General features: G+C 38.0%; 3 protein-coding genes and 3 long non-coding RNA genes across 13 annotated transcripts in view; 2 read left to right on the top strand and 4 right to left on the bottom strand.

Annotated features, from left to right (window-relative positions):
- Nucleotides 1-4,547: 4,547 nt before the first annotated feature.
- Nucleotides 4,548-79,273, bottom strand: WWTR1 (WW domain containing transcription regulator 1). The gene is made up of 6 exons (XM_062582442.1): nt 78,750-79,273; nt 34,983-35,119; nt 19,707-19,918; nt 8,736-8,869; nt 8,149-8,261; nt 4,548-7,119 (listed from the first exon to the last, which is right to left on the bottom strand). Exons 1-6 carry the CDS (start codon nt 79,145-79,147, stop codon nt 6,935-6,937), a joined length of 1,179 nt encoding a protein of 392 aa, XP_062438426.1. The 5' UTR covers nt 79,148-79,273; the 3' UTR covers nt 4,548-6,934.
- On the top strand, nt 78,911-83,303 carry LOC134143950 (uncharacterized). 3 transcript variants are annotated; one of them, XR_009959247.1, is made up of 4 exons: nt 78,911-79,087; nt 80,436-80,598; nt 81,113-81,190; nt 82,771-83,303. It is a non-coding gene; the product is annotated as an uncharacterized LOC134143950 (long non-coding RNA). The 3 variants fall into 3 exon arrangements; XR_009959248.1 differs by lacking the exon at nt 78,911-79,087 and adding an exon at nt 81,890-82,046 and having other exon boundaries at nt 80,206-80,598; XR_009959246.1 differs by lacking the exon at nt 78,911-79,087 and having other exon boundaries at nt 80,206-80,598.
- Nucleotides 82,433-85,827, bottom strand: LOC134143951 (uncharacterized). Its single transcript, XR_009959249.1, has 3 exons — nt 85,391-85,827; nt 84,138-84,179; nt 82,433-83,054 (listed from the first exon to the last, which is right to left on the bottom strand). It is a non-coding gene; the product is annotated as an uncharacterized LOC134143951 (long non-coding RNA).
- Nucleotides 85,828-90,378: 4,551 nt separating this feature from the next.
- COMMD2 (COMM domain containing 2) lies at nt 90,379-96,244 on the bottom strand. 2 transcript variants are annotated; one of them, XM_062582534.1, is made up of 5 exons: nt 96,135-96,244; nt 95,870-95,947; nt 95,206-95,288; nt 93,712-93,885; nt 90,379-93,194 (listed from the first exon to the last, which is right to left on the bottom strand). In XM_062582534.1, exons 1-5 carry the CDS (start codon nt 96,199-96,201, stop codon nt 92,997-92,999), a joined length of 600 nt encoding a protein of 199 aa, XP_062438518.1. In that variant the 5' UTR covers nt 96,202-96,244; the 3' UTR covers nt 90,379-92,996. The 2 variants fall into 2 exon arrangements, with proteins under 2 accessions (XP_062438518.1, XP_062438519.1); XM_062582535.1 differs by lacking the exon at nt 95,870-95,947 and having other exon boundaries at nt 96,135-96,242.
- A 1,870-nt stretch (nt 96,245-98,114) lies between these two features.
- On the bottom strand, nt 98,115-108,923 carry LOC134144195 (uncharacterized). Its single transcript, XR_009959311.1, has 4 exons — nt 108,786-108,923; nt 108,073-108,227; nt 103,384-103,546; nt 98,115-98,885 (listed from the first exon to the last, which is right to left on the bottom strand). It is a non-coding gene; the product is annotated as an uncharacterized LOC134144195 (long non-coding RNA).
- Nucleotides 108,924-109,289: 366 nt separating this feature from the next.
- Nucleotides 109,290-144,179, top strand: part of RNF13 (ring finger protein 13) — a 40,432-nt gene continuing 5,542 nt past the window's right edge. Inside the window, exons 1-11 of one of the 5 annotated variants that reach the window (XM_062582382.1) lie at nt 109,419-109,428; nt 109,772-109,842; nt 113,476-113,562; nt 113,996-114,092; nt 117,092-117,214; nt 120,001-120,081; nt 122,726-122,851; nt 129,078-129,165; nt 131,223-131,313; nt 135,050-135,155; nt 138,272-138,365. In XM_062582382.1, the coding sequence (XP_062438366.1) occupies nt 117,101-117,214; nt 120,001-120,081; nt 122,726-122,851; nt 129,078-129,165; nt 131,223-131,313; nt 135,050-135,155; nt 138,272-138,365 (700 nt within the window). In that variant the 5' untranslated portion in view covers nt 109,419-109,428; nt 109,772-109,842; nt 113,476-113,562; nt 113,996-114,092; nt 117,092-117,100. Of the gene's footprint in view, nt 109,429-109,771; nt 109,843-113,475; nt 113,563-113,995; nt 114,093-117,091; nt 117,215-120,000; nt 120,082-122,725; nt 122,852-129,077; nt 129,166-131,222; nt 131,314-135,049; nt 135,156-138,271; nt 138,366-144,179 lie in introns of those variants that run through there. The other 4 variants (XM_062582384.1, XM_062582381.1, XM_062582383.1 and 1 more) reach the window with 4 other exon arrangements.

The following is a 144,179-nucleotide window of genomic DNA, read 5'->3' on the forward strand; positions in this document are numbered from 1 at the left end:
TATTTTACCAGAAAACTAAAAAAAAAAAAAAACTAAAAAAAAAAAAACAAAAAACCCACACTTTCATGAGGTTTTATCTGGAATATTCTAATCACCACATTTTAAAGAATTAGAAACTAGCTGGTGGGGGTATTGGATTGCGATGATGAGAAAATGTGAGTTGTGGGGACCAGGCAGAAAAAAACATAAATATTTTAACTGAAATATGGCACAAAGAATAACATTGTCAAAATATCCTTCTGAAAGAACTCTAGGGAAAATAGTATTATAGGTAAGATTCCAAGGAGCAATGTGCATACTGTTCATCCAGAAGAAAATACTGGTAGTAGAGTCTTTTGCAGATGTACAGTTGGTGGTGCAGCCTAAATTGGCTATCTGAACACATGAAAAACAGTGAAGACAAAAGGCTGATCAATGGGATTGTAACATTAAATTGGTGTCGAAGGAGGCCATAATATTGATACTTTTCAGATTATGTGGGTTTTCAGTAGATCAAAATCTCAGGAAATTCCTCCCTGATAAACAGTTTTATTACAGGTCTTAAATGAGAGGACACATTAGCGGTAGTCTGCACAGAGAACTGCTGATAAAATTGGAAGTAAAGCAGAAATACTTTGCAAAATGTGAGTTGGCACCATTAAGAATTAACTTAATGACCTTTATAAACAAACACACACTTAGTGCTTCTGCTGAAGAAACTTGAATAATATTCTTGAATAAATACAGTGTGAATTAACAAACACATTTCTCAGAGCAGGGTCAGAAGTTAATATGCTGTTACTGCCCAGGGACAGGGAATACATGCATACCTGTCACACACATGTGATCTGTAAAATTATCCACACAGACTTTAGTTCTGTTCTTGATTATCTGACTAAAACTCCTCTTAAAGTGCTATTGATCTTCAGCAGCAGATCAGAAGATACATCTAAATCCTCTGTAGATTTACATAAGCTGCTTATTTCTGCTTTGTTGGGAAAAGATGACTCTCAGCTGCAGTATGTGCTGTAATTGACTAATAAGGAAAAATGCAGAAAGAGAGCAAAAATGGAGTCTAATGTTAGATAGATATTAAAAACTTATTTTCAGTACAGAGATCAGATTCACATACTGTTGCTTACACAAAGGCCAAATAGCTCAAAGGAGGCTGATACAAATACATGTATTTATACATCTACCAGATGCAGGAGACCCTTAGCCTGCATCTAATCTCGGCTTGGCTTCTCTAATCTGGTTTATTTTACACACTACTTCTGAGAGCACTGATGCATATACATAACACACCAGCTTGCATGGTCTGTCTTGGGAGTGTGCTTTCTCACCACTGACTAATACAATTGCAAAACAACAACAGTGAAGTAGGTGTAGAAATAAAGTATTTTACCTGTGGAAAGACTCATTCAGTAGGGTGGTGTGAAATGCTGACGGTTGCAGAGTGAATTTGTGGCAAAAGGGATAGAACAGTTCACTTTCCATGACCCTTGCTCTTTGCCCTAGCCTATGGCACATTCCACAATCTTGTGTACATACTGCAACAACTTCTACCACAGAAGTGTCTATTTGCCTGTTTTCCCACTCTGACCCTCATGACCTTCCCATCTTTACTGTTACTTAAAAAGAACAAACACAAAGTAAGTTCAGTGTGGCACAGAACCAATACAAAGAAAAATACTTTGTCAAAATAGAACTGCCTGTAAATATTGTGTGTACTGTTTACAGTGGAGAACACAAACCACAAAGCTACAAGAGGCTGCCTTTTAATTTGGTTGCACCTATGTTTTTAAACTGTTAAGCTTTCACCTTGCATTTCTGTTTAATGATGAGTTCAGAGCTTTTTCTGTTAATCTTTTTAAAGATTCACTTAAAAAAAATGCTCCTGATCCAGGCTGAAGTACGAAGGTATTTGCATGCAAGGAGTTCTACAGTCTTATTACATGTTGTGTGAGAAGTATATCCTTCTGTTTATTTGAAATGTATTGCAAAATTGGGTGATCTCAGTTCTGCTGTTTAATTAGTACCATAGCACTCATGATGTTAAGGACCTCCTTAGTATCCAACATGAAAGCTGTGTCATATCTTTGATCAGACACTGGGGCCTTATCTGTAAGATTTCTTCTTCTCTTCCTATAATGTTCTTGTGCTGGAGAATGCAGAACTGCAAGGACTATTTAAGACAGTTTATGGGTTTATACAGGGACATAAATGTATTTGCCTTTTTTTTTTTTTTTTTTTTACATAATAGTTTATATAACTCTTATTACCTTTTCTTTGTTGTTTTTAATTCTTCTGATTACAAAACTAATCTCTCACTCCCAGATTTCTTTCCTCAACAACAACAGACACTTCAGGGGACAGCATTATGCATGCCTTGTCAGGGTTAGTTTTTCCCATAACCATTACTGCAAACTCGCTGATAAAACCATAGATGAAATACTCTATAATTTATTGTATGGAATTCTTCCAGAAGCCTTTGCAATAAGATTTAGCCTTGATTATACTGAATAATTTTGTATCATCTGCAAATTTGTCAACTTACTCTTCACTCTTTTTTTCAGATCATTGAAGAACCTGATATTGCCTCTCCTTTTTATGAAAGCTATCCTTTTATTCTCGTGGCTTATATTCTTTCAGATCACTCATCAGTTTACAGGTGAATCTTTCCACTTAGCCTCAGAGTTGTTTCTGTAACAACCTTTGAAAACATAACTGAAAATTCAAGTACACTTGATTCATTGGATCATCCTTTACCATGTTTCAACTCCCTTGAAAGGACCGTGAGCATGGTGAGTGCAAGAACACTGGATACCACAGGTACAAGTTTAGGACACCCTCAGAGTTAGTTCTAACGGACCATGACAGTAAAGAATAGATACTCAAATACAGGCCCAGGATACTTAAGTTTAATGGCTTACACCTAGGAAAGAAGACAGTATTTTCTCAATGGAGAATCTGAGACAAGCTTCTTTCTTTTACAAGGGATCAGACTGAGAGCAATGCATTATATAAGTCCCCAAAACAGAAAGTAAATGGCAAATAGACCAAATAGACTTTGTGCTAAATCTTCTGTGTGGAGATAATGGTATTGGATTGTAACAAAACAGTTGTGTTAGTGAATTACAACCTAATGCTGGAAGATGTAAGTAATGGTATCCCTGACGAGTACTTGGAAGTGTTATGAGTAAAACTTTAATAATCACTAATGTCACTGGCAGCTGCTAATAAACTGAAATATAACTGTAAAATAAAGCATTGTTTTTGCTATGTGCCAGTCATTTAAAACGCCTTTTCTACAGAAAAGTATGTCCTTACCTTTATTCCAAGCACTATTACACAATTCACAGAAAAGCCTCCACAGAGAAAACAGAAATAATGTAATAAACCAATGTGCATCCAGTAGTTTTAAATGCATTTATATTTATTTTTCACGTACAAGATCAAAGAAATAAAAAACAGAATCAAACCTGGATACAACAGTTTGATTGCTTTTGATGCATACAATCTGTATGCAAAATATTCTAAATTAAAAACCAATGCTCACACGTCATATAACAAAATGAAAAAAGTAAATAAAAAAGTTAAAGTACTAGCACATACCTGGATGTAGTATATTAGGAAAAAAGTTTTTCTGAACACCTGTATTTTCTTGTATTTAAAATAGTCATTTTAATTCTCCCCTTCCCCCAAATAGCATTTGTTCTCATGAAGTCAAACCCAGTCCTTACCTAAGTTACATTCTAATAGTGTTACCAGAATACAAGTTGTAATTAACAACATCCCATTACTTTTGTATCACCAGCATTTATGTAAGCCATCCTCAGTGATAGTCAATAGTACAAATGTCCAGCTGGCATATTTATTGTATTATTCATCAAGTATACAGTGTAAATTTAGTAAAATAAATGTAATTTCACAGCCTAAAATAATACAGTGAATTATTGTCAGCAATAAATTTAGTTTCAAAAGAATTATGTTTTGAGTACTTGGAAGTCCTGCCATAAGCCTGTTTAAAATCAGATTTATAAAAAAAAAAAAATCTTACAAAATAGATTTTGTTGTTGCTTCTCTTCATCTGATCTATGCTCTCCATTCCAAAATGAAAAGCTTATAAATAAAGATTCTTTATGCATAAAGAATCACTTTTAACTTAACCATGATTTGGTTCAGGATTGAATAAAGGTCTAACCAGAGATTTTGGTAGTTGCTTTACACTGGAAGTAGTGTTTCATATAGCACATTCCTGTTCAATTCTGCTGCTGTTTCATTATCAAAGTAATATGAAAACAGTTTTAAATTTACCTCTCTATGGTCTTTGAACCTAGACACCTAACCTCCTGAAACACCAATGAAAGGAGAATCAGACCTCTAGCTTCATAATAATTCTCATAAACTTCTTTTCCTGTGTGGTTTTATTAGAAAACTGCATCAGTTTTCATTTTAAGTGCTAAAAACATGTAATCTGGCCTTCAGTTGATGAAAATCGGTGTAGCCAAACAGAAGTCAATAGATGTTACTGTTATTCACACCAGCTGAGAGCCTAATCTGCTTGGAATATGTTTTATTATGACAACTTAAATTTACAAAAGTACTGATTTATTAGCAAATGCATAAACTGTATTTTCTAAACTTCATCTAATGATATGCAATATCAAGTGAACATACTAGGGCTCAGATCTGTAGCTGCTGTAAATCTCTAGCACCAATAGCTTTAACTTTGCTAGCCCAATAACGCAGTGCTGAAGAGCTGGCCTTACAGGTTTTAGCATCACGATCAGATGCCCCAGATCTCCAGTTCTTTAACTCAAACAAAGTGTAACTAAAGAACAAAGCCTTAGGACCATCTGTTCTTCATTTAAGATGACAATCTGAAGCAATATTTAAAAGAGATTAATCATAATTACAGTAATATTGGTCAGGCCTTTTTTTTTTTTTAATAGAATGTTCCGCTATCGCCATGGTTAGCTCTAGCAAAAATAAAGTAATAAAAATACCCACCCACCCAAAAAAGGAATAAAAGAAAAACAATGCCCATTGAGTAATTAAATTCCGTGCAGACACAACTCTGCTGTTACTTCCTACTTCATATTAAAAAAAAAGAAATACAAAAGAGCTACTCTTCTCTGCCTAATACATCATCATTGTTCTAGGTCTTTGCCTTCTGTCTCTTTAAGTGTTTAGTGTGTATATTTTAACTTTCATTCTCTGGTGGACCCAACAGTTCATCTTTTACAAGGTAGTTTTTTTGTATTAAGTTCTATCTTATTTTTTACTGATCACTGGTGATTCATTTTCTGTGTATATCCGCAGCCACCCTTCCCACTAAGGATCTACAGTTGTAACATAATCATTCATCTTCCAAATCTATTCCATATTCCCATCACTTCATCTCTGACCTTTTCACCTACCTTCCTCCAACTAGATGGAAAAAAATATTTATTGATTAATATTCTGGTGCACTGGTTAGATTTCATTACTTTTATTAGACCTGACAAACATACATTTATACTGAGTGCTACATCTCTTGCTCTCTCCATATAGCCTGGATCAAGCTCAGAGAAGTTTTTTAATGCCTTTCATAAAAAGGCACATTTTTCAATATAAAAAGCTTAAATTCATAGATTATAAATAATATAAGTTCAAAATATTTAAGAATTTCAGGACTTCATTTGCATTTCAGGGGAACTGCATGTGTAATGTCCTTGATGCCTTCTCAGTCCCAAACATCTGACAAAGAATCCTTTATAGGATATACAATAGGTAGGAATACAAGGAACATGCCTTGTGTCCTGTACACCAATTGTAGTAAGCAAGAGTTAAGAACTAAGCAACTTTACCAGACAAGTAACAATACTGCTTAGCATTGCTCTGATAAAGTGACCACCTTTTTTCTTGTATACAATAACATGTACAGTTTAACATTGTCAGTTAAAAACATCACTGCTGAAAACATTGAGCAACATTTTTTCTCACTACATATGATATTACCAACTTGTGCTACATTTTTCTGTCCTGATTTTAAAAGCATATTTTTGCACTTAAGATACTTGCCACAGATTTGTATAAAAATTATTTGTTCATATGTTAAATTACAAAAATGCAGTGTTTAATATAATAAACATCAAAATCTAAGATCCATTTTTAAAATTCCTTGTTCTAATCACTTTTTAAGGCAGTAGTTAGTACCAATCTGCTTTATTTTACAGCAATATAGTAGTGTAAAACTGTTACTAAACAACTCTGCTACTTTCAAATTGGAAGTATTTATTATCTGAAAACTATACAGTAATATACTGAAAAAGAAATTGCAATAGTACTGCTTGTGCCTTTACAAATGTATGTATAATGAGAATTATAGCTGATACAGATCAGATTTAATCTACATTCCATACAGCACAGCTTCACTAATAATGAAAAAAAAAAAGCTTAAGGAAATCGATACAAAAACTTTTGTATAATTGTCATAAACACAATAAAACTGCTCTCATGGTTTAATGCTGTGCAGGATTTCGAAGATTTTGAACCAAGTGACATAGCAGTTACCTTTTGTGATTCACTAAGAACAGATACAGAGATGCACACACAATCCACTTTCTGTCCTGAAAGTGAAACATTTCTGCCTGATCTGTAAAGGCCAAAAAAAAAAAAAAAAAAAAAAGAAAGAAAAGAAAGAAAAAAGGAAAAAAGATCTATGAATGTATAAAATAGAGGTTTGGGTTTTTTTAAGTGAGAAAAAGCTACTTATAAATGTTTTATATTTAAGTTACTGTCAGTCAAATCCAGGCAGAGATTAAATTGACCACAAAGATGGTCAATAACAAAAGTCATTAAGGCAGCAAGTTGTATCTCTGAGGATTTTCAGATGCTCTACCTCTATTTCAAGAGGAAAAGGAAATGTTGAATTGCATTATGGGCTGAATCAACATTAAATAATGGATGATTACAGCCAAGTAAGGAAGGGTTCGTTTTTGTTGAGTACTGACTCCACATCATTGAGGATAGGGATCAAGTCTTCTGACTCTAAAGTCCCAAGATCAACATTTGTTCCTGGAAGACAGTCGAGGAAATCAGGGAAACGTGACTGTTGTGGATTTATGTTCATTGTTGTCTGTGCCACAGTTTCTCCTAGAAAAAATTAAGAAGAATATTTGAAATACTGATCCCTTCTCATGGATAATTTAAAACAATTAAAAAAAACTAGATTCCCCCTTTCCCATAAGCACTTGTAAGCTTTATTTTCTCTACAAATGTTACTTCAGAACCATATTTACTTGCAGAAAGCATATTCTTTTAAGAGTTAATTATATACCCTTGCTTTGCTCTCAAAAGCATAAAAGACCGTTTCCAGCAGTATTCAATGTAATCAGCCTCTGACCTTCCACTTAGTGTGACTGTTCGAAGTTCACTGCTCTGCAGAGGGAGCAATGCAACTGAGTCTCGTATAAACCCTCTGTCCTGCTCTCTGCACAAGGGCACGAAATTGAGAAAATAATTTTACAGCAACTTAGCTCTAAAATACAATGGGGGGTATTGCTAAACTAATAATAATAATGGGCAGGAAAGCCTTTTAAGAGCTGAAAGTCTCGCTCTTTGTACCATCCAGAACTGATGACTTCAAAAGGAAGTTTAGGTGAGAAAGTGCTGAGAATTTTACTCCTCGAGAAAAAAGCAGTTGATTTCCTAGACATTTATTGCAATATTTTAAACACAGTGAGGATACTGATATAAAAATAAATACATACCAAAACCTAAATAATTGAACACAGTCTGTCTGAAGGCAAATCCAACTTTGCCAGTTCATAAGACTTACTCATAAGACTTCCCCAGAGTTAGAAAACTCAGTGATTTGTACTGAGAATTTAAGCCAGGACTAGATTTTTCTTGTTCTACCCTGGTCTGTAATATTAAAATATGAATTAAGGCTCAGACTTTCCAACATTTATGCATTTGCTTTAATATTGTAGTCTAAGGTAAGAGGGTAGAATCTGGTACCTTCCAGGCACTAAGAATCTTTGAGGCCTTTTCCTCCACAGTTGCAGTCTGTTTTCTTGCATCAGAAACCGAGAGCTTATTGTTCAGTTACACATTTATAAAACAGTATTGGTTAAAACAAGAAATTGTTCAAGCTTCAGTACTTCAAGCTACATCTTATACCTGTGTCCATCTCATCTACATTGCTGAGGAAATCTTCAGGTGTTGTTGGTATACTGTAGCATCCCAGTCCTAAGCCACTGTCTGTACTCTGCTCCCTGGAATGGTATGGGCCACTATAAATTGAAACATGAAAAAACCTCAGTAAATATGTTCTGTTAGACATAGTCCTTGATCATGGTGTTTGAAAAGACAGAGTAATAGGTTAGATATTAAAGTTAAATACTGACTCATAAAGCTTCTTTCTCAATTGTTGGACACTAATGTGGTGCAATATACACGTATATATAAGTCTCTAGACAAAAACTGTTTTGACAGCCTAAAAATAATTGAGTTTACTTATACCAAGACAATGGACCCAGAATCCTCTGCATACAGGTACAGTACACTTAAAAACATCTGTTAACCAGTTGATTGATTTTTCCGAGATTCTTTTTTGAAGTATAAACTGAAAAGTTTCAAGTCAGTCGCTAGGCTGTATCCCCCGTTCACAGTTAACTGCAACACAAGAATCTTCTTAGGAGAGACAGCTTCAGAAATACAGATAAGCCAACAGAACCAAGTGTCTACTGAGGAGGACGTGAACTTGCCTGTTCAGGAAAGGATCTGATCCATTATTTGTAATAGGCCTCATGTCTTGCGTCATTGCAGGTGTGTTCACAGCAGTCTGAACTGGGGCCATGTTTTCTGAGTCCATGGGAAGTTGTCTGCATAGCGCAGCTTCCTAAAAAGTGAGTAGGTAATAAGGGAGAGGTTATTCCAACCGTTCAGAAATACTTCAGCCTTATAAAAAGTTAACATACACAATATGTGCATCTTTCTTAAGAAAGTAATTCTAAACCATGTAGCTGATGGCTTTTTGTGTAGAGTGATGTGAAGAAAACCATAATGTAGATGGATGTCTTCTTTCATACTCCCTTGTGCCAGCTTAAAACACTGTGACATTTACCTTCTGGTTACTACTGCTGCTGGAAGTCACTGGCGCAGTTCAGCCATTAGAGACACGTTTGAGGGCTGTCTGACCAGCTTCATGCAGAATCTGAAAGCCTGCTTGCCCGTTTAAGCTGCACTTACTGGGTTTGTATGATGCAGATCATGAAATGCTCGCAGAAATGGCTCTCCCAGCAAAGCTGTCAGACTGACAACCCCAGGTGACAGGTGGTGGCATACAGCCAGGGCAGAGTCACATCTTGAACAAGCACATCTGCCTGCAGATCTGCAAATCTATAGCTTTGCTGGCCATGGAGATACTCCCTACAAAAATCAAACTACCTACATTATAAATTACGACAACTTGTATGTTGCCCCATCACAGAACACTGATAGGCCTGCACATGCAAACTTGATTACTGACGGTCTGTCCACATTTCATGGGCCAGCTCAGTCCAGTTGAAGGTTTTCCCATGTGTTAGAGCTGTGTAAGATTCAAATTACAATTTCAGTTTACTATTCAGTGAGCCCAGGTCCTCAGAGACCTGGTTTGGAGTAGCAATAATAAAATACTTTAAAACCTAAAGATTTAATTTCTCATACATTGGTTTCTAACAGCTTTCCTTAAGTGAAACTGTCCTCAGTTTAAACAGTGTGAATTCAGGCATTGAAACTATGCAAGTTGCTACTAGATCAAGTAATTTACTAGATACTAAAGCAAAAAAATCTATCTGGCAACAATAAAGTACGTAACACGTTAGAAGAAAACCACTGGAACCAAGAATTTGGTCCAGTAATCTTTAGAATTAACCTCATGTCTCATGATATGCATCTGCCTGAAGACTCATCTTGTGTGTACTGTCTGGAAGATGACAAATGAGCAATTAGGGCCAAAGCAAACTTGTTCCTGAACTACTCCTAAAAGCTAAATCCCTATAGCTGTATCTCTGTGAAACAACCGTGACATCTAGCGGTACAAAGCTCTAATACAAATGTTTGGATCCATGAGGATGTTCCAAATATCCAAAGACCTTAGAATCATTAAAGCTGTATTTTTTTTTTTACCTACTTTACCTTGCCCACTTACTATTATTTATTTTTATGAAATGAGTAAAGGAAACATTCTATTTAAATCCTTGCAGAAAATCTTTCTCTACTAAATCAGTCCTCAATACAGAAAAGATAAACATGTCCTTGAGGCTACAATTTCATGTTTTACTGTTTGCAATTTACTTTTTCACTGAAGATGGCTGGTCTGGTCTCTTCATAAAAAAGGTAACAATTACTCAGTGGTACTTAACATATCTTGTTGTGCATTAATGCAATGGTTTATTTATAATCAAGTTATCAATGTAATATATTAATTGATAAACAATAATTTACATTAAATGATATTTTTGATAAAAATAGACTGAAGGATTTTAACTGATAGCTTATGTATGTCATTACACTTGTCAAATGACAATTCTAATCATTTTGTTTCTGTTAAAATGAAATCATCTGCAATCTGTGAAAATCTACAAATCTTAGAAAATGAGCAGATCTTTTTGACTGTCCACATATTAAAAAAAGAAAAAAAAGAAAAACCTCCAGCAACTTCATAAGAAGTAGATAGAAACAGCAACAACTCAAGAGTAATACTAGAAAAAGAGAAAGAGAGAAAGACAGACACAGGAAGACAGAATAAAAGGAATACAGACAAAACAAGGCAGGATATACTTTTTTCTTTTTTTTTTTTTTTTTTTTTTTTTTTTTGGTTAGAGTTCAGTTCAGCAATTAAGTTGATGTTTTTGATATTCTGGCACTGCATTTTCAACTCTCACTGGAGAATGTCCCACAATAATAAAGATAAGATTGGGGCAGAAAAAAAAAATCTTTTTTTCTCGTTTGCTAATATATAAAATGTATGCTGCAGGTGACCCTGCTGAGCAGGGAGGTTGGACTAGATAATCTCCAGAGGTCCCTTCCAACCTCACTGATTCTAAAATTTAATGAAAATACATGAAATTGAAATAACTATTTTGAAATAACTGAGAACATCCTGGTCAAGATTCAAGTATTTGTCTCTTTCAGAATATTGCAACTAACTCCTAATTTGCTGCAGATAATCTGCCTTTACTGGCTTGGACTTTTGTTAGTGCACTGAAACTGCGGCTTCAATCCCCTTCCATTTGCTGGGCAGGTGACTGGACACTGGCACAAGTTGCTTCCAGAGAGGCTCTGGAGTCTCCATCCTTGGAGATATTCCCAGTCTGCCTGGAGTAGCCCTGAGCAACCTGCTCTAGGTGACCTGCTGGAGCAGGGGCTGGACTAGATAAGCTCTGGGGGTGCCTTCCAACCCTGACCATGCTGTGAATAGAACAATGACCGTGTGCACTCGCACATCTTTCTTTACAAGATTTTACTTCTTTGTTTGGGTCATTCTTATTAGTCTCTTCTTGCCAGCTCTCATCCCATTCTTCTAATTAGCAGATTCAAATTCAATTGTATTTTCAATACAATTGCACTGTATTGAATATAAGCATGAATAATCTTGCCTGTAGGAAGCTGACTGAAAAATCCTTCTGTAACCAGCAACTTCAAATGAATCTCATCGTACAAATCAGCGTCTCAACCTGTTGGGAACTACCTATGTGTGTGTTGGAGGGGGTCTTGCATAGGTCCTTGCTAATGAAAGAGACAAAATGGAACTAAAAATAGACTGTGCAGAAAAATATTATTTACTGAAAAACAGCTAATAGCAATTAACCAGAGATGACATTAATTATTGTATCAGAGAGCAGCACGAAAGAAGATCCACACACCCGTAGAGAAGAAAGAGCATTATTTGAGTTTTTATTGACAATTAGGATGTGAATTCACAGCAGGAGAGTTTTGAAACCTTTTTGATTAAAAATACCAGATGCCTAGCAGGGATGATATTCTAGCGCTTGTGTTTCCACAACAGGTAAAGGCAGCCTAAAGCTCTATCCAAGTAATTAATTTTACTTGATTGTTCTCACTGAACTGCCAAAGACGTAGAAGATTTCTGACACTAGTAAATTCCCTTACTTTGAAAGGCATGTCTTCATTCCACTGCTTCCCACAGGCATTGCAGAAGTACTATGTTAGGACAAAATATGCATAGGAAGAAAGTGAAGAAAGGTGTTCAGATAACACTTAAAAATCTGTATGTGGAATAGTTTTTAAACAGAGAGCAAAATCTCTTCTTTATGGAGCACATTTAATAAAATGATCACGGGAAACATGAGACTTTTCTCACTCATCATATCATGCCTTCTTCCTTCAAACCCATTACAGAAACAGCTCCTCCCCTTGTCTCAAGGGCAGCTCTTCTCCCTTAAGCCTCTGATTCCGCCAGTAACTTTCCAAAGCTGCAGGCTCTGAGGTTATGTATAGTAAACATACATGAGATCAACTGAAAGCAAATCAGAGAGGAAAAACAACCAAGCCTGCCAGACAACAAACACAGAGCCCTAGTGCAGATTTCTGAAGCTTCAGCAACGTACAAAATGTAGTTGGCACATATAATCCAAGTAAATTGTGTAGCAGATGAGATGTCGTGCTGTTCACGAAGGGAGTTTCACATCTCTATCTCTTCATGAAAGAAATACTCTTCCCCTCACACTGAACTGCACAGAAATGGGCAAGACCTTTCTCAAACCTTTTAATTCTTCTTACAAAGTGACTCAAAAATGCCCGGTCAACTAAACAGTGCTGAAAATAGCAGAGTATTTCTTACATCTGCTGCTGCTGACTTGTCTTTTCTGGCAAAAACAACACACCAAAACTGCACCTGCATCATTTAAAGTTTAGGTTAACAGACAGAAATGCAGCGTATTAAAGACGCTCTTCCCAGAGCAGTGAAGTGAGAAGAGGCACACTGCCAAGGCGGGCATGTGCTTCGGCACGGCACCTCCGCACCGCCTGCACGGCCCAGCCAACCTGAGTGCCTCCGGGTGCTTCACGTAACACTAACAGGAGGAGCCCAGCAGCCCCAGTTTTGCCATGGGGCAGATGCCTGTGTGTGCGCGACGGGCAAGCCTGCGTAGCCCAAGTGGAAACCTGTGCCACTTTAAGGTCACTCGTCCTGGCCATCTCCCCGGCTGCTTGCAGCTCAGGCCAGCCAACCTGTGCTGCGATCGCGCCCTCGGATTTCAGGGTAGACATGGACGCTCCTGGCCTCCTGAAAGACACACAGGTCTTTCTATATTGTTTTGTAAGGGCGAAGGAGAATCTAAAACAGCAGCAACTTCTGTAACTTGCTCCCTGTTTCTATGGTAATTTCTAAAGGTAGCTCAGAATAGACTACTAACGAAATAGTTTTGAGAGCTCAAAGACAAGATCACCCCTATGCATCAGGCTATTCATCTTGTGGTCAGTAGGGTGAACAGCCAGCCATCTGAGAAGCTTTTCCATTGAACTGCCTTCCCACAAATAGGAAAGCACTGACAAAATCACCATTCCTTACAGCGTACTGGACTTACTGCTCCCACACAGAGAGCTGTGTATTTCACATATACCTGGGGACCTTAACACTGGCTGGCTGTTCTTCATCCTGCAGCCGACTTGATACAATCAGGAAATTCTGATATTGATCTTTTTGGAAAACATGGTGCCATTTACTGATTGGTTCAACATGGAGAGATTCACACCCCCATTTATTACTCACATACCCAGTCACAGCATTTGGCCTCCTGGCTGTCAACAGCGGCAGGGCCAGCAGCACACTCCCGGAATTTCTGATCTACTCCAGGATTTAGGCCTTGCAAAGCAAGACAATTTGTGAGCTAAAAAGCCTCCAGCATCCTAAATAAAGAGTTCCACTGGTATTACAAAACCTAAGTCCTGTCTCTTTGTTGCAAGAAACAATACATTTATTATAAAGTCATTTGATGTAGGCACCAGTACAAGCTGGGCACTGGCCTTCTGGAGAGCAGCTCTGTAGAGAAGGACCTGGGAGTGCTGGTGGACGACAAGTTGACCATGAGCCAGCAATGTGCCCTTGTGGCCAGGAAGGCCAATGCTATGCTGGGCTGCATTAGGAAGACTGTTGCCAGCAGATCGAGGGAGATGATCCTGCCCCTCTACTCAGCCCTGGGGAGGCCTCGTCTCGAGTACTGTGTCCAGTTCTGGGCTCCCCAGGACAAGAGAGATATTGGAGCTATTGGGGAGAGTCCAGCATAGGGCTACAAAGATGATCAGAGGGCTGGAGCACCTGCCCTATGAGGAATGACTGCGAGAGCTGGGCCTGTTTAGCCTGGGGAAGAGCAGACTGAGGGGGGATCTGATCAGTGTGTACAAGTACCTGAAGGGAGGGTGTCAAGGGGACGGGGACAAACTCTTTTCAGTTGTCCCGTGTGACAGGACAAGAGGCAGTGGGCAGAAATTGAAGCACAGGAAGCTCTGCCTGACCGTGAGGGGGAACTTCTTCCCTGTGAGAGTGATGGAGCACTGGTACAGGTTGCCCAGGGAGACTGTGGAGTCTCCTTCTCTGGAGATCTTCAAGCCTGTCTAACACGCTCTAGGTGACCCTGCTGAGCAGGGAGGTTGGACTAGATGATCTCCAGAGGTCCCTTCCGACCTTACTGATTCTATGATTCTATGATCTCTCCTCAGTCGGGAAATGGCACGGCACTGTGTGTGTCTTTATTTCAATGTAGTGCACATTGACTTGTAACATTAACTCAGTGTGCACTTTATACGTTCGAGCAACAGAATCCTGCAGACTGGTGTCAAGAGTTAGGCTAAGGAAGCAAAGGGAGCATTGGCTACATCACACGTCCAAGTGTGCTAATCCCCTGTTGCTGGCTGATGTATGCGATGTGGTGGGAAGTCACAATTTTAGCTTTGCTACAAATGTTAAGACATTTTTGCTTCTTCAATATTATTACAGCAACGGTCAACAGTACTGGATCAAGCACACAGTCACAAAGCTGTGTGATAGCTTGTGGTGTCCTCCTCTCCCTTTTAAACATAACTACATGGCTAATAAATATCCTGATCGTTATGAATGGTCTCTCTAGCAAAAAATACCAGAAATCTCTTGCAGCATTGTGGATGACAACACTGTAGTCACAAGCTACAGCAGCTTTCTTAGCTCTCAAAAGCAGGAGTACCACCTGTTGGCTAACAGAGATAGTCCTCGGCATTTACCTCAAATAATATAAAATGACCATAATAATCCACTTGGCAGTATAGCACATGCTGTTAAAAACCTAGAGGGGATTTTCAAAATAAGTAAGAAATCAAAATTAAAAAAAAAATCAGCATTCTAACATTACAAAGGCATGTCAAAAAGCTTCATTAATGATTATTTGCCAAAGCTGCCAAAATCTTTAAAGCTTCAAAGCACTGGAGTATGTTGAACTCTTTGGTGCCTCTGAATACAGCTCTGATGTAACCCATTTGCTGGGTGCCAGACAAGTCCGGAAATTCACGGCCTCATTTCCTGGAACCTCCTTGGCAGAACCAAGCTGAGCTCGGCGCTCAGTTCTCAAACTGTCATTTCAGTCTGCAAGAAAACATTTTTATAGGGAGTTTACATTGCTAGTCACTACAATTCATCTTCTGCCAGTCCTCAGACGTAGGGCAGAAGTTAAACATCTAGATACTGCGTTGTGCCAGCCCATGCAGTGAAGGAGCCCAGAAAGGGATTTTTCTGTTCAGACTGTAGCAAGCCAGTGAGCTCCTGCTCTGCAAGGAGAAACCACACATGAATCCTCCTCTGGATCCTCACATACAATTCCTTCTACAGCCTCTTTTGAGCCCCTTATCTTTCCATTCATGAAAATATATTTACTGAACAGAGCTAGGGAAGTAGAAAGCAACCTCTGAAAAGCACTCCCTTTTTGTGCCCTTTCACGCATGGTGAAAGATGGCTCCTGTGCGCACATGGGAGGTGCTGGGACATCTTCTCTCTATGACCCCTTTTGAAGCTTTCCCACTGGCATTGCCTCTTACTGCTCCTACTTCCATGGGGCTCTTGAGCAGCAGGTCTCTCTTTTCCTTTGGAAAGCTGAAAAGAACAAATCCATAAAAAAATAAATTTCACCCTTTCCAGAATGACAAAACAGCCCGTTCTGCACATGCACAGCTTTCTGTTCTACAGATTTTAGGAGCTAAATGGGGAGGATGACAAAGAAAGAAATGAGTGCCCCAGGGAGTGAGCACGCATGCAGCATCCTGCTCCGAGGGCCTGCCACTCCGGCCAGCAGCTGCAGCCAGGAGCGGCGGCAGGGAACTGGCAGCTGCCACTGGGCTGGCAGCAGCTTTGTGAGTGGCCTGAGGAATTTGTGAGCGGCCCCCTCCTTTGGGCGCCAGGCAGCCGCTGCACATGCTCTGCGGCTTCCCCTTAGACAGGCTGCACTAGAAAAGTAATAGCAGCAGTGAAGAGTTAGAGCAGGAGGAACAGCATTTACCAGTGTGGACCCCAAGGGATCAGCTCCTGAGCTGCCGGGGCTCACTACTGCTCTGGCTGCTGGCAGGAGGTTCACAGAATCCTCTTACAAAGTACGGAGTTTACAGATTCTTCTCCTCTCCTTGGGTGGCAAATATGTTGTTCCCTAAAAGCTAAACTAGCACTGAGAACTGTATTAATGCAGAATGATACCATCCTGCTGTACATAGTGCAGGTGCTAGGTGGCACAGAGCGTAAGCTGGGAACCCAATTAAGCACAGCACAGCTGCAGGGCGTTGGGTGCGTTTTTGTTTCAAAGTGAAATGTGGCTGGCAGGGCAGCGAAACCAGACCTTGTGTTAATGGTACAACTGTTTTGAAGCCAAATTTGTTCTTGTCCTGAAGCAAGAACAGGGCCAAAGGGAGTTAAAATAACTAAACGCACTGCTAGCATGCTCATAGTTATGACTAAGCCCATACCAGATAGCCCACTTGCTTCCCACACCCTCCTTCGTTATGCTCTGAGCTCCTGATGAAGAAGGTATGTGAAAGATGTGAGATTACTGCTCAGGGCAGGGAATGCTGTCCTGAGCTTAGTGGCTCTGGCATATGCAGGTCACATAGGACAACACAAACTCCCATAAATTCAGGGTAATGGAAACTGAATATGGCACAAGAAGTTTACATCTGTGCAGTTTTCAGACTCAGGTCTGAACCACAGAAGTCAAATGCGGCCATGACATGAGCAGGTAAAAACTTTCAGACACTGTAGTGGAATCATCTCTGTCTTTCACCCCTGTTCAGCACTGACACATGCTCACCATGGAGCATGGATGGATATTCACTGGAGGCAATGGGAATAATAACATGCATAAAGATAGGTAAGTGTTTTTGCAAGAGCTGTAAATGAATGGAATTTTAATGGTTGCTTCAAACGCAGCTAGATGGTGCTGTACAGCTTCAAAATGTTTTTATGAACTTTTGTTAATTAATTTTGCTAATTAATCTTCTTTAAAGTTTTTATATATTTAGTGGGAAGAGGTTAAAGAGCAAAAAAATAAAATAAAGCAAATTGTTACTGGAAACCATGTTGTTAGAAATACTCTCATGTAACATTTTTTTGCAACTCTACTCTTTTCAGGCATCCAGTTTCATTTTCTTATCAAATCTCTCTTTTACTAAACCCCACTATATGATAGCATCTATATTCATCTTGAATTTGGTCTTTCTGCTAGAACAAGACTGACTTACTAAGGTGCTACTGGTGTAACTGGAGAGCTATTCAACTTGCATCTTGTTTATATATGGGCAGAAAAGTCCAATTATGTTCTTGTTAAAATATTAGCCTACAGTCTATATTAGCCAATAGTCTATATTAGGCCTACACCAAACTGCATTTTCAATAACCTAATAATGTTTAATAACCTTTTCCTAATAACCTTTAATTTGGCAGCAATTATAATAATATATCTATTAGTACTGTTTTGAAAATTGCTGTTTTTGTAAAATGTAACTAAAAATGTTCTAAAATAAAAACATGGAAGAAGAGGACCTCAAATTCTCAGTCATTACAAACATTAAACACCTTTTATTCCATTAATTTCACTAAGATAGTATGTTTAAATTTAAAAAATCCTAAATAACAGCATATTTAGTAAAACCAATATAGAAAAGCTGCAGAGGAAAAAAAAAAAAAAAAAAACAAAAAGCCTGCCATTAATGTGAGGCTTTCAAGGCTGCTTATAAAAGAAGTTAAGTCCTTTGTGAGCACATCCCCCTTTGAGAAATCTGCTCTGATCCTCTAGAGTCTACATTTCCGACCTAAAGGCTTTAAAGGTGTAGTGAGTCTCTCTTACTTCGCCACCTACAACATCTTCTCCGTGTTCCCATCTGCCTTCCACACTAGCTATTTCCTCTCACTCATTTGCCTCCAGACTTGGAGGAAACAGAGAGCATTACTCTGCACTTTCTTGCATCTAGCCAACCGATGGCACAGACACTGCTGATGTTCCTCTGAGGGCATCTAAGTGTGAGGATTTTTGGCAGCTTTATTTTTGTATTGTACACAAATCACTGAAATTTCAAAACATTACAACACTACTGCACTCTAATAAAGCATCAGAAAAGTTCAGTCAACTCGTGTCATTAGCCAGTAACAAATGTACTTCTAACCTGCTGCCAAGAAACATCATACTGTATTTCTAAATACAGTATAAACAAATGTTACCCTGAACTAACCACAAATTATGGCACAATCCCAAAGGCAAAAGGACTGCAGACATGAAATAATAATTTCACAAAATGATTATTTTGTGGAAGTCACCATTTTCAAAGGTGGGTAGAACTGTAAGTGTAGCATTTACAAGGCTACTGGTCATGATGGTGAGCAATATCCTTGACAAAATTTACTTAGTTCACATATTTTTCCTGAGGGAAACAGACTATTTATGTTCTCTAAGGAAGCTGATGAATAATACTGTGCGAAATACAGCATCATCAGTGGAGTTCTCCCTAACAGAAGAAACACATCCTTTGCAATTGTTAAAACTGCTTGTTTCCTTAAAGCTGTATAAAGGAAGCTACATACCTATTTTCTACAATATGAGTCATTATACAGAGCTGAATCTTAAGAAATAGAACAATACAGAAACAATCAAAAAGAAACCATCTCTGGAAAATCCACAAATTGGAGGCATTCATGTAAGACATGAATCTGTTTTTATTTTCATTCAAAGGCAAAGGCTGCAGGTTATAGAGTTGGGATCACAGTTGAGAACAACCTCATGTGCTCTGCTTTTTTCCTTGGTGAAGCACGGACACGACCTATTATGCAAACCAAGGTATACTGAGACTTAATCAGTGATAATTGCTCTAGATTTATACACAGCTGCAATACACAAATTGGTCCTTTAACTGCTACGATAGCCAGTAAGACACAGACCAGTTCTGTAACTGTTAAATCTGTTCCTTTATACCGCCTCTTCCAAGGATAGCAATATGCAGAGACACATGGCCATTTGTGCTCTGCTCAATGCTAGCCCAAGGAAAATACGAAATGCTCTTTGTTTTTTTTTCATTAAGACTCTACTCTCTATTAGCTTTTTGGTTATCCTAATCTAAAACAATGGTTGATCTTGACATAAAGTAGCTACTAATTGTATGTGGTAAAAATGTGGATGCATCAAACTTGAACTTAGCACTTGAACAAGCTAAGGGCGCATCCTTAGCATTACCTGCCGCAGCAGCTCCTCCTGCCGCATCCTGATGCGCTCCCGCTCCATCTGGATCCTCTGAAGCCTCAACTTCTGCTGCTGCTGCTGCTGCGTGGTCAGTGCACTAGGCACGTTCAACAGCCCGGGCTGCGTTTGCGGCTGTGGGGCTGGTGCCGGGCGGCTCTGCTGTGGCACGGCCGTGCTGGCTGCTATCTGGTGCTGGTGATTCATAACTGTGCGAAAGAACAGAAATCACTGCTGGTGAAGGAGAACCGCACTTTGAGATAACAGAGGACTAAGGACACATGGTGTGCATTTACAGTGAGCACAGAGTTATTATTAATACCAAGATGATCGAAATAACCACTCCACCTGGCAAGATTTGACACTGATAATTGCTTAATAAATAAGCTGTAATATTTCATTTGTAAATAAAACATGCAAAATAATAATACAGTAAAATAAATTATATCTATATCTTGTTATGTTCAAATACTTACCTGATATGCACGTTTTTAACTGAAAATTCCTTAATGATTGTGTCTATAACATGCAGTAACCTAACTAAAATGTTTTCAACATTTATACTTTCTCTATTGACAGATCTGAATTAATTGTAGTAGAAAAAAAGAAGCAGCAGCACAAATAACAAGGATGGTTTTACAAAGTGCTGTCTTCCACTGCTGTGAAGGGGATGCACACCTCTTCCAGTGACACAGAGGTGGGAGATGCTCCATCCCGGATAAGCAGCGAAATGGAGAGGAGATTCTGATCACCGGCAGCTATCGCCTTCCCACGCTGCCCTGCACAAGTCACAGTCTCTGCACACTCATCTATAAACGAGGGGTTAAGGTTAATTTCCTATCTCAAGGAAGCACTGTAAGCTTGAGGAGTTCACACATTAGAGTTAAAAAAAAAAAAAAAAAAGAAAAGAAAAGGCACTGAAGGAAAAAACCCCATTACCTAACAAGATCCAGCGACAAGCTGGATGGCCAGAGGTTAAAAAAAAGCAGGATTAGAAAGATGAACTAGCCACGAACAGCAGCTACAGTGAACCGTCTTTTCATGTTGTCCTTCCTTAACATGGGTTCACCTCATTTTTCAAAGTACGTGAAACAACAAATACAGGGAAAAGACAGTTAAATGGAATTTCTAACACATTTATTACAAAAAGAAAAGAAAAGAAAAGAAAAAAAGTAATTTATTGGCACTTGCTAACTTTTCCCAACAGATGTTTTTGTCTCTTTTGAACAGAGTGCACCTTTTTTCCAAATGGCTGCAGACACTTTGTGTTTTGGGCTGCAGTCAGTGGAAAGTTAGCCATCCGTGTTTATAATATAAGAATTATTACAGTAAAACACTGTACAACTTACAAAAATCTTTATCAATCTTGTATTGAAAGAATAGTCCAAATTCATTGCTACTTTTAGCAGTTACATCAAGCCAGACTAAATTTAATGAGTTCTTAAATGCGAGCCAGTACAAAATTAATCAAACAAAAAAGGCCAAGTTAAGCCCCGGCGTAACTCCTCTCAACATAGATCAGATAGGCCTGAAACTACAATTCATGTTTTCATTTTCAAAATGAAAAAGGTCTAATAAATTGGAGATCAAAATGACCGATAATTTTAGGCCTGATTTAACACAACAGGGGGATTTTTATATCTTCCATGATATCTGGAAATGCAAGCAGCATATTGTGTAGTTAATACCTTCTGAAAATGACCAAGTGAGCCTTCTGCACATTTCATTAACATCTGAAACCTTACCTGCGGGAGTATTCAGTCACAGAGATGACCCTTCCTTGCTAGGACATTCCCAGAATTAGGCTGGGAGCACCTCCACAGAAGGCACAGAGGCACGGGGAGCTTTTTCTAAGCAAACCTGATCTACATCCATGCAAATCAGCTTGACTCTATCACTTGCAAGTAGAAGAAAGCTGCTCAGACAGCAGCGTTATTTAAATCAACATAGTCTTTTCTCGTCAAATTCAGAAACTATAAACCAAAGCAGTCTTTGTGCAGTGGCACAGTCAATCTGACAGTCATGCCACAAAGCCAAAATTTCAACTGTTGCCCTCAGCAGTAAGGACAACTTGGTTGTGGAGGCAGAACTACCCCTTCTCTCAAGAGAGGCTTCCCTCGCAGCACCAGGCTGGGACAAACCAGGAAGAAAAAGAGACAAAGATGGAAAACAGCATAGCCTCTGCTCGTTCCTCCGTTTTATTTGTGACTAAAATATATCAGTTCCCATCAGTTCCCAATAACACAGTCTAAGGCCTTTCATGAACCTTGTAACCCTCTCTTCTCCCACACTTTTATGCTTCCAAAAAAAAAAAAAAACACACACATACAGTGCCTAAAGCCAGTCTAGATTTTGAGTGGCAGCCATGTACTTCAAAAATTCATTGACATTTTTCAATGATGTTTTGCTAATGAGGCAATAACATAAATAAAAAAGCTCTTCTCTTCCAGCAAGAACAGCCCAGATAACTAACATTCTAGAAGGGGTACAAGATCTTTCTTTCCAAAGGGCTAAGACTTGTATCTTTCTTTTTATCTTTCACTCACTATTGTTCTTATCATACAAAAGCTGAAAGCTCAACTTAGTTCCCCATTTCTCAGACACTGATATACTTACATTGTGTACATGTCTGACCCTGAAGGGTAATCTGGCCTTTCAGCACTGCATAAAATGAGAGAAAGGGGATGAACAATACAGATAACTACAAAACAGCAAACTTTTTAACAAGGTACACATTCAAGGATATGGATTAACGGTTACACAGCCTGAATCAAATATATGATATCTATATGATGCAAAATGCTGATCTGGAATTAACTCACTCTGCCAGTCCGAAGTTAAAATTTTCTGAGTGATTGACTGCGCTAGCAGGCTTTACACCTCATCATGCTGTCTGTCCTCTCACAACAGAAATACAGCAGGGACACAGGCACTGGGCAAGCATCAACTTTGCCCTGTCCCATTTGGCAGAAGTGTTTACATGTGCTCCCATCAGATCTGAATCAAATTTTTCTCTGGGTGACCCAGTAATGCACAGCTCCAGTAATTAAAGACTGCAAAACCATGATCTAAGAGTACAGCTGCGTATTTTAGCTTCAGTGGCAAATACAGCTCAGTAAGTAATCCAAGAGCAGTTCTGCAGTAACATAACCCTTCCACTGATTCATTTTCTGCATGGTCCAGAAGCAGCTGCATCCGCACAACTGACATCATGAAACCAGAGCACGGTCTGTTACCAAGTCTTCCACGCCCAGCTGCCTGTTCCTGCACACATGCTGCCTCTTTGCAGGGCTGACAAGCATTTTTGTGGCCAAATGCAAAATAAAAAATTCAGTTCCCAGCCAAAGTCACTAAGTAGCCATGGAAAAGCTTGTGCTGAACCAACCTAGACCTGCAGGTGAGGAAGAGAAGCTGGCTGCAGTCAACACGCAACTAACTGTGTCAGCACTGATTAGGGGCAAAACCCTGGAAAGGCTAAAAAAAGTGCACAGCTGAGGAGAAAGGCAGGGATGAGACCTGGGTGCAGGAACTAAACCACTTTCATAACAGGAAAACAGTATCTAGAACAACACTTTAAGACATAGTGGGGCTGGTCTCTTCTCATTCACACTAAGTAACTTTTTTAAGTAAAATTAAATAAATTTTATCAATTTAAAACTGGCGTTAATCTTCCAAGACCATGAACATTTAGGCAGGTACTTAACTCTTATAATGCGTAAGCATGTGCTTAAATCTTTGGCATGCCAGGGGCTGAGTGACAGGGTAATCATGCTCAGGGTCCGTGCTGGCTGGAGGATTACCTCAACATAGCAAGTTCTCCTTAAGAAAATGGTTTTCATGTAAGCAATGCATGCAAATGACAGAACCTGGCAAAGTTAAGTGCAGATTCATAGCCTGAACAGCACGTCCAGGGTAGGCTCAGGGCAAGGGCCTGAACTGCAAAGCAGTTTGCCATGGAGCGATCTGTCGCCTTTGCCGTGTTAAGTTCTGCAGAGAGCACATCCTGCTGCTCTTCATCTGCTGACCGGTACCCACGCTGCGTCACAGGCAGAACTACAGCTGCCGGCACAGGGACAACACTGCAACACCAAAACGCTGAGGGACATTCATCCTAAGACCTCTCCAAGTCATTTCTTCTTATGGGGTCAGCAGCATATTTTGGTTCAGTCGATTCTAAATCTAGGAGAAAAAGCTCACTCTTCTTTCAAGCAGTACTATCCATGGGTACGTACTATCAAGGAACTATGTGAGGCTCAGTAGCGTCAACGAAGTAAAAACTCCCCTGCCTGACATTAGGGGTACAGAAATTACAGCACACTGATTCTCCCACAGGTGAAGTACGTCAGTGTGCAATCATACTGCTAAGAAACAATGAATATCCATTCTACTTCCAGAAAAAGTGATTTACATCATCTCGCTTTGGTGAAGACATAGCTAGGGGACAGTTTTGCAGGTGGTCTCAGTGCAGTAAACACACACAAAGGCATGGGGCCACAAGAGCCTTCCCCAGCCAGCTCCATCACCTGCCCCAATCAACTCCATTCCCCTTCCTCCTGGGCCTCTCTCTGCAGAGGGCTTGTGCATTTTACTGCATAAACTCCAGTTTATGCATTAATTGGTAATGAAATATACTTTTATAGATAACTACTTGCATCTTTACAGAATTTTTGTTTTTAATATAATCAATACCATCAAAAGCTATGGTCACTTTTGTATGATATAAATACAAATGTGCCAATGTACTAACACTTTTGATCACTAAAATGATCTCTTCCTTTTTTTTCCCTCTCCTCATACGCTCCCCCCCCCCCATTCTTCTTTCTGTGCACAACACCATATTAGTGTTTCCAGTTCTTAGCCCACCAAGGGGTTATCTACTTGGGCAAAAATCAGCATCCTGGCGAAAATCTAGCCTCCTCAGAAGAGGTATGGAAGAGTAGGATCATAAAGTTTTTACAGGACCAAGAGTTATCACTGCTTTTCCCTTTTTACTGTTTGAGTTCTTCAAACAAAAAGAAAGAAAAATATTTTGAGAGTAGAAGGCAGGTAGCGTTTCCTAAAAGTAGAGCTACAGAAACATGCAGAGGGAAACAAATAGAAGGCATAGAACACCTTTAAGCATGTTTAACATGGCTGATATAGGCTAGATTTCAAATTAATAATAGATCTTTAAATAGACCATTTGAAAGGAAAATAACCTCAATAATGCAAAACTATCCTCGTGCTACATATGTGAGTTTATTTTGAGAAAAGTCTTTTGCCTAACTGGGTTTGTTACAGTACTTTTCCTGGAACTACCCCAAATTATTACTGATTCTCTATCACCATTCTTGACTGAGCCATAGAGTTGAACATGCTATAGTAAGACTTTTTTGGTACACAGCTGATACCACTGTCACTGAAGGTCTGAAGGAGCCCAGCGAAGTCAAAGAGAAGTCTCATGTGAACTCCAGTAAGCAACTTTATGAACAGTGACATATTGTAAAGTCTATTCCTTATGATATAATCATAATCATATGGTAGTTTTGCTGTCACATTTACTTGATTTTATTAATGCTTGTTCTGACTTATATTTGAATTCTGAATTTGTATTTGAATGCTATGAGGAGTATAACAGAATTTGGGTTAGAAAGAAAAACCTGCCATTCGCATTCCAACTAGCCAACATGAATGCCAACTTCAGTTCAGTGACGCTCACACAACAAATTGGTGATGCTTTAACAACTCTTTTCAGCCTGTTTTTCAAGGGAAACAAGACCTGAGCGCTGTTTCTGAGCAGCTTAAAGGTAACTAAGAAAAGGCAACCAGTCTTCAGTAAGCTCAAATTCACCAGACAGGGTTTAGCACTCCCCTTGGAACATTTCTAAGGTTCTGCAAACAAATGGAAAACCCCAAAAGCTCAAACTCACCTCTGTATAGTAAAGGAGATCAGATAGGACTTAGCAACTGAAAAGCATTCATCCATCCAGTAGACAGATTCAAGGTGGGGTTTACAATTCAGTTCCCTTGTATGAAACAAATTTGTTTTGCAAAATCATAGAATCAGTAATGTTGGAAGGGACCTCTGGAGATCATCTAGTCCAACCTCCCTGCTCACCAGGGTCACCTAGAGCGTGTTAGACAGGGCTGCATCCAGGCGAGCCTTGAGTATCTCCAGAGAAGGAGACTCCACAACCTCTCTGGGCAACCTGGTCCAGTGCTCCATCACTCACAGGGAAGAAATTCCCCCTCACGGTCAGGCAGAGCTTCCTGTGCTTCAATTTCTGCCCACTGCCTCTTGTCCTGTCACACGGGACAACTGAAAAGAGTTTGTCCTTGTCCCCCTGACACCCTCCCTTCAGGTACTTGTACACACTGATCAGATCCCCCCTCAGTCTGCTCTTCCCCAGGCTGAAGAGGCCCAGCTCTCGCAGCCGTTCCTCGTAGGGCAGATGCTCCAGCCCTCTGATCACCTTTGTAGCCCTATGCTGGACTCTCCCCAATAGCTCCAATATCTCTCTTGTCCTGGGGAGCCCAGAACTGGACACAGTACTCGAGACGAGGCCTCCCCAGGGCTGAGTAGAGGGGCAGGATCATCTCCCTCGATCTGCTGGCAACAGTCTTCCTAATGCAGCCCAGCATAGCATTGGCCTTCCTGGCCACAAGGGCACATTGCTGGCTCATGGTCAACTTGTCGTCCACCAGCACTCCCAGGTCCTTCTCTACAGAGCTGCTCTCCAGAAGGCCAGTGCCCAGCTTGTACTGGTGCCTAGGGTTATTTTTCCCTAGGTGCTGGACTATGCACTTGCCCTTGTTAAAATGAAGCAAGCCTCTTCAATGAACAGCTATTGCACAATTTTTTCAGCTCAAATGAAAGTGAATAAAAATATGGAGCTAAGATCAAAACCTAGAGTATGCAGCCAGTCTCGTTACAGTTTTGCAGCCCATGGAATTACCACCATTTAGTTCACCTCTCAAATTGGACCTATGTAAATTTCTTTCAGTAGTTAAACAAGCAATGAATGAATTCTTTATTGCTTTTCTTTGCTTTTAAAGTACTAATATTCTAGTGAATTTGGTTTTCTAATATTGTAGGAGACCTTTCTGTTGATTATTTTGCTGGATCCTAAGCAAGGATTATTCTGCAGGCAAGATTACCTACAAGTTGCAGAAGCCAAAACATGTAGGTGTAAATTATTTCTGACGTATGTGCTGAACTGATTGTACCAGCTTTTATTATTTTAGTGTCAGAAGTGTCTGGGTGCAGCTGTGGGTCTTCTTCTCTACTCTGTCTATAGGCAGTCCAGTGCCAATTCATAGGAACTGGCCAGCATCGGGTGTCAAGCAGCACAGTCTGATGAAAAACACATGTTTATAGAGGTTTTAAAAAAAATACCCTAAAACAACCCCCCCAACCATATTACACTTTTGATTTAGTCACGACACTGTGAAGAAAAAAAGACTAGGCTCCCCTCCTTCTCTCTTTCTGCCTCTGCCAACAAAGAACTGCTTGTTTCACTTATTTCCCAGAAACAGTATTAGCCTTCCAACAAGGTCAGCAAAAAATGCTGCTTTTCAGTTCGGGTGCATTCTGTTCCAAAAATCTGTAAAGTATTAAACCAAAAAGTTGTACTATCCCAGTGCACAGAGAGTCCTTTCTTCAGATTTCTGGGCTGAAAATAGCTATACAGATATTTCTCAGCAGTTTTAACTGGTAAGTTCTATGATAGGCACATTTAACTAGTTTCCTGTCTTCAACGCTTCAAGCCTAAAAAAACCTCTACAGGTGTATCATCAAAGCTATCAATTAATAGAAAATTGAAGATTTACTCTGTAGGCACTTAGGTCTCTTCCTTTTAAGAATATCTGAATAAATAACAATGAACAAATAACAGTGGGGGCTGCCTGATTGAAGAGACAGCCTAAATGCTAATGACCAATTTCTGATGACCATTATTATTTAAAATAATTATTATATGTCATTTACTTGTAATTCTTTTGTGGAATCTTTAGCTTTTGCATTTCGTTCACTTGGAAACTATGCAAACGACATTCCAAAATTATGTAATAAAACACCCATTCCCACAGAACGTGCAGATCCTTTCCACTGGTTCCAGCTTTCCTAAAAGTCTTATTTCACTAGACAGAAATAGGTCCCAAAATTATTCACACTGACCACATCTGAATTGTGTCAGCTCCTTTCAGGATATCCCACAATTATGAATGACCTGTAACAGGAAGCCTATCCACTGTGCAAGTGGTGTACGGATACGGGTTACAGGTGAGGAAAAGTGTGTCCCTCTCAGTATTATCTATTTCTACCCAAAATTCCAGCCAAAGCAAACCAAGTCTCACAAAGTCTAGACCATTCCATGTATGTTAGTTATCACTAAAACACAAACTGCCTGTTTTTAAACACCTTGGAATTTTGTGTGTTCTTATCTCCAGGGACTCACGTTGACACTACTACCAAAACTGCATTTTATCATCTTCAAACAATAGCAGCTACACCTCTTTTATCATGGCAGGATATGGAAACTTTGGTTCATGTGTTTATTGCTCTTAGAGAGGATTACTGCAACTTTTTATTGGTTGGATTTCCTGGCTGATTAAAAAAATGAAAGCAGGTGCAAACTGCCATAAACTCAGGTCATGTCCAGAACCAATCAAATTACCTTGAGTAATACAGCTTAAGGCTAAACTTCTCAGATTTGTAACACAAACAGCCATCAGTGTAAGGTGCTCTCCACTTTAAATTCTATTGTTTAATGCATAATGTCTTTCACTGTCTAAAACCAGTGTATTTTCTTGCTAGAACTGCCTCCTCTAATCACTTGACTCATGCTTGCTGGTAAATCTTGATAAAGGTATAAGTTTCTAACGGAAGAAATTTTATCTTCTTCGGTAGAAAAAATTCAAATGATTCTTCATCTGCAGTTTAATACAATGAGTTAGTATGATTGAACTGTTAGCATCAATGCACACACTGATACCAACGTGATTAAAATCAGTATCCCATTGATTTATGCCTGAATTACTTTTAAAATGGAGATAATGTTATTAGCTTCTACCACAGATGTGCCATGAAGTTTTATTTTTCTTATACTCTATATTTACACTCTTTACATGTGATCTAATCAAGTGAAAGACGTTATCAAGTGCAAACAAAAGCATCCATAGCACCCGTCTCCCTCTGCCAGAAATTGTTCTCTATTCTTAAATTTGTATTACACATTCTGAAATTCTACCACCCAGTGTTTACGATATAGCACCTACTTTTTTAATAATACCAGCCTTATATCTGGTAAAAGCATGAAAAGAATTGCACCAGGTCACAGAGGTTTTCAAGACCTGTCAGGTTAAGTCCTGAGCAACCTCATCTGATCTCACAGCTGACTCTGTTTGAGAGGTAATTAATCAATTAATTACAGATTAATTATTCTATGATGCTGCAACCTTAAATTTTGTAAGGCCCCAGTCTTCAGCAAGACTTTGTGTGGGAAATCATATAGTTTTCCTCCCTATCCCAGGGTAGGCACTTTTGCCTTTGTAAGCTCATAACATTGCTGCCCACCTTTCAGTAGCTGTCGCTTGATTCAGTACATTTGCATGAATTCTCAGTTTCTTAAAATACTCCTATAAGGATGCCACTAGCACATAACTGTTAAATAAGGAGCGGCATAGGCATAGATTAAATGGTCTGCTCCAGATATAAATGGAGTATGAGAAGACTGGAAAACTCAGGAATTACAATTTTAAGCATCTTTACATTATTTTCTTTCTTTCTCTCCCCCCCCTACCCCCGCAAATATACATATTGAGGTCACCTTTACAGAACCTAAGAGAACGCACGGTTAAGAGGTATTATGTCAGTGTTTGGAAATAAGAGCCATCCAGGTACATTTTCTTAAGACAAGGTTAGCTGGGCCAAGAAACCATGTACACTAAGACAGTAATTTACAAATTATTAACCTAACAAGTTATCAACCACAATAGATTATGAAGAATAAACAGGACAGGGAGAACAAACGGCAAGAGAAGACAGCTCAGCACTAATGCATAAGGTGTGGGAGCTACATAAACACAGCTCTGCTCTGGGTCCCTCTGTTTCCTCTCCGTGTCACTTCTCATGACAGCCAGCTCATATATGACAGCAGCTTTTAAGAGCACTTGCATCTATTGATTACATATCTTAGGCAAAGACGGCTGAGGCATCCAAGCTCTCTCCATGCCAGAAGCGGAAAACACCAAGTGGTGAAGTCAAGTAGAAACCCCATTTCTGCTATTGCTGATGCTGGACTCTGAACAGTGAAAACAGAGGCAAAGATGATGGCACCGGAGGAAGCACAGGGATGTCCAGACAGGTTGAATTTCCTGAATTCAGTTGCACTGAACACACACTTAACCACAGAATCTAGTTAGACTTAATGGCCCTATCCACTCCCAAATAAACTCAAAAGCATTTTACAAAGTGACAGAGGGCCAAAAACTCTCAAACCACCGAACTGTAGGCACAACCTAACACACAGCTGGTCACTTGGATAGGACCTGGAATAACAGCCTTGCAATGCCTACCTGCTTCTCACAATTTTATCAGTTGACTTAGGAAAAGATACCGCTTCTCCCTTTACATCTTGCTGCACTTAAAACAACAACTCTACACATCAAGTGGAAATGTGTGAGAGCACCTCACACATCTGTGAAACTACCCCTACACACACTTTAATTGCCTTTTCAAGGTTCTTTGTCCAAAATTTCTCCTCTGCATAAGCAGAAGGTGTTTTCTAGTGCCTGGCACCACTGACTCACGCCTGGCAGCTCTTGCGCTGACTTCCTTGCTGCAAGGTACTTAGAAAAATGCAGGACACAGCAGTTGTCATTGAACATCACAAGTTAACTTTCTCTGGGAATTACTTCAGACGTACAAAAGAGGAAGAACATATTTTCTCTTAAAAGACAGTGAAGGAAGAAGATGATGCAGTTTTGGAACTTCAAGCACTGTCCTATGTAGGCACGTGATATATACACAGGAAACTGAGGGCCTGAGGAATGGATCAGCTACAGCTGCGGTGACTGCACTGCAGAGTTGTTACTCCATGGGCTATACACATGGCTAAATAACAACATGCTCCTGCATAAAAGCACACGGCAAAGTCCATCAGACACAGATGAACAGAGAGTTCCTATAGGCCACAGCAGATCTGAAGTGTTTCTGAATTCTTACGCCACAAGACAAATATTCGCTTATTGTAAGTAACTTTTCAGTAACTGAGTAGGACAAAAGCTGGAGGCAGAAAAGCATTCAAATTTCTACTAAGAATGGAAGTAGTTGTCTTGATTTTGAAGAGGTTAATTTCACAAGCAGAAGGCACTGCAGAGGTAACAGTCCCTCAAATGTATTGGCAGTCCATATAATTTCAGAGTACAACTGGCAATGTTACATGAAAAATATGTAAATACATACCTTAAACAGGAAAGGAGAGCTTAAGGAGAAACAAACCTTGAACATCTGAAGCTCTTGCTCAGCAGAAGAAATAAAGTGCAGCTTTAAAAGCTTTCAAATAATTTGTAGAGAAGAATTCTTGTCAGTTTTGAGAAGGTAATTAAACAATAGCAATTGGTGTGATTCATCAGTGAAAATCTGTATTTATCTATTCTAATCATCTTTGGAAGGAGGATTGAAAAAAAATCTAAACAAGGTACTTAAGACACAAATAGACACTGAACAGCCATTTATTGCAAATCCAACCAGTATTTGTTTTATGGCCTTAATTCTAAATTGACTGTATAATGATGCATGCCACTTTACTGAGAAGGCCAAGTTTTTTGCAGCCAGAGTCCGTTTTTTTCTTAGAAGCTCCTAAGTAACTTAGGCATAGAAATTCAAGCTGCTTTATACAGAAAATAGAAATACTACAAGAAGTTTTTATTACTTTATATTAAAATAGTTTGCAGATTCTTAAACTTAAAAAACATTTAAATGAAGGCCAGATTGTGCCCACCAACTAGAGGAAGAGTGCAATCACAAAAGAAATCTCATTAAAACAGTTTGAAGGCAACAAGATGAAAATAAAGGGTTTTTTTGAGTGCTGCATAATGTACAATAGAGAAAGACTACAAAACAAGGAGCTGATCATCTGAAGTACTTAATTAAAAATTGTTGCAAAAAGTAAAATTTTGTAAAGATCTAATTCTTTTCCCTAAACTTTTGTACACATAGCCAAAAACCACACTCTGCAACCTTCTTGAACCAGCGACCACCACTAATCAATCCCATTGGAAGCCAAGCTCTTCCAGGGAGAGGAGCAGTCATTCCAGTCAGGCAGCAGCATGGTGATTAGCCTGGCTGCACCACACAGTGATGGCTCTCTCCTCCCAGCAGCGCTCACAGGAGGTCTGCAGAGCTTGGTCCCTAACCAGGAACCTAGGCTAGATGCCTAACATGAGGGTGTGCAAGTACCCTCCCACAACACTTTTTTTTTTCTTTTTTTTTAATAAGATCAAACTGACAGAGCCCACTTACAGCTTACTTTTAGGCAGTATTTTATCGATTACCTGAAAAAGCCTAATTGGTATTTTCAGACGAGGCAGAAAGTAGATCCACATACAGATTCAGCACCAAACTAAGTGGAATATATGTAGCATTTATGAAGAGCCAAGAAATGCAGTGCTTCCAACCTTCTTCAGAGACCGATCATTTTCCCTGCTCCACTCCAACAAGAAAAAGTATTGTTAGTAGAAGACTCTGGTTAGCATTGTTCTTTCTGTCTAATAACTATCTTGGGGGGGGGAAGTAAAGTGTTTAGAAAGGATGACTGGGTAAATCTGAATATTTGCTAATCTGCAACAATGTTTTCAATATCTGAGACAAATTTCCCTTACCCTTCATAAAACTTTACCAACTTCCGTGGTCTTGTGCAAGTGAGTGCAGAAACCTGCCTAGCATATATTAGTTTTATGTAAATATAATTAGCAGCTTATCAAGATACATCAAAGAAAGGAATACCTTCAAATACCTTTATTATATAACATTTACAAAGCAATGCTTTAGATGTTAGTGAGAAAATCAAACTGATAAAATTATAGAAAAACAGAGATGTCTCGCTCATGAACGGACAACATAAAACCACAGTTAAAAAAGTTTAGAAAAAGGATAGCAAATTTCTTAAGATACATCTATGAATTTCAGCAAACTTTCACTGTATGTTTCTGTCTCAAGCACCAGCACACTAAGATATGGTATCACTTAGTCACACTATTTGCCTTTGATAGAATGTCAGTAAGTGCTTTGTACACTTCCCAGCAAATATAGCTGGAAGGAGGTTATAAACCAAAGGAATAAGCTGTACAGAACAGACCATATTTTCCATCTCTCCACAAGAAGCATAGCAAAGAAAACACATGTGTTAGTAATTGAAATGCAGACCAGAATTCAGACCTGGAATACTTAAATCCCTTTCTTGTAGGTGGCACATCTTCAAAAGAAAAACTTACTATTTTTTTTTAATTCCTACAATACCAAAAAATGCTAAGGCAACAGATAGATCCACAGTCTTCATTTGCTAAAAAGGTATGAACCAGCTCTAGCCAGAAAGGAGGTTTAACTTGTTATCCAGTTTCCATTTTTCCTGTGATGTCTGCAGGATGTTGGCACAACCACTTCTGGCTTGGAGGCCCGAATGCTAACCCAGTGAACTGCTCAATTCGGTGTCTCAGCACACCCAAGAAACCAGGTTCAGTCGTAACACTGTGAATATCACAACTGACCAGAAGAGTATATCCCTTCCTTTTAACCAAGATAATTTAAAAACAGAGACATTCTAATTTAGCACTGGAAACTGTACTCATGTGTAGTTTAAACTGTGAAGTATTCAGAGGTCACTGTAACCTGCTCAGATTACCACAATCTTGTAATTTCCGTACATGTCAATACTTTCTAGATTCAATTCCTTTTTTTTTTTTTTTTGTATTTTTAAATAAAATGGTATTCCCATTTGGTGTGGTCACTGAGACAGATGGGAAAATGAGTAACTGTGATGCTGAATAAAAAGGTGCTGAAAGCAATACTCTACTGTGTAATCAGATTTGCTTACTCCCAAAGAAGTGTCACAGCATCTCTTTAGAAAGACACTAGAGCACATAGAGTACATCAAAATGTGTTGATAAAATAGTTCATGATCACATAACGCAGGCAGCAACAGCTTTGTACTGCACAGATTCAAGCAGGATGGTTGCCTGCAAAAAGCAAGAGGAGAGAACACGGTATGATTTACCTCTGGGGACAGCCTAGCTGTGTTTTATAAATTCAAGACAAAAGTAAATAGCTATTTTGTATTACTGCTATTGGTGACCACTGGCAGCCAAAAGTTTACTCAAGTTTTCTCAGTATGTGACGAGAGAGACCTGACGAACAACACTACAAGTGAATAATCATGAAATCATGAGACCAACCCACTGAAAACTAACCTGATCTGGAATCTGGTTGGTGTTTTTAATACTACTACCTGTTTACACTAGCTGTATGATTTTGAGCCTAGAAGCTGACATATCTGTTGCTCATTTTCTTTCCACTTACAGCTTTTCTTTAAAATCTTCAGAATTTTCATGGCTTTTTTTTTTTACTAAGGCTGATATCCAGTAAAATCAGAGAAACATTAGTAGATGCTTAAAGTTAAGTGTGAAGTGCAGAACAGGAACACCAAATAAGCCATGTCATTTAGAGGAATTCTTCAGGTAATTCATACCATAAAATAGACTTTTCTATAGTAAGTCTATCGTAAAATTGAGTAGCTTACAGTGCAGAACTTGATTATGGAAAAAAAGGATCAGCTACCACCTCTAACTTGAACAAATACAGGAAAGGCTGCACACAGATTATCTGAACAGTGCTTTGCACAACAGGTTTTGAGAATAATATGGTGGGCTTGTAGGGGCCTTATAGCACCTCTAAATGAAAAGGCACAGGAAGAACTTTTTTTTTTTTTTTTTTTTTTTTTTAATGTTCAATGCCATGGCAAAAATTTCTCATCAAGGCTTCAAAATAAAATGTGTAAGATTTTAGAACTTTACCTCAAACAATGCCAATTCCCCTGCTGCCAACTCTACTGAGGTAAAAAATAAAAAAAGGAAGTAAAGAACATACTGTTTGGCTTGATAACAGAATCAGAGCTACTGTATCTGAAGCAAAAATTACCTTGGCAAACAAATATAATAGTATATAATTATATAATAAAAGGTGTCTGTCCTCTCCTATTGTTTTGTATTTTCACCAGACAGATGATATCCAGTACTCACCAAGATTTGGCTGAGACATTGCCATAGACCTCTGTGGCATTGGTGTGGAAGCAGCTGCAGGATGGTGGCTAATGTGATTAAGCTGCTGGTTCATAGTTTTTCGAGGATCTTGCCATGTTGTAATTTTTTCTATGTGACTGAGAAAGGAAAGATAAAACACACAATTAACAGAAAATACCCAAGTATATTATGCACATGACCAGGTATAATGACATAAAAACCACAATTGTTTCTCTTATCTACCCTTCTCATCTCACCTGAATCCATTTGAAATTACCTTTTTGTCATTTATTTAACCCTTGAACAATTTCTTTTCTTCTGATCTTCTGTCTCCTGCCATTTTAACTCCTTATGCATTATTGTTGAATCAATTACTTTTTATTGAACAAATGGTGAATTCCATTATGATGCTGAAGATCTACAATACACACTCATCTTCCACATATTTCATCACCCCCAAATTGTTTATTCTTAGTTTAACAGTCTTTTTCCATATATTCAAACATATGCCCATTCCTCACGCAGCAACATACAGTCATTTCACTGGGTCAGCCTGTCTTGATAAGACAGGTATTTTTCTTGCTAAATCCAATTGGTTTTGTTCTTTGCCCCTCCATGAGAACCAATCTGGCTTTACATTTTCCAAGAATATCAGAATATAGTCTCATTACTAACAGTTGCAGGTTATATCCTGATAAGCAATGTGAATGGCTAACCTTTCTGTAAAGGCACCGTTTTTATTACAATGTTGTTAATGTAGGTGAACAATCTACTGCTCTGCTATATTAAACTTCCTCTAGCTATATTGCAATAAAAACTAAAGAGTATTGCTCTGCACAAGATTTTACAGTCAGATAAGTAAATTGTTACTGCTATAACATATTTTTTTTTTGCCACAGAACTTTAATTGAAATTGAAGTTCAATTGTCAATTTTGACAAAAAAAGTATCAGGACAATGATTTTAAGGATCAGCATGTAATCCTGTTTGAAACTTGAAAAAGAAAGAATAGAATTATTTTAGAGCGATCAATAGCCTGGTATTTAGTGATCCCCTGGTTGTTGTGATTCCATCCCAGTGTGCCCAACTTCCTGCCACTGACTAACCAAGCTACTGATCACTGGCTGCTCTAGTCAAGTTTTCCTCTATTATTTTTTCCTAGAAAACTTTAAAAGAGATAAGTCTTCAAGAGGAGGATGTAAAGAAGGATAAAAGTTTTAAAAGTTCTGCAGGATAATGCATTGAATCCAACTTTCATAAAGCACAAGTTGAAAGTATCTTTACTGAACTCAATTTCAAACTTCTCCCTTCTACTTCCACCTGTGTAGGCACTGCCAGTAATGCAGTCACCACTTCACGTCTCCAGGCTCAGTTGATAACTAGCAGCATTTCATAAGCAGGCTTCAATCTATTGCAATGTTGCCATGTCCAAACTCTTCAAAGTCAACCTCTAACATCAGTAAAAATAACCTGAATTGCAAGCAGGACAAAAACAAGAACAATCTGAACTATTTTTTAAAGAAAGGAAAAAGGTGACACTGTCTTTATTTATTCCATATCCACTTTCTTTTTCTAGTACTTTACATTTAATATACCCTCCTAAAACTGTAAGTAAAGATCACTTTCACTTCTACGCCTGTCTAAAACCCAGCCCCTAAGCAGATGAATCACTTCCCTTTTCATAACTTCCAGAACTCCAGAATTTTCTCCTCCCCAGCATCAAATCATTGTATTCTCCCTTCACTGTAAATCTTTACTGCATCTTTTTCCATTTTGCTCTTAAAATTAGTTGAGGAGCAGCATTCTGAATTAAAAATGCTGTTATAGCATTTGGAAAATGCTCTCTGTAAGTCCAGTTTGTGCTTAAATGAGATAGAAGGCATTTTTGCTTAAAACTCCAGGTTTTTTTCTCTGGCATTCTAATTCAAATAAAGAAGCTACACTTAATCAAAGGCATGAATTTTGGAATACCAACCTATAACAGAAAAGATTTTTCCCCAAATAGGAAGAAAAGAATTTTTAAACATAAGCTTTAATGATTTATAAAATATTGCCTTGATGAAGATTTATCAAAACGGGTTTTTCACTTCAGAATAGTTCTTATAAACCTTTAAAATTTAAGAAAAAAGTAAAAATTAAAATAAGACTTTTTTTTTCCCTCTAAGGTTCATCTCTAGAAACTGAAAGCATAAATTCCTGTTAGGAAAATTTAAAGCACAAGTTAAAGTACTTATAAAGTCAGTTGTATTAAGCAATCCAAAACTTGTTTGAACGTGTCCTTCATTCTAACTATGAATCTGAAACCTTAAACTGCCAATTACGTACAGTGAGCAACAACAGGAAGTGCTCTTAACAAAAACACATTAGAGAACCAAAATGGTCAAATTTAAAATTCGCTTTTGTTATCAAAGTTCCTTTCAGCACTAACATTCTCACATTAAGTACGATCTTTTCTGCATTTGGATGAGAGCTACAAACATATGGAGTCATGTATGTGAGTTTGTACTTAAGGTTTTGAGGATTCTTCCTATGTATATGCTTGTGATTTTTAAATTGTTACTTATATGTATTAAAAAGGCTTTTAATCCACATTTTAGTTACTCTGACAAGCTTTAAAAGTGAAATTACCTAAGCGATTAACCAGCAGTTTCTGTTCATCTTTACACAGAAAAATTGTCAAAAAAGTAAACTCAGACCAAGCAGTCGAGTCCCATTACACCCACATACACCACTGCTGGCTGGTCCCCCTCATTCACCCACAGCTTTAGTAAATGCATACACCGTATTCCCTCAGATGAGGGAACGTGGGCTACTTCAACCTCTGACAACAGGAGCGTGTCCAGGGTCAAAGGCCCCTTTCTGGCCCAACCAGCTAGCGCCTCCTTCTCCCACAAATCTTAAATCCAGTTAGTAGCGTCACCGACGGCAGACACAGCAGTATGCCCTGGGCATTGAGACGGGTCCACAGGAGACTGGATTTAAACATTTTTACTCTTCGGGAAAAGCGAACAAGCCCATTCTGCAGCCAACAGATACCAAAGCAGGCTTCAGAGCACTGGAATCACGCTGTGTTCCCAGCGCGACCTTTGGAGTAAAGGCACTGTTAATGCAAAGTGCAGCCTCTGGTGTGGAGCGCTTCCCTATTCCGCTCTTGAAGAGGAATTACCATATTTTGGTCTGCATTCAAGATAAAAGGCCACAATCTCCTGGGCAAATGGGAACTAAAACATCTGCCCAAGAAACTCAGATGACCAGGAAGCTCATAAAACTATGAAGTTTATGAACCAACTGGAGCACTCAGTGGTTATTCCAGTGTTTCTTTCTTGTTACTTGCTGTTTTGTATTTGCTATTCGGTTACACCTAAGAATTGAAACACGAAAGTTGTAAGCAAAATGTTTTATACATAAATAACTTGATACTGTTACTACTGTATGCCAAATCGAGTGCAGAAACAAGCAATCTGTTCTTCTTAGTAAACAGGCCAGCAAGTGGTGAAATCAGACACTGAGCAAAATACAGAATTCCTCATTTAGGCCTTGACCCTGAGGTGGGGTGAAAAGGTGGATCAGACCCTTCCACATTTCCACAACTTCACAGCATAGCAGATATTTAGGAAAGGAATATGGTATCAGGAGTACTTGGTTGCAGTTGGCAATCTATTATAACAAGTTTATGAAATTTTTCATCTTGTTCTTTTAATTCAGGGTCATTAGGTTTACTGTACAAAATTAGATCATGTGTATACAGAATATCTTTAGATAGGAGAAGATATAGGGTTTTGTTAACAGAAGTCATTACAAATGTTCTTCAACAACGTAATTTACGTAGTGCTGGGAGCAAACATTATCATTAGTTCAGCAAAATAAATAATGACTAAATAATGACTTTGAAAAAAACCTTTTTATGAACAGTGCCATTTTAATATTAACCTCAGTATACTTTAAACGCCACAGGGTCAAGCAATAGTTATTTTTCGGGAAACATATTTGTCGTAACACTCCCTGCTAAAACAGTTGGTTTCTGATCACCAAATTAGGATGAAATGAACTGTGGTTCTGTAAAGGAGTTTTTTTCCACATTGTACCAGGAGCCAATTCTCCACCCCTTTCATGTTATTTAAAATATGCCCACTGAAAATGTCATGCCTACAAAGGATGATGAGGCAGAGCTCTGTCATTTGGTTCCTCCGAACTATGTGCCTTTTCTTAGCTATTAATGTAGCGAGGCAGTCAGTATTAAGCCAACATAATACATGGAGAAAAAAAACATCTAGTGTCAATAAACAAGGAATTACTTCTTGAATACCTTTCTAGAATGCATCATTATTGCCTTAAACAAAAATCACCCTAACCTGCTGATTTTCCCATTATTATTTGAAATAAAGGATATAAATCAAATTTACTGAATCAAGTTTTAAAAAATTCACAAAGCCTCTTCTCACATAGAGATCTTTGTAAGAAAAGAGAAAAATGTTCTGCAAATTGCCATACAGAGCAACCAGTCGTGAAATTGCAGCTGAAAACTAATGTTGCTTTTGTTCAAACTCTCTTTTACCCTTTTTATATAGAAAATGATCTGTATCGTAATTACACATGTGAGAAGAAGGGCAATGACAGACTTTTGGCAATGCTTCTGAACTTACAGAAGAACTGAAAATTTGATCAAAAAATGTAAGGATCACAGATCTTAACTATCCAACTGCATTAAAAAAACCCCACAGGAATTCTCTGTGTAAACACGGTGAGTTCTCAGCAGCCATAGCCAGGAGCCATGAGTGCCCTCGCTTGCCCTTGTTGGTGCCATCCTGGCAATGCACAAATATAACTTCTTCATTAAAAACATGCAGACAGAGTGTCTGAAACACAACCCTCAAAAATGTCATTGATACTATGATTCAAGATCAAGTAATGGCTAGTTGTCACTAGATTTTATTATTACGACCACAAAGCATATCTGTTTTTATCTAGCTATTAAAGAAAAAGCTGCTACATAACAGACAATGCCTATTTAACAACTTGGTATTAGATGTGAAAAAGCAACAATGCTTTAAAGTTAGTGCTAAGATTTTAAACTAAAGGGCTTGATTACAGGCCAGAAAGGTTTTTTTTCCCTCTATAGTTTACATTGTTTATGTAAACTTTCCCCCCTTGTTTCTACATAGATATTGGGACTTTTTTAAAGGTTAGATTAAACCCTTGCAGAAACAGGTACCAGCCTATTCCACTTGAAATGACTGGGCAGAATTTGGCCCAGTAGCTTTTTATTCATACTGCAGAACCAAAGAAAATATATAATTTATAGAAATTAGGATTTCTACGATTCTTACAGCCTCCTGGATGTCAGAGCTGACAAAACTCAATTCAGAACAATCTGTTTTCCAGAAGACCAGCATGCAAAACACTGAACTTTACAAGTATATTGCAAACACCAAAATGCACAGCAGCATCCTAAAATTCAGACTCTTTACTACCAAAATGGATGCAAAGACAATTACCATTGCGCGGTCACCAACACAAAAGGCGGCTGCCACTCACGGGCCAGTTAAAACAGTACAGCAGTGCACACTGTACTGTACTGTACTGTACGGTGGCCAGCTCAAACGCAGTCACAGTGCCACGTGCAGGAGCAGCACTTAGCTCGGCGCCGGCTGTACAACTGCTCTTTGGAAGCACAACACTGCCCAACGTCCCCCAAAGCCAGTCTGAGGTGGGAGTTTATCACTGCGGCTGAGGCCGGGTGAAACTCGCACTCCTGCCGTGAGGGAGGCCCCTGCCCCAGCCCCATGCTCTCACCCTGCTCTTGGGCTGATGGTGCTGCAATCGGCCAGACTGGGCAAAGCTGACCGATCGGACTAATGCTCGTTCCTTCTTTCTTCCTGTGTGGCCTTTCTTCCTGCACTCAGAAGGCAGAGGGAACGTAGAGCCTTGGCGCGAGAGCTGGTGGCTGAGGGCAAGACATCCCACCCCCCGCCAGTGGCAGCATTTCTGACTCTGGCACCATACCACTTACCACTGTTCATTTCAATCTGGAAAAAAAAATTCACTCGTACAAGTTAAATTTTGTGTAATTATGACTATAAGTGTTTCAGCTCTGAAATAAGTATTTGTACACAAAAGAGAAAAACACAATACAGAGAACCTCCACATACCCTTATCTAGGATTATATCAATCCATTTGTTTCCAGTTTTATTTCTAATCCCCAAAAGACTTTTTTCTTGGCATATATCACATAGCCCGTAACAATGAGACAGAAAACAAAGCTTTAAAGGCCAGTAACATAAACTAGAAATCATGCCTTCATCGCTAAACTGTATTACTTGAAGATTCAGAATCAGAAGACAACAGAATTTTTGCTTCTCCCAACATCTGAGCTTTACACTGGCACTGGCCAAAGGTTAAGTATTTAACTTCCAGCATTACTGAGAGAACTAGGTACCAGTAAGTTAAATCCTGGGCTAAGTGTCCCCTAATGCCCTGACTATAGGACCATAGGAGAGTTTTACTAGACTTATTTATTTATTGACCTATATTGTTAGAAATCACTATATACATTTAGTTGTGGTATAAGAGCATCTATACAGGAAGATATCCTATTAAACTATATCTAAATTAGTATTTAATATTACACCATTCAGTCCTAACAGCTGTAATGTTGATGTAAATTGCAGAATTTTTCACTTTGCTTAGACTGTAAGTTGTAATAAAAAATACTAAGTTCTTCCAATGCTTTTTAACATGTTTTCCGTAAATTATAATAAAATTTTCATTTTTTGAAAGTTTTTCATGAAATAGTTCCAATGTTAATGCAAATAACATTTTGAAGTTTTCCTTATCATTTTTACTTTCCTTTTTCTCATAAAAGGAAAGGGGAAGGGAGAATATGAAATGGAAAATTAACACAATTTTTGTTTAAAAGTGTATATGAATGAAAAATACTGACTGTATTTAAATACACTTTCTGCAACAAGTAATATATGCCGATTGCTCAACCAAAGCTGAAGCTGAAACCCAACACCAGAACAATGCTCAGAAAGACTAATTTTATCAGAATGCTGCAAAATTATTGTTTATTGCATAACATTTTATGTTAATCATCAGCATATATTATCCAAAATCAGCTTGGGAGAGAATTAGTGAAATATCTTTGATACAAATTTTGAAGGCAAGTGTCTCCATTGGATACATATGAATCCAAGGAGTAGGTGCCCAAAACTCTAAGGACATCTCGGCTAATCCATAATATTGAAGCTTCACCATGTAGCGGAAAGAACTGCTATCTAGAAATGTAATTAATTCTGTAAGACATTTTTTTTTTGTAAGACTCTCATATTGGGATATTTAAGTATTCAAATATATGGCAAAGTAGCCCCAAAATATATGTTCAAACTCTGACTGTCAAGTTTCTCAGAAATAACCTTTGCATTTGCTGTTCTTACAAACCCTAGTATCAGAGCAGACCATTCCTCAATGAGGTCTGCATTCATAAACAAGTAGCATAGGAAAGCAGAAACATTCATTTTAACTTCTGTTTCCGCATTACACATGAGACTGATGGGGGTCATTATTAGTAAACAACAAGTTATGAAAATAGAATTTTAAATAAAGCTTAGCTGAGGGCTAACACTGTTCCAATTGCAGTCAGGTGAAGTTAAATATTTACAGCTTCAGTGACAGCAGAGATAAAATCTCTGTCAAGTATCACACAGAACGTGCTATTACAAACGCTGCCCTCAAAATCATCAAATCATGGCACTCAGGCCCACAGTCATACAATGCACAAGCTGACTAGGCAGTAAAATGCAGTCTGTCGTCCTAACAATTTAAAGCAAGGCTCCAGATGCAAATAACTTAGCCTTTCAATAGGAGTTTAAGCTTCTGTTCCACCTGTCTTAAGGTGTTTGTTACATTTCTCCTGTCTGGGTGTCTGCTTCTCACTTTGAAATGTCAATGTTCTTCAGAATTTGAGCTCTGCTGCACACTGCATTTTTAGCTGCTGGGCTCTAGTCCCTGACTTCCACTGCAGCCTTGCCAAGGCTGCTTTGTCAGTGCAAACTGGCAAGCAGCGGCATGAAGTCTGTAAATTCTTTTTCTCTTGGTACTAAGTCCAATGATAAATGTACCTCAGTGGTTTGTGTTTTGGGACCCTATTTTTTTCTAACAACAGGAAATCCAGACTTTCTCACCTAAAAAGTTGAAGAGGAATTGATGAGAAACTGATTTGAAACATATTACTTCATAAATGTGCTCTCACCTGAAAAAACACTAACTTGCAGTTTGGCTAACGATGTAGTACTTGCATGGCATCTTTTATCAGGGCTTTGTCATAGGGACGAAAAGAATGGATTTTGTGTCTGAGCCACATCAAAGTGAAGCTGCTTTAGGGCAGCGGGAAGCTGATGACTCATCACCATGAACAGCCCACATGTTCTGACTCATTAACTGCTCCCAACAGGGTGACAGCTCACATTGTGCTGGAGGACATCCAGTCACCCGCTTCCGGCGGCCCCATCGCTATTAAACATTGGGAAATCTGTTTATGTCTCTGCGAGCAGAGCCAAATCATTGCCCAACTTTTTTTCTCTGCTCCTCTGTTCTCTGTAAACAAAAAGGGGGAGGGAAGGAAGCTTTGTCTCAAATAAGATTCCATGTGAAGTGCTTTGACACTGCATGATGTGGCAAGCACACTTTTATACAAATGGACAGTTTATTTTTTAAAGTTAAGAAAATGACCTGGGCCACAAAATCCCATTCTTTTTGGTGAGCTTGCTCACTGTACTTTAGTGCAATTTCTGGTAAAACTACAGCCAGATCCAAACCACCCAGTATTTCAGTAACCCTTAGCATGAAGGCTCTAGCAGCAAAAGAGAAATTGTGTATCAGCTTTCAGTGCCTTAGAATCTGCCTTTAAAACATGCTGATATAAAACAGTCTGTAAAACAAACCAGACATGCTCCAAGCAAGGAAAGGAGAAGTTTCCCAGTCTGCCCTGCCGGCAAACCAGACATGCTCTAAAATAGAGTACTCCTTTGCAAAATAAGTTAACAGTTCTTTTCTCCTGAGCAGTAGCTAACAATTTTGGCCGACTGCAATGGATTTTAATTACTATTTCCCTTTTACTAAGTGACATTGGTGTCAACAACCATTAATCACAGAGGTTGGCAGGCTGAGAGCTTTTTAAGACTAAGGTCCGCAGCAGCAGCTGGCACTCACTGTGACCAAAGGGCTCTGCAAGCCCCGAGCCCACCATGAACACAACCAGCAGAAATAATGACATTTGCTTTAGCTAATGTCCACAACTGCAGTAGGAGGCCAAGCGGAAAAGGTACTGAATACGCAGCCCTTTAAATGATGCAAGAGATTCAACCTCCTGCCTCAAAGGTTGGAAGTTACCGCCTGCTTTACAGTACGCCGCACAAAGCCAAATGCAACGTCACAGTTGACTCTTGCTTGATCTCTCTCATGGCTTTCTTCTGCTGTCTCCTTAGCTCAGGTAATACAAATCCCTCAGGCTATGGACAAAGAGCCAGGTCCAAAAATGCATCCAGATTAGACATAAACCTAATCAAGAGAATGATTTAGATAGTAGATGAATTCAGCACAAGTTATGGGTTGGCAGAGAAGTAGGAATGAACAGTAAAGGCAAGAACTCTTCACGCATTTCCTCACAGCCTGCCACACCAGTGCTGGAGGTAATGAAATGCTTTTCAGAGGTAAGACCTTCAGCAGAGACCTTGGTGCATCTTTTTGCCTGCTTGCTAGCTATGCTGCCATGGAGCTCCCTGCCCCTGAATGTTCATTCCTATCATCCAATTGCCATTTCTTCCTCCCTTCTTCAATTATATTACTGTTTGTGGGGCTGCACTATGAACCAGATTCTCAAAATTATCTAGATTAAAATAATCTTGAATAAGGAGACCACTGCCACCAGAAAATCATACAAAAATATCAAATAACTGTAGACTTAAGCAGCTGGATTTCTTTGCCTTTACAGCAACTTCCCTTTATAATCTAATAATGTGCCTTAGAGCAGAGGTAACAGGAACACGTATTATTACCATCACTCTCGCTGTTTCTTTTACAGGCTGTGGCCTGCTCAGGACACTTTGCACCCTTTGAATCTTTAGACACTTCCTGCCCAAAAGGACTCAAAGACCTCACAACACGATGGGCAGTTGCTAAACAGAAGTGTGTTTGTATGTGCTCATGAATGCACACATATGCATTTCTATGAAAGAAAGAATCTCTTTGAAAGTGAACTCTTTTGAATTATTTACTGAATTAAATTTATTCTAAAACTTCACAGTCTAATTGAAATATTCTACAGCTATTGGACTAAAAAAAAGATTCATATAATACATTTGCAGGAAAAAAGCAATAAGAATAGTAACAAATCCAGACTTCATTTTGTATACCTCAGATAAAGTGGAACTAAGAAATAATGTCTGTTAATGTATCTGTTAATTACGGTGGGACCTATTGGCTGCATCTTAGCTTGTGCCAAACAATGAATGCCAATTGTTTACTGTGTAACATCAGACTTGGTACCTCTAAGAACAGACAGTAATCCACCACTGTCCCTCACTTCCTCTCCCCCAACAGAGTATTTGCTCCAAATTGAGTATTTGCTTTCACCTATCAAAGTACCTCTTAGACAATCAGATCAATCCTACCCACAAATAGCTTTCCTAGTTTTCCGTTGTTTCAGGTTAAGTTTTAAATTACTTTTCATGATTTTAGAACTGGCAGTGTACTTCATACAGCCAACTCCACAGTACTTTCTCATTTTATTCTCCTCCCAACACCCTTTGCTTATCTGGATTTGGCTTGATCTATATCTCTCCAAACAACTTGTCTCAAACAGGCAAGACAAGTTTCTTTCTTTTTAATTTTCTCTTTTTTTTTCAACTCTTATTAAAAGAAATGTCCTACAGGGCTCTTGCCTTAACAGCTCCCTCCAAATTCTCAAAGCACAATTTCAAATATATTTTCTCCTTTGCTCTAGTTTTCAATTTGTTTATTCTCTCTCTAATCTCTTGCACTAGGGTTTTGAATGTACAGCTACATTAAATCAGCTTTAGATAGAATTTACTGCAGTTTGTTTTAAAGATTCTAGGCAGATTGCACTTATTATATTAAAAGTGAAGTGGCCAACCAGGCTTGCAGGTGTGAGTGGGAGCTAGCAAGCTGTGCTATACTACTTAGGGAAGGGAAGTATCCTTACTAATAAAAAGGGGGGAAAAATCTCAGTTTCTTGTTGAATTACTTCAGAAAGGTGCATTATGTATTCCCAATGGCCAAAGAGAAGACTTTTTTTTCTCAGACTAAAAACTCCAGTCAGTTTTTCTTTATGTTATATTTTAGGGAATTGGGGAACAGCTGATTCTGGTTATTCACAGATGATGAATTTCGAAGAGTCTGGTTTGGCTTTCACTTACTGTTAAAGCAACAGTAGATTCTCTGTGTTGTAAGATCCTATTTAATTGCTGAGCAGTGGTGTGTAGTAAATATACCACATACATATGTTTCTAGATCCAAAACAGTTTTGACAAAAAGCTATTTATAAGAAATTTTCTTTCTACTCCTTGGGCCATACTAAATGCTGAGTATTTCAAAAAAAATGCTTCTTCAGACTTCCTGGGGTATAAACTTTATAGCCTTTTATTCAATTATGCCATGGTTAAAGGTAACTGTAAAACCTATTTCTCCATTTACAGTTCATTTCAAATGCAGTGTATTTCAGGCCTTGCCATTTTTTCATGTTGCAGTATTTCCTTGCCAGATGGAGTGATATGGCATTAAAAAAGAAAGTGTAAAACTACTTAAATTAATTCACTGATTCTTCCTGGTGATTTAGTTGGAATTAACATTTTGAAAAGCCAATTGATCAATCCAATTCTTCAATCTTTCTACGTGTTAGACCATGTTAGTACTTTGAGATTTTCAAATACAAGATGACATCAACCAGAGTGTGAAACCATTATTTTTTAATGTATTTCTGGAGGACCACTTCACTGGTCTCACAGAACTTTGTTTATCCACAGAAAGTCTCATCGATGTCATCAATTTCTTAAAAATCTTAGCTTTGTTATTCTTTTTAAAGGAACCCTTAAGCCCAGCAGCTGCAGGTGAAAAAAATTTAAGATACAAATTGAATGCAGATGATCTTGTAGCCTAAGGGGCAGGCTGAAAGTGGTTTCACTTGCTCTGCCTCACTCAAGAACAAAAAAGAACAGCTGAAACACTTTCTGCTTGTACAAGTTTAGGTGTTAAGACATGCAAAATAGATATGCAGAACTCCCAAGTAGTGCCCATAATCCACACTCTTCGGCTCCTACGTGGCCAGGCCAGAAGCAGTTTCAGTCAACATCTCTATTCTCCTGCCATTTTCTTTTGCTCACATAGTCACGGATCTTACCTAAAACTTCTCGTATATCAATATGCTTTATGTTTTCTGCATCAGATGTACTGCCCATACTGCCATGCAGCCTTCAGTAGGCTGCAAAAATCTAAGTAAGACTCCAAGATGAAGAAACTTTTCCTTTTATTCTTGCACTCTATGCACAGAAAAAAATGACCTAGAGAAGTCCTGCTCTAATGCTGCTGTTAGATGAATGGAGAGCTTTTATTAGCCATAGATAGGTGGAATGTGAAACGATAGAAGAAGGAATACTACAAACCCTTCAGTATTTCAGGTTTTGAGCTTCAGCTGTCTCTGAATTACTTTAAAAATTTTAATGCAGCACAAACTTACCTCTTTATATACACAAATGACTATCTATTTGATCCCGCTTTTCTGAGCGTTGTTTTGAGAGGATCTCCTGAAATCACATTGATATTTGAGGAAATACAAAAAATTAAAGACCTGTGGGGTAATGGCAAAACTTGTCTTGTTCATGACAGAATGCTGCATGTCCTTAGCGTGTGACTTTCTAAAAGGACAATACTCATGAAACATGAAATTTTATGTTAAAGTAACTTTTAAAGTTGTTGGATTTTATTCAAGATTAATAAACAGCAGTAGCAAAATCAACTATTATATTACAATATGGTTCATGTCCAGGTACAAAGAGATTCATGACTTAACATTGGTGTTGGATGACTAAAATAGGCCAAACTCTTTTTACTGAAGTGATAGTAATGAGAAAAAGTGATAAAAATGTGTTCCTTATTTTTTAGCTTTTGAGATAATCACACTACGTGCATATGTCCATTTCCCACAGAAGCTAAAGTATGGGTGTGTGCGTGTGTGTGTGCACGCACGCACGTGTGTGTGCACTCCTCTATGGTAAATGAGGAAAATGCACAAAAGTGTCTGTTCATTTCTAACTTACAGGATGAAAAAAATTACAGTGCATATAATAGTTGCCCTTTTTTCTTAAGACCACCTTTGATTTCATTTTTCTCACACTTCAAAATGATTTCCAGGCCTAGTGTCTGTTCCTACGAAATTTCAACAGGAAAGAGAACTAATGCATCCAAAAAAATAAAGATACTGCTTGGGGGGGGGAGGGGAACTCTCAAATGAGTATTTTTAAATGTCTAGCCATCAGCAGTTATACTTATTGTCATGTTTAGAAATCTCCAGACCCATTGTTCACTATGGCAACACCACTGGCTCCCAAAGGATCACAGCAGCAGTGGCGCCACTATAATACCACCACGAATGCCTTGCCTTAAGGTGGTTAGTTTGAACAAGTGGGGTGGGGGCAAAAAGCTCTGAAGGGGATGAAGAGGATCAAGGAATTTCTAAAATTAAGCAATATTTCACAGCAACTTATGGCAGCTGTTGAGACCAGTGGGAACTCTGGCTGGGGGGACGGCTCCATGTTAGCTGGCAAAATTGTCCCACAGCAGATCACGCACAGCTGTCACCCTCCAGCAGCTCCAGTGCCTCGGAGTGGTACCAGGGCCATCTTGTACCTGGCACCTGTTGGGTCAGCAGACTTGATGATGCACTTCAGTTATTGCTGTCATCTTGCTAATCCTGACAGGGCAAGGGATTCACACTTCAGGAAAAAAAACTGAACTTGAAATATTTTTGATTGACAATAATAAGAAAACTGTACACATGCTACACGCTCCTTTGAATATGAAAGGAGAATTCGCAAGTGCTTCTTTGTGACAGTCCTCCATCAATTACTCTTTGTTAATTATTAACAAAATACTGGTAGGTTCATTAATTCTTCCCTTCAAGTAGTCTAAATTTCAAAAGATGAACCACTGGTCTCTGGGATATATATATATATGTGTGTGTGTGTGTGTGTCTGTGTGCGTATAAAAAAAAATGTGCAGCACGCACACACCACATATAGTTTACATTCCTCTGCAGATTTTCTATCTTCTCTGTGGCAGGACATGGTACAGTAACTGTATGAGAAAACCATCTCCTCCCTGTAGAGTCCAGCTGGACTCCTTTTCTATTGCCCTGCTCCTCCCACCCTTCCCTGACCAAGGACTGGAAAATCTCTGGCACCAAGTTCTGCCTCTCATCACCACACAAAAAGGCATCACAGCAGCTAGAGCACCATGTCCTAACATCACCCTCCCACAAGCACACATGGTAACTATAGAAAAAGGAGATCACAACTATCCCTACAATACTGGAAGCACCTTCTAAGCAAGTAGGAAACAGTCATTTCTCTTAAAAACATAAAGCTTGAAGATCATGCAATAATTTCAGTCCAACATTTGAGGCTTTGTAATTTGTTCATAAACTTTTTTAACTCAGCCTGTAAGTGGAAACGTGACTCAATTAAATTATGGTCTGAATCACATCTTGTTAAAGACACTTAGCTTTACTCCAGCATGAGACGGCACAAAATGTCTTAGGAGGAAAACTATCTTTATCAGCATAACCAGTTTACGTGCCAGACCCAGAGCAGACAAAGCATCAATTTTACTGGTTTTGCAGTACTTTCAGTGTTTTCTCTTAGCTTATGTTTACCTACACACGCAAAAAGCAATGTAAGAAGTTTAATACAATGCACCAAAGTCACATGCTCTGTTATTAGCTTCCTTCAGTGCTTTTATGAGTGTGCATTCTGATACCATTTTTAATTAAATAATTACATACTATTTTCCCAGACTGTGCCTGCATCACCTTCTGAGTAAGATAAATTCAACTACTCAAAGGTTCAGTTACTGAAGTCTTACAAAGTATTTTGCTTTCTTTACTTAGCATGTGGCTTCCTCCCCTATTTACTGCAAAACATGCAAGCTCAGCTCAGATGACAGATAAACTGTATTTAAAGGCTAATGAGTGAATTATCACAGAGCCACCTCAGAAATTTCCACTGAGTTTACAAGCCTGTCTCCATTCTACAGACCAGGAGCACAATTATATTCAGAAGTACGCAGTAATTTCATGGAGCAATTTGAAACATCTAGGCTCTGCAGTTTCAGAGTAAGTGTCACTTCTATGTTCAAACAGCATCCAGTGATTTCAACTACTACTGTAAGTACTTGTTATTTTTAGAAATTGGGGGGGGGGGGAGGAATTAGGAGTGTTTCAATCCTTCTCCCCTAAATAAGAATGTAAATAATAACCACTATCTCATATAAATGACTTGAGTAACATCACATAGTAACTCTTGGAAACTGCTGAATAATTTTGGCTTGAATTTTCTACAATACAAAACTTAATTTGCAGATGAAGAATGGAAAATTTCAATTTTGTCTAAATAGGAAACAACTGAAAATTTGCTTATATAATAGCAAGTATCAGTCAACTTTAGTAACAGGAAGCACTAACAATCCTGCCTACAAACAGCAAAAGTAAAGTCTCTCTTAAATATTTCTGTGGAAGAGTGTTACATCTCCTGCATAACAGAAGGAACTAGCTTTCAGAATCAGTATTTTGAATTTCAACATTAATATGCTATTTCAAAAATGCCAGAAGGAAATCCAATATTTACACTAAACCTGGGACTCTTCATCTCGCCACCACTCGTCATATTTCTTTACTTTCCTCTGAAAGTAACATCTTCCATTGCAAATGCCGTTGTAGCATGTTAATTACATACCAGTCTCCTAGATATGATGTTCAATTACAATACACAAAATAGGAGTATAATGAAACGATCAGTTCTCTTCATTTAGAGCCTCTGATGATTCTCACTGCTACAAAACTGGCAATACTATAGAGATATGAAAATGGATGTTCTTTCTGTCAAGTTTTTAGGTCCTTACAAGAGGTGAGGGAAAATCTGTAGTAAGAGCAAAAAATATAAAACAGAATTTGCTTTTCAAGTAAAACTGACACGTAGTTAAATTACGCCAAATTGTAAAATTGTTGCCTGGACTACAGGATTTTCCTTACTTATTTTTTGTTCCTAATCATAATTTGTTACCTGGACGTTTTATCTATGTCCTTAACAAAATTTTGATCTCTCTTCTTTTGATGAATTCACACAAACCTTACCTAATTACAAACTGGAAGAAACAACACAAATGCAGACACCATAAAAACCTGTGATACCCATCTGACCACGGCTGGACAGGCTCTGAATTTGGCATGCCCACGAGGCATGGTGCCTTGTGTCTCTACCACCTCTTACAGGCACAGGTTGTTCTAAGTCACACCTGCCCTTGTTGTAGATGACATGGTACTTCTAGGAATGGCTTCATGCGTCCCACTCTTTTCAGCTGTGCCATGACAGCAAGGACAGATAGAGCCACAATTGAGGACAGTTACCTGGCAACACTACAGCAGACTCAGGAGAGAAAAGAGATGCTCTAAGCACTGCATGTACCGTGCCTTCCCCATGGATATACCAGAAAGGTACCTTAGAGCCAAACCCAAGGTAATTCAGCTGACCAGCAATGGAGATAGGCAGCTCTTCAGAGCATGAGCCCATCCTGGGTGATGAGCAATGCAGATGCAGACTAGCAAATGTGTCTTCAACTATGGGACGAGCGCACTGCATTCTTGCCAGAAGCTCTGGCTGAAAGAAAAACTAGACCTGTAACATGAGAGTCTGACAGGGTTTTCATCAAGTAAAATACATATTTTTGATTTAAGTGAGCTTCTCTCTCAAACACACACCCCCTTTAATGGCATAAAATGGACATCAAAATGGAGTACTGGGACAGAACTGGAAGAGGTGAACAGAAGCTGAAGCAGTAGAACCTTTTATTTAGGCTATCTTGTGAACAAATAATAATTCACAAAAAAAAATAGCAAACTGCAGTGGGTAAAAATGGCAATTTCCAATATATAACATCACATCTTTCTCTTGTAGCCTTATCCCCTGTAACAACGGTATGCAAAATGAGTACAGTTTGCAGAATAAGTACTTCTCCACTACTCTGCCATTTTTCAACATCACATAAAGAAAAGTTGATGTCTGGTTCTGCTCCAGGTAGAAGAATGCTATTACTTCTTTTGTCATACTTACCAGTGGAATGTATTTTTAAGTGGGTCCTACTCCCTTTAAGACTATATGTGAGAAATGATAAGAGCTTCTGTAAAAAACAGTGAAGATTACTACTATAGAAGACCCTGGACAAGACGAGCTAGGATCTATCAGTGTACAAGAGGCCAGGCACTGACACAGAGTAGGTGTCTGACATTGGCTCACATTGGGGACTGCACTGCAGACACAGAGCACAGAGAACTGGTAACCTTGACAAACAGGTAAGATTCTGTTCTGACAAAGGAAAACTAGGCAGTTGGGGTACCTTTCCCGCTTAACGCAGGCTGTTTAACATACTGATGTTTCTCAATGTTCTTAAGCCTCTTTGGCTTATCATGGGACACCTGGGCTGCTGTGAACAAAACAGAGTTGGAGCCGGTTCCAACTTTCAGTGGTTCTAAATGGCAAAAGCACACCAGGCAGCCTAAGGTCACAAATCAGCCCCTGTAGTTTGGGTTAGAAAAGCACAACAGGAGGCTACAGCCAGCTAACACAGAATAAGACTGCGGTTGTGCAGCCATGGTGCCACTGGAGTGCCACTGGAAGGGGACTGCTCACCTACAGCAGGTTCTCACCATTCCCTGCTGTCAGTCCTGGCAGCACGCAGCACCAGGGTGCAGTGAATGAGCTCACTTGTTAAACCTAAGGAAGGAAACCCCGCTGATCATTTTTCAGTGAGAGCAACAAATTGAGCTGATTGATTGCTATTCAAAACCCAAGGGAGAAAAAGGGTTGGAGATTACAGCAGGGAATAGATGGGCAGAGTCAGACTACCCCTCTCAGCAGTATCCTGCAGTCAGAACAACTTAAGCTATGAAACAGCAGGGTTAGTTTCAGTCTACTTCATAGTCAGTTGTGGTCTCCTGATTGCTGAAAGAGGAGGAAAGAACGGAAAAGACAGACGAAAATCTACAGTGATATTTTAATTTTACACCCAAACCAGACTCCAATGAACACGCAATACTAGCTTTTTTAGTGTAACAAACTTTTACAACTCCTATCTCATAAAGTAACAGATTTTGTCTATTCTTAGGGCATTCCTGAAGCACTCATTGGCACTTGAACTAGTGTCCCGTAAGTCCACATTTACAGCTGCTGCAAAGCACTCCGGGTGGCCCCTATTTATATCCTTGAAAAAAATGGGGGTAGGCAGCCAGAACAGCTGTTAAAAGTTAAACATTATTTTCTAAGTTCAGTATTTTCATTATCCACTGACATTATTCACTGTTAATCACAAAAGCAAAAAAAAGTCTGCTTCATTCAAAACCAAAATATGTCAATAATATTTTAGAAAGGGTTTGCATGCACTGTATTCATATGAAGAGAGAATATCTATTAGGCTGAAGAGCTTAAAGCTGCATGCTGTTCACTATATACTATTATACTATTCACTTCCTTTCAAAGTTGGAAAGAACTAGATTTTCCATTATATCACTAGCAGCACAAAAGCACATATAAAAATCAGTATTTCTCAATCGCTTCTCCTTTGAAACTGCAGAAATTAACAACTAACATTCAATAGTTCAACTATTCATTTCTGTAGAAGGTTCAAGTGACTGTACAGTATTTCAACTTGCAGATTTAGCTAATAAAATGCATGGCACTTGTTTTGACAGACACTGATAATGTTTCATGAAAATTTCATGAAGCTTTAACAAGGAGACATAGTGTAATTATTTAACTGACTGAGCCATGAACTTAGCTTTCCTACTGCATGTTCATTGTAATTTCTAATTTTGAAGATGGAACACTACATAACAATTTGAATATTTATTAACCTATGCTAAGTACTAATTAAAATAACTTCTGTGGTGAAAAGAGTTGCTCTTTTTCCTGAATTCATTTCAACAGTGTCTGCTACTGTGAAGAGAACTTTAAGAATGTCCTGCTAAGCTGCCCTGTAAGTGACTGATTCCATTGTTAGTATATGCTGTGGACTTAAAAAACATTAAACCAGTTATACAAATGGAAACAAAACACCCTTTGAGTTCTATTGACAACTTAACCTTTAGAATTTGGATGAAATCCCAATTCTTGAGAGAAAGAAAAAAAGAATACTGAATGAAACTATTATATACAACATTGTTATGGGATTTTTTTAAATGTATACAATATATAACTGTTTTAGTGCATATTGCAAATAAATGCATTGTTTTAATGATGAGTGTAATAATACATTGAAATTAAAGGTACATATCAATGATTTTATTAAATATTCATGTTTATTTTATTTTGGGATAGATGTAACAATCTGAAAACAAAATATTCCTTTGCCAGGGATACATGAGACTTTCTGATTCATGAAGTTACAGAAACTGTTAAATAGGTTACAGAATGAAAAATAAGTAACTGTCCTTCACTTGGGCTAGAGGGCTGTACCCATGTTTTGATGTGAAAGTGTCTTTTTTATTTACAAATAGAAAATTCCTGTCAAAAGTTAACACATTTATGAGTAATCAGGGTTTATATAAAAGGAATGTAAAATGGGACTGCTTTGTAACAAGAAAGGTAGAAGCAGCCCTATCTAATAAATGTTCTTTTACTACCAAGCTGACATTTCTAGACAAATTGATATTATTGTAACATATCCTACACCCTGGTAAAGCGAACAAACCAACACAAACCCCCAAATCCCTATAAAAATATGCAGCATCTCCTAACAGTGAACTAATCAGAATCTTCCCCTTACAAGAATAGATATTAGCACAGACTAACATTCTAGCAAAAACATGACATAAAATCCCTATGACACTATAGAAAAATCCTCTCTTAAAGCTGTGTTCCTCTCCGTTGGTGAGAGGCAGAGAAATGTATGACAGGCAGAATTTGGTCACAGAATTCTCTTTTTCAGTCTAGATTCATATTTCATGTTTTGCCTTCTCTGTGTGTCAGAAAATGATCATTAATGTTTCCAGAGAGTTGTACATTTCGCACGTGTACAAAAAACGTTTTTTTTCTAGTATCAGTGTTTTTTGGACAAGAGGATTAATGAGGTTGAACTCATTATTATTTACATAATCCCAATAAAACTCTGATATTTGTGTTATTTAACTAACTGTGATGGATTGTCTGCTCTTTGTAATTAAAAAAATAACTATTAGGAGCTTCAGATCATTGCAATATTTCAAGCACACTTATATAAAAAGTTTTTAGTTGTAGAAGCAAATTACTTTCTACTCTGAAAATAATAGCATGCACATCTTCAATCTAGTCTACCTTTTGTTTTTGATATTGTACAGGGATCAGTGTTTCCTAAAAAGACAATGAAACGGCATTACCACAGTCTCTGGAATTTCTTTCCACACATGCACAGCAGTTGTTCTAACTTTTTCCTATGAAAAGCTCTCTTTTGTCCTGTTCTGCTTGGTCAGAGTTTCCAAATGATAACACAAACAGCCTTGAAGAATACATTTCCCAGACAATTCTCCTTCACTGGAAAATTAGCACTCTGGCTCAAAACACACATGCTGGTGCAAAGCAGGTCCTCACTCAGAAGCCATTCTCACAACCTCGGCTTTCACATCAGTACATTGATTAACCTCCACAAAAGTAGTGACAGCTTCTGCTCTCTGACATTTGGAGGCAGTAGTCTTAAGATTTTAATACAAATGCCAATGCCTACAGTGCAACAGACATGCAGAGCCAACCTAGGCCCTAAAATGTATTTTCTCTGTTGTCATGGCAGCAGTTTGTTTTCCCTTAATAACTAACACTCCTAATTTTCAGAACAAGATGTACAGCTTGTCAATAAGACTTTAATTAGTTTGCCAAAATTACTTTGGCAAAGCCATTTTCTCCTAAGATTTTGTTACAACGTAAGAAATTAAAAATAAAGTTCAGGCAAGAAGCTTCATTCACATATGGTCCTTCCGATCATAGATAGAAATATTCAGGTGAATGAAATTACTTGGATATGTACAGCAATGGTGGCTATGAGGTAGGTAGCATTATTTTAAATTGCAATCCCCTCAAAATCTCTCAGTATTTTAAAAAATATTTTTTAGTTATTGAAAAATTAAGTGTCAAGAATTACTTTGTGACTGCAAACAATAAACTCTTAAGTTTTATCAACACACCACTAATACGATGTTTCTCACTTAATTTGCAGATTCTTTCAATGAAAGAAGCAGACATTTAAAAAGGGGCAGCTCCCAGCTGCATTGCAAGGTTGCCTGCTGTTTATGGAACCAATTCTCCTATTTCAGCAGGAGTGCTGTTGCACACAGAGTGCAGAACCTCCCAGAGGTTAAGAAAAAATCTGGGCTTCGTGCTGCATATCTAACCCTCAAACTCTAGTTTTGGTATCTGTTCTCCTTTCAGTGTGGTATATGGTCTCTAACAAGATGCATTTTTTCAAACTTACGTGTTTGAAGTTAAAGAAACACCTCAAGATTTCTTTGATAATGTGTAATATAGACATAAGGATGTGAACATCTAGTTACTTGATAGAGTTGTGAGATCCAATCATTTTGGCAGGGTTTGAGACTCCTGCCTTCACGTACTGACTGGCCTGCTAGTCGGTGCCTCAATATACAGTTAGCTTTCCTAAAGACAGTCACAGCTGGGGAGGGGAGAAGGATTTACACAAACTAAAACAGCAACAACAGTTACATAAAAACAAAACTTTAAGATCTCATTCATACTGTTAAAAAAATTAGACTATGGACAACACACACAGAAAAAGAAGACATTAGGATGCCTCTAACATCCCCTCTTACTACAAAACAGAACAGAACAAATTCTATGGGTCAAAATTTGACCCATTTAAATCAATATGGAAAAAAACAATAAACTGGAATGGATCAGGACTGCATCTTATTTCCTCCATTTGGAGTGTTTACATCACTACTGAGACTACAAAAGCAGTAAGCAGGGAAGACCACTCAGAATAAAGAAAAACAGAAGAATTCTAAACAACCAGAAGCAAGAACAAAATACTGCCCTCTTCAAAACTCCTCAGATGGTGAGAAAAGGGGCAGCAGTTAAACAAAAAAACCCGACACTTGCTATGGAAAATAGAGCAACAGCTCTTTTCTCTTCCCTCTAAGGTTATGAAGAAATCCATTAGAGTTCCTGATATCCAATAGATATCCTCACTTTCAGGACCTGAAGAAATTGCCTATGAAAAATAACGGCAAAAACCTGGCTGTCATCAGCAAAATGTAAAGTTGTCTTCTCTACTACCCCATTATTACCCATTTAGGAGCTTCTTTCAGAACAGGTAAAAATTTCAAAGGCTTCCTCCCTTATCTGGCACGTGCACATAAGAAAAATCCCACTGCCTCTTCCAGTGAATGACTCACTGGAAACAAATTAACAGCAGTCAAATTTCTCATAGGTTCTGAGGATTTACATGTTTTTACTGTCTTGCTTTTAATTTTGAAGGTCAACTTGAAATAGAAAAAAAAAGTTTAACAAAAATGTTTCTCTTCATGGTCAGCACGAGTTATCCATCATGTTCTGCTCACATAACTTTTGCCTCATGGGTTATGTGCTGTGAGATCCTCAGTATCTCATTCTACAAAAAAATAGGGTATAAATATCATTTTCAGGAGTTTCTCACAAAACTTGGATTTCCAAAATAATGGCTTCAACAGTTCAGAAAAGTTTTAATACACAAAGGTCAGGAGGCATTCTATTTCAATTATTTTTTTTCTTCACTGTTTGTGATGGAGGTGATTAGCTAGGACATGGATTTTTGGGGTTTTGGATCTCTCTTCTGCCTTCCATATGATGAGCTGATTAGTTTCCACAGAAGAAAAGGCAGTACAAATAACCATACTAATCGCTAGAGCTCAGAAAGTTTGCCTTTTACAACCTCAAACTACTGTGTATCCAGGAAATCCTGCCAGACAGTTACTGTTTGCAAATGGTTGGGAAATATGGTTGTTTGCCATCAAAAACATAAAAAGTAGGATCTGGTTAAAAGACTAAGTCTTTGGTTAAATGAAACGTTTCCAAAATAAAGAAATAATGTCTGCTAGCTGCAAATTGACCTCAACTGAGGAAGGGTGACAGCTCTGCACTGCTGCTTACTGTACCTAGTTCAAGCATTTTTAAAGGAGGCCAGAATTTGAAATAACGCTTAGCTGAACACAATGAAGTGTTGCAAATTCTAACATTGAAATAATATTCCAACCTAAAGTATTCAGTTTTAAAGTAAATCTGTTTTTTTGTTTGTTTGTTTTTTTTTTTTTTAATGTAAGTAAAAATTGTGGACCAGGAAGATTTCCCTCAAGCTAAGACGAAAAAATGCAGACAGCTAAAGTGTAGCTGCATCCCACTTATTTAAAATAAATTGAACTGTTCAATTAAGATTACACTTCTTTCTTTTTTAAAAAAAAAGAGTCCACACTTTTTTGAGGATTATTGGTACCAGTTAGAGAAGATGCTTACATTTCAAATGAATATATGGTGCTGCACTGAAAAGCAATAATGTGGTGATATTGAAGAAGTACATAATTAGTAAATTATTAGCAATTCAGACTTAGTCCCTAAACTTGTTGATTTAGTAATGCTAAAGAGAGTACTTAGCCTACATATTAAACCTAATTATCTTTTCTTAATCCACACCTAGGTAACAGATACCATTCCTGGGAAAACAAAAGGGGGGAGCTTTCTATTCTCAGGAATGGTGTGACCATTCTATGAACACCAGAATGTTGTATTTTAGCTGCAAAAAGTGCTTATTACATTGACTAAAAAAAAAAAAAAAAAAAAAAAAATCATTAAAAGGCAGTGTCATACTGGGCTGTTTTAAGTTTCCTAATAAACCATTTAAAATCTGGTATCTAAAATATGATCTTTAGAATCCAGTATGAAAAAATATTTTGAACAAGTTTCTTATCTGGAAAAGTCTCCCTAAATTTCAGTGGGACTTCTTACTAAATAAATGTTCATTTACTACATCAAGTGAGTACTTTTGATAGATTTCACTTCATTGAGTTCAAGACATCAAAATTCTTTACAGCCTTCAAAAAAGGGCCAACAAACTGTAATAGACAAATTCAACGAAGAATTAAATGAAAATCATAGAATCATAGAATCATAGAATTGGTAAGATTGGAAGGGATCTCTGGAGATCATCTAGTCCAACCCTCAAACGAGTGGCCCATACGGAGATCGAACCCAGGACCTTGGCATTATTAGCACCACACTCTAGCCAACTGAGCTAAATCTAAAATGACCAAAATTAAACTACTAGGAGACCAAAGTAACTTAAAGTGAGAGTGCAAATAAAGATATGCTCTGTAAAGAATTTTGTCACCTTTATGAACATTTGTGACTTCCGACACACTGAGTACTGAGCTGAAAAATAAAGCAGCCCCATTTAAAAAAAAATGAATCAACAGTTTATCTAGTAAAATTTAACCATATGCTCGCACTTTCATAATTAACAATAATCGAAGAATCAGATGGTTATCTTACTGAGAGGTAAAAGCAATCAGCCTACGTGGGCTTTTTTCCTCCCTTCCCCCCCCCCCTTTTCTTTTTCCAATTCTGTTTCTATCAGCTGAAACACAATTATACAATTTCTTTCTGGGGTATTGCTGAAATGTGACCTAGGATATACCTCGTATGTGTCCCTAAAGCCATGACCAACAGCACCAATAAAGTCGGATGGTACTTGCATGACTGTCCTTGACACACAGCTTCATGAGGTTTTCTTTGTTCATGCATATAGTGAGATTGAAAATAACAGTTCCCATGCACTAAAATGTGAGCTCAAACACTGCCTTCACTCCATATACCATTCCACAACTGTGATAGTGCTAGTGTTAATTATTCTTTTTCTTACACTGTGGATAGTAGCTGCAGTTTCTTCTTTGCAGTGGGAAGCAACAGACAAGATTCATGACTGAGGCACATGGATATACAAGCTAGCCCCAGCAGCTGGACTCCTCACTCGCTAGAGAGGAATCTCTCACTTCAGAGAGCAAAAGCCATGAGACGAAAGTAAGTTTTTTAACCGGACTTTTTTTCTTAAGATGTTCTCCTTTTACATTTCTAAGCTTCCTTCCACGTTGAGTTTTAGACATGAAGCTCTGATCTTGTAAGTTTTGTCAATGTATGCCTTAAGGGAGAAATTTTTTCTGAATGTACACTGCAACAGTAAAGATTACCTGCCCCAGAAGGGAAAGCAAAACAACAACAACAACAACAACAAAAAAAAACAGTGGTGTGGGAGAGGAGGGCCAGGTAATGGATAGCACTGGTACAGACTAGTACCAGCGATATACAACACCTAATCGTCTGGTTATTGTTTGGAATTACATATACATCCTACTGTCTCCTCACTGTCTCCTCACAGTCTCCTTAATTACTATTAACATTTATATTATAGAGAAGGCATAATTTTTTAAAGAGTTTATGAAAATATTATAGAATTCAGAGATAAATTTAAGATATCCAGCAACAGTATCACCAGTGAAACTGTCCAAGAGCTAAAATGTATCTTATAATCAGAGATCTTAATAGATCTCTACTCATACATAATTTACATAATATTAACCTGTTTAATTTGCAAAGACATGTGAAAGTTACTGCTTCCTTAAAGAGTAATTTAGCATGAAAGCAGACATAGATTCAACAAAACTGCAACACCAATTGTAAATTCAGGAAGTAAGACAATCCATGTCATGTAAGAATGAAAACACTTGTATTTCCCATTTGTAAGTCTTTGCTTTTAGGATGGTGTTTGTTGCTGGTGATATATCAGAAATTCTTTGGAATTCCCTATGGATTTCCCCCCTTATCTTTGAGACCATAGGACAATCTTTTTATTTGGTATATTTCTAAAATATACTCAGAATAGAAATGAAGGTAAGCCTCAGTAAGGACTAATATATGTCTGGTCAAATCCACTGTATATTTTTAAAATCTGTGGCTAGTATCTCTTTCACCCTGAATGCAGACCCAGAAGGGAAAGCCTGTAAAATACACTTAACCTCATCGCTCATACTGTCTCAGATGTTTTGGAGGTCTTGCGGGCTGTTTAGGAAAGCTGTGCTCCACCCAAGCCCACCTGAGGCTACGTTCCTAGGCTGCGCTGGGAAACGTCTAGGACCTAAACTCTGGATGGAGACTGGTATCATGCAGACTGGAGTTACGCTACATTGGCATGCTGCAGAGCTAAACGGCTCTACCATGGTATCTTTTTATGACCTATAACATGCAAAGATAGACAGTTCAAACTGGTTATTATGCCACAGTGGTTTGAGGATGTGGACAAGACATCTAGCACGGAGAACAGCAAGAACACACTGCTCCTTGTGACTAGCTGTATTTGAACTTGGGTTTCTAGGGGCTGCACCACTGAGACCAAACCACTGCACACAGATCACCTTCTATTTGCTCAAATACCTCTGATAAGAGAACAATTTTTATATAATTAAGATTGTTTGAGATTGTATATTTTTGTATTAAGGAAAAAAGAAGAAAGTAGCGGCTATTGTGGTACTTGATTTTTAATATTCCATTTTCCTTTCAGCATGCTGTCATTCTGCTTTTTACATGTGTAAAATGTCAGTGGGTCATTCCACTATGCATGAATGCCAGGATAGCAGACCTGCAGGGTTTGTTTCTGTGTTTTTTTCTCCCCCCCCCCACTCCCCAAAATCAGGAAAATATGCCTTTAAGATTAATCTTTTCTATAGCTAAAACAGCTGTGCAGTATGTCATTCTTAGTAACATAGTTATTAACATGCAGTCTTTTTTCAGTCTACTAAAATTAATTGGAATGTTTTAGCCATTAATCACGTAATTTCATTTGAAAAAAATCTCTAATACAGCAAGAAAGAAGCTTTTCTTACATTTCCACATTTGCTATTTTCTCTTGCTTTAAAAAGCACTTAAATTATAGGAATACAGTATTTCTACAAATACAGAACCATCAGTTATTTTGTACTGCCGTTAAAGTAAACGTCCTCAGAATCTGTACCATTCAGTTCAACTGACCTGTAGTCAGTAGTTCTGTATGTTACGACAGACAACCTAGCTCACAAAGGTGCACAGACTGGCTATTTTCAACCTATAATCCTTTACTTCAGTCAAAATCAGTGCTGAAACTGCTTTATTTTAAGTCTCTCATATGCATTTTTTTTCTTACAAATTCATCTTAAATTGACACAAGGTTCAGATAATAAGAGGAAAACAGCAGAACTGTAATGTCCCCATAGTATCTGACAAATAGTTATTTTCTGTTTGCTTTATAACTTTGTAAATTAAATTGTGAGTAATAGTATGAACTTCTTTCCCAGTCTGTATTCTTTACAGCTTCCTGTTTTTTCTAGAAAAATGAATCAGACATTTGTTTCTCCAAGATAAAAAAGGGGGGGGGGGACTGAAAACAATATTGTTCTGGTAGTGACCATTCTGACAGAAAAAGGAAGTGTTCATGAGACAATATCCTCAGCAAAAGATAGCCTTCTTGTAAAGCAAACCAGACAGTATCCCAGAACTACTCAAATAAATGCAAACATACATTTATATGTCCAGAAAAAGTAGCACAAAATGGAGAGTGACACTGCTCCCCTGTATTAACTACATTCCACTTTACATGCAGGATTAGACTTCTCTTCCACCTTTTAACATAATATTCTCCCCAACAGTGTCATTTTCTCTGTTACCAGAAAGAACTGTGATAATTGCTAAAAACCAGCATGTCAGTAACTGAGAATTTAGTGGATGTTGTGAGAAGTTTTTGACTATAAATACACTGCACCAAGTACAGGCAGCAATTATAGTACCCAAGTTTTGGCATTTATTTGACAAGAAAACCAATGCAAGTATCTCCATATCTTGGGGAGAGGGGAATCTCTTTTAAGTATAAGGAAGTTTTTTAAAGGCAGACAAACAGACCTTGATAACCTTCATGTTTTTGAACAAGACAATCCCAAATTATGCAAGAGCTGCTTCCCAAACACGCACAAGTCCTGAAACCATTCCCAGTGCCACAGACTTGGACATTTTCTTGCTGCAACACAAATGTTCATCCAAATGTTTAGCAATGCAGTGCTGTGACAAGTCTGTTTCTGACAAATAATTCACAAGAGATGGTAAATCTAACACTGATACAAATGAATAGAATTTAGGGAACCGAAGTCAGATCAACCCTATAATCTCAGCCTCAATTTTCCAAGAGAAGAAAATAAACATGAGAAATTTATTCAGTCACCACAGATGACTAGTTTAAAAAATGTTTCTCCATTTAAGAGAATATTAAGAGTTATTAATACTAAGAGTTAGCCTCTTCTTTATAATTTATGAACTAAATTTGGTAAGTTACTGTACAGTGAGGTAGTTTAAGATACTTGTAACAAAAGACTACAAATTTACATTCATACTGTAATAGTCTCATTACGTAAACAACAAAAGAAACTGTAAAAAGGCAGGACATCGAAAAAAGGTTTCTGTCTATCAGAGAAGTTTTACAACTGTCTTAACAGAAAGAACAGGGTCAAAAAAAGCTAATAAGTTTAAAAATAGATTATATGAAGGACTTATCTAATAGAAGGGAATTGGACTACATTCCTGCTACATCCTTCATTTCTGCGAAATGGCTGCAGTAAACCAAAACTTCTATCAGGTACTCCCAGGGCAAAAGTTTTTTTGGAAAGCTATTCAAGTGTCAGTGAGTGAGATTTTCCACCACCAAGAACACAGTTTTGGTTTTATATGGCTACAAGCAAACAAGGTTGACAAAAATCTCCTGTTATTTGCTCACATGAAAAAAAATTAGCTCTCAACAATTTTGCAAAGTTTTGGTCGAAACTTAATTTTGGGGGGGAACTATAAGGCTATAAGGCCCCAAGCATTTATTTGAAGTGGAATATGATTTTCTATCTCATTAGAGTCACCTCAACTTAAAAATGTCTCCTTGTCTGTCCATCTTCAGTGCCTGGTGGATACAGAAGAAAAACAACAGGAGAATGTGTTACTGTATGTCATAATTTTGGATGATTCTGCACTAACTTTAAAGATGGAATTTTTATTTTCACTATTTCTGTTTTAAAAGCAGTTGTCAAGCCAGCCAGAGAAATCTCAATTAAAAAAAACTTACAGTTCAGTCATTTTACAACACTTACATAATTTGAATGGGATAAACAAGAATATGGCCACAATTTGGGTGATTAATCTTGGGCTAGCAAATCAAGTTACTCAGACTAGTCAGCTATTGATGCATTCTGCTCTTAAAGTGACATAGCACCCTAAATTCTGAAAATTTTGACATTTTCTTCATCCTACAATAGTGTCATGACTGGCCCTATAACCTGCAGGTGTACTTCCAAGGTGCTACATGTGCCAAACCGATGATAAGTTATAAAACTCTCAACATTCCTGCATTACTGTTTCAAGATGTTGCTGGCAGGGCTCCAGGCTCAATACACTTTCTCTCAACGCTAGAACAGTATTTGCTCTCAAACCTGAAGAATAAAACCTCTACGCATATTTTACCTCCTTTCCTTCTACTTTTAGCGTCTCTTTAGTCTTTATCTTTTCCTCTTAAGGAGTCCAACACAGAATTAATTCTGTTAAATACAAAAGTATGCAGAGTCAATTAAAACATGTTTTCTAATGGCATGCTTCACAATATACTACTCACTTACTGAAAGCATCTTAAGAAATGCTTATTCTCTTTCCCAAAGTCCCTTTTCAGTAGCCTAAAAAAAAGCTACATTACGTAATTATAACTAGTTCTATCAAATTAAGTACTTTGCAGATCCTAAATAACAATGCTATTCTCATGAAGAGTCATAGCCTTAAAAAAAAAATCCATTTCTTTAGTGCATACTGGTTGTGTGTACATATTCCATCTCTGAGAGAACCCACTAGAAATCTGAGGTATAAGAAACCCCACAAAAGCAAATTTGATGCCCAAACTACTTCAGCATGCTCAAAATATTTTTTTCTTCATGTAAGATAGAACACAAAAAAAAGCCTGAAACCCACATTCTAGCTATTGCTGAATAGAAGTTATCCAACAGTATGCGAGACAGATGGAGGCATGAATGAACAAAAACAACTTATTCATCATGTCAACAGGGATATTTAAGTCCTAGCCAAGAGCTCTCCATGTTGGGACAGCTACTGAACAGAGTACACAGACCTTCCCACTTTGGATGTTTGTAGCAAAAGTAACTATTACTTTAGGTACTAAAAATAGAAATTACGTGGGGAAAAACCTCAAACAGTAAACTTTGTGCCTCACTTTGAGAAATGGCAAGCACTGACTACATAAACTATTGTCTAGAGAAGTTGTGGAGTTTGTCACCTCTCAGATCAAGACCCACAATCTACAATTTTGAAAACCATCTCGGGATTTGGGAACTTCACTTGGACAAATGACAAATATTGGCAATATTAGATAACATGAAAAATGGAATAAAAGCTTAAATCAATATACTATTAAAGAGGATAAAAATTACTCTTATGAATCCTAACTAATGGAGATACGCATTTTCACATAATCTGTAAAACTGGTAAATCATTACATGGACGTAAGACATCATAGACTGCAAAATAAAATTCCTGCAAGCCACTGATACAGTAATACATAAAAGGCATGGTGGGTGATTTCTCCACGCTAGAGACACCAGCCTTGTGTTAGGAAACTGACAGGCTGTAGTAAAGATTATCTAGGGGCATTCCTGACTTTCATGCCACTGTCTACCCCAGTACTTGGAGACAGGATTAAAACGTAATGACAGTCACTGCTGATCAACTTAAAGGGGCAAACTGTTCAGTCAAGGTGCGAAAGGGAACTCCAAGAACAAAACCCCAAGATCGAGTCATTCCACCAAGTTCCTCCACACTTACTGAGGATCTGTGTGGTACAAAGGATGCGTTATCTGGGCAATGCACTGTCATTCTGGGATGCATACCAGGTGCTACCATCAGCCTGCCTCATCAACCAACTGCTTTGTCACTGTGGGGCCTTCGAGAGAGAAACAGGGAGCTGACTACTTATGCTGCAGTCAGAAAGCCGCTCTCTCACAGGACTCCACACAATATAGGAGCATTAGCAGGTGTCATGGCCTCCAGACTGTCAGAATAACTCTGAAACTCAGTTTTAGATCCTTAATTTTCTTTCAGGGAATTTAGAGTAAATTATAAATTTAAAAATGTAAACTTAGCATCAACAAAGCAAAAATAGTATGAAATCAATAACACCAAAATTTTTTTTGTAAATAGATACATTTTTTTTCTGAAATGGGATTGTGCAACTCTTTCTTTTCATACAAAGATTGATCGATCTAAAATTTTGATTGACTTAAAATTTTTCTATTTGCAAGTTTAGGGGGGAAGATAAAAAGCTTTTTTTTTTTTAATTCTGAGAATTTCACAAACTTCAAATCAGTAGCTTTCCTAGCTTTGACGAAGTATCTTTTACAACATATATCTTTACTGACTCACTTTAGTGTTGAATCTTTAATAAAAACTTAATTTCTCCTAAATAACAGTCATTTAATTTTCCATTTCCAAGAAATTGTAAATAATCTCATTAGAAATCTCTTTTGCTCTAGTTATTCAACTTTGCATATTGTTGACTCTTGCAATGTTGTGACCTCATTGATTCTCCACTATTAGGAAGTCTTCTAGGAGCAGACAAAAACAAAATGCCAATTAAAAGCATGAAGAAGCAAAACCCTCCCCTACCTCTCATAGAAGTATATATTTGATGTAAAATTATAATCTACCATTTGAGTGAAGTCAGGGCTGAGAGGCAGTGATGACAGAATATGTAAAAAGACCACCCCATGACCAGGAAAGTCTTTGTTAAAGAACTGGCTGTCAAAAAATTATGCCTGTTATACTTTCTGCAGTACGAAGGGAAGAGTAAGAATCACTGGCATCACCATCCACTCCCACCAGCAGAGCTGCCGTATCTGTCACAGGAGCTGTAGATTTTACATAATACAATTTTCCCACAATTTTTATGTTAACTTTGTATCAAATCCTTATTTTTTATATGAGCCTGTGCAATTAAGCCATATATATTTGAAAAAAAAAGAGAAAGAAAAAAGAAAAAATGTTGCTAACCTTCAAGGCAAAAATAGTTACAATTTTGTCTGAATGTATATAATACAATGAGCAAAATGTCAAAAATAATTAGGAAAATTTAATGTCAAAACCAAATGCAAAATGAAAAAAACTTTTGTGAGGCACTCCCACACTAAATTCTGCTTGTCAGCTCAAAAATGACGACCTTTTGCTATATTCCCCACAAAGTTGTACAGTGATGACCATGCAGAGCAGGCTGTACTCATTTACTGATGCAAAGCCTACTTCGTCTGAGTCCCCAGATTTCCATTCTAGGTGAACAACAGCATTGGCAAGATGCTGGAGAGAAATGCATCCACACAATCTAATTTCCTGCATGGCTTAGGCTCTAAAAGAAATCATACAGAATATATATTAAGAGAAAAGTTACTTTTGCCAAAACTGTCCATTACCCAAACCCTTTCTCAAGTGGTGATTACTTTTAGTCCTGTAGTTTTTGGAAATACCATGTTTTGAGAAAACTTTGAAAAGCAGCATTCACATTTGCACCTAAATGCATGCAAAAGTCTGCTTAGGTGCACATATACCACAGATCAGCTATTTTTTTAGAAGATGACTCCAAAACTACATCCTCCAAATGACTGATAGGCAGAGAGACATTTAAAAATACGGTCTGTAAATCTAATTCCAGCTGGACAAGCCACCATCCTCTTATTTCAAGAAAGTCTGCTTGTACGCTCTGGATTGAAAAATCTTGTTCTACCTGCAAAGATGTTTGGGGTGTACACTGCAGTTTGTAGAAAGTATCATAGAATCATAGACTCATAGAATCAGTAAGGTTGAAAGGGACTGCTGGAGATCATCTAGTCCAATCTCCCTGCTCAGCAGGGTCACCTAGAGCGTGTTAGACAGGGTTGCATCCAGGCGAGCCTTGAGTATCTCCAGAGAAGGAGACTCCACAACCTCTCTGGGCAACCTGGCCCAGTGCTCTGTCACTCTCACAGGGAAGAAATTCCCCCTCACGGTCAGGCAGAGCTTCCTGTGCTTCAGTTTCTGCCCACTGCCTCTTGTCCTGTCACACGGGACAACTGAAAAGAGTTTGTCCTTGTCCCCCTGACACCCTCCCTTCAGGTACTTGTACACACTGATCAGATCCCCCCTCAGTCTGCTCTTCCCCAGGCTGAAGAGGCCCAGCTCTCGCAGCCGTTCCCCATAGGGCAGGTGCTCCAGCCCTCTGATCATCTTCGCAGCCCTATGCTGGACTCTCTCCAGTAGCTCTATGTCTCTCTTGTCCTGGGGAGCCCAGAACTGGACACAGTACTCAAGATGAAAAATATAGTTAGTTTTTGTAAATAAGCCTGCAGAACAAGGATTTAAAGAGCAACCTGCAGCCCTACCCAGGGATTTTGAACTCCTGCTGCTTTAAGAAAGGTCAAGAATCACTGATTACTCTGGTGATCGAAGTCTGAGACACTCATACAGAAAGACAAGCTCTGCTTCCATTTAGAACAGCAGCGCTACAGAAAGACATAATCTTACATTGTAAGAAAATCTCCAGGTGCAAAATTTAGTATTTCTTCCTGTAGACTATCTGCTTCAGTATGTAGATTTTTTTTCATGGACAGAACATAAGTAGATCAGTTCTTAATGTTTATGTCCCTCATTATCAATCTCACTGTAGATACTTCCAAGTCTCATGCTTGTGCCTCACAATCTTTTAACATACTCTTTCACAGGTACTTCTACAAGGTGGAAGAATGTATTATTCTGGTTTTACAGATCAGAAATGAAAGCACAGGGAGATTATGTGATTTTCTAAGAGTCATGCTCTCTACAGCACAACAGGAACCACACTGTTATTTCCTGTAGTCTAAGCTAACTTCCCAGTCAATGACTAGTCCTTCCTTCTTTGTTGATGTGGCTGTATTCAGAAGCTTCACAGTACAGGCAAAGTCTAAGAAAACACATCAATCAAGACTAGGCTTTTTGAAAATTTCTTTTAAAAGTTTGACACAGGCCTTTAAAGTTTCATATAACAAACTATCAGAGTTTAAATATAACTTTTAATGCATTAAAAAAAAAGAGATGCAAGAGTGTCTTGACGTAAGACTGTATCCATGTTGTGATGCTTACACCACTAACCAATCCTTGAAAAACAGAAATGTAGCTCATTTAATAAGATGCCAGTGGACAGACTAGGAAAAGTGATCGAGGGGATAGGGAAGGATTAGTTGTGGTATGGGGGAAAACTCTAATGTACCCTGGAAGTGTTATTCAATGTGTAAACCTAAAGGACTGACTGAATATTCAACCTAAAAAGGATAAGGCACAGATCAATACCCAATGAACAAAAAGGAATATCCTGAGCAAGAAAACATGGAAATGTCAACATATATTGCATAGGACACAGGAAGACTAACAAGTTACTGCAGGGAAAGTTGTATCTGGACATGCAGCTCTGCTCTTACTATCCTGTGCTATAACTGCCTATGTGCGTGCTACTCGCCATCAGGGAACGCAAGGCAGCTAACTCTCTTTCGCACAGTAATTTGTGATGATATTCTAAGCATTTATTTCAGTTTTAATACAATACATTCCATTTAGTTTTCTAAACAGGCACGTATATGTCTCTCTCTACTTACGGCTATTTTTAAGGCAGATGTGACTGCAGCTACTGCAAAGTACTGCACTACAGTGTAATATCCCTGACTTTACATTACTGTAAACGACAGTCACAGGTATTAATTATTAAGATTGGGTCTTGACTCTGATTTAACCAAATGCTGAAAAAACAAAACAAAACTCTCTGAATAAAACAAAGTGGAGGGGCAGCTGAAAACAGTAACTTACGCCACAAGTCTATCTTTAAATTCAGCCCACATGACATTTCCTTTGGATTTAATTGCTTCCATACAATTTATATCTACTAGTCACGCTAGTCCCGCAGTACTAAATATGCTCTGTTACAAAGAAGCTCTTGTCCTATAATAACCTCCATAGTCAAAGTGAAGGCATCATGGGTAAAGATGATCAGACTGAGTGAAATAAACAGGTTTTCAACTCCATCCAAAGCATACTTAAAACAGGAAACAAGTCAAGTCTAACCACTGACTCTTCCATCAGGACTGGAGAAAGCAAGCAGTAGGAAGCTGGAAAGAACTGACTTTATAATAGACTCTACACAGTCAAACTATTAAAGTTGGACATACTTATCAACTGTAAGCAGCAGATTACTCTGCATCCTGTCATTTATTTATCAATTACAGAGAAAAGATGGTCAAGGAGGGCCACTTTTACAAATTGTCAATAGCTACTCACAAAAAATTACCAAAACAATTTTACTGTTCATTCTTACTCTGAGCCACGTAAACTATTAGTAAAGTCAATAGCCCTCTAGTTGGTTTCAGAAAAATAATTTCATAGTAGCATTCTTAATATCGATACCTATTACACAGACACCTTTCTTTTCCTAAAATTATGCTGATTTTCCTTCCTAATGATTTATGAGTACAGCAATTGTATATTCAGCTCATGAGACAGATGCACACTTTTATATACACACACACGTATCCAGACAGTTATAATCCATTTATGCACAAATATTCTTGGGCTTTAGATTTAATGCTAAAACTAAAGGATTGATTTAAGATAAATTTCATAAAACCAGTGCAATTCTGTGCATGCACTATGATTATTAGTTTTATTAAAAGTGTATGTCTGTCAAATATATACAAAATTATATCAACATAATAGTGTTCATAGAAGGGTTTTCATTAATTTCCTTAAATTACTTAAAAGTGAACATAACTACATCTAAGGCAACTTTTCTGTCTAGACAGCCCTCCACAGTAAGTTTCTTAAATACTTCTTCAAGGAAACCTTTCTTGGCAGCATTGCTAGGGTCAGCATAGCCTTGCATTTAGCTTTTCTTAGCTGGCATTTTACAGCCAGCAAAGTCAAAATGTAGCTTGTATCCTAACTCAGAAAAAAAGCTGACAGAGGGAACTGGATGACATCCTGTAAACCAAACATACCCTTGAAGTGATTTTGTTACAGATCTACTTTCATACTCAAATCTTATTACACACCATATGAAGCACAAAAATTTATTAAGCATCACAGGTGTCATGGTTTTAGATTCTGAGAGTCAATTGATCATGAAAAGACACTATCTTGAACTAGAAAATGAATAGATCATTAGGTTTCATTGGAAACACTACAGTTATTCCTATTGCTTGCCTCCAAGTTCATAGTCAAAATTAACTGCACCTTTTCCCTTGCATCACTTCAGAAAGCTAAACATATATGTAACAAAAAGAACAGTCTCTCTGACTCTTGGGGTTTTTTCTTGTAAGTTTTTAAGGGGCACTCTGACATCAACATAGAAAATAGATTAATTTTTCTATTCAGCTAAGCTTTAAATTTACATCAAAATAAATAATTTATTCAGGTCACATATCCAGACTACTCCAGTGACTCAATCTGATTTTAAATAATGTATTCCAAGTATTTATAATTGTCAGTGGAAAAAAAGATTTAATTCTCAGAAAGTTAAACAAACATGAGTAACTTTTTTCATCTCACTGTAAATTACATTTTCAATTCTAAGCCTGGTAGAGCTTACATTAGTATATAAAACAATTTTTGTTAAACAGGCCATTTAAAAAATCAATGTTAATAAATGTGATCTAGCACTTCAGCTGCCAGCAGATTTGTGGAATCAGTCCACAGTACAATAAATCAAACACAAGGTGTGCTCTGTTCAGTAATAACCTTGGGTCAAGATCCAAAACAGACAGATATCAGTCAATCAGATGTGACACAACTCTGAAGAATATCATCTAAAAAAATCCTCGAAATAATTTTTCACATATCACTGAATTTCTGCTATAAGGATTTTGTTATAACTAAATATACATTCTTGACATATTCCTGCATCTTTACATAAAATTAGCAACAAATGCAGTTAAAGCCAAAAAAAGTGTTAATCAAAAAATGTTTAAAATATTTTAAATTCATGAACCTGTATGGCACATTATTAGGATATATTAAAAACATGCCTACAAATTCTGATTTGTTTAAATCTGTGTATTACATTGCAAAACTACCGGGCCACCTGGTACTTCATCACTTAGCTTGAAAGCATAAAGTTTTAAAATAAAGATATTATTTAGCGCTAGTGTCAGCAAACAAAAGCATGAACTTGTTCTTAACTTTTGTATTAAAAATGTTATTTGAATTAATATTAATTCACTTTTAATTTAAAAATTGTAATAACTGCATTAATAATAAAGTTCAATAATTATTAAAATGTTATCTACAAACAAACTGATACTCCTGGATGTATGATACAGATACAACAATGTCCTGAGATCTGCTTTTGAAACATTTCATCATAGGATCAGATCTTGCATGATAGATCAGAGCCTGAGACCACCTGTCAATTGGAAAGACATTAAGTTCATCGAATTAAGTAGAAAAACACTGAAAACTGAGAGCACCTCATCACTTCATAAGATCCAGTGTGCGGTGAATGAAGATGCAGTGCATGTTTAAAGTTGCACAGATTTTACAAAACATGATTTTAAGCCCTTACTACATTAAAGATTTGCAACTTGAAATACAGGCAAAAGCTTTTTTATGCACCAAATGAGAATTTTAGCTTGATCATAAGAAAAATAAGTGATTATGTCCTGATGTTTTGGGAAAACTGATTAGCAAGGGAACTCAATTACAAAAACTGATTAGCAAGGGAACTCAATTACAGGAACTCAATTACTCAATTACAGGCAAAAGCTTTTTTATGCACCAAATGAGAATTTTAGCTTGATCATAAGAAAAATAAGTGATTATGTCCTGATGTTTTTGGAAAACTGATTAGCAAGGGAACTCAATTACAGGCAACTGAATTTCAGAGATGATACTAACCCAAGAAATTTTAACCTATTAGATATTCCAGTCAGACAATTCACTCTAAGAGAAAGATATAAGAAAAAAAGATTACACCTGTCTTGCTATTAACTTTGTAACTTAAAATAGTGAAACCTGGGCAAGCTGGGGTCTAACTTTGTGAAGACAAGTAGATTACCCTTATTGCCCATGCATTTTATATGTATTTTAATTTCCTTTAAGTTTTCAGTCTTTTACTTCCTTTGCACCAACAGAAATAGAAAGAAATTATTACAAACTTTTTTTTTTCCTGAAGAGACTGTTGCAAGGCTGGTTTTAGCTCATTACTTCTAATGTAGCATTAAATACGTAAATTAATCTATTAAAACTTTCAAATCATCAAAAGAGAGAATAAAAAAAATCTTAAATAATGAAAAGTACATTGTGAAACACCGACATGGCATTTAAGAGCTAACCATGCAGGACTTTTTACAGACAGTGTATATACTCAAATATGCTTTTAAAAGAGCCATATAAAATAACAGATTAATAAATACGCCTTAAAGAAATCCCACCACAATGTAAGCTTTAGAATAATGAATAAATTTCACTGTTTGCTCTGTCTTAACATTCCTATTAAATCACATGTTTATATCAAACAGAATACTGCCATGGCAATTACTGATTTTATTTAGAGGGACCTATCAATAAGAGAACACCATTAGAAACCAAAAAGGTTTCTAAAATTACCAGAAAACAGTATTAACAGTATTTTGTTCATGTAAGATGACAAGAAGTCTAAAAACTTTGTATGGCAATTATAACTACCGTTACAGTTTGTCAGTGTTTATTATTTAATACATTTGCCAAGTGTAGTTGTTAAAGTAAGTTCATACAGAAAGCCATGGTGCACATGAAATATAGTTACATGCTGCACATACTTATTAAGTCCAGAAATTAAAAGTTATGACAACTAAAATGCAAATTGTGGCTAGAGTTATAGGCATGAAATTATAATGCAGCAGAACAGCCTACGAAGTGTGAAACAGCAAAAACATGGCCTACTATCTATGGCTTTTGTTAATACATCCCAGTAATAACTTTCAGTATCAATATCTTTTTTAATAAAACCTATTAAATACTCCTGTGAATACATATTCTATCTATTTTCTCTACTGTACTTAAAAATTTACATACTGTTTTGAACCATAGTCAGATTTAGTTATAGAACTCTTGTCCAGAAATTTAATTTCTTTTTTAATTAAATTAAACAGTTAATTCTAAGAAATGTATTAGGTCGGTTTCCAAAATCCTTACTTAGTCCTCAGTCAGGCAAAAGTCCTATCAAAATCTGACACTCATTAAAAATTTTCTGTTTGAAGAAACAACTGTCAAGTTCATTGTATTTACTGTTCATATAGAACAGTATTGTATTTGATTACATTAACGCTCCCTTAGACAAAGCCTGATCACTCAAGCTTTGCCAAGATTAAGATCTGATCCAATCTCAGAATTCAGATGTTGAAATTATTTCATACATCATGTTGATCCCATATAAGCAGAAAGATAAAAGCTAATTCCTAGTTGCACAAAAGTCAGGGAAGTTACTGTGGATTTATAACAGCATCATTAGAACAGAATTTGAACTACAAACTCCGGTGAAAGGCGCAATCAGTTAGCACTCAGTTGCTGCTAATCACAGCTTGCAGATTTAGTTCTGATGCGTACATTCTGAAACTCAGAACTCCCTAATGTCTCTAAAATGACACAGGAAGCTATCTGCATAGAAGCTACAGCTGCATTCCCAGCAAATAAACTTCATTATTGTATCACTGCTTCCCTGTCTGTTATGAACCCTGTTAAATAGTAAATGCATATATTAATTCCAGATAGAAGTCATTAGCAGTAATAAATCTCAAATTGATTGCAATTTATAACTTCTTTTTTAACAAGAAGGAACATAGGCAAGGGAAGCAGTTACAGGAGTAAACATAAGGGAACCACCACGTTCCACCTGAACAGCTGCCGGAGACGGGCAAAACGATGCCGAGCCCTTAAAGAGTGTGTGGAAGGCCCCAAAAGCCATATGCTTTCATAAATGCATCTCCCTAACATACAACACTAAAAATAGTGAAGATGCATGGCCTCTTGCCTTGCACTATTTTTCTACTATGTAAAACCAAAGCTATGTGGACTCAATCCCTGCTTAATCCTGTGTGTGTTACTTCCATCAGTGGTTGGACCACTATTTGGAAGCAATTTTGCACAAAGGTGTTAATTTTTCCCCACACTTTTCTCAGAGCTTAAGAGAGTATCTCATGTACTGTCCTTTCCATCTCCCACTTACAGTTATATGCCTACATTTCTGAGGCAGAAAATATTTCCACATACTGTACAGCATCAAGCACAACCACATTAGATAGTTATAGTCTCTACAGAACTAACACAATTGTTTTCATAGAGATGCAGTACTGGGAAATTGCTCAAATAGTTTAACTGTCTTAATATTATTTGTTTTGTCCTTTTCAGAAACAAGTTTTTTCATAGTATTTATAATACTTTTCTTCACCACATTCTGCTTAACCTGTCCAGTAATATAAAACTGACCATGTGTTAAATCAAACTTTTCCACCAACAGAAACTGGTAGGAAAATTTTGGGGCATGTCAAGTAAATCAAGTGCTAAAAATAATCAGGCTGCTTCCACTCTGAACAGGCTTTTCCTGGCAAGTATGTCCTCATATGGCAAATGTTTACTGTAATATTTTTAAAAATCACTGTGATAAAAGTAACAGCAGCAACAAGTTTCACAAATCTGTTCAGTGCAAATACCATATTCTCTATACAGATGTGTTTACCTCCTGGATTGAAATCTGAGTCTGATCAGAAGCACTGTACACACACTGAGAAAACACTAAAACCTTAGACTTCATTTACAATACGAGGCTGTAGCACCTAAAATCAAACTGGTAGAAAGTAATACTTGAAAAATTCTTATTACAGAATGTGTGTACACAGTTCAGCATGTGGATCGACATGCAACTGATATTCCCACTTACCAATGTAAGAGCTACACAAGCATTTTGCCTGTCTTTCCAGAAATCCTTTATCAGAAATAAATCACACTTAAAGTTTTTTTCACACATGCACACACAGAAAAATGCTTTAGATAACATTGCTGTAAGCGAGTGTGTGTTTATTAGTCTGTTTTCCACCCCCCACTTCTGTGGTTTGGTATTTAATTACAGGGTGGAGTGGTCCCGAGGCTACTTATGTTTCTTCCAGTCACAGGCAGAAAACTTCTGCAGGAACTGACATGCAAGACTGATTTCTGCAAGTTATAGCTGGTTCCTCCTGGTCAACAAGGCTAACTAAGGCTCATTGATGATTGAAAGACCCATCACTACTTTCATTTAATAAATCTTTATAATACTTTTAAATAAAACACATTGCATTTTAAACCTCAACAGATCATAAAGGCTTTAATACCATTCATTTTTTGCTATGTGCTCTCCACATCCTCCTCAATTTTCTTTTGCCAATGACTATGCACATGTACAAAGCATTAAACTGAGAACAAATGGTGAATTTTTTTGACAGGTAGCCCTTGGATATGCATAAATGTAACCTTATGTGCCAGGTTTGACCAACTAGTGTTTTTAAATGAACCGTCTGACTTAAACACTACATACTATTTTACATAGTTTTAAATGCTGTTTTTCATAAACAGTATTAAATTTCTGTAAAAAATGCCTTTTTCACCTGAAAAGGTTGTATCACATCAAGATATTATAATTCATATATGATCATTTTATAGCTGAGTATTACCTTCAAAAATGTTAACGAGTAGTAAGGAAATAATTTACTGCACATAATTATTACAGAAGTTTTTAAACATTCCATGGGATAACTAAAACTAGATAAACAAAACAGAAAGGCTACCTTAGGTAATGAATTATACACCCAATGAAGATTGTCTTTTTTTTTATATTAAAAGGCTATTGTTAATCAGAATACACTACTTTTAAGAGGCACTAAAAAAACAGAATAAAAAATGCACAAAATGAAGTTTCTCAAAACTTTCATTGATTTTATTATTGTTGATGTGTTTTGGGAAAAATATAAAACTTTGGGGGTTTACTACAGCTTTTTGAGTAAGAAACTCACATTTTTGACCCAAGCAACAAGAAATCTTCAGAGTTTGGTGACAAGGAAAGACCTATGCCAGAAATGTGTGATGGGTAAAGGAGAAAACACAGGAGCTCATTTTGATATTAACCAAAAGCCAAAAGGTAGGCAAAAAAATATGTTTTTTTCATTTTTAGCCAGAGTCTGAAAACAACTGCTGGCTGAACTCTAGCAAGTATTTATACAAAGTATTTATTTACAAGTGATATTATGATGCTCCCATCAGCTTTCTCTTCTCTGTCCTGCTTTCTTGAAAAAAACACATGCAAGATGCAGCACAAGTCTCCTCATTTAGGTAGTTAACCAGATCAGTAAAAAATTCGTAAGACTGAACTCTGGTACATGACCACTCAGTATTATAAGCCGCATATACTAACACAGAGAGTGGCAGAAAGAAAGGAAATTAATGTTCACACTCTGCTAGTAACTCAGAGTGTGACAAGGGGCAAGAACTCAAACTCTGGAGAGTAACTACAAAGACTGTTCAGGTTCTTGAATAATTCCTTGGAGATTCCAAAGCCACAAGGCAATCAAATCATTACAAAATGACATAAATTACATATTTATTGATTCTTCTAAAGAATGAATATTGTAAACGGCTGAATATGAACTCAAAATACTACTTACTTTTCTGACCAAGAAGGCAGTAGTGAAGTGTGAATGCTCTCTTAAGTCCTGGCAGTTAAACGCCCTCAGTATGCTTAGGCAGATACTTCATTAATAAATATTTTGCTACCGTGTGTTTGCCAACTTAATACAGAGCCATTTACTCTACAGTGAATCTGGAGCAGAGGTATAAAACCTACCGAAGGAAGGTATCACACATTAAGACGGCTAGTCACAATTCCTACACGTTTTCAGGCCTATCACACCATTTTAAGCCAAGCTACAACAGTCGGAGACAACGTGCACCGTTCAGCGGCCCCGACGGGCGGCCAGGAGGCGAAGCAGCCGCGCCGCGGAGGGGCGGGCGCCTGGGAGCCGGCAGGGAGCGGCAGGCAGCGCCCGCGGCCCGTGCGCGACGAGCGCTTGGCGTCGGGGCGCCGCACAACGCCGACCCGGCGGGCAGGCGCCGGCGCCCGCCGCGGGGGCCGCGCCGACAGGGGCCCGCGGCCGGCCCGGCCCCCGCTGCGCGCCGGGGAGCGGCCAGGAACCGCCCCCTTCCCCCCCCCCCGGGCGGCGAGCGCCGCCACGGCCCCCGGCCCCGCAGCGGAGCCGCCCGGCCCCGCAGCCGCCCGGCCCCGGCGCGGCCCCGACCGCCCGCCGCCACTCACTTGAGGAAGTAGCGCTGTCCCGTGTGCGTGAGCGCCATCTCCCAGCCGGGCGGCAGCGGCAGCTCGTCCGTCACGTCGTAGGAGCGCTGGCGGAGGTGCGCGTGCTGCGGCGCGGCGCCCCCGCCCGCGCCCACCAGAGAGGCCGGCGAGGAGTGGGAGCGGACGTGCTGCGCGGCGGCGGGCCGCGGCGGCGGGCCGCCCGAGTCCGTGCTGGACTGCCGCGAGTGCGCGCCCGAGTCGGGCTCCCTGAAGAAGGACTCGGGCAGGATCTTTTTCCTCCAGGAGCTGGGCTTGGGGTTCATGACGGCGTTGAAGAGCGCCTCCAGCTCCGTGTCCAGGTCCTGCGTGACATGGATCACCTGCTGCCCCGGCGGCGGGGGCGCGGGCGCGGGGTTCATCTTCCCCCCTCAGCCGCGGCGGCGGGCGCGGGCAGTGCGGGGCCGCCGCCGAGGACGCGCTGTCGGTGCCGGGCGGGGGGCGCCCGGGAGCAGCGCCGCTCTGCCGGAGCGGGCGGCGCGGGCTGTGCCTCTGCGCCCGCCGGCAGTGCCGTGTCCCGGGGAGAGGCGGGCGGGTCAGCCCCGGGCCGGGTCGGGCCGCGGCGGCGGCCGGCGGCGGCGCGAGGGCTGGGCCGCGCCGGTCGCCCCCGCCCCGTCCCGCCCCGTCTGCAGTTATGCAACTGCCGCGGAAACTTGGGAGCCTCGCTGCGGCCGGGGGCTGTGCGGGCCGCGGGGGCGCCGCACACCGGGGAGGTTCCCTCACAGGGCCTGTCCCTGCTCACAGCAGGACGGGGGTGTCCCCTCACAGCGCGGAGTGGGGGGGCTGTCCCTCCTCACAGCAGGACGGGGGTGTCCCCTCACAGCGCGGGGTGGGTGTGGGGGCTGTCCCTCCTCACAGCAGGACGGGGGTGTCCCCTCACAGCGCGGGGTGGGGGGGGGCTGTCCCTCCTCACAGCACGACGGGGGTGTCCCCTCACAGCGCGGGGTGGGTGTGGGGGCTGTCCCTCCTCACAGCAGGACAGGGGTGTCCCCTCACAGCGCGGGGTGGGGGGGGGCTGTCCCTCCTCACAGCAGGACGGGGGTGTCCCCTCACAGCGCGGGGTGGGGGGGGCTGTCCCTCCTCACAGCAGGACGGGGGTGTCCCCTCACAGCGCGGGGTGGGGGGGGGCTGTCCCTCCTCACAGCAGGACAGGGGTGTCTCCTCACAGCGCGGGTTGGGGTGGGGGGGCTGTCTCTCCTCACAGCAGGACGGGGGTGTCCCCTCACAGCGCGGGGTGGGTGTGGGGGCTGTCCCTCCTCACAGCACGACGGGGGTGTCCCCTCACAGCGCGGGTTGGGGGGGGGCTGTCCCTCCTCACAGCGCGGGTTGGGGGGGGCCTGTCCCTCCTCACAGCAGGGCGGGGGTGTCCCCTCACAGCGCGGGTTGGGGGGGGGCCTGTCTCTCCTCACAGCACGACGGGGGTGTCCCCTCACAGCCCTCCGCGGCCCGGGACTCGCTCTTCCAAGGGGCCGCTGCGCCGGGCGCGGAGCGACAGAGGCGCCACCGCTTCGGGGCCTCGGCCCCTTCCTTCGGGGTAGCCCCGCCCCTGCGGTCGCGGTGCTGCGCGCTAACCCGAGGCCTTTTCTCTCCTGGCACCGCTGAAAGAATTTCTGTCCGCATAATTAGCTTTGTTTTTAAACCATTATTCAGGAAGCTCAGAGATGTCATTAATCTTTGGAAGCCAAATGATGCTCACTTAGGTTCACTGGTCACAGCAGTTTCATGGCATAATTTAGTGACCCTGTGGCTATGAGAGCCTCACAGTGGGGGAAAGGAAGGAAACATGTATCCTGACATGGACTACGTCTTTCTTGTAAGTGTCTGCGAAAAGGCTCAGCCCGTTGTTGACTGTTATGAATTTAGTGCAGAGTTTTATCATGAATCTCTACAACTTGCTCCCCACAGGTGGTATTTCATACATGGCCCTGACACTCTTTAGATCTATCCTGCCGTCCTGTTGGCAGTCACGTGCCCTCCCTTTAACCTACATCAGAAACTGTAGCCATCATCAGAATGCATTCCTGCGGCTTTCTATAAATTAAACTTAATTCATGAGAATCCAGCTCATTTTGAATCTTCATATTCCCTTGGAAGATTGGGGGGAGGCACTTGGAGTGGCTTACAAATGGTGCTGATGTGACCCCAAATTTGCTGAAAATATCTAGCTCAGTCTGTGAGAAATAATACCGTTTATTTCCCAACTTGGAGGTTGTTTTTTACTGTAGGAATCATACAGTGTCTTTATGACTGTGTACAAAGAGATATTACATATTCACTATACAAACATCTTTATTTTAGTAATATGTTTCTTCATTTTATTTCTGCAGTTCAGACACTGCAGGCTATGCTGATTGATCACAATACAACCTCTTCACTAATCAGAAACTATGTTAGAAAAGTCTCAGGTAAGCTTTTTTTTCTCTCATCTCTTATTTATTGCCTTAAGAAGTAGCATGACCTATTCTGAACTTCATTTGGCTTCTGCAACTTGAAACTAGGACTTGTCTGCTGAACAGTCCTTATCCCATGGTTAGTGTTACCTTTCAGGTTAGCACTGTAGCTTCTGAGACTCACAGGTTAAATCGGTACATGAATTCTGCGTTAAACTCAGATCTAGGGAACAAGAGTTGCTCTTGCTTGTGCATTTCCTGGTTTCCTTGCTTCAGCAGCAAGTATGCTGTCATTTATTTATTTTTCCTTACATTTCCTCATTTCCTGTTCATGTTTCCACTGGCTAGGCAGATCTCCACTCCCCCCCCCCACACACATCTGCTATATTTCTGATCAGGAAACACAGTACTCCTGAGACTTGCTTACACTTCAGTTCCCTGAGAATATTCCCTGCTATCTTTTGTATCATTCTTCTACTGCTTCCTTGCTGGGTCACTTGCTAGCATTTTTACCAGCTCAGTCTGTGCTAATTACAGCACCTGCTGCAGGGTTATGCAGATATTACATATATTTTTTTCTGCAATTTCTTTGTTTAAAATCGTTGCATGTTAGATGATTTGGTGTGCGTATGTGCGTGGTTATTGTGCAGATAATGATCTGAACATGAGTGCTTTTTCATATAGCCTTTACAAAGGCTTTTTTGCTTCCTCCAGGCCTCTGTACCCTTCAGTAAAGACACACCCATCTACCTCTTACATTCCTTTCCAGACGACATGCCAATTAAAGGCAAAGCTCTGTTAATCTCATTCATGTTGACATGTCAGCTAAATTAATTAAATGACTTCCATAAGACAGTATTGCATTTCATGAGTAAGTATATACCCACCTGTTTTAAACTTAAGCAGTATTTGTTATAGCTATAACCATATTCTTCAGCAACATACTAGGATTTCAGCTCCACTTTTTACAACACAATAAAACTACCTTTTATTTTACCACTTGATGTGGCCTAAAGCAACTTCATCTGCTAATCTGAAAGTGATTAAAAATATGAGAATAAATTCTCACAGTACTATTGCTATTATTCCTCTTTTAGAAACAAGTAACTTCCTTCCTGAGGTGTAGAAAGATGACATGACCACCAGCTTTTATAGACAGTGATTCAATACATTTAGGTCAAAAGAAGAAAATGGCACTTCAGTGCATATTGGATTAAGTGATTAAGGAATATAACCACAAATAAGACATACACAGAATGCCTCCTTGTCATTATATTTTTCTTCTAATTATAGGATCATACATTGTAAAAAATACAACAATAATATGAATGCGTCTCATTTTTATGTACATTCCAACTGTTTTTGAATAGTATGGAAATTCTGTTCTTCAGCTGAAAGGTCTGTAAAAGTGCAGCTCTTCAAGTGTACCCTCTTAGTACATCTTCTAGCAGCAAATTCAAGAGCAGCATCTCTACTTCAATGGAAAGCCAAGCAGTCAGAGCACTTTCAAATCAAGCACTTTCAAACATATCCTTAGATAATGAGCATGTAATATTTTAAAGAAGCAATAACATACATTGTCATTTTTATTCTAGATCCATTCCTGCTTTGTATGAAAGCCTTGCATTTTTCTGAGAAAGCCCATATAGGTGAAGAGGCGTATGTGATGTCTTAAGAGAAAACATTCAAGATTCCCTTGAAAAATCTCCTTCCTGGGTAACTGGTTCGCAATTATACAGTGCAGACAAAGAAGAACGTGCATGCTTCCTCCCTTTTGTTGGCATGCAGTATATAAAGAAACTTTAAGTAGTCGTTAACTGTATCTACCTGCTTTTATATACTTCAGTGAAAAACAGCCATAAATAAAAATCTTGTATTTCTGCAAAATAAGTAATAGAGAACAAAGAATAAAATGGAACAGTAAACACATAACATGAAGTTTCACTATATAAATGTATATGTACGCATATTCACACTTTAAAATCCATGATATAGTTTGTCATGCAAATCAGTATTTCTTATTTGCATTTGCAACAATGTTAGATGTTTTTTGCATATTGTGCTCCCGCTATTAGTTCTATAATTAATTTTCAAGGATATTATTTCTAGAAAGATATACCACAGTAAACATACAATCGGAATGTTAAGTATTGATCCATTTGTTAAAAAAAAGGTATCTTTGTGTGTTTTACAGCTATTGGTTTCTCAGGTAGCTGAAAAATTTTAGACTTTGGCTGGTGCTTCAGAATGCATGCAAAGCATATCCCTTGTAGCCAACTCTGATGTGGGTTATTTAATACAAAGACCTGGTGTATATTACAAACTTTCACCAGAATAGCTATGTCAGCATATATTTCCCATCCAACGTCTCCAAGCCAACAAAACCTCTAGTATGGACACAGTCTGCTAGCAAAAAAGGGCTCCTGTCAGCTTAGTTTATGTTATTTTATAAGTTGATGTAATTTTGCTGGCAGGAAACCTATGTGAACATCTATAATAGATGACTGCTCAGACATTCACTTCAGAAACAGCTGTGCTAACCAAAAAATCATTGCAATGTTTCTCTCTAAGAAGTTATTCCCCTTACAGCACAGCCAGCAGAATGGGTTGTATGACTGCTCATATGCTGCTCATCCACATCAATACAAAGTCATTCAGATTATACTTAAATAGCCTGCAACAGCGATCTGGGCTGACCTGTCAGATATTACCACACTGCAGATGCTTGTTTCAACTCCTATGAGATTGTCACTGCTTCTCCCTCTCTCTCCCTCGCCACCAAGATGGCAGTAGAACAAAACATGTAGCCACACCATGTTCAGTTTGGCTCAGGTAGTGTAAACTACTGTTGAAAATGAGTTTTGGTAATGCAGCTGACTTGACACATAAATGAATTAGGAAATAAATTCACATTTGTGGTAACATCTAGAGGATAGACAAACAGCTAGTCTTTAGGACTTACAGTTACTCAGGACAGATCTGGAACGTGAATTTTGGCCGAACCCTGTGATAAAAATAAATCTTTAAACAGCCACATAAAATAAATTTTTAAACAGCCACACAAAATAAACTAGAACCTGGTCTATTCTGGTATTTGAAAATAGAAGTTTGGATTTGCAAAAAGAAAAAAGAAAAAGCTTAACTCAGTATGATTTTATTGAAAAGAGTGGTTTTGGAATAGTTATGTCCATTTGACTCCCTGTGTGAACACTCCTGACTAAATACCAGAATAATTACTGTGCTCACAAGACTAAAATATATAGGAGTAGGTAAAGAAGAAAAATATTCTATAAGAGCTCTACAGACTTTAGCAACAGAGTAGCATAGAACAGCACTGACAGTTAAACCAGCATGAAAATTATTTTTGCTAGCATAACTAATTTCATTTATAGAAAGATACAATACTACTACTTTACTTTTTGTTAATATAAGCTGCCATGTACATGGAGGGGATTTTATGATGTAGTTTTGGCAAGGGAACAAAGCTAATAGTTGACACACAACAGATTTGATACTTAGGGGAGGGTCTTCCAGTTTGAGTTTCTTGTGTCCAGTAAAGAGGTGATACAATTTGCTCAGGCTCAGCAGGAGAATTGGAATCAGAGCCCAATTATTCTAGCATCCTGCTACTGCTGTTAGCATAAAACTTACCAGTTATGTAGAGAGGGGCTTATTAAGCAATTAAAAAAAAAAAGTTATATACTTCCTAACACATCTTGAACACATGTTATTGATTGTAGTTGTTTAGCACTGTATATTTCTCTTTTTACCCTCTCTCTACCAAAGATAAAGGCTATATGACTGATTAATCCCTGGTTCCACATATATTTGAGTTGCAGAATCCCCTATTTCCCCTAGAAATTAGAAGCAACATGCACACTCATTGTTCAGAATAAGTTTTCTTTTTATCTGGAAAGTCATCCTTGATAGTAACTTGTGAACTTCAGTGGGAGAAAGAGCAGGAGTGAGAGGGAAATTGTTTTTCTAGGAAGTATTAAGGATAAATATTCAATACACAGGTGACAGCAATACCCATCTTTGGTTAGCGGTACTTGAAAAAGCTCTGGTGTGGGCTGTGGGAGTATGCTGACCAGTGAGAACTTTTATTCTTTAGCTGGTCAGAACTAGGCAAACATTTCCATCCATTAGCTTGAGATCATGAAATGGAGATATCTCCTAGTGTCAAAATAGCAGAGGTTCTTCTAATGTAGTTACCTGGAAAGAGCAGGAGACACGGTGTTGCTTTCCTCCTTGTTTTGGTTTTACGTTTTTTCATAAGGAAGATCTGAAATCTTGAAATTGGTATGATACAGTATTCAGATGTTACAAGATACGATTATATAACTTACTCAAAAAGGACCAAGAAGAAAACAGTTTACAGTAAAAATAATATAAAGGTACTCAGAAGGTGAACTTCCTGCGTAGGATATTTGTTGACTGATTTATAAAAGGCATACATGTTTTGCTTTCTTGGGACTTCTTGATAAAGTCTACTATGAGGCTGTATGTTAGGCTTTTGTAATAAATATTTTTAGATACAGCACATCGCTTAGATCAACCACAATTAAGAAATTCTCTCAGTATCAGGATCCTGCGAAGAGGCAAAGATCACTGAAGAAATTCTTTGTTAAAAAGCACCCCTGCCTCTAATATTTACAAAACCAAGACAAAAAGGCCAAGTCTCATCTTTAGAGAAATTTTGTAACCTGAGATCTTTTTCATATAAGCTTTGTTGGGACTTAGCTCACAGTTCTTGAATTATTGATTTTATTCCTTTAGATCTATATGGGACAATGGGACAGTTCCAGCGACACTCATCTCTCAAACTGCTTGCAGCTGTCTGCTGCTTGGATGTTACTGTCCAAGAGAGCACAGCTGGCAGAAGGCAACATCTGAGAGCTTTATGCAAAGTTAATCAACTTAATTAGACTAGCTTCATCAACAGCGCAGGCTGAGATAGCTGCCCTGTTACTGAAGTGCCTAAGATGTGCTCACTTTCCACTCCAGCAAAGGCTGTAACAGCCTATCAGCAACATCCAGAATTGCAGTCCCCAGCAAGAACCAAAAAAGACCTGTCAACCTTGTATATGCTTAGATCTAGAAATAAGATACATTTGCATGTAGAAAAGCATAAACAATTACGATTTTTAAAGGCCAGCCATGTCAAATTATTAGCCAGTTCCTGAAATTCATAAAATCCTTATAATGAGTTTTGTCTCAGTTACAGTGTAGGTAACTGCTGAGGTATTTTTGTAAAATTTACTTGAAACACTTAGTCAAGATTTCTGCTGAAGACAGACCTAACAGGACAGAAGTCCTTCTGTTATCCTGTGGTACACCTATGACCACAGATTGGTGGCGAAATGTATAGTTGTGTGTAAGCGCAGAAGTTTCCTAACTTCTACAGTTCTGCTTTTTATAGCATCTGCTTGGAGCACAAATAATAATTTGAACATTCACACTCAAACACTGTAGAGTAAGATACATATTCCATAAAGGGAGATTCTGTTATATTCTCTTTAATAAACTTTGAGAGCAGCAGATAGGGAAAGGAATAGAGTAAGATTAATGGAAGATTATTACCTATTTAGTAGTGGAAAAAGATGTATTTAGTGTGTTTTGCAGCATATTTGGTCACTATGGCTCATCTCTCAGCCTGAATATTATTTACAATTTGAGGAAAATTGGATGCAATTATTAAGAGCAGATACCTCCAACAAGCTTAATTAATTCAGTAAACGAAATGAAGGATTGCCTGACCTTCTGTATCTACAGTAACTTGTGGAATTCATAAAGTTGATGATCACAGTAATTTTAAAATAAATTGTTGTTATATGATCACAGTAAAAACTGCTTTTTTCACATAACAGCAGTCTGCCCACTATTCCATCTTTAAATATTACCAGTACTTCTTCTGAAAAAATACTTAAAATAACTTTAAACCCAGAACAGTAAAACAGGCATCTTTAATGCAAATAATCTGATAGGTGAGTGAAATTTCCGATTTCAAATTTCACTCACACAAGATACAACTGCAGTCCTCAACCTGCCACAATCTATATTTATCTTGAGAATAGAATCAGCAAGAGTATATATATATAAAAAAAAAAAAAAAAAAAGTGCTGTAATACCCCAGACCCTGACCATGCAGCCAAGCACAGACAGGAAACTTCCTTGCCTTTATTTAGCTAAGTAAGGAACAGTACAGTTTTACTCATGGAGTTTTGCCAAGTTATTCCTAATACTGGATTTCCGTTCCTAACACTACCTATTGTTAACATTACAAAGTCACGGTATAGGAAACAGGCATTCTTTCACAAACTGGAACTGAAAGAAAATCCGCATTTGTACCTTTGAGTCTATATATGGACACATTTCATGTAGTGTTAAAATAGATCTAATACATTTTAACATTATATTAAAAAGATTTTTGTCTTAACTTTTTTTTTTTTTTTTTTTTTTTTAATAAGAATCATAGTATTTATTCAAGGCCTAATCCTAAAGTACAGGTCAAGGGAGGTGATCCTGCCCCTCTACTCAGCCCTGGGGAGGCCCCATCTCGAGTACTATGTCCAGTTCTGGGCTCCCCAGTACGAGAGAGACATGGAGCTACTGGAGAGAGTCCAGCATAGGGCTGCGAAGATGGTCAGAGGGCTGGAGCACCTGCCCTGTGAGGAACGGCTGCGAGAGCTGGGCCTCTTCAGCCTGGGGAAGAGAAGACTGAGGGGGGATCTGATCAGTGTGTACAAGTACCTGAAGGGAGGGTGTCAGGGGGACGGGGACAAACTCTTTTCAGTTGCCCCATGTGACAGGACAAGAGGCAGTGGGCAGAAATTGAAGCACAGGAAGCTTCGCCTGACCGTGAGGGGGAATTTCTTCCCTGTGAGAGTGATGGAGCACTGGCACAGGTTGCCCAGAGAGGTTGTGGAGTCTCCTTCTCTGGAGATCTTCAAGGCCCGCCTGGATGCAACCCTGTCTAACACACTCTAGGTGACCCTGCTGAGCAGGGAGGTTGGACTAGATGATCTCCAGAGGTCCCTTCCAACCTTACTGATTCTATGATACTGATTTATTTATATGCATGTAATTCTAAACTAATGCCATATCTGTTTAAACAAAAGTAGTTTCCCCCATATAATTCACAGGACATCTGATTAATTAGCCAGTTAAAAGGTGGAATATTCAGTCTAGTACATTAAAAGCATGCAAGAAAGGAAGGTACTAGCAAAGGTACACCACCACCACCACCAAGCTTATAGGAAAGTCTGAGTATACTTTTGAAATAGGGAATTAATCAAACTTGGATAAAAAAATTTATACATTATATTTTATAATATGGACAGTGACCATGGCTCATTGAAATTGATTTAAAAAAAACAGGAAGAAAAGCATTACTGCATTGGTTTACTTAATGATTTAAGGAATTACGTATTTTAACAACAGCAAACCAATGACAGCCTCCTCTGTTGCAAGAATCAGATTATGTCATATTATGTGCTAGATGGATTAGCAAATTAATTGGCAGATTCAAGAAAAAACAGAAGCAACCAATGTGTTTTACAATGGTTTGAAATACTACAAGCTTTAGCATTTTCAAATTAATACTGATCATGAATTTGGAAAATATAAGGGGAAATACACTCCTAACTTGGTCTGAGACTACGAATAATTTTTAGTGGAACCCAAGCACTGAAAATAATTGCATAATGAAACTTGTACTCTGTAGATCAAAAAAACACAAACTCTCTGCCCTCTGCTGTTTATACCAGTCAAAAATAAACAGATACACAAATCTGCATGGAATGCATATAGCTAAGGACCCAATCTAACTGCTTTTAACAAAATAATCTGTCCTATGCTTAGAATACTTGGGATACTTAGCTGTTCCATGCACTTGGACATTTGTCGCTGTATGAAGTTCTCCTGAACTTAGTGCACTATCCAAAAGGTGCCAGGGACCTATTCACAAGTTGCATACTTTGTTAAACCAAACATTTCCTGACATACACAGAAAGGGCAGTTCTTGATAATAAAATTAATTTTTGCAATGTAAACATAGAGAAGTCCCACACTGATGGTAACATATAAACATATTTTCCATACTTGATTGGTCTTTAAAGATGAAATAGTAATGCACTTCACTTCCTCACAGAATATTCAGAATTTAATTGATGTTTGTAAATTGCTTCAAGATCTTTAGATGAAGAGCTCCAAATACTATTATTTCATTACTGTAATTATTTCATTATATGACTGCAATGGCTGTGTCATTATTTTCACGATAGTCTTTTACTAATTAATGCCCATCAGGGATGTAAATTTTAAGTTTGCAATTTGCCTGTGTGCTTTTAGAGGGATAATTCTGGGTTCAGAAGCATTTACTAACTTATAGATTAATACATAGCAGAAACATCATCAAATCATTATTACTTCAACAATGTTTTTACATTTTAAAACAATGCATTAGATCAGAAATGACATTAGCTAGACATCAACCGTATTTAAAAAAGGGGAGGGAATCCTCCCCACACAGTCTAGCTTGTACCTCAATTTTGGCTCATCCTAATCACACTTAAGTACTTTATGACACAAGAGGACCTGTGGAAAGCAACACTACTGTATAAGTGCACATTATCACTGAATGCTCCCTTAATCAAAATGACATGGAAAATAAAGCTGAGAGAGGCACTGAGAGGTCATCTATTCCATATCATGGTCACAAAACTGAACTACTTTATCTATGGATATTGCATATGTTAATCCAGTAGACCCTGTACTTTCCAAAAGTTATTAATAGGAATATATAAACATTTCTCTTTGTTCACTGAAATAGTGCAAACGTCAGAAGAGTAAATCTGATGAGTCACTTAAAAAGGAGAAGAAAGTAACTTCTTAAGAGGTAAGTTGAGAGTCACTTTTTTCTTTTATAAAATCAAGACTCTCTTATTTTTTTGCAAGTCTGCAAGAAGGGAAGCAAGTTCAGATTTAACTTTGCTTTTAGTGGCTAAATATTAGAGAAAATTTTAAAAAGTTTAAGGTGGGTTAAAAGTAACATTACAACATAATTTTTAATAATTTATGAGTGTCATGTATTCTCCATTTCTTGTTCAGTGATTTTTATAAAGCAATAGCAAATTCATAAGGAAAGAAGCTATATCAAATTTAACTTTAGATGTCACCTTTAATTTTGTATAGAATTTACATTAAAGCTGAAAAATCCAGATCCATATGTGAATTCTTATTTTAATATTATTTAAGGGGTTCTGAAGTGGAAGATGCTTTTTCAGACTCTTAAGCTTCAAATGCATGACAAAACTGCTTTTATAGAAATACGCTAATTACAACATTGGTAATTCAAAACTGTAGAGTTACATCAATAGCACTAAGTGTCATTTGGGACACTACATGCAGAGAAACAGCCAGCATTTGCCATGATGCCAGCTAACTCTGGAAGCTCATTTTCTTTTTTCAGGAAGTTGAAGAAATAGGTAAAAGTGTTCAGATTCACTGGGCAACAGGGAAATGAAATATGAAAATCTAGAACTTAACCCTAAAATCTTTCCTGTTGTTCTGAGTTCTGGACTATGGCTATACCAAAGAGACTGGTAAAGAAAAAACATTGGCTAGCCTATGTATAGGCTGTTCGTGTATTTCACTTTAAAATATAAGCCAATTACAAAGAAAAACAAATCAGAAGCGTGAAGTGGTAACATTTGGTTATATTTAGAACTACCACATAAATGGAGAGAAAAAACAGATGACAAACATTTACTCATTCCTCTCCACCAAAACTATCAAAGATTTAACCCACACGATTCTTCTTCCCCATTTATTTTAGAAAACAGCAAAACATCAAAGTGGACCTGCATTGGGACTAAAGTTTCCTAAGAAAGCGCCACAACATGCAAAAATCCCTCTTAATTCCTCCCAAAAATAACAAATAAGTAGCAACTTGTATCTTCTCACAAAGTATTCAAATACAGTAGGCAGTGACCAAACCTTCACTAATGCAAAGCCAGCTCAATCAAACTGCACAGATTCTTACATATAGAATGTAATTTATCAAAAAGTACTCTTCCACTGCACATCCCATATAGACAGAAAGCATTTGATGGAATATATCAAATCAGAGCTGTGGCAGAGAAGCCCCAACAGACAGGGTTAAGTGAATCATATTTAGTCACCAGATGTTCAAGAGAAACCTCTGCAATTATGAAATCCCTGTTATCACCATGAATTAATGTAACAAAGGTCTCAACAATCTGCTTATTAAATGGCCAAATATGGTATTTCATGTTAATAGCTTTACATTTTAAGAAAAAGAAACTATTAGCTAATTCATATACATGACACAGAATTAAGCTTGTTTACACCACAGCCATGCTATCTAAAGAAGGCAAAGAATAAACAGCTCTATGTTCTAGAAAACTGACTTAGTTCTTAAGTTATGATATCTGTTACTGATCATAGCACTTCTGCCATGTTTTGTTTGAAATAATACCTACCAAAAGGTACAAAAATGCAAAGTAGTAAGAAACTAATGCATTTGGGAAAGTGGGAAAACAGTAATAGAGAATGGCATTATGACCTGCCATTATGAAAGACGGTAAAGATACAGTTACTGCCAAAATCAAAATTCCCTCATCTATTTGTCCTCTGCAGTACACTTATGATGCACCTCACTAATGACAGTAAAACAGTAATTAGTGAAACTATATAACATTGGCCACTAAAATATTGTATTAGAATACTACTAGAAGGTGACTTTTCGTATAACCCGTGTTAGATATTTTTCTTAAAAATAGAAATCAATTATGTCACAATAATTAGTGTATTGTTTCCTTTAAAAACACTATCTACATGGGAGAAAGAAATTGTTGAATCAGACCTACCAGCAAACAAGCCAAAACATGTTTAAACAACATTGAGATTTAGCTGAAGTTAAAACTTTTCCGAATTCGCCTAATCACTGAATCATCACTGAAGCCCAGGGTTTTGTTTCTACAATTTTTCAGATCACTTCTATATATAGAAATAAGTTGTATGTTAATTTATACTTAGCCAACAGGCTTTCTACAATACTTTCAGGGGATATAGCTTGACTATAATAAAGCTAGCTAATGCTTCCACATTACTGGCTTTGTAAGGTCAGGTGAACAACACTATCTAACAAGACTTGAGATCTCCTAAAACGTAGGTCAGACCAGAAAGCTAGGAACAAATTTCTCATGACATGGTATACCATTGCTTCACAGAAACATTTCCAAGACAATAGCCTCCAAGTGTTGTTGGTGGAGGAAAAGAAGGGTAGAAGGGCAGTACAACACCCATTCTCTGCACTGACTGAACCCTTTCAGGGAAGAAGGCTGTACTCCCACAGCTATATTTGTAGCTGTATGCATGAAAGAACCATTCATGTACAGTACCATTTCCATCTAGTTCATGTATTTTTATTTCAAAACAGAAGCAAACCAAGAAAAAAAATCTGCTTGATAAACATAAGTGTGCAGCTTTATACAATACGGAAGTAGCTCTACTTAATGTAGAAAAGTTCTTTAAGTATACTCATTTAGAGCTAAAGAAATGCTAAATACAGCATGCTGAATTTCTGTATGTGCAGGTAAAACAAAACTATCTCATGTCAGGCAGCTGTATGAAGTTAGCACCTGAGGACATTCAGCTTATAATTACTGGCTCAAAATCCTGGCATAGGAAAGCTTTTCACCTGATCCAGATGTTTGTTTTCCTCAAAATGTATTTGTGAACATTGTTTCTGGTCATTTCATAAACTGCCTCATAAGACAACAGTCATGGATTAATACTATTTCATGTTGCGCACTATTCTCCTACAATGGTTTGTTTTCATTTCCCCTAAGGCTTGATCCAGCTGCTGAATTAAGTGAAGAAGTGTAGAAGGGTCAGTTTGCAGCACTTGGGCAGTTTGAGCTCCATTCTGATCAAGGTGAAGCTTTATAGTCATGGTAGGCTTAATCTGTTGTCTCAAACTTCTGCTTGCAAGCTGAATGAGGGAGTTTAGATGAAACAGGAAAAAGGAAACAAACAGAGACAGCAGTCAATTTTCACATTTACAGTTCAGACAGGTGTGCAGGACCTGCTTTGCAGGATTGCTTAAAAATCCTTTTAATTCACAAATAAAGATATGCATAATCTATTATTTAGTTTTATCATTAGATAACATTAATCCACTCTAAATAACGTTTTCATAATACTTGTGAAAGTTAGATGACAAGCAAGACAATATATTTTTTAACATTCTTAAAGTACCAATGGAGCTATGAATTTAGTCTTCATAAAGCAACAAATACTTTGCATCATTACATATCCTGTTCAGCTTAAATTTAGTTATCACCTATGCAGTAACAAAATTATGTCAATTTTACATAAAAACCCTGCTGCCTCAATCATTTTGGAATAATACCAGTCACATTAATTTGTTCACAGTTGCTTGTAATGTTAAAAAAAAAAAAAAGTAAAGTACGATGCATATTACTAAAAATAAATAAATAAGAAGTTACCTGCACATCTAGTCTCCATTCAAGATTGTGGTAACTGGGAGGCTTTGGTGCCAGCTCACTAAGAATGCTTCTGATCTCTTTCCTGTTATCAAGGTAAAGCTGGAGCAATAATTTGTTCAATTCATCCGAGAATCCCAGAACATGGACAGAATCTTGGAAGTCTATCTCAGAAATCTGGAAATCAAGTCAGCCCTTAATATGGAACAGCGTAATGTTCATTATTTATTGAGAAACAAATGAAACTGTATGTAAACACCATACACGTGATATGGCACAATTATGTTTCTGCAGAAGTTCCACAGTTAGGACAAAACAAATCACCTACGTTTTAAGTAATTTATGTATGTTGATACATTACTGTTAATCTGAACAAACTTCAGAAACAGTTTAAGTCTTTAAAAAAAATATTCAACATCCTCATGTTTGATTCTTTGCATCAGGGAACAAGACAACAACAAAAACTTCTAAGCTTTGGAAGTACATTTCTAGATAATCAGTTTATCAATGGCATTAATTTAATACTGATATTCAAATTATAAATACTCTGAAATGAGCTGATTATCTACAAAGGTAAGCAAGCACTGTGTAGCCTCAAAGCCCACATTTATCAATTCAGACTGGCCTTCAGAAGGCAACTCCCTTAGGTCAATTCCTTTGTACTGAAATAGAGAAGTTCAGTTCATTATCGCGGAAGCAGTTATTTATTCAATGGAAGATGTTACATACTTGTGATGGAGTAAGTATTTTTCTCACAGCAAAAACATTCTGTGATCATCTGTATTCTACAAAAAGCCACAATAATTTTTCTGTCCATCAAGTTACCTTACTTCAACAGAAAATACTGCAATTTTTCATTCTCCTCCCTATCAGTTCTTCAGAACAATGCTTGAAGTTTTTTTAACTGCTTAAAGTTGATTTGAAATTACCTGTCTCTGTATCTTTTCCATGTTTTCAACATTCAGAAATTCTTCAGTGTTAACAGTAATAAGCAGTCTTTCCAATGGAAAGAGTTATCTGAACTACCATTCTTTCAATATTTGCTTATATTAATCCGAACTTCTGATATCAAGAACTGAGAAAGCTCTCAAGCTAAATGCATCAGTTAATATATGGAATGCTTACGGGCCTTAACATAGCACACGTCCTGTACGGAAGTTGAGCAAAGACTCCCCACTCCAATGTCTTTTCTTACTTAAATCCTCAAGCATGATTCTTCCCTAAGCAGCCTGGATTGATGCATGTTCTTGATATCAGCTGCTAAAACACTGTCAAGTTTTAGCTTCAAAGACAACAAAAATTGCAAACAGTCATCCATAAAGATGCAGTGTTTTTAAGGAGAATTGCATAAGGGACAGACATCACCTTCATTAAAAGACCTGTCTCATCAGGATTCTGAACTCAATTTTCCCCAGGAGTCAGTAACTTCCAAACTAGAGCTGTACAAAAGACATCTCACAAGCAATCCCTTCAGTCACTACACCAGCACGTCCTTACCATGAGCTTGGAGCTCTCAGTGAGAAGATATGTTAACCCTTCTGCTCCATGCTGGATAGTGTCGATGCTTACATCAAGTTTTCCTTCAAAAAAAAAAAAAAAAAAAAAAAAGGCATAAACCACCTTTCACTCCATCATTAAGTTTCTGCAGCAACAGTACACAAACCTGCAAAATACACATAAGAAGGAAAAACAGCAGAGGGTTGCGCACCCCTGATGTAACACTGTAAGCAGCTAAAAGACAAGTGGATAAAAACAAAGAACCTTCAAACCAGTTGCTTACGGCACAGTTGAGTGAGAACAGCACAATGACCCGCTAGAACTCAGTAACGGACACCCTGACTGAAGGACTGACCGAAGGAAACGGACGGCGCGGGCGGCGGCGACACGCGCGCGGGCAGCGCCGCCCCGGCCCCGGCCCCACCGCCCCGCCGCTGCCGCCATCGCCCCCCGCCCCCGCCCCGCCTGGCCCCGCCGCCCGCCGCCATCGCCCCCCGCCCCCCGCCACCGCCCCGCCTGGCCCCGCCACCCCCGTCGCTGCCGCCACCGCCCCCCGCCCCGGCCCGGCCGCCCCCCGCCACCGCCCCGCCTGGCCCCGCCGCCCCCGTCGCTGCCGCCACCGCCCCCCGGCCTGGCCCCGCCGCCGCCCCCGGCCCGCTCTTACTGGCAGCGGCCTCAAGGCCGCGCGGGGCGCCGCCGCGCCGCAGCAGCTCCAGCGCCAGCCGCCCCAGCTCGCTCACGGCTGAAACGAGAGAGGCGGCTCCACTGCAGGCGCCGCGCAGCCGCCCCGGCCCCGGCCCCCTCGGCCCAGCCCGGCCCGGCCCGGCCCCACGCTCCACTCCCACTGCCCCCCCCCGCCTGGCCTGTCCCCACGCCCCGGCCCCGGCCCCCGCGCTGCGGCGGGGCCAGGCGGCGCGGCCGGCCCGCACCTGCGGCGCCCAGGCCGGGCAGGCAGCCCAGGTGCTCCCGCTGCTCCTCCGACAGCACCAGCAGCATCGCCGCGCCCGCCCAGGCAGCGGCGGGGCCCGGGGCTGCGGCTGCGCGAAGCCTCGGGCGGTTCCGCGGCTGCGCGCCGAGGTCGCGGCGCGGCGCCGCCTCGCTTCGCGCGGCCCGCTGAATAGGAGCGAAGTCTCTCATGGTGACTTCCTTTCTCTGCACAGAAGAAATCAGTATTTTCTGTAAACTCTCTAGTACATTTCACAGGGATTTTGGTTTCCCAGTATTATTCTCAGCAGGGCAGTCTGAAGCGCATTTAGTTGTGAGGCCGGAGGGCGAAATGGGTCATTCACTGCGGCAGGCAGGAAGGGAATCACCACACAGCAGGAGGCACAGAGTGATCACTCCTGCTCCTCCTGCCAGCCACCACATGCTGATGCAATTTTATTGATTTGTATTTCAGAATTTCGAACTGAACATGGCAGATACCACTTTCTGAGATCTCCAGAAACTAGTGGTGGAAGTGGCCTGCCAGGTCAAGGCAACCAGTCTGCCAATACAAGAGCCCTAACTTTATGAAATGGCTGTTTTTTAAATGCAGAACTCCTTCCCCTGCCCCCCTTTTTATGTACCAATATTCCAGTTCAGTTCACAAAGCGCAGCTAGAGGAATCCTTACCATTAAATTGTCATCTCCATACACAGAGCACACCACACAGAAGTCAATGGACAAATTAAAGGACACAAGTATACATATATTATGTAAAGGCATCATCAGGAAATAACTAATCCAAGAGCATTTTAGCAGAATTTGTTCACTATCTCAAAGTGAAAGAGAATAAGGCATGTGGAAGAAAGACTTACCAGTGAGATGTGGGAAGGATTCAGTGAGACAGAACCCTACAAGTCTGGATACTTCAGATGCTACGTGCTGACATTATTGCAATACGGTTTAACTTCACCCAGTCATACTGGAACTCTTCAGATACCAGGAGAAAGTCTTTAATGGTTTGCTGGAAAATGCACTTTGTACAAATTAGAGGTTCAGCGGGAACCCACACTTGGGTAACTACATGCAGGGTTGGGTAACCATACACAGTCCTTACGTTCGATTTAAGAGGAATTTGTCCTGTTGGATTTTGGCATTCGTGGCATATTACACTATAATGTGCAATGGCCTCATTATTAATTGGCCTGCTTCTGCAGCTGCATGAACAGGGCTTTTGTTTACATTTGTGGGCTCCGTTTTCACATGCAAATGTCTGTAAGGATCGACACAAACTACCCGATGAGGTCCTAATCCCCGTTGCAGGATTTATTCTGTAAGATCAACTTGGCCAAAAATGCTGCCATGCAAAGAGCCACATTTTTTTCACATCTGCAAATATGTAAAAAATTGTAAAGCAAAAAACCCAAAGTTGTTTAGTGTCAAAGGGATTAACAAAATATTAAAGTCTGAAGTTAGAGATACTCTTTTTCAGTCTGGTAATTCAAAAGTATGTATCATTAAGTAGCCATCCAGTTATAAGATGCAAAATATGTAAATCTAGAAGTTCAGTACTCCAGTGATTTGCTTAAGCTATATGGCTTCCATTTATGTAAGTAAAATGTAACTTTTTGTTTTTGAAGGGATGTGCTTACTGATGATTGTATTTTAATATCCAAAATACATTTTGATATCCCACTATAGTTAAGCAGCATCAAGAAGATATTTCACCGAAAGCAGAGATTTGCTGTTTATGTAGTTAAGGAAATACATATTTGCATAACATTTTGAAACTCAAGTATAAAGCATGAGCAAAAGGTCCTTAAAACAAACAAACAAAAAAAACAAACAAACAAAAAAAAGGAATTATTAAAACCAACGAAAAGAATACAAGAATATCAGGCAGATGAATTACTGCAAAAGAAAAGTATTAAACACTAGATCTACAAAATGGGAGGTGGTGGTTAAAATGTGTAAAAAAGAGCAGATCTGACATGATAGTTCTTGTGTTTAGTAAAGCCACCCATTCTGCAATGTTTATGGAACAGAACAGTCTCTAGTTTGTTCTTCTATCAACAGAAGCTAGGTATAGATAAATATTTCAAATTTGGTACTATATATGTAACAACTTTCTTACTGTTCTACCACCATTTATTACATTTTTCCTGGTACAGATTACTTTATTCTTGCTTAAATATGTCAGTCAAATTCATTCTGCAAACATAAGCCCTTTCACGTATCACAGCATATTAACAGTGAGATCTTGCAAAGGAATACCGCGCCACATGGCACCATCACATATGAGTGTTATCTTTTTCCTTTAGATGTGGCAATGTACTATTAGTCGTACACAATTGCTGGAGAAAGAGTTTTGACAAATGTAATCTGAACTCAGCAGATTTTATTGTGTGAAACCACTGCTGGGTTAGGATTTCCAAATCTTTTGCTTCAATCAATTCCATTAGCTGGGATCCAATGCAAAAAGACAGTACTAGCTTAGATTTCTAACATTTATATCTGAACATTTATTTGGTAAGTATGTTTCCATCTGGCAATGGATGGGGAAGTGGTGCAGAAAAATCTCTCAAACTTGTCTAGGTTTTCTCATAGCTCTATTGTAAACCATGCAGTCTTGTCGCATATCCAGAAGAATAGAGACAGCCGTAGATTGCATTATCACCATACTCTTTCTCTGCGTGAACCTTTACCAATTGAATCAGCAATAGGATATTTTTCTTTTGTGTTCTTAAATCATGGTCCTGCAGGAAGTATTGATAGCCATTGAATAACTGAGAAATACACAAGGTAGCATTGGAAAATTGCCAAGGAAACATATTAGCCTGGGGGAGAAAAAAACCCCTCCTTATTCCTCTTACTGTTCTAGCTGCAAAATAAATGTTATTTTACCAATCTAGGAAAAGCAAGTGGATGTATTCAAACAGCAGGTATATATATTGTAAGACTATTTTAAAGAGTGCTTGACTGAAAGGATAATTTTCTCTAAAATGTTAGTAAGAACATGTATTCCTACTATGTTAAATCAAGTCAAAATAAATCAATACTGATAATTACTAAAATGATGCATAACTTCTTTTAATAACATTTTTTTTCTCTCTTTTAAGAGATGATTCATTTTGTTGAACAACAATGTCAGTCAATTCTTGAAAAGGTTGTTTTAGAATAGAATAATAATTGGCAAAATGTGAGTGGAAAAGTATTTTATTGCACTTTATTACCATACTTAAGTATTGGCTTTTCCTTAGACAGACAATACTGTACTTTGTTTTCTAAGAGACACGTAGTCAAGAATTCTTTCCAGTCATCCTACACATCCAGGTGAAGTGCTCTACTTGCCAATAGAGATGTTCCAGTTTCATTCTGTTTTCAGCTTGTAAACTTTTAAACTATCTCATTTACAGAAAGCTTTGCAATAGCACAGCTGGGAAACAGGTATAGTACAGGTTCCTGCAAGGCCAGTGGGGTGAATTTTTTACTTTCCAGGATCTTCCCCAATTCCATGATTTTTTTTGTGAGAAGATATTAAATCCACCTCCCCAAGAAAAGAAGTAGTCTCATCAAGTCTGTGTAACAAATAATGTACATATAAAACATAAAACTTTAGTTTATGTGTTTATCTCCAATAGCCTGAATTTAGTGACTTTCTGGTATGCTGAAGAAACAATTTAGTTGATGGGATTTTGGCCAGGACTGAGGAAATGTTATTGGAAGTATGACTCAATGCAGGAACAATGAAAGGAGTTTTCTACAGCTGGCATGTTTGGCATCACAGAATATTACTTTTCTCTGAATGATCATTGTTAATGCTATTAGAATTGCCGCTATGTTGTGCCTAGAAACTGTCAGGAGATCTAGTCTCTCTCCAAATAGCATCTTTTTAGTATTTGTATCAGCGTACAATAGTAGTAGCATACTGACCTTGATGCTTACTGCTACCAGTCCGTTATTCCCACCTCTCTCTGCCAGTTTTAAACATTCATCCAACCTGTTAAATATTGTGGCTAGTGATGGTCAACAGATCTCAGTACCAAGAACTTCTACCATGAAAGCCCATGAATATATATTAGGGTTTCATTCTTAACCTTTTCCTTACTTAGTTCCACTATTTCCAGGAGTAAGTCCAATAACAAACACAGGCATCAGAGACCGTAAGATATTAAACTTCAGTATTTGCTCCTTGAATATTATGGAGGATAATTTTGCTTTAGTTATGAAAATCATAAAGAAGCAAGTGAAATTAATTATTGTGAATCAGTAGGAAGGCAATGTCTATTCTGAGCCATCTTCACAAATTCGAACAGGTTTTGGTTCTCCATTAGTATTGCAAATTTTAGATTCTAGTCTTTGGATATCAAGCGTTTTCTTTTCCAGGTGGAAAGCTGGGACCCTCAAGCAAACGTTCACAGTCAATACAGTGAAGTTACTGATCATTTCATCTAAACTATTTTGCTTGCTAAGTCTATGTACATACACTATTTAAAATGTTTTTAGACTATTCTGAGCAGTTTTGCAAAGTGTTCATAGTCTATTACCTTCCAGAGAACATTTATTTTGTAGTATAATAGGTTTCAAAAGTACCTCTAAGAGCATAATTGTCAATATACACCTAGAAACCAAATACTGCTCATTTGTTACATGTTTGTAACATTTCAGTTATTTATATTCTTGATATTGCTTTAATTTGGGGGATTTGGGAGCCAAATTTGCCATTGTTTTGCACTCTGTGAACCTGACAGATGAGCAAAATAGGAAAGAATTTCCCAAATCAGAAGCTGTATGCCCACTTCGCCCTCTTTCTGCTTGGTATAAGCTGACTTACTTTGGGTGCATTGTACCAAAGAACTGGGACTGAATTTGTAAATCATGTACATAAACTCTCTATGTTAGTCTCTCTACATATACAGTATTTTGATAATTATTCATTTGGTACATTCATCCACAAATAACATCTTTTATTTCATGGCAAAATAATCCTTAGATCAGTTTACACCTAATTACAAATTTAATTGTAAGACTAAGAGTAGTCCTATCAAAGATCATGTCATTCTTACTTAAGTTTGAACAACATGAGTGAAAACAATCATGTATGTCTTACGTCACTCCAATTTCTACATGTCTTTTGTGAATAATTTCATTATTGCTCTTAGTTATGGACAAAACCAAAGAACAGAGAAGTTGTTTTGTGCTTGAGGTCATATGACGGGTTTCTGACAAAATTAAAAATAATGTTGACATATACTCAACTGATTGCAGCACTGGCGGCACAAGGCCTGGATATCTACTTCTCTTTTTAAAGAGTTCAAGTTGTAAGACTGCAGTTGCCCTCATTCGTAATGTACACATCTAATACCTTAAAAAAAAAAAAAAAAACAAGCTTCTGACATCAGTAATGCTATGTGACAGTAATTCCCACAGATTAATACATACTGATTCAGTATACTGAATCATTTACAACGATGTTGTGAGAAAAGTTCTAGAGATATGGAGACTAAATGTATGTTTCAAAAGTTTCTCTTGTCTACCATAATTAATAAAAAGACTGATTTTTCTGGGCTTTTCAGAGTCCAAGTAGTTTTAAAGCATCCATTGTCTTCCTATATATTGAGAGATGACTAAAAATGTAATGAGGATTTAATGAAAAATAATTATATTCACAATATACCTAAAGGCAAAAAATAAGAAAAAACAGCAGAAGTCCATGGGACCACTTCATTTTCTTGTGCTTTTTGCATAGTTATGTATATATGCAAAATGGTAGAAAAACAGAGCTCTTAAATGTTTGTTTGACATATTCAAGGATGTTATTATACGACCTCAAAAATTCTAGTAAGATTTTTTTTCTGCTCTGGCAACTAATTTTTGGCATTTGCTTTGATCTTCTACCTTGTTAGAGACACATTTTCTGTTGGGGAAAAGAAAGGGAAAAGAGGGATAGACTGCTAAATGCAAGTACCTAAAAATCCACAGCCATTTTGGAAGTGTGGCTTGAACTGTTTCATTCAGCTTAGCTAGATACAAGTGTAATAGTAAAGATTTTAAAATAAATTAAGCTGACAACATCCTAGTTGCCCTCTGGGTCAACATTGCTGTTTGCTGCACATTGTTTAAAACCGGATATTAATATAGGATGATTTCTATGCTAACTGGTCTGTTGCAGTCATATATCCCTCTGTCTCTTGAAGTTCTGAGATAATACTTGCTACTCAGAAAATCACATTTCAGAGATACCAGCGTTTTCAAAAATTATACCTTGTCTGCAAGATGACTATTCTGCATAATAACACTTCCTGTTGAGTTACACCATTCTATACACATAAATCTGGCTTGTCTTCCTGAACGTAACAATTATCACCTCAGTATTCCTACAGTATTGTTCTTGTAAACTCTGCTTACAGTTCAAGAATATCAGTCTTGAATACCAATACCTTATTCTTTGGACTGAACATGGTCTAATAGAGCAAGGAACTTGGTTCCCAGCAATCATCTTGTTGACTGGAGAAAAACTAAGTTGCCAGTTAGTGTATTGCAGGTTCAGGCCCTAAGTAAATGCCTTCAGCAAGATGTTGAACACTTTCAATTCTTATAATTCATTTATAAAATTCTGACAGTGATGAGGTGCCTGGTATATTTTATGCAGCTATGAATGCATTTGGCACTGATTAAAAGATTATATACCATTCACTGCAATTGAGCAACATCAATTTGTGTAAAAGCAGAACCGAGCCTTATTAGCAGAAATGCTATTTACTTGTTAACATAAACGAAACTTCTTATAGGATAGCTCTGCATTTTCCCATAAATTCCATCCTCTGTGACACACAGGGAATTTGTTTGTGTGAAAGATTCAACATGGTATTAAAAACTATTAGCTACGCATATTACGGATTTGCAACTCATAACTTCGGTGTGATATGGCGTAATTAAATCTTGTAGGCAAGACAGATTAGGTTGCAGCTGCCTAAGGGAAATATTGAAGAGCGATGGAAAGAGCTTTGGCTTGGCCTTTTGTTTGTAAAGTCTGCCTTTTATTTAAGCCTTCTAGAATGTGATTATCTCAGTGGTGACTGTTTCAATTTTGGTGAGAAAAGGCACCTTCTACGGTCTTTGATGTAATGTGATTTAGTTTGTAAATGTTGTCCTAGGACTGATCATTGGTGCACACATGGCATGATTATATGATATACATAACTGAAATAGTAAATACATGCAAGGCTCAACACTAATGGTAATTGTACCAACCTTGAATGTCACTGAATGCTTCCTGCACAATGTGGTGGTCTTTCCTCTCATTACATTTCTAAGCACTTTTGATCTCGCAGGACAAGACGTCGACTATCAATTCAGAAAATAGGATACTGCATGATGGCTTAGAGATGAGGGATGTTAATTTTCTTAGCACTAACTGTAAATTCATTTAAAGAGAAAGCAAGTACACAGCGTCAAGTATACATACACATCCAGGACTAATTTAAAAAGAGCAATAGCAACAATAGTGCTAAACACAGTATATATTCAGTAAAGAAATAACTATTCTCAATGTCATTGAAACACTGCAGTTACAATGCAGATACTGGCAGTGGTCAGTAAAATGCAAATAGAAGAACTTTAAGTTGTTTTACTAACATCAAGAAGATACCCAAGTGATGTCAGGAAGAAGAAAAAGAAAAGAGGGAAAAAAAAAAAAGAAAAGGACCTTTATCTCCATAAGCATACAGGAAAAGTCTCTGAAAGCTCTCACAGACTTGAATTAAGATATTATAAAACAAACAACAAAAATCTTTTCAAGATCAAAAAGAGAAAACAACAAATAGCTAGCATTTTTACATGCACTTCTGTCAGAAACTGAATACAAAAAGCAAATACCTACAACAATTGAGCATAAGCAGCTATCCTCTTATTTTTATCATGCTTTGCATCTTGCTTAGTCTGGTCTGAAGAAATGGCAGAGATTTACAATATCCCTCAAAACTAATAAAAATCCTCACCTTGTAAAATGATGCTACACACTTTCCTACAGACAAAATTCATACACATGATTTTTTAAAAAAAGTGCACAGGAACACAAACCACAGTTATTATTCAGCCCCTAAAAGTAAAACATTTTCTTCCTTTAAAGCAAACACTTGCTAGTAAAAGCCTTATGATAACAGACAACACTGACAGGGAGACAAAGCAATCTGAATATGTTTCTCTGTCCCAATCAAACAGGCAAAACACCCCTCTATATGCATAAAAAAAGCCAGCAAACTATGTATTAAGGTAAGCATGCACAAACTTTGTACATGTATCTGCAAATTACTCATGCTTATGACATTCTTACAGTTGTCCGCATATTTCAGCTTTAAGTACTGCTGATTAAACCCATGGGAGTCATCAAATAAAAACAATCTGGCATTTAACTACATTTACTGATCACGGCATTTTTTACAATGATTTATAAATGAGATTAAATCTGTGTTTCTGTTACTGTTACTATTGAATATACTCCATAACAGCTTAGAATCTACAACAAGAGCAAAACATCAGCTATTCATACAATAAAAAGTGTAAAAAACCTAATATTTTAAGATATTTGAGCTAACATTTAGGACGTGAACATTCCCAGATCTCCTTGCTTAACATTTTAATTTACCTTTTAGCCATGAAAAATGTCTCTGAACCTCTGTTTAGCTTTCTCTGCAGTGTTTATGTACTTAGCTATAACCCTTGAGAAGAAACAAGCATGGAAAATGCCTTAAGATACTCACATGAAGTACTGTGTAGTATACACAGAAGGAATCATACTGCTTATTACACTATGTTGAGTTGTTTGGAAAAAGATATTTAAGCCTATATGAGTATTTCCATTGACTGCTACAGGCTGGGTTCTGCTCTCCATCATCATCCGGTACTGTTTTCTAAAGAGCGTGTCACTGAAGCATGTGTGTAACAGACCATTTCGCTACTCCTCTCTCTTATTTCATCTGCTGTGTAATATACTAGTAAATGATAAGATACAAGTATCAGAACTGGTCAGTTTGTGTCAAAGCAGAAACCGCTTTCTGCCAGAAACAAACTTACTTCTGAGGAGATTTGGAGAAGTATACATAATCAAGTATACGTAATCATGGGCCTGTTGTTGTACACTGTTCTGTTCTCCTGATAACAAAACTCTAGAACTATCAGAAAATCCCAATTATCAAGAGCCTCTGCAGATAATAGGCAGATTTTTGCAATGCAGAGTTTTTACTAGGCTTCTCTGTTGGGCTTAAGACTACATATAATATATGATTTCTGTGGTATTTGTTTATTGTCTTATCAGACAAATCATTTTGTGTGGAGAGGTAAGGACCTAATTCTGAGAACGTAATGCAGTATACGCTGCAAAATCAATTCGTGATATACTCCAGAATTTTACTGCATTATTGGATCATTATTTTAAAAGGTAACAATGGGATATAATGCAGATGGATAAAGAACACAGTATAAATGACCCGCTGACAGCTGCTTTTTCAGCATTTAAAGCAACAGTTTTCCTTCTGAATGCTATTTTCAACAAATTTTAATGCACTCCTTTAAATCATACTTTCATTCTTGGCATACTGAAGCTTAAATCATCCTCTGCTGAGATTTCTTTAGTAATAATTCATAAACAATAAAAATATCTTTGATATCAATGAGAGGGAAGAAGCTCATTAACTGAGTGCAGCAAGGCCCTGTGGATTCCAGTCTTGGCTTGCATATTACTCACTTGAGTCCTGTTTTCATGAAGCTCCCTTTCTCATAGCATACTGCATCATGTTTTATCTGATCTGTGCATTCCACAGATAGTCCAGTCATTTTTTCAGAGCTACTTGGTACATCTGCCTGACCTTGGGACTGTATTACTTCACTCTGGATAGACTATTCACTGCTACTCTTAAACAATAGCTAAACACTATTTTGGATTAAACCAATTTCTGATGGTATAACCAGAAGCCCAATCAAATCAGTTTAGAAACTAATCGTCCTTCTCAGTTGCTGATTCCTCACCCACTCCTTCCAAACTTCAGTCATTCACCTGAACTCTTTGTACTTAGGAATTCTTAACTTTTACCTCTGCTCACGAACTCTGTCTAAGGCAGGTATACTTATTGCTCAGTTGATGATCTCATTTATCTTACCAATTTTCTGTATCCTACCTATATTTCCTCTCTTACAGTATCCTACCTGTATTTCCTCCAGCCTCTGCTGACATAGACTCCTAGAAGACAGCACTCTGCCCTATGGTACTTTTCATCCAAGGAGCACAAAAGATCTTGAAGCATTACAACTAAAGTAAGAAATACCATGACCCCCAGCTATAGATGGGAAAACCAAAGCAAGAAGGTGTATACATAGACTACAGAATAAATGAACATACATGATACATGCTGCTACAGTTAGATCATTTCTAAGACTTGAACTAGCAAGTTTAAGAGTGCAGACAGATTCAGGTGGCTTAGCCAAGGCTATGTCTCATGAGCACAGCACTACCTTCACTGTATTGGAAGTTCTGATTTCTAGACACTCCCTTTCATCTTACACACAGCACTTAACCTCGGCCATAAAATATATTATGATTTGCAAAAAGAGAAACTGATCTGTAGCGTAACACCTTTTTTATTAAGAAAAAAAAAAAGTTGGTGCTCTTGGTAATCTTGTCCATTTTGCCAACTGATTACTGTTCTTTGCAGTTATTACTACATCATATTTACTCACCATTTAGTTTGTTATTTCCAGCCTGAAGTGACTGAATGCTGACAGATCATCTCCGAACTGCAGTAAGACTCATGGATTTTTGTATTTTGAAATCAGCAATCATTTCTAAGCGACCTTGGAAGACTGAAGCTAGTATTTAAAAGTGGGTGGGAGCTCTAGTTAATTGTCAGACTACCAAAATAAGTTTTCACAGAGAATTGTTCTTGCATGCGAATAGGATAAAGGCTGCATCCCTTAGGATCTCCATTACCTGCGGTTACCAAGGTATGTAAGGAATCTCTATAAATCTCAAAGTTCAGTGGATCAATATTAAGTTTTCTACAGGAAACTGAACTCTACCTCTACTCTCAATTAAGACTAAGTGACCTCAAAAAATTAAATTAATTCTGCTTACTCTTTTCTTGGTCAATAGTCTGGTTTTGCAGTTTATGACAATACATCCCTCAAATCTACTTAGAAAAAATTCCTAGCAAACATACATAAATTGGCAGAATAACAGATATGCACCGTTTTCTGTCATCAGGCTAATTGACCAATTAATCTCATAAGAGCTTTCAGTTAGCTAAATGGAATTTCAAGAACGCCACTGGTATAACTGAATATCTTTCTAAACAATACATACATTACATAATGAAAAGTTTCGGTGGATTTTTTTTTTCAGAAAATAGTATAGAAGTGAATCCTAGAAATCATATCCAATCTTTTGTACTGCTTTTATTTCAAACAAGCGTCTTATCTCTTATTATGGTTGATAATGTACTTAAATCAGGAATCAAGAGACCCTTGAAGAAATCAGTCTCAGAGACATGTGTATGTATGTGCATGCATATTTTAGGAACTCAGCACAGTAACATACTGTGAAACCACAAAATAAAAGTCATTAGAAAATAGAAGTCTGAAGTGAAAGAAAGAAATAAAAGTTTGGAAAAAAAAGCATAAGAAGTTATAGGAGAAGAAGGTAAAAGAGTATGGAGGAGATAATATGCATGAAAAATAAGAAAGAAAAGCCCTGACTATCTATATGTACAATAACTAATCAGCTCCAGAAATCATCATAACTGAGAATAGCAGCTTATTTTGTGTGATGAGATAAATTAGTAAGATAGTGCAGAGAAATACATAGTGTACATTGCAAAGAAAAAGAAATAAGAAGAAACGACAACTGGAAAGATAAAATGACTGAACAGGTAACATAAGAATACTACCTACCTAGCTGGAATGTGTAAAAGGAGTAGCGCAGAGGCTCAAATGTGGGCAAGTATACTCCAGCTGCAAAACTGTGAAGTTCGCTATTGCTACAGAACTGGTAGAATCCATCTCTGTGAAGCCCATTTCTCAGCAGTCACACAATCCAGTCAGGAATCCTGTTGTATACCAGAAAGAAGAAATAACATACTCTGTGAGCAAATAATAATAATAAAAAAATCTATGTTAGATATGACCATTTAAAAACAGCCCAGCCATGAATTTAGAGAATAAACAAAGCTGCAGAATATTTTTAGCTGATCTTGTACACTTAAGAAAAAAAAAATCTATGAAGATTATCTCCACTAATTAGTGTAAAGGATATTAGTTCTCCAGGTCACCTTGAAATGATAATAAATGTAGCTGCCAGAAAGAACTCCATCTTCTAGCAATACTGCCTATAACCTCATGACGACACTGGAAAAGAAAATACATGTTATCTCTCATTACTGCAATAAAATATTCTCTTCTGCCTCCCCTGATTGGCATGCTTAGCTAGAAACAGCACACTTAAAAAAACTCAGAATGCTTTAGCTAGCTCACTTTTTCCTCAGTTACTAGATCTCCTGCTATATTGGCACTATTACAGGAAAAATTTTGACAGTATTACAAACAGCCGAACGGATGCAAACGGCCGACACAAGCTGCCCAAATCGCTTCGCGAGATCAGCGCTCACCTCGACTCACGCGCGGCCGAGCGCGGCGCCCGGGAACGCGCCGAACCGCGCGGCACCCCGCTCCCGGCGGGAAGCGCCTTCGGAGCACAGCGGCTCCACAGCCCTGCTCCGCAGCGAGGCGGCGCTGCGGCACCTCGCGGCCGCGGCGCCGGCGGGCAGCGAGGCGAAGGCGCGGAGCCCCAGCCGCCGCAGCGCCCCCGGATCCGGAGCCGGCAGGGCACGGACGGCTCCAGGGCTGCTCGGCGGGGCAGCCGCCATCCAGGGCCGCGCAGAAAACGTACGAGTCGGCATGGCGGGCCGGGGCCGGGGCCGCAGGCCCCACCGCGACCCAGGCGAGGGGGCGCGAAGCGCCTGCAGCGACCCCGCACCGCCGCCCACCCCGGCGCACGTCACCGGTGCTGGCTGAGTGACAGACTGGACGACCAATGAGCCGCGCCCGAGCTGGCGTCACCCGGCGCTCGGCCGGGGCGGGGCTTCCGGCGCGGTGGCGCAGGCGCAGGCGCAGGCGCAGGCGCAGGCGGTGCGCGCGGGGTGGGCACCCGTCATGGAGTCGGCCTAGGCGCGGCCGTTGGTTCCCCGCGCCGCCCGCGGCAGGCCCGTGCCCAGCGCCGCTGCTGACGCCTGTCCCGTGCCGTGGCCGCCGGTGAGTTAGCGGGAGGGGCTGCTCGGCTTCTGTCGCGCCGCCGCCAGGCGGTGAGGCCGGGCGGCGGCCTGTGGCAGCCGCTGAGCCCTGGGGCCGCGGCGGGGAGCCCGGGCGCGGCCCCGCTGCCGGGTTGCGCAGCTGCCTCTGCGGCTCGCCCTCCCTGCGCCGGCTCCCTTCGCGAGGCGGGCCCGCCGCGGCTGCTGCGCAGCGCCTGGCCGGCGGGCGACGACGTTACTGCTGAGGAGACCAGGAGAAGTCGAAGGAAACGGTTCTTGCGTCGTCGCTGCTCCTGAGCCTTCGAAGTACACCAGAAATGGAAACTCTGTATTATTTTTCTCCTCAGGTCTGAACACTGAAGTTTCCGTGCATGCTTCAGTTTTCAGTTCTGTGGATAGGCCTTGGATGGAGATTCAGGTCAGTAATGGTGTGACGACATCAAAATGCAAAAAGTCAAAGGCATCGAGGCTTTTGGAGATGCTTGTAAAAATTACTGGTGTTATCTGTGTAAACTGTATTTGTCCTATGCTTGTGGAATTCCGGATTTGATTGTATTTTAAAATGAAGACTAAGTCTACCAAATTACTTGGTCACTGACTTTGTGTCAGGGCAAAGTTTTAATACGTTCATATGTTGTTTGTGATTGCTGTAAGTGCTGTAATCCTATTTAGTACTGAAATATAATTTCAATCTCTTACATGTAGATGTGCAAATTAGTTTTGTTTGTTTGTTTTTTGCTGATGTTGAGGGAAGGACAGCTGTTTTCCTGAGAGAGTTGAAGCATGAACATCGCTGTGGGGACAGTGCTTTTTTTTTTTGGTGGAGTTTGGTTTGAGGACAGTTGTCAAAAGCTCTGAGTAGTCTGCCTGTTCTGTTTCTTAAACCAAGAAGTTTTTCTGGGCCATCCCTCCTAAACTTTCTCCTCAGGCTTTTTATGTTTGCAGGAATGAAACTAGTGTTTTTGGCAGAATTCAGGGACTCTGTCCTGATCACCTTTCTTCGCTCAAGTGAAATATTCTGGTCTGGGAGCCACTGGGCTTCTCTTTAAAAACACTATGTATTTTGTTGTCCTTTATTATTAATACAAATGATCCATGTATTAAGAGGTAGGCAAAGAGTTCTTGTTATCTGGTACAGCAAACAGATATATCTGTCATGTCTATTGGTAATTCTTGTATCTGGTTTAATTAGCCATCCTAATCTTGAAGTGAGAAGGGTCATTATGCTTTTCTATTCTTTAAAAAGTGTAATCAGAAAGGTACTTTTTGTTGTACATACAAAAATACTACTTCCCCTTTATGGGAAATACCTTGGCTAGGTTAGTATATTTGTTTTATGGTTGTCTTACAGCTATTACATATGCTGTGGTACAGCAGCTCTCACACTTTCAGGTGACATTTCACCTGGTTTTGAACTGATGATCCCATTCAGTCCTATGACAGAAGTATGTGTTTCACTAAGATTAGTTTATTTTCTGAATTCTAGAATGCAAAATGAGAGGAAAACCCTCATAGTCACTGAAGGAGAACCATAAGAGAAAGATAATGTCATAGAGTCAAGATAATCAGATGTAAAATGCCCAAGATTAATTAAGCTTGTAGTTTGACTTTTTTGTGTGGTTTACAACATATTTTTTAGTTACGAACCACTATTTTTCTGTGTTCTATACTTCTCATTAAATGAGGCAGCTTACTGTCTGCAAATGAGGCACAATTTCATGAATCTAAGACTTTTTTGTTTACATTTGAGGCAATAGTTCTTGGACCCAACTGTATTTATCCAGCTGTATTCAACACTCTAGTTTCAAGTCTCTTGTTTTGTCACTTCTGACATGGTAAAGAACAATAGTATTTTTCTTTTTTTTTTTTATGATGGCCCTTTGCCCTCCCAGTTTCACAGAATCCTCTTTATTAGAAGAGATGGATGAGAGGAACTAACACATGCTAATTTAGAAATAAAAATTGATAGATTTTGTAATTAATCTTAGACAGGTTCGCATGACTGTAACTTCTGCTAAATAGCTGAAAGTTTCACAAAGTATCACGTGTCTAAATAACTCAGAATCACAAAATCTGCTTTTGGAAAATATCAACTGTTAACTCCCATTAATAGTTTGAATTTTAAATATCTTCATATCAGTGCCAGTTTAAATCAAACCTAACCCTATTTGCTGTAAATAATACTGAGGACCCTAAAACATGCAAAACGCTTTCTGTATAAACCACAAAGGATAGGAAAAGTAGTAAGGCATTCTTAGGTTTTCCTTTGATTCTAAAAGAGAGTGGAGTAGTCCTGTCTGTGATTTATTTATTTATTTATTTATTTATTTTGGTTGAGTCAATGAAATTGTCACTTGCAGAATGAAATGCCTACAGTGAGATGAAAAAATTCCACGAGGAAGCATTTAAATAAGAAATCGTGATGAGAGGTTTTGAACAGTAATACAAACACTTTGAACAACCTAATTAAGTTTAATTGTGAAGCACTTTGAATTCACAGAATCACAGAATGGTTGATGTTGGAAGGGATTTCTGGAGATCATCTAGTCCAACACCCCTGCTCAAGCAGGGACACCTAGAGCATGTTAGATTGTGTCCCGACGTGTTTTGAGTATCTCCAGAGAAGGAGACTCCACAGTCTCTCTAGGCAACCTGTTCCAGAGCTCAGTCACTCTCACAGTAAAAAAGTTTTCCCTCATATTCAGATGGAACTTCCTGTGTTTCAGTTTGTGTGCGTTGCCTCTTGTCCTGTCGCTTGGCACCACTGAAAAGAGTCTAACCTGTCCTCTTGACACCCTCCCTTCAGATCAGATCCCCTCTCAGGCTTCTCTTCTCCAGGCTAAGCAGGCCCAGCTCTCGCAGCTGTTCCTCATAGGGCAGATGCTCCAGTCCTCTGATCATCTTTGTAGCCCTACGCTGGACTCTCCCCAGTAGCTCCATGTCTCTCTTGTACTGGGGAGCCCAGAACTGGACACAGTACTTGAGATGAGGCTTCCCCAGGGCTGAGTAGAGGGGCAGGATCACCTCCCTCCACCTGCTGGCAACACTCTTCCCAATGCACCCCAGGATACCATTGACCTTCCTGGTCGTGAAGTCACATTGCTGGCTCATAGTCAGCTTGTCCACCAAAACTCCCAGGTCCTTCTCTGCAGAGCTGCTTTCCAGCAGGTCAGTCCCCAGCCTGTACTGGTGCATGGGGTTATTTCTCCCTAGTTGCAGGGCCCTGCACCTGCTTTTGTTGAACCTCAGGAGGTTCCTCTCTGCCCAGCTCTCCAGCCCTCTCTGAATGCCAGCACAGCCCTCAGGTGTCTCAGCCACTCCTCCCAGCTTGGTATCATCCGCAAACTTGCTGAGGAGGCACTTCGTCCCCTCATCCAGGTCATTGATGAAGAAGTTGAACAGGATGGGACCCAATACTGAGCCCTGGGGGACACCACTAGCTACAGGCCTCCAATTAGACTCTGTGCAGCTGATGACGACCCTCTGAGCCCTGCCTTTCAGCCAGATCTCAATCCATCTCTCTGTCCACTCATCTAACCCACACTTCCTGAGCTTACCCAGGAGGATGTTATGGGAGACAGTGTTGAAAGCCTTGCTGAAGTCAAGGTACACAGCGTCCACTGCTCTTCCATCATCTACCCAGCAAGTGACTCCATCATAAAAGGCTATCAGCTTGATTAAGCAGGATTTCCCCCGGTGAATCCCTGCTGGCTACTCCTGGACATCTTCTTTTCCTCCACATGCTTAGAGATGACATCCAGGATGAGCTGTTCCATTACCTTCCCAGAGATGGAGGTGAGGCTGACTGACCTGGGTCCTCTTCCTTGCCCTTTTTGAAGGCTGGAATGACAAATTCCTCTAATGAAAGAAGTTAGAGGAGATACAGGTGATTTGTGAACAGTAATATTAAACACATACCATCTGCTTTAAAACTTTGTGTTTTTTTTCTTTTTTAATAACTATTATTGCAACATTGGATCCAGTGTGTTTCCTGTTGTTTTGTGTAAAGGTGTTACCACTATTTTCATTTTTGTGTATTAATTTTTTACAGTGAAACCACGAGAATTGCCAGAGAGAATTCACTGCATTTGTGAAGAGCTTCAATGCATTTGTGAAGAGCAGTTGCTTAAAAAAATCGGTAGCAAAGTTGGTTTGGTTTCATGATGACTGTAGGTCTTAATTGTTGCTTGTCTTGTACTATGATGTAGGAGGTGTACTGGATCACGTGTTTCTTGTTGTGGGTGTTGGAATTTTGAATGTTGGATTTTGTCTGGATTACATACAGGTGCAAGTTTTAATAAGAGGAGTAATGTATCTTAAGAGAATGCCTGTACATAATCATGTTTAGCTAATCCTAAGAAGAATCTAAAGTTCCTCTGTAGATGGCTAGTCATTGGCAGTTTTAAGACTGGATTATGGCTGCAGCAACAGTTAAAAAAAATTATGCAGGCTGTAACTTTTCAGTGGAGAACAGAGAGGTCTTAGTCTTGGGCTTCAGGTTGCATTTTTGTAATGAAAAGTATGTAGAAGTGAGTGCTCAGGGGAAATTCCTCTCTGCTTCTAATTAACAGTGATTTTCAACACTCTCCTGGGACTATTCCTAATGCCACAGATTTTCTGGGAATTAGCGATGATCAGACTGTACACTCCTGTCTCACTTTATCCCAGGTTAGTAAGTTAAAGGCAGTCGTGGGAGGCTGAGTTAGGGTAGTTCTCCATTATTAATTTCTTACTCTAAAATTATTGTTTGCTTTTAAGACAGGCCTCTCCAAGGAAAAACAAAAGGTATTTGTTTAAGTACTAAAATGTATTGCCTCACTTGGTTGGTAGTTTTGTTTGGAATAAATTTTCTACATGAAAGAGTTCTCTGTTATTCTTTTTAAAGAATAGATCGGTCCAGTAGGTTAGTCTGTTTCCCATTTGAATATACCCATTGAATCTTTACTGTATAGGTTTGTGTGCTTGTTACTGTCCCATTGGACTTTACTAGGAGTATAGTCAGATTGTTAGAGCGTGATGTTTGAAAATGAGCAGCTGTCTTGAGTTCTGTAGATGGAGGAGATGCTACTAAATGGTCTAGGTTAAAACAGTTAAAACTTATTCTTTTGTAATGTAAACTTAGAGAAACAAATCTTTCAAGTCAGTATGCTCTTATAGGCTCATAAACTGCTCATGATACTTTTGTGAGTCATAACAGAATATTGATGCAGAACATGTTATACTAGCCCTTGGATGAAATTGTGTATTATGTTGAGTTCTGCTTCAGTGAAATAAGTTGATGGAAAATGATATCTGAAAAGGAAAAATTGAAAGCATAATACAAGTAAAGACCAAGCAGTGGTCTAGTGTGTGTGTGGTTGGTTCGGCATGGCATTAATCCAGCCATGGATTTTCAGGAGCACTGGACAGAAGTCTCTTGCATGTAGCTAATGACAGATGGTGGAGATGGTCGGATGGGCAGCTAATCAGTACCCTTGTCTAAGCTTCACTTGATTCCTCACTGGGAGTCTCTGTCCCTCTGTCAGCTAACTAGTCCTGCAGTTTAAGAGAGCATTTCTCAGTAGCAGGAATGAGGGCTAAGTCTCAAACTCTCACCACTGTGCACTGTGCAATGTACATATAAAGACATTTCCACTCCTTCAGAAACATTAGGAAGCTTCTAAACAATGTATGGAAAGTCAAGGACTCAGAGGTGAGGAAGTGCTACTTTTATGGCTACTTATGCAGCTTTAGTCTGCCTGTTTGCCTTTTTCTGTATATGTGATTGTAGAGTGTAATAAATCATACTCTCTTTTTCTCCACAAAACCTTGCTTCATTCACTATATGAATGATATGCACTAGAAGATGTAATTCAGTTATATGGAAGGCTGAAACCTCCTCCTTCCCCAGTTTTTGGATATTTCACTTTGCAAATTAACTAGTAGAATTTTTACCTTTTTGTGAGTGCACATTATCAATTTGCCTCATATTTATACTGCAGCCTGAAAGACCCACATTGAATTAACACCCTATGGTATTGAGTATTATAAAGTTTTTCAGACAGACCATTATTTACTACATTTACTACCAATATAAATGGTGGTAGACTGCCAAACATTTACTACATGTAAATGGTACATTGGCGGCCAGGGAATGCAACATGTATGCCTGAGTAATGCTTGGTAAATCTTGTAGCCTTGCTCCATGTTGTTCGTGTGTTTGTGTATTGTGAGAGCATAAATTTGAGGGCTCTAGAAAGTGTGGCGGAACCTAGTCATTCACATAGTCAATAAATTCTGTGGTGGGAAAGAACGGTCTTTACAGATTATGGAAATAGATAGAATTCAGTTGGAAATGTCATGTTATCTAGATTGAGTTTCTTATTGGTGCCAGAAAAAATAACCTTTTGAAAAAGACAAGTGGAAATTAATCTGTAGCCAATTTCAAATAACACCAAGTTTTTTCAAGCTAAGCAATACCATGGATTAATATTTTAAGGGTTAACTTTTGTCTTTGCTGGAAATGTTCAAAATTCAAACATTAACACTTACATTGTATTTGATAGACTTAATTCTGTGGCTGCAAAATGTGGGTGTTGTCAAATTGGTCAGTTTTTGATATGAGAGATTATGGAATGAGATCTGTTACTGTTGTAGTTAACTTACGTGCGATAGTTGAGAGGGACTTCAGTGCTCCTTTGAAAAACTTTTGAGAGGTTGCCATGATACAGAGTGACTTCAGTAAGAATGAAGGGATGATTGCTCATACAAGGAAGGATTTCAGGATCTTAATTTGTATTTTTAATATTTTCATGATAAAAAAAATCTTTGGCAAAGGCGAAATATCAGAATGATCATTTTCCTTCCTCCCACTTTCTCACTTTCTGTTTTGCTTTGATTAATGACAGATCAACAGTTTTAAAGAGCAGTTTATGGTAAAAACACCAGGCCCCTCTATTTCAAAAGACAAAAGTTGTTGCTTTTTGCTATTGGTTTTGATGGAAGTTTTTTAACAAGGTAGAATTAACTTCCTTTAATGTCATATACTTGTGAAACATACACAGGAATATCTTAAAGAATATTTGTGTTCTTGTTTTTAAAGATCTCTAAAAAATGAACACACTTTACAGGAAACTGAGTCAGCTAAATTTCCCACTGCTGTTCAGTCATGGGTTATTTTGGAATATTTGTGAATTTCGCTAAAGTTAATAGAATTAATTGGTATTCATTACCTGCTGCTATCCCACTGGTTTTTCAAGTATATATGATAAATGCTTGTAGTAGAATTACTCAAGGTTTGTGAAGAATTTGGGTGATTGGGATTTATGGTAGAAGAAGGGAAGATTAAAATTAGGAATGTCTAAGGATGGTTAGCATATATGTCATGCAAATATTCATTCCTATGTGCTGCTTGAATAGCCATGTCTTGCCTAAGGCTTTTTGAAGTGCAACTCTAATCATTTTTGTGCCTTATGCTTGCATTCCCATGGGGATTGCATGCCTTTAGCAAAGGGGACTGCTACTTCTAAAATAACTATATAAATTAATAATTAATTGTCTCTCAAAAGTAAACATAGAACATCTTTTTGCATACTTCTTTGGAAGATAAGTTTTAGCTGACTGATAGAGCCCAGTAGAAAGAAAAATATTTGCTGTATGTCTTGACTCTTTGTTTGTTGTTATTACAGGTATTAAATATGCTGTTGTCAATAGGAATGCTGATGTTGTCTGCTACTCAGATATACACTATTTTGACAGTTCAGTTATTTGCTTTCCTGAATCTTCTACCAGTGGAGGCAGATATTTTAGCAGTAAGTATAAGTATTTTCTTTATACATAGATGAAATTGTTTATAAAGTTGAATCTTATTTCAGAATTTTCTAATAATGCATCAGCTGATGCAATAAATGTTATAGCAGATGGAATGGAATTGCCTAGACACTTGCATTCAATACAAAAATAAATTATACATTTTAAAAGAGCTCACAGATGTGCACTCAGATACCCTGATAGTGAAAGTGCTTAATTCCATTCATTGCTTAAAAAGTTCCAGTGTGACCAGATATCTATAGTGTGTTACAGCCCTATTAAAAGAATGCTGTGCCTATGTGCTTTAAATAACAATTTAACTTTTGGTGATGGATGCCATTTTGTATGGTAGCTTTACATAAAGTAAGTAAAATAATCTCCTGTGACTAGTATAAGCTATGCTGGGTTGCAGTCGTTGTAAGAAAGGATCTTTGTACATGTTAGATGTAGATTATTATTATTTTTTTTAAATCTCTGCTGCTTTTGAGAATATTTTCCATATGGATAGGATTTTAAATGATCTTTGTATTATATGTAATATAACGTTGTTAAGTAATGTAATGGACATAGGGTCAGTGGTAAAAGATGTGTGTTGAATATTGCTAATTTTATATAATTTGTAGTTTTATGGAAGAAGTATCTATCACTGTAGAGGTCCAACTACTAAAAATAATTAAATATAATAAGTGTAATTTGATATTCTCTCCTAGTCACAGTGATATCCAGGAAAGCTGTTAACATCTGTAAGTTAATTTAGGAGCAGAGAGTAAATAGTTAAAATAAAAATACATAAAATATCACAATATGGGATAGATGAATACTGAATGATGTTATTTGGATCTTAGGATTGTTTTTACTTTATCATTTTTATAGATAAAAATTTTAAGAAACAGTGCAGATAATTGTTTTATTATTATATACTGTCATCCCCATTTTACATTGAAACTTTAAACTAACTTTCTACTGTAAAACTGATTCTTCCCACCTCACTCCCCTCTTTCACAAAGCTCACACTTCCTCTTTTCATAAGAAAACTAGTTTCCATGCTTGCTTACTTTCTCTTTTAGGGAAGATTAAAAAAAAAAAAAATTTTGACAAATTCTTTCTGAAAGTTTAGTTTAATCTGTTTAAGCTTTTGTGGGTACTACATTCTAAAATAATTCCATCTGAAAATGGAAAAGTGTCTTTCATTCTAGGATACTTGGGAAATTACAGATCTATTATGAAAATATCTTTAAGGTGGGAAGTAAAAGGATGAACTGGACGTGTATTAAAACTGTGTTGTGAAAAGGAGCCAGTGGAATGCTTGAGACATACGCAGAAGATAAGGAGATGTTTGCATACTATTTCATATACCATTGGGTAATTGAAGGCATATAGACAGCTTGTAGTTTTGGAAATCTTCGTGGGTTAATGAAATCCAGGCGAAGTTTTACATTCTCCAAGGAAATGAATTCTTTCTTTCCCTACTGACTTAGTTATATTTCTTTACTTCTGTGTTCCCATACAACTGCAGCCTCAAATCAAGGGTTATGTTTGTGTAAAGTGCAGTTTTGTGTGTATGGAGCATGGTTGGTTATTTTTTTTAATAAGGGATAAAAATAAATAGTTTTGTGACTGACTCCTAGCACAAATTGGGGCCAGGTAGATAATTCAGGGGAAAGCATACATGACAGAAATACAAGAACATTTTCAAAATGGTAGATGAGTGGGAGATGAGAGTTAAGGAAGACAATTTACTGGCATAGAGCTGTACTGTGTGTTATTAATGGGAAATAATGAGGAAAGGTTGCATGAAACAGATTGCACAAAACAAACCCCCATCTCTTGAAGTTTGCTCCATTCCCACCATTTTCCCCCTAATTTTATAAAAATCTTTCTGAAGGGAGCTGCTTTCAATTACAATCGTTAAAGTGTTAGTATTTGAATTAGAGTTCCCTTGTCTAAGTCTGATTATTAAGAGAGGCATTATCACTCTGAAATAAATATAATCCTTTGATTATTGTGTTTGGCAGAGGAATGATGCAATATTTCTGAGTCATTAAACTATTTAAGATTAACCAACTAATGTGCATTCAAGTCAATTATTATATAGTTCGCAACTTTTGCAGGAAGCTAGCTTTCTTACCTGAAATGAAAATAAATTTTATCGTACATCATGTTTTTATTGCATGGATTCTCCACTGAATAGCCATCTCATAGAGCTGTGAAAGATTTGTGGAAGCTTTGTTTCTACAAATTTAAGTTCTTTACACTATTCCTTTATTTTGAAATGGAAGCTCATAGTTGGTATAAAACAAAGCTTTAAAGCTGGTTACTAACCCTGGATAGGTTACTAACCCTAAATAGATGACAAGGAGCTAAGAAAGGATAACATATAGAGGCTCTTCTTTGCTTACAACAAATCAGTTTTTAAAAGCTATTCTTCACTGTATAAAAGTCAATTTAAAGCAAACAAAATGTCTGCTTTTCAGATTTTTTGCTTTAGAATTTTCAGAATTTGCTGCTTCTCTTCTACAAATATGGTGATACTTGAATTGTAGACAGTAGAAGGCAAGACTTAACATAAATTTTATTACTTGATAAATAACTTTTTTGACCTCTAAGGAACATAAGAATGGTGTTTCTGTATGGCTTGGACCAGTTGAAGAAGCAGTTTTTATTGACATTGCAAGAGGTGTTTTGTCTGAAATACTTTAAAAAGTACACAATACTGTTTGTTTGTTCTTGGAATTATGTATTTGTCTTGTTGCAAACATGAACTTTCTTTAAAATTAATTTCTCTTAGTATAACTTTGAAAATGGAACCCAGACTTTTGATGATCTACCTGCTAGGTTTGGCTACAGACTGCCAGCAGAAGGCCTGAAGGTAAAAACAAAACAAAAAAATCCTCTGAATATATAGAACAATTATAAGCGGGTGTGTGTGTGTGAAGTTTTGTGGTACTTTATTTTATTACTTCTTATATCATGAAAGCGGCTACGTGGGATCAGCCTAGAGGCAGTAAGCTGTTTGTCTGGCTATCATTTTTAACAATGTGTGAGTATTTATGATTGAAATGTACATGTTTTTAATTTCCATAAGAATTCAAGACTGTAAATGTATCTATGCAGACTATCGTCCAAGCTTCAGTGTAGGGAAATTTCTTTAAATTGCATATCTATGGAGACAGTGAATAGCATATGGGGCAGAGAGCTACTGTCCTATGCATTCTGTCTATAGTCTATCTTGCCCTGAAATCTGGAAGTGCAGCATTGTTGATGTTGCAATGCTGGTGAATGAAAAAATATGCAAAAATGATGTGGAGGTACAAGACTTGATTATTCTTACACTGTATAGTGTCATTCTAATCCCAGAAAATATCCAGAATTTACAGAGGAATAAACTGCCATAGAATTTCTGTAGCTTAAGAATTCTTCTGCAAATGAAACTTCAAGAAGACTTCATCTTCATCCCCAATGGATTTTACTACAAGGAGGACTATAATTAGAGCTAGCATTATGGTTTACCAGCTGATTGAGAAACAGAGACATTAAGTGACTTGCCCAAGGACAAGTAGTGAGCCAATTTGTTGCATCAAAAATAGGGTTTTTGATATAAGGAGCTTTGACTCTAACCTTTTTGACTGTTAAACAGCACTGTCCCAACTAAGATGGGATCATCTGTGTAGGAATACAGGAATTCTTAATTAACACCAAGATCATTTTTCCTTAACATGGCTGACAATCTGTGACTCCTTTTTAATTAATCTAGCTGGTGTTGAATGGGACAAGATGAAGAACTATGATCTAGTACTTATGTCATATGGTGATCTATTAGCTAAAACCAATTAAAATAAAACTGTCAAAGTGGCTTGCTTAATATGTGGTAATCTTGACAATTTATGACTTCCTGAAAGTTAAATATTCTGTTCAAAATACTCATGTTTTAACTAATTCTAGGCAGATAAACTTCAGGCTTTGACTATCCTTTCCTTTTAATAAAGAAGGTTAACCTTATAGATTTATATAAACAAAACAATCTAAATAAGAAAAAATTTTAAAAGTTGGCATTCTGAGTCTGACAAATGAAAGGTAATAATTAAAAGAAAATTTTACAAGATTTTCTTTATAAACTGAGTACAGTTTTCAAACTGCATGACTAATGTGAAGTGTAAAAAATCTATGGTAAAGAAGAAAATTACCTGATTCTTCTGACTGATAAGTGTCTGTGTTGTCTGCTGACTTCAGGAGCAGCAAATTTTACTCTTCACTGAACTAGTGACATAAGTTATTTAATTGTGGTTACCAGAATGGGGGAACACCACAGCTTGAAGTGGCAATTCTAATCCTGATATTTTATCTTTCAGGGAAATAAAATGGAGGCTCAGTTTAGACAGCTGATGATATTAGTCTCTGACTTTTTTGAGATTCTATCTCTGAATCTAAAATAATGTATTGAACTTTGATAGATGATGTGATAAGACCCAGTTTGTCTTCACTGGTTGAAGTGGTAAGACTAATACATGATGCATGTGCAGAAACAGAGCATCTAAGGGATTATGCTCCAACTTATTTTGGGAAGCTACTTTTCGGGTGACCTAGAGATTTGAAGAATGAAATAAGCATATTCCAGAAGAGAAAAAGGGATGAGCTCTTTCTCTTCAGAACTGAAACAAATTGTAATGTGTAGTATGCATGATATTCGTTCAGCGTGTATCTTTTAAAAAAATTCCTTTACTTGCAGTCTTTACAGAGTATTTACAGTATTAGCGAAGAAAGCTCAAGGGAGTAGCCAACATAGAAATAACATAATGGAGAGGGACTAGTGTTGAAGCATTCAGTATTCAGAGGAGCATTTTTCTTCCCAGGGAAGTTTTAGAATTCTTTGGCAGCTGTTAAAGCAGTGGGTTAGGAGGGTTTCGTGTCCAAAACTTGTTATATTGTGAAGTAGTCAGCCAGCTATAAACAGTCCAAAAGTTGCTTCAAGATTGATATTCACAGAATTTCCTACTTCTGTGAATCTTTCAACTTTAGCAGATGTTATGACTTGTAGTCTTTGCATACCATATTAAACCAGCTATTTTGTATGATGATAGTCAATGTCACACACAACTTTCTTCTGTATTCCCTTTTAATTGCCAGGTATTCAATTTTTATTTTTACTTCTTGGTCTAGTTTAATCCTGTTTTCTTAATTACTCTAGGTATGTCCTAGGAAAATCAATTAATGTTATTGTACTATAGGCAATGCTCTTTATACTAGACTGTACTGCAGAGTGAGATATGAACTTCAGATGTAACATGAAAAATTATATTTTCTTCAGAATCTTTGTAAAGAATTAGAAATTTCGGATCAACATAAATATTCAGGAATGTAACAAATTTTGCTGTGGTGTAGGTTGAGTTGATAATGAGTATTGGTTTGGCCACTGTATGAAAATGAACAGATTTTTTTCTTTTATACTTGCCTACCAACCCTTTTGTTTTGCTGAAGAGAAATAAAGCTGGTAGTATTCTGTTACTGTGTTTCAGGGATTTCTAATAAATTCAAAGCCAGAGAATGCTTGTGAGCCTATCGCCCCACCTCCAGTGAAAGACAACACGTCCAGTGCTTTTATTGTGTTAATTCGAAGGCTTGAGTGCAACTTCGATATAAAGGTAAGTTTGTTTGTTTTGTTTTGTTTTGTTTTTTTCATTTTAAAGCTGGGTCATCACCTTGTTGTGGCTCAGGGATCGTCTCCGTGAACAATTACAGTGTCACAGCTGGTTGCTGGTGAGAGGACACAGTGCTCTGCTCAGTAGAAACAGGCAGACATAAACAAGTGGCAGGATGAGAATGCTGTGACCTGCAGCTTAGGTGGAGTATACTTTGTTATGTGAAATTAAAAATAATAGTATTTTGTATTTTTAACTAGGATATATATGAGATGACAAAGGATGGCTTAAGAAAAATAGAGATCTTCAACTCAACCACTAAGAAAATAAACTAAATTAAGACTTGGAAAAGCTTATAGAAGGTGTTACTTCTCTAGGACTAGATTTGCATGTCAAAGATGGTGACACCAGAAGGGGAAAGTGTCAAGGCAAAGAATACCCTTTTGAAACTTAGGGCTAATAGAATGGTGTGTGGAAATCAAGATTACTTCAGAGTTTTGTGCTGCAACCGGTAATAGAAAATAACTCAAAAAAGGCAAATAAAAGTTACAAAAAAGCCAAGAAAAAGGCATCCTGAAGGGGTTGACTCACAAGATAAATTTGAAGGATCTGATTGATGGTAAGCCCTAAATTTGAGAAAAGCATTGAAGAATGTATCTTTTTCATTTTAAACTTCTGAAAGTTGTTGGGGTAAGTGATCAAAAAGATCCCTATTAAATCAATGAATGAATGCTTTTACTTTTTAAGATGTGACAAGGTAATAATAGTTTAAATTAGACTAAAAAGTTTAGCTGTAAAAATGTAGATCTGTGCTTCTGGTCACAGAGGTCCTTCAGTAGCTGTGAAATCTAAATACAAGTTGAGAACAGTTGCTCAGGATTTAATTAGGCTTACATAACCAAATGTTTTAAAAAGATCGGTACAGATCCTTTAAATCAGCAAAAACCAACCAAAATGTATAATTGTCTGGTTTTCATTGTTATTTTCTTTTCCTTCTTCCTTCAGTTCTGGTGCAATCTGTATTCCCTATTTTTAGGACATAAGTGGAGTAACTCCCCTTCTTCCCCCTAAAAGGTGGTTCCATACAACTCTGCCTTATCTTTGTGTAACGATAGGTCTGATAGACCTTTTTACAAAAATGTTCCTCACCAGTAGAGTAAATTTACCTTTTTTTTGTCACTGTCTGGAGTTTTAGGGAATCTCTGTTGTTAGAAAAATCGATATTACTATATTTTGATGAATCATTTGAAGAAAGAGGAGAAAGAGTTGTGGAAACAAAGTACTGCATGATTTCATCTGTAATTTTATAGTTTTCTCCTCATCTGTATGTGCACACAGTGATTTTGTATGGGAAAGAATTGAGGGAAGAGCAAAGGGACTTCAGGAAGCCATGAAATGAAGGTCCTCCCCCCACCCTTAAGAATAAGAATATATGTAAATTAAGTGATTTGCATGGCTAAAATTTTATTTTTCAGCACCTAACCATTTAACTGAAAAAAAAAAACCAAAAAACCCCCTCTAGTTCAGAAAATGCATATAAGTAGAGAAAATAAAAAACTTAACAGAGGATTTTATTCTTGTATATGAAGTAAGATGACAGCAACATCCTCTTTAATGATTTCTGTTATTAAATTCTATGTAATAAATGTTAATAAAAGACAGAAGTAGTACAAAGTAGGCAGTTTAGGCTAGTAAAGTCAGACGTCAGACCTCTAAATGTTTTATTTTCTGCAACTTACTCTCCTAAAGAGTAAATACAGCAAATGGGTTTTGTGCCTTCTGTTCCCTCTGTGTTTTACGCAGAAGGAAAGTAGCTGTCATTGTTTGGTATATATTTAAGCTGAGAGAATATCTTCAGTGTTTGTTGTGTACTTGTCAAGATGTGAGGCTGTATCACAGCTACCCTTACATTATCACACTTTAATAAAATTCATACCATGTCAGCTGACTGCCTGGTTTGCAAGTTATATCCTGAGGGAATGTTTCTTTCCTGGCTTTTTGTTTAGCTTGCCTGAATTTTGCCTCAACTAAATGAATCTGTAATACTTGGTACTGTCACTTGGCCTGAGTCTAACTAAAATTAGGGATTCCATAGAATCTGGCTACATACTCTGTTGCTAGCATGGGCTGGCACATATGCAATGATTGCTTAATTACTTTTGCTAGGTCAGTTAAAGCTGGCATCAGTAAACCATGTTTCCCTGCAGGCATTTGGGGAAAATTTCCTCTCTGCTGCCTTGTATCAGGTAGTATAGTGAAAGATGCTCTCTCTCCCTACAAATCTTACTTCCCCTATTTTGTTAAATCACAATATCGTTACTGTAGTATTGCACTTTTAGTTTTCTCATGCAAGCATACCCCAGTGAAATTGATCATTATTTGTGTGAAAAGGCATCAGGAAAATAATATATATGAAAAGAAATAAAAGTATCAGCGGGAAAGGAGAGAATATACGATACATTGCAGCTGCCCAGCTATGCAGCCTAACAACAAGACCCTTTAATCTGTCTAGCCTGTAAAACTCTGCAAGAATCACTTCTTTGAAAGGAAGAGAAATATTCATGAACTGTTACAAGGGCATCGTTGAATGAAACTGGGAGAAGTTACTGGAGAGCAGAATACAAATTAAGGTGTGATTTACCTGTGTGCATTCTTACAAATATGTTAAAAGAAATAATTGAAGCCTGCTAATGAGCACTATTACCAAATGCTTGTATAGGGCTTAAGAAACATATTCTTGTATGGTGCTGATAATACTTAATAGTTTTTTGTTTTGTTGTTTTTAAACATAGATATATTTGTGGGATTGGAATATTTCTGCCTTTAAAGGAGTAGAAGTTTTACATTTTGTGCAATGTAGGCATGTGATTTTTGCTGAGATATTAATTTATATACAACCTATCTTCCTGCTAGGCTAGGAAATGATTAACTTTGAGAGATGTATAACACAACAAAAATACCTTCCTATTGTGTCTAGCAGTGACAACAGATCTAAAAATGACTGTAGAATTATTCTAACTTACAGTATGTTTAGCTAGTCCTCTGGTATTCTGGTATTCCTGTCATTTTACCACAAATGTTATGAAAGTGGTAGGCAACTATAGGACAAGAGGCAATGGGCAAAAACTGAACCACAAGGAGTTCCACCTGACCGTGAGGGGGAATTTCTTCCCTGTGAGAGTGATGGAGCACTGGCACAGGTTGCCCAGGGAGGTTGTGGAGTCTCCTTCTCTGGAGATACTCAAAACCTGTCTGGACACAGTCCTGTCTAACATGCACTAGGTGCCCCTGCTTGAGCAGGGAGGTTGGACTAGATGATCTCCAGAGGTTCCTTCCAACCTCAGCCATTCTGTGATTCTTTGAAATGCTTAGCTATTAGAGTGTTATAGTTAATGATGAATAACAAGAATGATATCTAGAGTCACAACTGCTGCAATTGCTAACACTGGCAAAAACCAAGAACTGTCAGTAGGGTTTTTAAATTACTTGTTTTTAGATCTTCAGCCATTAAGTGCTAGAAAGGAAAACTTGTGGTTTATTATCCTATGTATTATTAATTTGGAGAAACTGTATTTGACACCAAACAAATATTCTGGCTAGCAATTGATTTTTTTTTCCACTTATCTGTGGAAAAACAGATGCTTCCATGTGTGTTCATCACACAGATTTGCAGTTAATGTTTTGGGGCACTAAGTTGACAGCTGACATGTTCGTCAGTAATTATCTGTTTTGATGTTGAAAGAATAGGGAAGTCAACCTGATTTTAAATTCCTTTTATAACCATCAACATAATAGTTTATTTGATTTGCTAATTTTCCTACTTAAACATGAGTACTGAACAAGAATATGTGAGAAGGCTGCCTGGAATTATCATCACTGTTTCCAGTATGGACTCAGTAATTATCTGTGCATCTTTTGCTGGTGATCATTGGCAAATCTCAGAATGAATGTAGTGAATAATCCTTCAAGAATGTCTTCAAGGATTTTAAAATGCAGTGTGAACATGGAAGAAAGTACAAAATCATCTCACGTATGAATCGCAGAATCACAGAAAGAATTCCACGTTAGATATAATGAGATATTACTGTATCTCATTGTATTTTTAATAACCAGAAGAAATTATTTGTTTTCTATATGAATGGAATCTCAAATCTTTATATAAAAGAAAGTTGCTTACCTCTAGTGTAGTGCTACAGTAGTCTTTTACTGTTATTTTAAAGTCTAAACTGATAGGATTAGAACAAACATATAAAATAGTTAATCTCTTTTTCTCTGTTAATTATTTCAGAACAGGCAACTCCAGAGCCAAAAACATATTACTGTTCTGATACAGTTTTACTTTGTCTTCACATGTTCATATTAATAGTTCCAGACTCTCACCAATACCTTCCAAACTTCTAATTAATGTGACGTAAGCAGTTCTTGATTTTTTTCTGTAATGTTTGAAATGAACCTTGATTGAAAGGCTGCAGAAGGCAATGGGACTTTTTCCACTGAATTTATTGGGGTTTGAATCAAGATTATATTATGTTTTGATGTTTTTCCTTTTTTTTTATTTTTGTTAGTCTTTGTTTTCTCTGTAGATCAAATGTATAATGAATAACTACTACATGTAGGGGTCAAAACTTGCATTTCTTCATTGCAATTTTTATTTAAATAGGATTAGGAGTAAGGAATATGATAGGCATAAGTTTACTTTAAAAGATTATGAAATTTTTATGAAAAGACTTCTGTATAGACTTTGTTATTCACTGGCTTTTCTTCCTCTCTGTTCTGCAAAAGTATAAACTTTCTTTCTTTTACTAAAAGAAATAGAAGAATTAATAGTTAACTGAAAATCACTAACATTTGGAGAATAAGTGGAAGATAAAAAAAAAAGTTTGTTCTACTCCAGCACGAAGTCCAGCTGGAGGTGAGTTACTAGTGGTGTCCCCCAAGGGTCAATATTGGGTCCGATACTGTTCAACATCTTCATTAATGACCTAGGTGATGGGACTGAATACAACCTCAGCAAGTTCACAGACAGTACAAAACTGAGGAGGAGTGGCAGATGTACTATAGAGGATTATGCTGCCATTCAGGGGACCTCGACTGACTGGAGAGACGAGCAGAGAGGAACCTCATGAAGTTCAGCAAGGAAGTGCAAAGTCCTGCCCTTGGGGAGGAGTAACCACATGCACCAGGGCAGTCTGAGAGCCCAACAGCTGGAGAGCAGCTTTGCAGAGAAAGGTCTGGGGGTCCTAGTGGACAGCAAGTTGCCTGGCCAAGAAGGCCAGCAGCATCCTGGGCTGCAGGAGGCACAGCATTGCCAGCAGGTCAAGGGAGGCGATCCTTTGCCTCCACTCAGCCCTCGTGAGGCCACACCTGAGATAGTGTGCCACTTTTGGGCTTCTCAGTACAAGAGAGATACGGATCGGCTGGCGCAAGTTCAGCAAAGGGCCACCAAGGTGCTGAAGGGACTGGAGCATCTCTCATGTGATTAGAGGCTGTGGGAGCTGGGACTGCTTGGCCTGGAGAAGAGAAGGCTCCAGGGGGATCTTACTAGTGTCTACAAATACCTGATGGGAGGGTATACAAAGAAGACAGAGGCAGGCTGTTCTCAGTGGTGCCCAGTGACAGGAGGAGAGGCAATAGGCACAAACTGTAACATGGGAAATTCTGTTTGGCCATAAGAAAGCACCTTCTTCCTGTGAAGGTGGTAGAACATTGGAAGAGGTTGTCCAGAGTGGTTGTGGAGTCTCTGTCTTTGGAGTTATTCCCAACCCCACTGGATGCAGCCCTGAGCAAAATGTTCTAACTGACCTTGCTTAAGCAGGGGGATTAGATCAGATGATCTCCAGAGGTGTCTTCCAACCCCGACTGTGCTGTGATTCTGTGATTTCATGAGCTGTGATAATTTCTAGTTTATCAAAATAAATTATAGCCTTTACTTTCAAATTATGTTAAATATTATTTTTATCTACTCGTGGGAGAATTTTAATCCTATTTTTAATATACATAAAATCTGCCTACAAATGATGTGTAATACTGTTTCTAGAAAAATAGCACTGAATTATATGAATACAACAATTGTATGATTTTATTTTGAAAGTTGATGTTTGTTTCATAAGTGAAAATGAAATTGTGCTAATATTTCAAATTTGTGAAAGTGCACCTTATCTTACCGAAGACCAACAAGTTACTGTATTTTGAAGTAGTATTTATAATAGGTACTTTCTATGGCTTACAGGTTTTAAATGCACAGAGAGCAGGGTACAAGGCAGCAATAGTCCACAATGTGGATTCCGATGACCTCATAAGCATGGGATCCAACGACAGTAAGTACAGGTATCACTTCTTCTCTCCTGTTTGAAAATCATTTCACCCACTAGAGTGTGCAATATAAAAATCAACTTAAAATACAATGGCAAACTCTCAGTACAGAAGCAAATCCTGCTCTTTTAATGTTTTCAAATATGGTATGTTAGTATAAGAATATATAGGTAAACTTATGTATTCTTTGTGATATTATGTTGTTTTTACATATTGTTTCTTTTGTTTTCCTTCAGATTTTAGTTGAACTCTTCTGGGTTAAATGGTTATATTGATGAGATTTGTATGACTGACTTCATTGGACTGACTTGGATAGATTTATATAATTGACTTTACTGACCTTGGAAAACAGCTGAGATGTGGTTAATTATTTTTATTGATTATTAGATAGAAATACAGGAAAAAACAAAAACTACTGCATCAGAAGGAAATCAAACATTAAAATACAAGTTTTTAGTATTAATTAATTAGTGGTTTCATTTTGCTTTTGCACAGTTGTGTGCATTTTTTGTTCATTTGAATAATATTTCCATGTAAATGTATAGTACATGTACATATTTTCAGTTTTTCAGTTGGAATAAATATGTTTAGAGATCAATGTGCCATTTTCTGATTGATTCTGATTTTACCCTTTCACAGAATGAATATATACAGAACATCTTGTAATCTAGCCAAAATGTTGATTTTGTTTTATGGTGTATGCTTTTCCCTGTGAAGTACTGTAAAACATATACAATATTTACTCTTGAGAATTTCTTTAAGAAGTTCTTACCATCTTCTTTAAAATACCACTGTTTCTGTAAGTGTTCATTATTTATCCAAATGACTAGATCTATGAAAATTGTTCATGTCCATGTAGTGCTGTTATGACTTTTTCTGTGGCATTTGATTTTGTGTGTGGGTGTGTGTGTTTGTGTTCTATTGAGTTTACAATGGAACAAGAACATTAATGAGCACCAAAAAGCCCTTTCCTAGTGTTTGCCAGCATTGAGTAAAATAGTTTGCTGAAAGTTAATTTCCGAAGTGGTGACTGAGTAGCACAGAAAGCTATGTGAATATGGTTTTAATGAACTCTCAACCTATGTCAAACTTGTTTTCAGGTTTCACTATAAACTCAAAATGCAGAACATAAACCCTGATTGGGATAGTCTGAAATGGACTAATTGATTGGAGGTTGAACTAGATGATCTCCAGTGTCCCTTCCAACCTTACTGATTCTGTGAAGTGACATTAAGCCATTTATGCTTCTGCTTTGTAGTAATTGAAAATATATTGGTTTTCATAGTTTCTTTGGAGAGCTGAATGCTTTGATACTGATTTAAATTTAAGATTGTTTTGACCCTGAAATGTGGGGTGTAAGTCTGAGGTGCAAATCAACATGAAGCCAAGGAAAAGGTTTTCTGGAATGTGGGATATAAATTCAGGCAGTTGAGACATTTCTAGTTCATACATTGCAAATTGTTTAATTGTCTGGCTTTTATGTATCTTTTGAGTTGCATCTTTTGAGATTATTTTTGCCCTCAGTAATAACCAGAGAAGGGGGTGGCAATTCCATACAGTTTCTTTTAAGACTGAAATAGAGAGGTGAGATTTGTTATTCTCTCCTTTTTGCTTTTTAACTTTCTCCAGCCACAGGAGTTTCCACAGTGTGCTCATTTATGTTTTTGGGGGAAAGGAGGGAAGAAGGACCAATAAAACCCTGTACCAGATCATCAAATTTATATAAGTTGCCTGAACTTCTGGAAATCGTTGGAGCTGTGTGACTTAGTAATAATGATGTTCTCCTTAATGTAATGTTTTGCCTCATTTTTTTATTTCCATTTTAAATATTCTATTAAGAATTTTGAGTTTTATATGTGCAATAAAGCCCCTAAATATTTGGTAGGAAAAATAATACCACTCCCTATGTGATATGAAGACATAGCATGCACATACATCGGTATATATCATGTTAAAAGATGTCTTCAGGTTGCGATTGCCTCGTGTTTTGAGTCTTATGTCTTAAGAGTACCCATAGCATGTCCATGTAATGCTGATTTTGTTTTCCTTCTTTTCTATACAGTTGAGATTTTAAAGAAGATTGACATTCCTTCTGTCTTTATTGGTGAGACATCAGCAAATTCTCTTAAAGAGGAATTTACTTATGAAAAGGGGTAAGTCACCTCACACAGTCACATGGTCCATTGTATTAAGTCATTTCTTCTTTTTAGTATTCAGAGATTCAAAACAGGATTTTGAAGTGACGGAAGCTATAGGTATTCCCAGTGAAACTTTGAGCCTGTGGAAGTAAATGCCTTGATTTGCTACTGATTTCACTGAATTTTAATTTCCGTTCTGCTTCACTAGTGTGTGGTTTTAAGTAGTTATAAACGAGTGGGTGCTTTGGCACAGTGGCCAGTCTATTACAGAGAAATGAAAGCAGTTGTTGGAAATATCTGGGGCAGCTGTACGATACTTTACTTTGTGCCCCAAAGATCAAATCAGTCTAATTTTTGTTTTTAATTTTTGTTTGAAGAATGCTTACTGAGTACTGCTTATTTCATCTTCATCTTGAATACTACTTCGGCAACATTCTTGAAATATTTCAGCCTATTACCATGTGATTAAGGGATATCATGTTAAATACGCTTTTTGAAGGAATGCCGTGTAAAACTAAATGTCACATTTGAAGTGCTTACTCAACGCTATATTCCCAGTTTGTTGCTTTTTGCACTCGAGTTTTGTAAACTAATAGAAAGTTGTAGGTTTAACTATCTGGGTAGGTAAAAGTGTGTTAGGAGTTACTTGGGTTTGGGTGGGTCTGGGAGAAGTTGAGAATTGCTGTGGGATTATTCGCGCTGTCTGTACTGTTTGAATAGCTCTGGGGTTCTGAAAGGAAATGAACAGCCAGTATAAATGAGCTCTGAGGGACCCTAAACTCTATTAAAAATGAAACAGTATGAATAGATTTTTTTTTCTGTGGACTGCATAGACTACAGGGATTCAGGAAGTTACTCCATGGTTATGAAAATGAAACTTGAATTTTGTACACCTGGAGTTCTGGCACTGTCCTATTAGTTAGTATACTATATCCTGTTGCAGAGAGGAATGTTTGAAAAATAAGGATTTAGTTAAGTTTCAGTCCCTAGGATCTTCATGGTTATATTGTGCAATGGGCACAAATTGAAATACAGGACATTCAATTTGACATAGAACTCCCACCATTTTTACTGTGAGGGAGACTGAACACTGGCACAGGCTGCCCAGAGAGGTTGTGGACTCTCCATCCTTAGAGATATTCAAAACTCCAGTGGATGTGGCCCTGGGCAACCTGCTTTATTTGACCGTGCCTGAGCAGGGCGATTGAATCAGACAGTCTATTTAGCTCCCTTCCAACCTCAGCTGTCCTGTGTTCTGTGAAACATTTTTAGGTCTTGAAGTGTTATTCTTTTCCTAAGGTGACGTCAATATCCTGTAATTTCTGGACTTGCATACTTTCATCATAGGTAGGTCTGTTAGTTATTTACAATACCCCAGTTCTATTACTTAATCCATTTTTTTTCTGTCTTCTCTGTAATGCTGTTAGCCATGCAGTTGGAAGAGTAAGTCTTGGAGTTGATCTGTTGCTAGAGCAAACTCAGTCCTTTAGAGGTTAAAGGTGGCAATACTACAATAGACCTATCAAACAGAAGAGATGGTGACATTTAAAATGTAGCAATATGTGATTCGCGAACCATATATTACAAAAGCCAGCTTGATATTTATCATCTTTACTGTTTTAACGTTCTGTTTCTGCTTTGGTATTTCTCTTACATTATTCTTTCTGTTCTAAAACATGATTACCTCTGACTGGTTAAGGAGTTCAGTTATTTTTTCTAGCTTGTACCAAGTTAAATGATTATGTTGCACTATGTAGCCATTAAAAATGTATGTAATCAAACTCTTTTTGCTTAATACAAGATCTTGACCTTCAATTAGGTGAGAACAGAGCTCACTGTAGGTACATATATGTGAATCTTGAATCATCGCTTGAGCTATTTCTGCATATGCATACAATTTTCTGAATAAAATCCAGAAGCCGTCAACCTCTTCATGTTTTTGAGAAAGGGTAACTTAAGTATTCTGTAGCCAGAGGCAAAAGAGCTTAAGACCTCAATTAAGTTATGTCAAATCTGAAAGAAATATTCAGCATCGTAAAACTGATTATGAAATTTTAAAATACCTTTTCCTCCAAGCATTTTGCTGTATTTTTGTCCATCTTTAGGTAACAGGAAAAAATTTCTGAGAATAATGGGCACAATACATTTTAAAAATAAATATGAATTAGCTTTCTTGCATGAGGGTTACCATATATTTATTAGTTTCTCCTTTTATTTTCATATGGCTTTAAAATATTAGAATATATGGCTTAACTAATGCTCTAGGAATCACAGAAAGTATGTTTGCGACTGTATGTGTATTTTGATTCTAAAGGTAAGTATGTTCTTTTTACAACATGTATCAGTTCCCATTGTAGTAAAATACTGATATTAAAAAAAAAAATCTTTAAAACAATGCAGTGCTGAAATTCTTGACAAGTCAAGACTAAGCTATGTGTGTTAATCTACCTTTTATGTAGCATTCTTATGTATCCATATAAGTACTGAAATGAAAAATTTCATTGGTTGAAACTTGAATTTCAGTGGGCATCTGTCAAACCTGATCAGCATTTAACTGTTCTCTGACTTTAAGTGCAATTCTGTTGTGGAAGAGACACAGAAAAATAGGATTATTGATTTTCCTGATGCTCTCCCATACATTTCTTGTTCAGAAATGTACAAAGTGAATAAAGCTTGGTCATCTCTTGGAATAGATAGGTAATCATACTACAGGACTACTGCAGCTGGCTCTTTTTATCATCCTGTATTAATAGTTCTAGAAGAGAAGTCAAAGATATCTTTCCATGTTAGATGACTCTGCAGGATGCACTGAGGTATATCACTGGGGTTGCGTGATTATGTTTGTGCTGCTTCTGTTCTACTTTTTAGTTAGTTTAAATGTTTGAGAAAAAGGCATTTTGAGAACAAGATGATTAGAATATATACCTCAAATAGGATGGCAGAGCAGGTTTATTTAGTGTTAGTCTAAAAATTTTTTTCCTTCAGTTCTTTTTAATGCCTTCCACTAAATTATTCATAAGAACTAGATGGCGTCTTTCTTAAGTAGACACATTGTTAATGAAACTACTTGATAAGTGCCGCTCCACATGAGTAGTGGTGATAGAACTGGACACTGTCATCAGGTGTTTCTGACTCCTTGTGCCAACAGAATAATAATACGAGTTTATTTCTTTATATATAAATAAATACTAATAGTTTGGATATCCAGTTGCCAGCATCCACATTAGGTTCCAGATATTTTATTCTAGGAAGACTTTTTAGTTATTGTACCATGATTTGAATCTCCAGAGGACAAAGAATACACTTTACTATGCTTCATAAATTGAAACTAAACCTCCAGGGTAACCTAAAATGTCTTAGTAAATAAGAGTGATTTCCTTGTGTCTCTTGACAATCATGTTATATTTTTCTCTTTCTGATATTGAAGCACCTGCAAGGTTGTTTTCCACATTGGTTTAGCTCTGTGATTGAAATCAATAAATGGGATTAAAAACCTGGACATCTTTGTATATGAACATGCAGACTTTGCTGTGATTTAACTCCAAAAATGTTCCCCCCTAAAATTTGTTCTTTTATTTATTTGACTTTATGCTATATAAGTACCAGCTGATTTTTTTGTCTTGTGCACATCTAGGTATTCCTTTAATGTGTCTAGTGATAACCTTTATTTTATGTTTTTTTAATTGTATTTATAATGTCACTGTTTATTAAATTCCATCCTCTTTAGAAAGTTATATTTTTTTCTCCACAGTGGCCATGTTGTGTTAATCCCAGAGTTCAGTCTTCCTTTGGAGTATTACTTAATCCCGTTCCTAATAATAGTAGGGATCTGCCTTATTCTCATCGTGATATTTATGGTAAGTTCCTTCTTTTTAATAATTTCTTTCTTCTAAACAAATCATCATAGATGTATAGATTACTGAAGTTAAAATGAAGGGGTACAGTAAAGGAACAAAGAAAGCTTTGCATACTGTGTTTGGCTGTACTGTGTTTACCTGAAATACCCCTTTTCAGTATAATAAACAGCTGCACAATTTGTCAAAGTGATGTCAGAAGGCCTTAGGGTGTCCTCCTCAGCATATAACTCCTTATGAACAACTGTCTTCACCCCTGTCCCTCCACCACACAGTCTTTTTCCTCTTCTCTCCCTAGTGAACAACTTTTCCCTGTGCTCTCATACACTGAGAGCAGGTCCCACCTCATCAATGGCTGCTTAATACACGTTAATCCTGCTGTTCACCGTGCAAGTCTCACACTGATGTTTATTGCAGGTGTAGTAATTATTCTGCAAGCTCAGAAACTATTGCAGCATATAGTATGTATCTTACCACATATACATTACCTATAGAGGTTCTTATTGGGGCTCATGTCTGTTATAAAAGGCAAAATAGCACAACTCTGCATTATTTCAAATACTTTGCATACCACTTTGAATCTCTGCTAGGCTCTGACCAAACTATTAACTTTGTCTGATTTTTAGCAAAAGAAAAAAAAATGTGTCAACTGCCCTATAACATTTCCTTAAATTTTTTTATTTCTATACTAATGTTCTTAGGATTGTCAGTTATGTATTTAAGTGACAATCCTGGACATGTTCGGAACAATCAAAATGGCAGAAGCTCTCTGAAACCAGAGCATAGAAATGTGATCAACTAGAGATGATGTAGAATCTACCAGTGCTTTCCCATCAGTGATAGCCTTGATCATTCTTCTTTGTCCCAGTTAATTAGGTGAAAACGTAGCTCTATCCTTGTATCCTGAAAGTCAGCAAATTCAGGTAAGAGTTGGGTAATACTAAAGGAGAGTGGTCACTATAGATAATACTCTGTGAACATTTGTTCTTCTGAGATCTGGACAGCTGTTGTTTTATATTCCAACTTGAGCTCCATTATTAATCTGCTTAGAATACACCTGCAGTCAAAAATTCAAACAAGATCCTGGTTATCCAAGGAAGGGAATGAAGAATATGAAAGTTTCTGTAGTATCATCTTGAAGGTCATAAGCACTGGCTTTGACTCTTACCAGAATACAATGTGAAGTACAGTTCCCTTGTTTTTCAGAAAATATGTTAATTAGGGAATAAAGATGAAGACAGTAAGAATAGTTAGGGTGTCTCTTGTTTCAAGAGAGATTTAGATTACCATTACAGAGAAGATGAATGAATGAGGGGGGAAACATATGAAAACTATAATAATGAGTACAAGCTTTACTTCTCTTTCTGAATTTCCACATTGGTGATCCTGGTAGTAGAGCTGCTTTTTACTTTCAGGACATTTCTTCATATTTTCTTTTAGAATTTTTCACCAGTTCAGCTGCTTTTGTTTTTAGATGATGATAAATAAGTTCCAAAAATTCCTTAGGGACTTGAGAGCTATCATCTTCAGGTCAAGAAATAAACTTCAATATAGGCTAATTTGCATGAATCACTTTAGCAAAGAACAAGAGTTAGATAACAAACACAGAACCGATCCCACTGAAAGGCCACATCTCTTCAGAACTGCAGCTATTTCTCTCACCGTGAAAACAGTTTACTGCATCACAAGTGGAATTAAACATGTTATACGAGAGAGGTAAACAAATCTGTAAGATGTTTGTCTGTAGGATGTAAGTAAACTCTCTTGTAGAAGCCATAGATGATGAGTCTTTTAAATTAGCTTTTTAAAAACTGGATCTTTTAAGAGCTGATACTCTAATTCAGAATATCAGCGGAGCTGGTGCTATGAATTAAGTTTTTAACTAGATAGGTAAAATACAGAGTTGTGATACTCAACTGATACAAATTCTAAATCAGATCTATAGGGGAAAACTGTCTATGCAGCCCTAAAGGAATAAATAGATGCTTGGCAGAATTGGCTATGAGGTAAAGAAATACATTCTTAATGAGGAGAATCTGAGAAACTTAAACTCATCTAATTGCATTGCTTATGCACTGTGAGGAATTTGGAAGAAAAACTATGCTTATGAATTCAGTCTCCCAAATCTGACCTAGTTACAAAAGCAAAGGCTCTGAGAGACCTGTTTCCCTTTTGTTAGAGTCATGAGACTTTCCATGTCTTAGAATCATGTTGAGGGGCAGGAACAGGAACTTGGAGAATATTACATTGTATATAGCATAGGTAGGCCTAACTAACAGTACAGTATATATCTAATGTATTTGGGACAGATACTTGAGGGGTTTGAAAATGGGCTCTTTAGTGTTGGAAATTAACATGACCTGTGTAGATGGATTTTGTAAACTATAAGAAAAAGCTGGGAGAAGTGTTTGTAAGCATTTTCCAGACTATAGTATAGTATTTACATATGTGTACTGATGAGCCTTATATGCAGTGTGAATCAATATGTTGCATGCTGAAAGACTGAACAAGATAGCACCGTAAGTTATATTGAAGTGTTGAGATAATTTTCAAAGTAGACTCAAGATAGGAAAGTGACTAGGTGCTTTAGATTTACTGTATATCACTGGACATTCAGCCATATGATAACAGCAACAATCTTGATTAATCAAATACTGTTTCCTTGTGAAACCAACTTTGGTTGAAAGCTGTGTTATAGAATTTGAATGTAATCTTAGTTACATAATTGCTGCAGACAGGGGACTTAAACTCAGGGAGATTCTGGGTTGGATTTGATCCTTGTTCTTTTGCAATTTCTCTTCATGCTTCTCTTCAGGAAGTCTTTATTTTAACAAAGAAATGAATGCAAGACTGGTTGTTACTAAGTATGTGAATTTCAGCAGAAAAAAACCCTGCAGTTCATGCATACAGTTCATGTTTAGATGGAGTAAAAATACAACGTTGTTGCTTTAGGCTTGTTTGGCTTCATCCTTGAGTACAGACAAGGAAAGGGATTACACAATTTGAGCCAGGATTCCCTTCTGACTAAATTCCTATGACTGCTCATAAATAAAAACTTCTATTGTTCTTTTACTGCTTTAATTTATTGTTTGTGTTGTCTTATTTATGCCTGTTTCCAGATCACAAAATTTGTGCAAGACAGACACAGGGCAAGAAGGAATCGACTTAGGAAAGATCAGCTTAAGAAACTTCCTGTACATAAATTTAAGAAAGGCAAGTGAATCTTTCTTTGTCTAAATAATTAGGCCTCATTATTTTTTAATGTTGGAGGGATTTTGTAGCTTTTGAGACAACTTTGAGTATGCTTGACATAGATAGTGGAATGTGAAGTGAAAGTACACAAAAATATTTTGACCTTGCTCTCACTGAAATAAAGAGAAGTTTTAACATTTCTTTATTGGAAGCAAAGTAGACACCATATACTTATCATGGCTGAGAATTAAAATATTCTTTAGTATACTACAAAATCAATACAGAAATTCCTTCTTGTTCTCTTGTTAAGTGACCACAATAGTCAGTCACTGTTCCGATCATTTATCTGCAAATAGGTAAGTATTTTTGGCATGTAGAATCCCTGGCTCTGTAGAGACTATAAAATCCACACTGTTTCGTGGGTATAATTTACCTACTTTTCCAGAGGAGTGGTTCATTCTTTCTATCCCAATACTTTTAGGAGGGCAGAACAATTAAAATCTAATCCTAAAATACTTGTTGCTGTGATTCTTTCTAGTGATTCATTGTGTGCAAGATAATGAAAATATAAGAAATAAAGCTTTAAAAATTACTTTGAATTCAATTACTTTGAATAAAGTAAGTTACTTTATTCAATGAAACAGGAAAAGCTGCCTTAAGTCTTCTGTATTTCAGTCTATTCCTTAATAGAACAAAATTCTTCTCCACTCCATTTCTTTTAAATGTGTTGCCATTTTACTATCTGATTGTTCATTCATTCAAGCTTTACAAAGTATGAAAAGAAAAAGTAGAGAATTTCATGAAAATGATTGATTAGTGCATGACACATTAATGAGCAGTGTATTTGCCTAGGCACAGATATGTTAGGGGGTGCTTTTGGGTCAAGGATAGAGCCACATGCCATTCTTCGTTGCCCTTGATAATGTTGACCTGGCCTGCATTATTCATGACATTGCTCTTTGTACAAAGCAGATGTCTAGTTTGAGTGGATACAGCTTTTGTGCAATATTAGTCTGTCTATGGATTTAAAATTGATCCTAAAGAAATGATTTTCAGCCAACTAAGCTACTGTTTTGTTCCCTTTTAGTGATACTGCATGAAAATCTAACTAAAATAAGATATGTTATATACTTCATATTCATCTTAAAGTTTATTTCTGAGGGAGGAACTTCCAATGAGTTGTCTGGAGCTCACTGAGTCATCATATGGCATACCTGTCTGTGAAGGTCCAGAGGAACGTACTGTATTCAGTTAGCTTTTTGTTCCTTCAAGTAGCCATTGTGGCTTGAAAAACAGAGCAAAAAGCTTAGATTTTCTATTTCAGAGTTTTCACACTGAAAACACCTATTTTCCAGGGACCTATGACCATATTGGCAAATTTGCATAATATCCAGGACTGTGGTACCTTGGGACCCAAAGCAGACCAGAAAGGGTAGAAATGTTCAGGTGAAAACAAAACTTCTGAGAAAATACTTGTGTTCACTACTACGCTTACAACTTATCCCTATTGATGTATACTATAAATTATTTAGTGTTTGCAAATAGGTAACTTATAAAAAATGTCAGTTTACTTCAGTGTACATTCTTATTTCTTATGATACTTAAATGTCCATGAAACATAAACTTATGTTGATGCCATAAACATGCTCTGGCTTGTTGACTAGTTTTTATATTCTGGCAGTAGGTAGATACCTTAATAACATTTATATTTTGTGCAAATACACTTGGTGCAACAATATACTGTAAGGAAATGCACTTCTGTATTTTTATGGAAAAATGAGACAAAATCATTTAAAAAATAGCAAACATTTGGACATTTTTGGAAAGAGATTTTTCTCTCCCTCCTGATCAGGATTAGTTCAGTCACAAACTCATTTCAAAGAGATATTTAATAATGATTTTATAAATTTTTGTAGCAAATGGATCAAGTATTTTATTTCCCAAGGTGCCTACAACACGTTATTTGTTAGGATGTGTTTTGTCTAAATATTTGTTTTAATCAGGATAGTAAGAATAGCAAAGTAATGGTGAGATATTCAAGACTTGTGCTTTGCTGAACTCTCTGCTCAGATGAAGAAGGAATGCTGTGAACTGTCATATTTCACAGCTGTGTAGTTTTCACTGATAAGTATTTTTAGATTTCTCTTTTAGAAGGGATTCAACACTTTGCTACTTTAGCTGTGGATCAGGCCGAGAGGTTTATCTGTGAGTCCTGGTGGATGGCAAAATATAAATTGAAAATAAAGCTTCACTCTGCACTGGATCACCACATTCAGAGTGCTGGAGAAAATTGTCAGTGGCTTTGATTCATAAAAGTAATGCACTCAATCCTGAAATGTATTAGTAGCAGTCACGGGAAGGTTGAGACTTTACTGAGGTTTAGTGGTAAGACATCTCCAGAAGAGCTGGAGTTTCATCTGACACTTTTCCAGTGCAGAAAGTAAACTGAAACAAAACAAAACATCTAAAGGCAAACAAGGGGTAGAGAACACAAAGCAAAAGTATATTCTGACTAAAAAGAAAAATCTGTAAAAGAAAAATGCAAAATACCTCTGACCATTTCCTTTCTATGTGGAAGCCAGTGAGGTTGAATCGAATCTCACTTTTTCTTCTGTGATTGCCTGAAAGTAACTAGCTCTTTTATGTTTTTTAGAGTTGGAATACAAGCTTTTGAATAATTCTATCATGAAGAAATATCTGGGAGAAAATGATCCTCTTAAAAATGCCAAAAGTTATTGCTTCATTAGTCTTTTAGCTTGTAGTGCTAAATAAATTTCTACTTCACTTTTTCTATTGCTACATCCGGAATCTAAGATATTAGATGATCACTTATATAATCTAGAGAGAATGAATTTCTGTGGCTATTTGTGTAATTTTTGCTGATCCAAATTCTATTCTGAGTTAAAATATCACAAAGTTGGATTGATGTCAGCAGGATCATGCTAAATTCATGTCAGCGTTTTAAGAGTCAACTCAAACTGTTACTCAGACACTTGCCATTTTATTTTTACATCTATCTTTTTTATTATGACATTTTAATTCATTGAGTCTTGAAATGTGAATTTGTTTTATTTTTCTTCCTTCTAATCCTGGTAATTGACCAGCTCATGATAAATTGGATAGGTATAATGGCAGATTTATCCTCAACTCTGAAAATGGGAGGGTGTCTAACTGTGTTATTGGGAGCATGGAAAATGCATTGTTTTTCAGGGGGACGTGACTCCTTTCCAAGAACTTGCTTTGTGCTGGTGAGGCAAGATATAATTACCATGCTTTTGGGTACAGAATATGCTTGCTCGCTAAACAGCGTGTAGATACAATCATTTTGTCTGCGCACCACTTGCTTTCCGAATGGGTAGCATTACAGAACACGCGGGCCCAGTTTACCCTCCTGTGCCCAAAGCCGCTGTCACAGAAGATTGTAGGCAGTTTCATTAAAAGCTAACGGATTTTACTCTCTGTGGAGAAATAGGGCACAGCTACCCCTCACTAACCAGCCCAGAAGTTTTGTATCCACTAGTTGACAGCAAGGAAACTATAACTTGGTGATTGAAATGAAGCCTTGAGCTCATTTTTTTTCTTGTGGAAAAAACCCACTCTCCTTTCTGTGGTTTAATTTTACAAAAGTGCTTTGCATCCCATTTTTAGAACACTTTCTTCAGCCACTTTTACTAGAAGGATAGAGTTTGTCCCAGTACTTGCTCTACATCACCTTTGGCAACATAATCAAAATACATTGCTTCATGCTTCTTGGTAAAAGATAGGATTTCTCAAGACATCAATGCAAAATCCACTGAATTCAGTCTTCTTGATGATAAATCCCTCCTTTGCCCTTGGAAGGATAACAGAAAACAACTCCTGAGGACTATAATTCTGTTCTAAGTAAGACTATGTTTTCTTTTTGTCTGATGCCTAAAACATCTGTGTGTATCTGTGTATTCAAACAAGTAGAGTTAGTCAAAAACTGAAGCTTAGACACTATAGATACTGGTTTGCCTTTTTCTTACACTGCTTTATATCATGAATCACTGTTGAATAAATAGTTGTCTATGATGGTAAAAGGGTTGTTAAGGGAAAACAGTGGCCTTAGTGGATTTCTAAAATTTAATAGGTTGATAGGCAAATGAGGATATAATAAAGATTGCTTTGTGGATGTGATTTTACTCTGCCATATCTAAAGATTGATATACAGCAAATAAAACACTGTAAACATGCCTAAATAGAGGTTGAACTAAAGACCACTGTAATCCATGGGATTTTTTTTTTGCACTAATTTTGGTAGTCTTTAGATCAGATACTTAGCATTTCAGTACTGCGTGGAGGATGCAGTAACAAAAGGTGCAGCATTGACTATCTTTGCATTATCAGTAGCTTTTTTATCTGGTAAGTTGGCCTCATCCCTTCTACAGTGGTTTCTGTCCCATCCTAATCAATAAACCTCAACTTTGAGAAATCTTGCACGATACGTTGTATCAGAATCTAATTCTTACACTAACAGTATTCTGGGGCAGTTGTTGTGTCTGTGTCCTGGTTGTCCCTAAAAAAGTTTTATTTCTTTTATTTCTTTTTTTCTTTTTCTTTTTCTTTTTTTTTAAGGATTACATTTTGGTCATACAGAAGTCTGTGGGAGTTGGTGTCTTTTGTGATGTCTTTGTAACAAAAGTAAATCTAGCAAACAAGACAAACCCAGTTTAATATACCTGTAATTTGATAATCATGAGATCTGACTACTTTCATAGAATCATAGAATGGTAAGGTTGGAAGGGACCTCTGGAGATCATCTAGTCCAACCCTCAGCTTGTAGCCCCTGTGGGGATTGAACCCGCGACTTTGGCATTAGCAGCACCATGCTCTACGCAACTGAGCTAAACCTAACCCCCGATTTGAAGAATAATATAGTAAATAATGTAGTATAATAGAGAAATGTTTGTGAATTAGTACGTATTGTAGCATAGAATTTATTTTCTGAAATATTTATTATTTTCAAACAAGCTTAATTTTACATTAAAATGGAATATAGGCCAAGACTGAAAGGATTTTAGATCGTACCAGCAATAAAATTACACTGTAACTCCTCAGTCATGCAGAGAAGAAAATAAGGTAAGTTTACTGAAGATAGAATACTGGAAAAGAGAGAGATGTGTGGACATATTAAGAAATTTAAAGCGTGTAAAGCCCATTTTTTCTACAAAGTGTTGAACACTAGGATCCCAAATCAGTGGTTAGATACTTGACAAAGGATCTGGAGTTTTGGAGTTTCTACATCCACAAGCCCTCTAGAAATTGGGCTGTTTGCTTAAATGTGTTTAAATATAAAATAACAGCTTAATTTTAGGCAGTTAGCTTTGAAAATGCGTGTATTTCACATATACATGGAAAAAATCGCCAACATGTGCAACAACCAGTAGGCTATAAGAGTATGTATAATTTGAAACAAAGACATATATTTAAGTGTGCTGAGTATTGAATTTGTGTTTGTGTACATAGATAAATATGATTGCGATATAATGGAATGTAGCTATCTAAAATACCTTTTTAAAATCTGCTCCAGAGTAAGTACAGTTCTGCTGTTTACTAGGTATTCCTAAATTTGTTTTTTTTCCTGTAGATGGGATTATCACTGATCTAATTACTGTTCATTACTGGCCCATCTGCTTGGCTGCACTGTTGCAATATATGTCTCATACAGAAAGTAACTCATAAGGTCTGCCAAAGTGTTGGCAGTCTTATTTTTGCATTTTTCATTGTTGATAAGTACACAGCTATATATAATATATATAGATAAGTAATTCTGTATTTCTGAAAGTATTTTAGTATTTTTGTATTTATGTATGC

The sequence above is a fragment of the Rhea pennata genome, chromosome 9 (assembly GCF_028389875.1).
Source record: "Rhea pennata isolate bPtePen1 chromosome 9, bPtePen1.pri, whole genome shotgun sequence".
NCBI lineage: Eukaryota > Metazoa > Chordata > Aves > Rheiformes > Rheidae > Rhea > Rhea pennata.

Bases quoted from the DNA above. Each gene is read 5' to 3' on its own strand.
- WWTR1 (XM_062582442.1), bottom strand. From the start codon at position 79,147: ATGAACCCCGCGCCCGCGCCCCCGCCGCCGGGGCAGCAGGTGATCCAT. The intron at 19,919-34,982 runs GTGAGTACTGGA...TCTTTCGCACAG, and splicing joins AATGTCTCAGCCAAATCTTG to TTATGAATCACCAGCACCAG. The intron at 8,262-8,735 runs GCAAGTTCACGT...TTCAATTTATAG, and splicing joins TCAGATCCTTTCCTGAACAG to TGGCCCATACCATTCCAGGG.
- COMMD2 (XM_062582534.1), bottom strand. From the start codon at position 96,201: ATGCTGCTGGTGCTGTCGGAGGAGCAGCGGGAGCACCTGGGCTGCCTG. The intron at 95,289-95,869 runs GTAAGAGCGGGC...TTTTTTTTGAAG, and splicing joins CGGCCTTGAGGCCGCTGCCA to GAAAACTTGATGTAAGCATC. The intron at 93,886-95,205 runs GTAAGGACGTGC...CTTGATTTCCAG, and splicing joins CTGAGAGCTCCAAGCTCATG to ATTTCTGAGATAGACTTCCA.